The 132,167-nt window shown below is 36.8% G+C and overlaps 4 protein-coding genes, 4 long non-coding RNA genes and 1 other non-coding gene across 12 annotated transcripts; 3 read left to right on the top strand and 6 right to left on the bottom strand.

The window, feature by feature from the left end:
• Window positions 1-20,921: 20,921 nt before the first annotated feature.
• Window positions 20,922-29,224, top strand: LOC125802247 (kallikrein-7-like). The gene is made up of 7 exons (XM_049479645.1): window positions 20,922-20,972; window positions 21,169-21,285; window positions 23,208-23,229; window positions 24,373-24,523; window positions 25,385-25,614; window positions 26,370-26,530; window positions 28,692-29,224. Exons 1-7 carry the CDS (start codon window positions 20,922-20,924, stop codon window positions 28,887-28,889), a joined length of 930 nt encoding a protein of 309 aa, XP_049335602.1. The 3' UTR covers window positions 28,890-29,224.
• A 3,258-nt stretch (window positions 29,225-32,482) lies between these two features.
• LOC111193655 (kallikrein-15-like) lies at window positions 32,483-35,110 on the bottom strand. The gene is made up of 4 exons (XM_049479693.1): window positions 34,916-35,110; window positions 33,992-34,263; window positions 32,773-32,933; window positions 32,483-32,674 (listed from the first exon to the last, which is right to left on the bottom strand). Exons 1-4 carry the CDS (start codon window positions 34,978-34,980, stop codon window positions 32,522-32,524), a joined length of 651 nt encoding a protein of 216 aa, XP_049335650.1. The 5' UTR covers window positions 34,981-35,110; the 3' UTR covers window positions 32,483-32,521.
• Window positions 35,111-39,852: 4,742 nt separating this feature from the next.
• Window positions 39,853-43,127, top strand: LOC111193671 (kallikrein-6-like). The gene is made up of 5 exons (XM_022675096.2): window positions 39,853-39,920; window positions 40,222-40,378; window positions 40,634-40,887; window positions 42,415-42,569; window positions 42,669-43,127. Exons 1-5 carry the CDS (start codon window positions 39,872-39,874, stop codon window positions 42,807-42,809), a joined length of 756 nt encoding a protein of 251 aa, XP_022530817.2. The 5' UTR covers window positions 39,853-39,871; the 3' UTR covers window positions 42,810-43,127.
• Window positions 40,286-44,160, bottom strand: LOC125802236 (uncharacterized). The gene is made up of 3 exons (XR_007439271.1): window positions 43,995-44,160; window positions 40,557-40,679; window positions 40,286-40,373 (listed from the first exon to the last, which is right to left on the bottom strand). It is a non-coding gene; the product is annotated as an uncharacterized LOC125802236 (long non-coding RNA).
• Window positions 44,161-52,291: 8,131 nt separating this feature from the next.
• On the bottom strand, window positions 52,292-62,760 carry LOC103040472 (uncharacterized). 4 transcript variants are annotated; one of them, XM_022675210.2, is made up of 7 exons: window positions 62,625-62,760; window positions 59,623-59,742; window positions 58,855-58,968; window positions 57,417-57,521; window positions 55,121-57,026; window positions 54,076-54,201; window positions 52,292-53,223 (listed from the first exon to the last, which is right to left on the bottom strand). In XM_022675210.2, the coding sequence occupies exons 2-7, from the start codon at window positions 59,737-59,739 to the stop codon at window positions 52,961-52,963; spliced, it is 2,631 nt and encodes an 876-aa protein (XP_022530931.2). In that variant the 5' UTR covers window positions 59,740-59,742; window positions 62,625-62,760; the 3' UTR covers window positions 52,292-52,960. The 4 variants fall into 4 exon arrangements, with proteins under 4 accessions (XP_022530931.2, XP_007257173.4, XP_022530932.2 ...); XM_007257111.4 differs by having other exon boundaries at window positions 54,082-54,201; XM_022675211.2 differs by lacking the exon at window positions 57,417-57,521.
• A 6,519-nt stretch (window positions 62,761-69,279) lies between these two features.
• Window positions 69,280-73,448, bottom strand: LOC111196452 (uncharacterized). Its single transcript, XR_007439293.1, has 3 exons — window positions 73,064-73,448; window positions 72,025-72,057; window positions 69,280-69,394 (listed from the first exon to the last, which is right to left on the bottom strand). It is a non-coding gene; the product is annotated as an uncharacterized LOC111196452 (long non-coding RNA).
• On the top strand, window positions 72,061-78,235 carry LOC111196451 (uncharacterized). Its single transcript, XR_007439292.1, has 5 exons — window positions 72,061-72,290; window positions 73,444-73,586; window positions 75,775-75,844; window positions 76,765-76,862; window positions 77,405-78,235. It is a non-coding gene; the product is annotated as an uncharacterized LOC111196451 (long non-coding RNA).
• A 30,954-nt stretch (window positions 78,236-109,189) lies between these two features.
• Window positions 109,190-109,261, bottom strand: trnap-ugg (transfer RNA proline (anticodon UGG)). The gene has a single exon. It is a non-coding gene; the product is annotated as a tRNA-Pro (tRNA).
• Window positions 109,262-109,287: 26 nt separating this feature from the next.
• Window positions 109,288-120,438, bottom strand: LOC111193705 (uncharacterized). Its single transcript, XR_007439302.1, has 2 exons — window positions 120,170-120,438; window positions 109,288-110,104 (listed from the first exon to the last, which is right to left on the bottom strand). It is a non-coding gene; the product is annotated as an uncharacterized LOC111193705 (long non-coding RNA).
• Between the last annotated feature and the right edge of the window lie 11,729 nt (window positions 120,439-132,167).

Here is a 132,167-nt window from a genome sequence, read left to right as displayed (position 1 = left end):
ATGTCATGACCAACTTTTAACCAGAAATTAACATCTACTGAGGTTGGTGACCAGCTGGGCAGCAGTGAAGCATGGGGCTGGTAGGATTGTGATGGTGTGATCTTCCAAAATAGAAAACTAATTAAAATTGACGAATAGGTGGTGCTAAACAGATTGGTGATAAACAGATTGGCCAAGACATAAAAAAATCCCACCCAACAGTAATCAAAACTAGTATAAACTCATCAAACAGACTGTTATTGAGTGTGAAAATTGAACTCTTAACAATAGTAGTGTTGATAGTGTTGATTCACCACTGGCAAATTTGCTGTGTACCAACAATGTGATAATGTTCACCATAAGTGTTAGCACAGAGCCAACATACTATTAGAATAGCTATAGTTCTGCAGGCAGAAAGCAACATTATCACAGTGGTTGACACCTATTGCCCAAACTGAAATAGTGGTTTGTCACTGCATAAAGTAGACATCACGCATAAACATGAATAAATAATTAAAAAACTAAACACATTTTAATTAGTCTGATTTTTTTCTAGTTTACTAAATATGAACCTATATTTAAGATAAAAGACTTTCTTACAGATTTAGAGCAGATTCTTGTGTTTTCTGAAGTTCCTTTATTCTTCTTTCACAGCTCCAGGTGTGTGTATGTGTGTGTTTAAATACATTGAAACCAACCACCAGTGTTTTTGTAGTTATTTTACTGCCACCCCAGTCTCCTTAAAGCTTTGTTTTTAATGCAAATTTTTTACATTCATAAATGTCTCCAACATGAACAGACTCTGACGCTACACACAAACACAAAGCTTTATATAAGAAGAGAAACTGGACCATTTTACATTGTAATATATCTTATCTTTGTCTGTTTTCTTTAATGTTGAGTTCCATTTATGCCTGGAGGTCAGAATTTTAACTAAAGCGCTCATACGAGTAGGATTTCCTTTGGAAAGTCGGGAGAGCCTCACCAACCCCCGAGTTCAGAATCCAAGATGGCTGTACTGTGAATTAACAGTAGTAAAAGCAGCAGTAGTATTATATAATTTATTATTAGTTTTATATGTTTGTGGCTCATTAAATCAGTCATACAGACAGTGCTGTCCAACATCTATCTGTGGACATGATTCCATGCAGTTTAAATGCTCAAAATACAGTATAGTTTGTTATCAACTAGTATTGCTAGTAATGCTAACATGGCTTATTTAATTTTTTTAAAACAATTTTAGCTCAAATCCGAATGTTTAAATGAAACACCATCATCTTGGGTGAGACGTCATTCCTAGCTTTAATATCTGATGTAAACAGAATGCAGCGTAATTATACTATACTTTAAACTAACTATTCTTAGTGGAAAATGCAGTTGTACTGTATGTATACAGCTCTGAAATATATTAAGAGACCACTCCAGTGTCTGAATCACTGATTTAGCAATTTATAGGTATATGTTAGAGTAAAATTAACATTGTTGTTTTATTCTATAAATTACGTGCAATAATTATCCCAAATTCCAAATAACAATATTCTCATTTAGAGCATTTATTTACAGAAAATGAGAAATGGCTGAAATAACAAAAAAAATGCAGAGCTTTCAGACCTCACATAATGCAAAGATTCATATTCATAAAGTTTTAAGTGTTTAGAAATCAATATTTAGTGGAATAACCCTGTTTTTTCTAATCACAGTTTTCATGCATCCTGGCATGTTCTCCTCCACCAGTCTTACACACTGCTTTTTGGTAACTTTTTTGCCACTCCTTGTGCAAAAATGCAAAAATTATTATTAGCAGCACATCATAACAGATTTAAAAAAGAAGAAAAGAACTGCACCAAAAAGTGAGGATCAAGAGTAAAAAATGATGAGGAGGAAGATCATGGTCCTAAACTGGGCACCTAGAAGTAGTGCAGTGGATGCAGTGTCTAAAACAGGGGTGTCCAAACTACGAGGTATTTTAGAAGTAGAATGAAAGTTGGTCCGCTGTTCAGCAGGTTTTTATAATGAGATTCAAAGTTTGAACGCTAGGTGTCAGAAACGGGCAAAAGAGTCTAAAAGTGGCGAGAGTGTGCAGTTATAGCGCAGAAAAACGGGCCAAAGAGTCTAAAAGCAGAGAGGGTGCGCAGTTGTAGTGCAGAAAAACAGGCCACAGAGAAGCGGAGAGGCTGCGCTGAAAGTAATCAGGAAAATGTATTATTTAAAGTGGTATATTTCATTATTTGTTTTATTACAGAGTCTGCGGCCCGTGACTTCAAACTCTCCTTCTGGCCCCCAACAAAAAAAGTTTGGACACCCCTGGTCTAAAAGCAAGCTCCCATTGGTGCCATTGGATTTTAATTTTTAAAAATTGACAAAATGTGACATTTGGTCAAGGATACCTAAACTTTGCCATTTGACATCAACCATTTAAAATCTCAGTTTATCTAGCAAGCAAAACTGCACACTGTTTACCAAGCACTGTTCATCTCAAGTCACCAGCAGCCTCAAAACTTCTGTTATCTCATTTGATTAAGCATTCATGTCCAGCCTCTGACATTCATAAGGAATAGAGCAGTACATTTATAAATCAAGTGTAAGCAAAGTATTTTCCGCCTCTATCAATGTTTGACCTTCCAGCCAAATCTATCACTGGAGAAGGAGTAGCACTATCACTATTTTGCATTTGTGATTTGATAAGTGCATGTGAAAACAAAAAGTTAATAACGAAAAAAAAAAAGTTAATAATGATCACCAAAGTCTGCACTAATTATTATAACAGAATGCTTTTAATAACAGAAACACATGCTCTAAAAAAACTGTCTACAAAGGATTTTCCTTGCCAGTTCTCCTTGGAAAACCATTTAACCAGGAAATGACCTGCTTATACAATGTTAGAATGTATTGAGAAACGTACTAGTGCATCTCAAAAAATAGAATATCATTGAAATTGAAATCTTATATAATTTTCCAATTTTCTGAGACACTGATTTTAGTTTTTTTTTTCATTGGTTGTAAGCCATAATCATACACACACTCTGTGTGTAATACATCTATATATTATATAAACTACACATTTTGAACTGAATTGCTGAAACAAAGTAACTTTTCTATGGAATTTCAATTTTTTTTAGATGCACTAGTATTGTATAATTGATGAGCTGCTGTCAAGGTTCTGCTTAACTGAGAACAACACAATGTCCAAACCAAAGCCTATTAAACCTATACAGTTTGTAAGCGTTGTTTATAAAACCACAGAATCCTCTGTAGACTTTGTTGGTGCAGATCTGAAGCAAGAGATCTGATTTCTAACTCTGTAAAGAACATATGCTGGGTGGTAAAACCCTGTAACTGTGTTGATCGCCAGACTAATCGCTACCACCATGCTAAAGACATACTCCGGCATGTTTTTTTGAATGCCAAAACAAACACCTATTGGGATATTTTGAATCAGAAATATCAGCAAGGTGATGGAGACTACTTGAAAGGCCTTCTTTTTAGCAGTGTTTGTCTCCCTGCTCTCACTCTCCATGTCCCAGGGTCCAGAATGATTCAGCCTTTTCAGGATGGATGCACAGCAGAAGACATCCACAGTCAAAGCCAGGAGGAACAGGAATCCAAAAGCAGTGAAGGGCATGTCAGGATATGAAGACATGGCAAAAAGACCAATGACTACTGTAGCCATCCAGGTCACCATGGAGCATGCAACCCGGTAACGGACTGGCTTGTACCTCAGGAAGGTCACGGGGTGGACCACAGCCAGATAGCGCTCCAAACACACACAGCACTGGAACGCACAACGTGAGGACATGCTAGTGCCAAGAAGAAACCCAACAACTTGATTATAACACAGCTTCAAGCTTGTTTTACACATGCTGTGAAAAGGACCCAAGAATAAAAATACAATTTCAACTACTGCCTGGTTCAAACTGAAAATGTTAGATGGGTCTATTACACCATGTCGAGGTAAGAGGAGGATAATGGCGTAGATGTTCAAGGGGAGGGCAATAAGAGCATTGACAGAGTAGATGGATATAATAAACATAGATTCTACAGTGAAATTCCATTCATCCCTGTAGTAAAATGTTGAATTTGTAGAGGTGGTGGTCATTTTCCAGCTCTACAGAGAGAAAAGAAAGTAAAAAACACGAATTCACTTTTGGCTTTTTTGACGTAGCATCTCAGTAGATACAGATGAGAAAGCTCTCTCATTAGTCCGGCCTTCAGGAGATAAACTGAAGATCTTACTCATGAGATAAACTAAAAACAGCTAATCACAGTCATATTTCCAGTGGGCAGGGTCATTATCCATGGTATGGACTTCATATAACTTTGGGAAGTCATAAATATGTCTCTGGTTGTGAATGGGAGTGGTAGTGTAACCAAGTGTCAGGCCAATGTTTGCCTGGTTCATACTACAGTTATAATGTTCGAAGAACATGACTAGTTGCGCTGTAATTGTGAGTCCTTCAGTTATGGTTTTCCTATTAAAATGACCGATTGCCAAAACAGGGTCACAAATTAAACCATTTTTCTCTCTGGGAAATCACAGACTCAGCTGGTAACTGCAAGCCCAAATCAGAAAAAAGTAAAAAAGAACAGTAGGGTAAATGCAATTTAAGAAAATCACAATGTTTCCTACATTTATTTTAACATCTGTTGCACTGCAGACAGTATGAATCCAAGACATTTCATGTTTTGTTGTTATATGATATATAATATATGATATGATCACTTTGATGTTACCATTCCCTTTCACAATGTTTAAAAGATGTTCTAGATGTTCTAATCTTAAAATCAAAGTCAAGACAATAAATAAATAAACAAATATTGGTTTGCATTTGATAAAAGGTTAAAACAAAACAAAAAAATCTTACATATTCAGAGTGATTCGTGTCTTTCCTTCACCCTTCCCTCACAGTCACAGGTGTGGATGGACGGGTCATTAGAAGTATGTGTGTCCACTGTCCACCAGTGTTGGTGTTGTTATGACATGACTTAATGGTCACCATAAAGCCTGGTTTCTAATGCAAATCACATACATTCAAAAATGTTCCCGTTCTCCCAACAAGGACAGCCTTTAAATACAAACTGGGAAAAGAAATCTGAACAAAACAGGACTGTTTCACCTTTAAATCCTGTTTTTATAACAATCACAATAATCATCATAACCATTCAAACAGCAAAACATATATTTGTAGTGTATAAGGTACAATTCTAATGTAGTTAGCATTTAGAAAATAAATAGTGTTTAAGATAGATTTCAAACCTTTACAACCCAACTGAAGATCCCAACCTCCACCATGTTTCACAGTTGACAGTTGAAAATTGAGATATAAGAAATATACTCTCCACCCTCTGCACAGCACCATCACCAGGCAGAGGAGCTCATTCAGCGGCAGACTGCTGTCCCAGTCCTGCTCCACAGACAGACTTCGAAAGTCTTTTGTCCCTCAGGCCATAAGACTTTTCAACTCATCTCAGCACAGCAAACTGAAGACTCTGTGACACCTTTTCTTTCCAGCAATTCTGGCCACACCATGGACATACCCCCATCTATGGTCACACTATCTTGCTGATGCCCATAACACTATTTTTATAGTTCTACCCTATTTTGCACTAGTAGCTCATTCACTAGTTCATTCATCTACTGTTTACGTATCATTTGCACTGCTAAATTTAAATTATTATATAACTGTATTTGCACCAGTTATCCTTATACTTACTTTATGCACATCAACTGGTGTTCGCTGTCTATTGTGTTCAACTACACTACCTCCATTTTACATCACACACACACACACTAAAGACTGTACTTTTATAATTTCATTTTATTTTTTTATTTTGTTGTATTTATATGTATCATTTATATATTTTTTATCTTTTTGTAACTTTGTGTACTATACACACCTGCTGCTGGATGTCAAGAATTTCCCCTCGGGGATCAATAAAGTATATATCTATTTATCTATCTGAAAGCCATGCTAAGCTGGCTTTGTTGGCTTAGATGTAATACAACAGAGGGGAGCAGTGCTGGACAACAAAAGGTCCTCACTGATGAGAGTTTACCAGCTCTGTAAAGAATGTAGAGAGGCTTCAAAAATCCTATAACTGTGTTGAAGACCAGACCGGTCATTAGTGCCATGTTGAAGACATACTCAGACACAGTTTGTTCAATCCCAAAGGCCACAGCAATTGGAATATTTTGAATCAGAAATATCTGCAAGTTAATGGAGATTACTAGAAAGGCCTTCTTTTTGGCAGAATTCATCTCTCGTGTATCACTTTCCATGTCCCGTGGGCCAGGATGCCTCAGTCTCTTCAGGATGGACGTGCAGCAGAAGATGTCCGCAGTCAAAATGATGATATACAAGGCAGCATACAAACGGAAGGGTGATTTACGCTTCATGAAAAGGCAGATAATGCCAATTGCAAATGAAAATATCCAGATTAGGACAGAGCATGCGACCCGGTAACGGGCTTCCTTGTGTTTTAGAAAAGTCACAGGGTGAACCACAGCCAGGTATCGCTCCAAACAAACACAGCATTGAAACATGGAACGAGATGCCAAGTTGGTCCCAAGGAAAAAACCCAGACCCTCGTAGGAACACAGATCCAAGCTAATGTTGCACAGGCTTCGAAAAAGGCCAGAGAACGCAAAGAACATCTCAGCAATTGCCTGGTTCAGGGGGAACACATTAGAAGGTTCCAATACTCCACGGCAAGGGAAGAGAAGGACAATGATGTAAGTGTTTAAAGGCAGGCCCAGTAAGAAATTAAAAGCGTGGAGGGATATGAACAAGATTGAGGCATCCAGTTTATTGAGGTTATCAGTTGAGTTTTTGAAGGTGTTGTTCATTTCTAGTTCTGCAGTTGGGAGAACAAAATTAAAATAACATTAAAATTAATCTAATTTACAAGTTTCCCTCTTCGGCCACTGTATTCAATGAGCCAGAACATAGTTAGAAAGCCAATAGAGGACAATGAAAACAACAAAAAGTCTTTTCTGTTCAGCTTCCTAGGACAACCATTAGTTAAAGGCTTCATAACATAAAACTGATACATACCCTTATCAACCATATCATTCACCTTCAAATAGTTACGTATATAACTGGCACAATAGTTGTTCATCATTTGTTATTCTTGCTGTAGAACCTTTATACAGATAAGAAGCATTGTGTCTGAATTTCAGTGAAGAGTTATTTCTATGGTAAATATATTATTCTGTGAGTCACATTATGGTCATATTTGACAAGAATAGATCTTTGATAATGTTACATTTTCCATTATTCATTATTCATATACAACCTCTTTAGCTTCACAGATAATGATAAGCAAGCCTTTTTTAAGCCTTTTTTTTTTCATTTTTTATAGTATATTACTGAACTTTAACATAAACTTACTGCTTACTGGCTCCCTGCAGCCATTCACTAGTCAGCTAGCTTCATGGCTAACTCTAGCCACTAGAAGAAACATTGGAGCGGATTCATACATTACAAAAGGAAAAAGTTTGTTATCTGGCAACATTTAATTGATGTAGAAGTACATTATTGGATAAATGTTTGTGTATGTGCCCAGGTACAGCTAGCTAGCAACAACAGTGTATAATGCTTTGGCAACACTACCTCACACAGTCATGCCAGTGTTGACACAGCTACATTTAATTAAATTGAGAGAAAAGGACAGAGAGAGAGAGAGACAGACACAGAGAGCAGGGCAGAGCAAGAGAGAACACCGCTGTCTAAACAGTTGGGGCTAGTTGCAGCGCAAATATTTACTAAATTCAGATTTCTGCATTATTAAATCAAATTGGGATACCGTACAAAGTACTTCAGCATAAAAGCACATATTTGTAATATATGACAGCACCCTGTGTCATTACTACATCTCTGCTTTTTGTAACAAACCAACCCGTGTGAAAATCGGTAGAGTTGTGATTATTATAGGTGTATTAAACCCCTACTTGGGGCGCGTGGTTGACTCTTCCAATATGGCGGCCGGCTGCTACGCAAGGAGGCGGGCAATGTATATATAGGCATCTATGTATATATGTCTATGATTCCACTTAAGACACGACATACGGTGCAACCAGATTAAGTAAAAGTTTCAAACAGTTTCAAACTAACTAGTAGTAACTAAGGACTTAAGAATTACTTTACACACAAACTTAAGAAGAAACTTACTTAAACTGGTGCATTCAGCTCCAGCAGCTCAGCAATCTGTGCTCAGCATCAGTGAGAAGCTGCTGTGCTCTGGAACTCCTCGCGCCTTCTTAACATCGAAGAATTTAAATATCCACAGGGAGTGAAAAATAACATTGGAAAAAACACAGCTCGCTTAGCCCCGCCCTGCCCCGTCCACCCATGTTATTAACCTCCTGACGTCACACGATGATGCTGGGGAAAATAACTTACTCAATAGAGTAAAACTTATGACTTTTTTATTTTTTATTTAAGCATGCTTTCTTAATTTCTTTCAAATGTGCTTATTTGAAAAATATAAAAAAAATATATTTATATAATGTGACTAAGAACATGAAAAAGAATTAACAAATAATCTGTTGCATTGCACTACTTTACACTAAAAACTACGCTATTACATAATACTTCTGATTGATTAATTCCAAAAGGTATCGTATCTTTATTGGCGAGTACAAAAATGTATGTACTCATATTGGTTCACGGTTGAAAAAAACAAAAACGTATTGATGCATCCCTAATTATTACTATAATAAAAAATACAGTATTTTTAATTAATCACTGGTTAAATATGCAGAATGCATACTGTTTTATTACATTCAGCAACTTTCTAGCTAATTGCTGCCAAAAAGTTACTGTATATTTCACAGAGTAGGTATATGCATTGGGTGTTTTTCAATGACATTTCCTCTTAAAACATCTCTTTAACTCAAATTTGTGCACTCATTCACACCTAACTTCCCAGTTTTAAGGATTATGCTTATTATGATTAGGCTTTTGTTATTAATATCATTATTAGAATCTGAATTTCAGTGTCAGATGACAAATTCCACTAGGCAACATTGAATCTCGTTACTGAGAAAATATTATTTGAATTGCATTGCTTCTTTTTGTTTTACTATTGAAATAAGACATTTGATTTGATAAGAATATGATGATTTAAGTTATAGCCAAGACAAAGTGGCGTTTTATCAGCTGTGCACCTACCTCCAAAACAATAGCATTCATGAAGTTCTTCAGTCTGGATTTAGACACAATTACAACATTAAAAAGTCACAAGACTGCACTACTGTCCTTGCACTGCTTGAACTTAGAACTGTCTTTGGCACCATAGACTATGCAATCCTGCTTGATAGGCTAGACAGTATTGTAGGAATTAAAGGATTTGCCCTTTGGCTTAGATCTCATTTGACAGATCACCATCAATGTGTTGATTTAAATAACAAATGCTCATATCACACCAAAGTAAAAGGTGTTACACAAGGCTCACTCCTGGATCTGTTACTGTTTTATCTTTATTATTTTTTTATCTATTGTTGGGTAAAATAATTTGTAAGCATATTGACTTTTGTTGACCATAACCCATCACATATGTTTCACTGACAAGACACTGACCTGCTGTCAGTTCCTTGCAGTACCTTCCATTACAGGCTACTGTAGTAGACTGTTTACATATGACCACTGTTATGTACTCTGTACTACCTCTGAAGACATTCCTTTGATGATCATTGCTGCAGTCTTTATAACTACTTCCTTTGAGAAATGAGAAATACAGGCTTAGTGTGAGCCCAATCAGAAATATACTTTTTAATTTTTAATTGTTTCAAACCTGATTGAAGCCAAATTAAATCAGCCAAATCGGAATCAGTGACCGGTTCTTAGGGTGATAAGCCTTTCATTTGATCAACTCTGCAAAGTCTCAAGCCCTATCCGGATAGGATTGATCTCTCACTGGTCCTGGGGTATTTTTTTTTTATGGGGTCCTCTGTGATTTAATTCCTGTCCAGAACAACCATGTATGTGTTTTTCCTATACGTTCTCTGAGAAAATTGCAGGCTGAATTACCTACTGTTTTTGCTGAACTCCATGGTCCTCCGGTAATTTTAGTCTCGTCTATACTCACATCTCTGAGTTTTATCACCTTGTGTTTAATAAAATACCTATTCGTCCACTGCTACGCACCGTAATTACACTTTGGGCGCACATTTTTCTATGGAGATCCATGTTAACACAACAGCGAGTGGAAATTGGGGGGCTACTAATGTTATGTCACATGACCGATAAAACCAAAAACTTATGTGGCCCACCTGATTTTTCAATTTCAGTCTGGATGCAAGAGTTTTATCATTGAGTAGAAGTGCAAAATATTTTTCACAGATGTCCCTCCGAGAAACTAATCCCGTCCAGATAGGGTTTAAGACTTATAGCTCCAGCAAATGGAAGAGCCATACTGCCCAAGTGGACATAATCTGAAACAATAGAGAGTCCTCTGAGAAGTAGATGCCCTCCTAATATCTTTGGTCAATCATCTGGTCAGATGATTCCTGCTGGAGTTTTTTTGTTGGCATGTGCCTTACTTTTTAAAGAGAAGCAGCCAGTTTAAATATGATGCATTTCAGCGTTTAAAACCTGAATGGGGAAAAAAAATCCAAGCAAAGATTTGGTAGGACTATTTCTTACCTCAATGAGAGTTTTAGGGTTTTGGGGTTATTTATTTTTATTTTTACCAAAATTGCCCTCTGTGGATTGATTTTCTTCTGGGGGAAATGATTTATTTTTACTCTGATTTAAAAAAAAAAAAAATTATTGGTGTAACTGTAATCAGTAATGATTTTATAATGTTCTTTGTTCATCAGATTCACAGCTTTCCTTCAGATTGATCACGACAGCCTGACCAATGATACTTTAAATAATAAATAAATTGTATCCAGAAAAGGTGCATGTTTTTAATGATTATACTTTAATGTTAGAGCAAGCTGATGAACCAAGATTAATAATACTTTTTTAAAATTATTTATTTTGCACCAATTAATCTAAAACACACATCCACATTCATCATATAAGGCAAGGCAAGCGTATTCGTATAGCACCCTTCATATACAGTGGCTATTAAATAACAATTACATAATGAATGAAAAAATACAAACAGATGAAAATATAAAAAAAAATAATGTATTAAAAATTAATACATGGAATAAATAAACTGAAACAATAAATAGCATATTTAAAAGAAAAGAAAAGTAAACATAAGAATGAGGAAATGTATTATCTTCTCCAATTCATTTGCCTCTAATATCTGGGACTATAGTTTTGAATTCAAAGTTCATGATAAGATCAATTCAGATTAGGGGAAAACCTAGGCATCACAAAAAATTTATTAATTTTAGCTACATATCATTAACTTTTAAAAATTATCATTGAGCTTTTTGTGTCTATATACAGTTACGAGGATACATCTTCTTGTATGTATTATAAAAAAAATGATAAAATGTACCATGTACGCGAATTTTACACCGTAGTAAAACAACAGTAATTTGTTACACAGCTAATATGTTGTAAACAGCTAAGATTTAAATTGTAAACACCTTTTGAACAATACAAATGACATGACATTAAATACTCACTCCCCGGATAATTGACACATGAGACAGAAATCCTCAAATCTCAAGCAGTCTGAATGTTGCAATAATCCACAATCTATCAATATTAGCTCTAAATATATGTTCTAAATCCAGAGAGAAATAGAACCCTTATGAATGCAGGTCACCTTACGTTTTTCCTAAAATCCTGTCAGACACAGATGTGTGACATAAGTGTGTTTTTCAAATATAAAAAAAACAGAGCTCCAGTGATACCCAAGTCCACAGAGTTATTGTTGTCCAGTCACATCAATCACTGAAAACCTCAGTCTCTGATGCAAATCTCTTTTCTATATGGAAAAACAGCCTCCTAAAACAAAATGACACCCTTTTAGATATTTCTGTGCTCATATGCAGAAAATCTTACTTCTGTTATCTGATACAGTAGGTGGGGGTAGTATCACTGAGACATGCTGAGATGCGGGATGGTGGGAAGTGTCGGAAGGAGGAAAAGAAAGGATTAGTTGAGTGTCGTCCGCATAGCAGTGGTATGAGAATCCATGAGAAGATATTATTTCACCCAGAGAGCGAGTATAGAGTGAGAAAAGAAGAGGACCAAGCACCGAGCCTTGTGGAACCCCAGTGGAGAGTCTGCATGGAGCAGATGTTGCCCCTTGCCAAGTTACCTGGTAGGAACGGTCCTCCAGGTACGATGCAAACCACTGCCATGCAGAGCCAGTGATTCCAAGGCTGGTGAGGATGGAAATGAGAAAAACTAAAACATCTACTAAAAAATCTACTAAAACAGTAAGAGCAAATGAAGTAGGTCTTTTTATTTGAGCATTTTAATATTTATTGCTAGTTTTACAGAAAGGTTTTAGCATAGATGTATTTGCCTCATCATACGTTACTGATTTAAAGCAGTTTTTTCTATACAAAAGAATTCACACCTCTTTCAGAGCGTTTTACAGAGCAAAAAAAAAAAACATGATGTAAAAAACACACAAACTATAAAATTACATATACCCTTTGGATATTTTTACTACATATCATTTATCTCCGTTATAAATCTATCGTCACCGTTGTAGATGGATGAGCGAGCAGACATAAATGCAAGTAAAGATTTACTAAAAAAACATGCTAGACAGGCAAACAAGGTTAGACTATATATAATAGTCATATTAGGGCTTATTGATGAAAGAAATGCTGTTTATTTACCCACAACGCACTGTGACGAGTTTGTTGTCTCTGACCTGATGCAACAGATACAGAAGGGAGATGGAAAAAAAACAGAGCATGCTAATAAGAGTTTACCAGCTCTGTAGAGCATGTACACCGCCTGCAGAAATCCCATAGTCGTGTTGAGTGCCAAACAAGTGACTACTGCTATGTCAAAGGCCTCTTCAGGCGCTTGTTTTTTAAAGGTAAAGACAAGAGATATTGGGAAATACTGAAGCAGAAATATCAGCAAGTTGACTGAGACTACTTCAAAGGCCTTCTTTTTGGCAGAATTCATCTCCCTAGCTTTGCTTTTCATGTCCTGTGGTCCTGGGTGCTTTAGCCTTTTCAGGATTGAGGCGCAACAGAAGATATCCACGATCAAAACCAGGAGGCACATGACTGCAAAAACATGGTAGGGCATATAAGGAAACGTAAACATGCCAATAAAACCAGTTGCTAGAGAACACATCCAGGTCACCATGGAGCATATGAACTGATAACGGGTTGGCTTGTACCTCAAGAAGGTCACGGGGTGCACCACGGCCAGATAGCGCTCCAAACACACACAGCACTGAAACAGACTGCGGGAGCACATAGTGAAGGCGAGGAAAAAACCCACAGGTTTAAAAAAACACCAATTCAGGCTACAGAGGGTGTGAAAAGGTGACAAGAAAACAAAGAAAATCTCAGTGAGTGCCTGGTTCAGGCAAAAAACATCACATGGCTCCAGTGCACCACGTCGAGGAATTAGGAGACCAATAATATAAATATTCAGGGGAAAAGATAGAGGAATATTGACAGAGTAGATGGAAATTATGAAAATGGCCGTGACTGAGAAATTCCATTCATCCTTTGGAAGAACGGTTGAGTTTGCAGTGATGGTGTTCATCTTCCAGAGCTGTAGAGAGAGGATAGAATAACATTAAAAGCAACACTTGGAGTTTTTACAAGGTTTAAAAGTTTTATCTTTGTCATACTCTGGCAAATTACATAATGTATTTTACTCTATCTCTGATTTCCTTGTAATGCTTCTTGGATTTTTTGGGGGATTTTGTTAGAATCTGACCAACAGTACTTAAATTAAGGGTGTCTTTTATTACAAAAATGTAATTATTTAAATGATTGACTCACTTTTCATACCCTTGCAAAAGTTTACAGTGAAGTATAACAGCATTACTAATTCTGTACTATGATTAAAGATGTAAAAAAGATGAACCTGAGTAAAAGTTTAATAAGATATATTAATAAAAGAAATATTAATAAAAAGATGCAGTAAAATAATGTAAAATTATCAACAGGTCAACGAGAGAGAGAGAGAGTGAGAGAGTAATGAGTGGTGAGATGAGTCATGTGCATCCCCTCCCACAACTTAACATATACTTATGCCTTTATACAAATTATATATAATACAAATTATCAATTAAATAACATCTAAATAACATTCATTGATTCCTATTAAAAAACACAGGACTGATGTTTTAAACTAATACTGTGTGTGTTTTTCATTTGATACATGCTTCAAAAGTATGTCCATTATTACTCTAAAAGTACCGGAAAAAAATCATTGTGGCCCAAACTGAAGGAATATCTCTAAAGAACACCTGGTTTCACTTCTAAATAAAGTATGATTTGCAAGTAAACGTCTTAACTATAACTGAAAAGTTATAAACTTCATTAAGAGGAGGCCCCTTTTTTTTAAATGAGCTATTTGCTGAATTCTTAAATAAGCCTTAAACACCTGCTTAACCGTAGATCACAGATCAGATATAATATAGGGACAATACTTTATTAAACAATAAACCAAACTGTAGGTTGACTCCACGTTATTAGTTTAACAAATAAAAAAACATAATCAAGGAGATTCTTACATATTCAGAGAGATTCCTGCCTTTCATGATTTTCCTTCATTCTTTCCTCACAGCCACACACGTGTGTGGTAGTTGGAAGCTGCTCTCTTGGAACAGCCTCATTTACCAGTGATGTTGTTGTTATCCTGTCACATCAGTCACCATAAAGCTTCTGATTCTAATGCAAATCAAATATTGATAGATTTATAAATGTCTCCAACAAGAACAGCCTCGACCCACAAACTTACTACTCTAGAATCATCAAAGATTCTGGACCATTTTCTTGGGAATGCACCATAGATAAGCAACTAATTCCTCGCTGCTACAACCACCAGAGTATGAAGTTTTTAGACTCATGTTGACATTTTTAATTCCACCTTAAAATGGAGCACAGGTTGCATTGAGCCTGTAGTATATGTTAAGTTTTTTCAGTTTTTATACATTTCTACAAAACAGTCCATATAAGACTACACCTGGATTCTTATTTGAATGTTCTGGTCCACCTTAAAAGCTGAAGACGTTTTGTCCCTAAAAATCACATCTGTGTTGCCACAGCAGCATTTAAGGTGGAATGGTAATTTCAAACATCTAACATCTTCATGTGAGTGATAGTATTTCTTACACGTAATTAGTGGCATGGCTTGTGCAGGTGCTACCTTAAGCATTTTTTTTTTTTAATCTTTTAGAGTGGGTCTATAACAAATGTAAGGCGGCTAGACCCTATTTTTAGTGAGTTCATGTCTGAATGGGTATGGTTAAGGTTAGTGTTAGGTTCAGGATACATTCATGGACAGTCTTTCACGTTTGGGTTCATCTCAGTAAATTCAGTTGCATTTAAAGTGGCAGTCTGTAGTATTTCTGAGTGGAGAAGGAATAAAATATTGTTTTTAATGGTCTCATTGTGCTGGAACAACCGTCGATGCTAAGCCTAATATATTAATTCTAAGAACTGGGGTGTCGAGTCACTTTTCGAGGGAGTTCTTCTGGCCACGTTGCACGTCTTTACGTATTTAAGTCACACGTACAGCCTCTAAAAGAGGCTTAACTGAACGCGAGCGGCTGGTGGAGCAATGGAGACTTCAGAAGGGGAAATGCAAAGTTCAGTAGCTCATTCACTCATACTAAAAACAAAGTGTGTAGTTGATGTAAAGTTTCTGACTGTGTCATGATGGGGGACAGAATACAGACACTCGCGGAACCAGTTAAGGATTTTATTAAAAACCCACAGGGTACAAACAAAACAGTAGCAGTAGGTAGTGAACACTGTTAAGCAGAAACCAGGAGGGAAAGACCATTACCGGGTAGTGAGGCAGTCCAATGGTCATACACGAGGCAGGCAGTATCAGAGAAACGTAAACGATAAGCAGTCCAGGTAATACACAAAAATCCACAGAGTAGGCAAGGCAAAAATCAGAGTCGAGAAAACAAAAGAAAGGTCATACACGAGAAAACTATAACAGTGATAAACGCTTTGTAATGTGGGCGAAACCAGGCAATACGCGGCGTGTGTGTGTGTGTGTGAGCAGACCTTAAATAGCACAGGTAATCAGTATTCAGGACTTCCTGGCCGGGGCAGGTGAGGTGTCACGTGATCGGCAGAGTGTGTGATGTCGGTGTGTGGTGCATTCTGGATGTTGTAGTTAATAGACTGAGAACCTCCGTTGGAGCTAAGTGTGGAAGGACAGGGAGCGCCTACAACACCAGACGTGACAGACTGAGCGCTCTCTCCCTCTGACTAAACATAACCTGGATTCAGATTTATCCACTCTGAAAGGAGACCGCATCAAACCCACCCAGTTTAAAATTATTCTTCCGCATGTTTGGTGCAATTACCCATTTTCACCAGAGTGGGCCCTCAATCCTAAAACTTATCATCTTTAATAGACCTTTTGTTTAATATTAATTGAATGTTAAGTGAGCACCTACAAGGCGTCTAGAATGAACCATCCAAGTGAAGTGTTACCCATACATGCATTTTTTTATGCCACCATTACTCACAATGATCTTCCAAAGGACTTAAGTTGTTAATTTAACACAAGTTGTCAGATTAAGTTGTTTGGTTTAACACAAACACTCAACACTTGCAGATACCTAATAGTATCTAACCGTTGTTGGGTCATATCTCCAGATTAAACATAGATCTAACAATACTGGTCTACACTGTACAGCCTGCTGCTGCCACAGTACTCAGAGGAGTTATCTAAAATAATGTGAGCAAGGTTGTTATAGGCAAATTGTATGATTCAAACTCCCAGACTGATTTACTAACAGCATGTCATGGGAGTCGTTTATCTTAAAGTTAATAAATGTTGATCACACATCCACTGGAACTGAAATGCTCCTTCACTTGTTTGACATACGTTGGTTAAAGTCTTTAGTTCTTCTTGTAAAAGCATTTATTTGTTCTTAGGAAATTATATACAATTATTTTTTTTAAATACATAAAATGCTAAATGGTTTCCTTTGTGCTGGCCTCAAGGTCCAAAAATACAGTGTTGAAATGTGCAAAAAATATGTGTAAATTGTACAAGAAATGTGACCTAGTCTTGATTACAAATCATAAAACTAAAATAAATATGTTAAAAATAAACCAAATGAAATTAAACAAATTACTCAATATTATTGTAGTATTTTAAATGTACACTTTATTGCCAAAAGTATCCTTTCACCTCACCTGCATTGTGTTTGATGATGAGGGGCTTGGGTCCAGCTGCTCGAGCATGGAAATTTATTCCATGAAGCTCTCTACACTCTACTGTTCTTGAGCTAATCTGAAGTTCACGTGAAGTTTGAAGGTCTTTAGTAGGGCTGGGTATTATTTTAACATTTTTTAACAAAAAACAATACTTTTTTGTTGATACCTTTTTCTAAATTGTAACAAAAAATATACAAAAACGATAATCATTCTCATACAAGCCAACATGAGTAATATCAATCTCATACTCTCATCATGAGAGGCTCCATCTTTTCGATCTTGTTGCTAATGTGAGCATTTCCGTAACATAGGAGCAGGCGGGGAGCAGAGCAGACGGGAGGCGGACTCATAAGCGGGTAAGACAGACTTTAATAAATAACAAATAAACAAATAAACAAACAGGGAAATAACAAATAAATATATAAACATAAACAAACAGGGAAGACCAACAGAGAGCTAAGCAAAACAAATAATAACAAAACAGGGCTAGGGATATATACAGGAAAAAATGTAAATAATATACAAAATAAACAATGAAACAAACAGGAAATGAACGTGATTAGAAATAATGTGACAAACAATAAACAAGAGTGAGTAAATACAAGAAATGTGGAGTAAGCTATAACGTGACGTGACAGACAACGGGGAAGGTGCAAAGACCGACAGCAAACATAGACTAAGGGAACCTATATATAGTCAAGTCAAGTCAAGTCAAGAGGCTTTTATTGTCATTACATCTGAGTACAGGTACACAGTGTGATGAAATTACGTTCCTCCGGAACCATGGTGCAACGTAGAACAACAAGCAATAGACAACATATGGTGCAGGAGTGACGACAGTGCAACATAAAATTATAAAATTATAACACTAAATAACAATAAATACAATAAATACAAAGGACGAGACAATTTAAAGACAGGACAGTGCAGTACCGATACGGTATAATAAGTGTATAGTGGGGATAAGGTGCAGAGATGTGTGACATACTGTAACATATAGAACATATATAATCACAGCAGTTACTGAGGTAGAGTTTATAGTTTTTAAGAGTGCAGCAAATAAAGTCATGTCAGCCTCTGTGTGCTGACTGGGTGTGTGTGTGGGTGAAGTTCAGTTCTTGTGAGTGTAAAGGGGGGGGGTGTACAGTTTAGTTTTGTGTGAGTGTGTTGGGTGAGTGGTGGGTGGGGTGGGGGTTCAGTTCTGTCTCTGTGCGTTGAGAAGTCTGACTGCCTGGTGGATGAAGCTGTTGCAGAGTCTAGTAGTGGAGGCTCGGATGCTCCTGTATCTTCTGCCGGACGGCATCAGACCGAAGAGTCCGTGTGAGGGATGGGTGGGGTCGTCCACAATGCTGGTGGCTTTGCGGATGCAGCGTGTGGTGTAGATCTCGGCGATGGAGGGAAGAGAGACTCCGATGATTTTCTCAGCTGTCCGCACTATCCGCTGTAGGGTCTTGCGGTCTGAGGTGTTGCAATTCCCAAACCAGACGGTAATGCAGGTGCTCAGGATGCTTTCTACAGTCCCTCTGTAGAACATGGTGAGGATGGGGGGTGGGAGATGTGCTTTCCTCAGTCTCCGCAGGAAGTAGAGACACTGCTGGGCTTTCTTGGTTATGGAGCTGGTGTTGAGGGACCAGGTGAGGTTCTCTGCAATGTGAACACCGAGGAACTTGGTGTTATCCACAATTTCCACAGCAGAGCCGTTGATGTTCAGCGGGTGGTGGACACCTGGAGCTCTCCTGAAGTCAACAACCATCTCCTTGGTTTTATCCACGTTAAGAGATAGGTTGTTGGTTCTGCACCAGTCCGTCAGCCACTGCACCTCCTCTCTGTATGCTGACTCGTCGTTCTTGCTGATGAGGCCAACTACAGTTGTGTCATCAGCGAACTTGATGATGTGGTTTGAGCTGTACTTTGCAGTACAGTCATGAGTCAGCAGAGTGAACAGCAGTGGGCTGAGCACACAGCCCTGGGGGGCGCCAGTGCTCAGTATGGTGGTGCTGGAGGTGTTGTTTCCAATCCTGACTGATTGTGGTCTCTCAGTCAGGAAGTCTAAAACCCAGTTGCAGAGGGAGGAGTTCAGGCCCAGCAAGCTCAGTTTTCCGATCAGATGTTGAGGGATGATGGTGTTGAATGCTGAACTGAAGTCGATGAACAGCATTCGAACATAGCAGTCTTTGTTGTCCAGGTGGGTGAGAGCCAGGTGGAGCGCAGTAGAGATGGCATCGTCTGTTGATCTGTTTGGACGATACGCAAACTGCAGAGGGTCCAGTGAGGACGGGAGCTGGTTTTTGATGTGCCTCATGACCAGCTTCTCAAAGCACTTCATGATGGTGGGAGTAAGTGCAATGGGACGGTAGTCATTAAGGCAGGACACTTGAGACTTCTTTGGCACAGGGACGATGGTGGTCGTCTTGAAGCACGTCGGCACGATTGCAGTACTCAGAGAGATGTTGAAAATGTCCGTGAGAACATCCGTGAGTTGTTCTGCACATCCTCTGAGCACTCTGCCAGGTATGCTGTCTGGTCCTGGGGCTTTCCGTGGGTTGACTCTGAGTAGAGTTTTCCGCACATCAGCTGAGGACAGGCACAGTACCTGATCGTTTGGAGGAGGTGTAGTCTTCCTTGCTGTCGTGTAGTTCTGTGCTTCAAACCTTGCGTAGAAGGAGTTCAGTGCATCTGGAAGGGAGGCATCACTGTTACAAGCAGGGGGGGTGACTTGTAGTTGGTGATGGTCTGGATGCCCTGCCACATGCGCCGAGTGTCAGTAGTGTCCTGGAAGTGGGCGTGGATTTTCTTTGCGTAGGTGCGCTTTGCCTCTCTGATCCCCCGGGAGAGCTTGGCTCTAGCTGTTCGGAGGCCAGCCCTGTCCCCTGACTTAAAGGCCTTGTCTCGGGATCTCAGCAGCACACGCACCTCTGCAGTCATCCACGGCTTCTGGTTGGGGCGGGTTGTGATGGTTTTGGAGACAGTAACAGTAACAACATTGACTTCAAATATGTTTCTCCTTCTGGCCCCCAACAAAAAGAGTTTGGACACCCCTGCTTTACATGTTGCAATTAAATGAAACCAAATTGTGCAACTATATAATATGTAATATAATTACTTAGCATTATGATCTGATAATATAGAGCTTATATAAAAAAACAACAACAACATGATCATCATTTCTAGTATACATATTTTGAACCACTTTTGCCATTTTGGATAAATGTCACCAACCATGCACATGTAAGATCACGGCCACATCTATAGATAAGACTGACACTATGACTAATTGACTGTTATTTGCTGGTAATTATAAAGAAAAAAATTATAAAAACTATAAAATGTATTGAAATGCAATAATAAAAAAATGTTTTTTTTTTTTGTTGCAATAATTCATTACTTTTAAAATAATACAATTAAGTAACATTTTACCATTTCAGTGTGCTCAAACATATTTTATATAGACGTTGTTGGCAACAGGCAGGTTTGGTGGTCTCTCACACATTCAGAAGAAAGAGTACACTATGAAATGATGTTCTTACCAGAAGTCACAGTGAGCAGCAGTGATCACCCAGTCTGAACTAAGCAGAGAACCTCCACAGCGTGGATTAAATCTACACGCGGGTCGGTTCACAATCATATGATGCCGACCATGATGTTGACCTCTTCGTGGCCCATTAGTATCATTTGCATTTCCCCCAAGGTGAGAATGACCAGGATACACATAAACCCTCTTCTGCACTCCCCCCAGTGTGGACCCTTACAAACAGAGAGCATAGTATAGCATATAGTTCCTCTATACTTAATAAGTAGATGGAGTAAAGTTCTCAGTGCTATAACTCAAAAGGTAAAATCTGCCTGTATTTAACACACTGTAACCATGTATTTATGGTCTTCAGCAGCAGAGCGAATTAAGAAAGCAGTTAAAGAAAGTGTTTAACTCACCTGCCAACATCAAGAGAAAGAGACCCTTCAGCAGACTCTTCATCATGATGCTCTTCCTCACTGTGCAGCAGGTCTGATGCTGATGACTTTTAAACTCCACATATCACACATTAATCTGACCAATCAGGTTATCTTATTGCAGTTCAAACAGACCCCACATATTAACGGCCCATCAAAGATGCTTTGAATGTGTGTAAAGATAACTCAGCGGCTTTTAGTATCACCAGAGAGGGTCATAAACTGAACCTTGGGGACAGTTAAACTTGAACATTCACTAATCCTGTAGTTAGAAGAGCAGATCAAACTATAATTACATACACATTCCTTAATAGTTTTGATATCTTCAGTATTAATCTATTCTATGTAGAAATCACTAAAAATTAAGAACACTGATCTGAACGATTTGATCTGTAGGATTGTGTAACAACTAGTGTTGTAGTCAAAACCAAGACCGAGACTTGTCAAATCCAAGTCAAGCCCAATACTTTTTTTAGAAGTCGAGTCCAAGTCAAGACAAAGGCTGGGAAAAACCGAGACTAAGATTGAGAGGTTAACATTTAAAAATAAATAATCTAATTTTAAATTCCATTCATTTTTATTATAAAATGTGAAAACAATCACAATTTGTCCTTAAACAGAGCCTCGCTAAGGTTAGCTAGCTTCTTGCTAAGGTTAGCTAGCTCGTCGCAAGGTTAGCTAGCTCATCGCTAACGGTACTTCTCTCCCTGGTAACATTTGTATTTAGCTAGCTCGTTGCTAAGGTTAGTTAGCTAATCACTAGCAGTAATTCTCTCCCCAATAACATTAGTATGTTAGCTAGATCAGGGTTGTCCAAACTTTTTTTGTTGGGGGCCAGAAGGAGAAATATATTTGAAGTTACGGGCCACAGACTCTGTAATAAAACAAATAATGAAATATACCACTTTAAATAATAAATTTTCCTGATTATTTCGATGTACACACCATTTTACTTGACTCACTATCTTTATCAATCTTTGACAGTGTTGTGTAAACTAAGATTTTTCAAATTGATGTTTCATTTCATAATGTCTCTTAATATTAAACTCCTTAATAACGACGACTTTTAGACTCTTTTGCCCTTTTTCTGCTCTAAAACTGCGCACTCTCTCCGCTTTTAGACTCTTTGGCCCATTTTTCTGCGCAACAACTGAGCACTCTCGCACCTTTTAGACTCTTTGGCCCATTTTTCTGTGCTACAACTGCACACTCTCTCCGCTTTTACACTCTTTGGCCCGTTTTTCTGCGCTAGAACTGCGCACCCTCTCCGCTTTTAGACTCTTTGGCCTGTTTTCTGCACTAGTTTGGCCTGTTTACTGTTTCTTCATTTGGGAAGTCCTGCATACAAATTCACAATGATTCACTTAACTCAATAGTATAATTCCAGCGAGCCAGTGAAAAAGAGCACATTCAATTTAACGTCAGACTATTCAAAATGAAAAGTGCATTGATTGGATACTGAATAAAAGCAGGAGTAGCTTGTTTTTTCGCTGTTAGCCAATCTGTGTGCAGATTTTAGGCACATAGAGAAAGGACTGATATGGTCTGTTTGAATTAATTGTTGATGTTCAGTAACAATAGTAAAAGAGGTTCAGTTTCTAATGAACTTTACTTCAGACAGAGGACTTGGACTCGCTCGTTTTTGGTCTTGAAACTAAAACACTAGAAACAACAGAATTCTCATTATGAAATCTATTTACTCAATAATCCAGCATATTCAGTCACTAAATATTCATTGTATTATCTGAAATAAAACACACCAATATAATGTTTCAGCTGGTGGTGTGGAGTTCACTGTGGCCTGAGACCATATCTTCATTTTTGCATTTACTTAAGTAAACATTTGCTCACCGTTTAGATAAAGGTTAAATGATGAAGATTCACAAGTCGTGTAGAGATACTTAGAAGAAACATTTGACTATCATTCACACTTTTCATTCCCACTATATGGTTACTTGTTCGTGCTGGATGGTAGAACAAGAACCGATATAAGGCAGGTAGGGAATTACTTTTTCACATAGGGCCAGATTGGTTTGGATACTTTTTCCCTCTAATAGATAAAATCATCATATAAAAAACATATCATATCACCATCATATAAAGTGGCAAATACTTTCTTACGCCACTGTGTTACGCCCCCCTGAGGTAGTTAATACAGTCTGTACTGTATTAAAAATATAAAAAAGCAGCTTTTATTTTGTTTGTTGTAAAATACAAAATAAAGTCGTACAATAAGAGTACTGTTGTAATTAGTTTATTATAGGCTAGATTTAATCGAAGCTTAATCCAAATTCTCCCAAAAAGAAGGCAAACAGCTTTGGCAGTAAGTAGGGACAGCTGGCATTCTGCATAGCCTCAACTTTAGTAACTTTAGTAACGCTGTAACAGTGCAACTCAAATAAAACCATTTGCTGTATTCCACTCTCCTGTATGGTTTTTAAAAGGTCATAGTAGAGTCCAAAAAACAGTCTGAAAAAAACAACCCTTGTGTTTTTTTTTTTAAATAATAATAAAATGAATAATGTGGAAATTAGTGTTTGAGTTGCAGGTATTTTTGTATCAGCTCAGGTTAACAGCTCATCTGGAAGAAGCTGCTGAATATGCGTTAGCATGTTAAAAGTGTTTTCACAAACATGTAATGTTTCAGCTGATGGTTTGCCGTTCATAATGGCCTGGGGCCACATTGTCAGTTTTGCATTTACCTAAATAAACATTTGCTCACCACTTAGATAAAGCTGAAATTTTTTTACAATTTTGTCATTTTAAATGTAAAATGAAAATAGAAAACTGGAATTTGAAGAAAAATATGGACGCATTATCTGTTTTTCAGATTACTTGTTGATGTTCATGTAGCATATTTACTTTTAATGTGCATAATTAAATAAATTAATTCAAGTGAAATGTCTTAATTGACCTTGGTTCTGGCATCATACTGTAGTTCTTTTTTATTTGTATTTTTTGCAAAATGCAATCTGCAAATATTTCCTTCATATTTTGCAAATTAATATATATATATATATATATATATATATATATATATATATATATATATATATATATATATATATATATATATATATATATTATTATTATTATTATTATTATTATTTAAGTGCGTCCAGTGTTTGTTTTTCTTACAGGTGCTTTGTTAGCAGTCGATCCGAGGACTGACAGTCCTACTGATGGTCTGCACCATGTGCTCGTCACTACTCGTTATGATGATCTCGGCCACTGTGGGGGAACTCTGATCAGTTCTGAGTGGGTCCTAACTGCAGCCTACTGCAAACAATCGTAAGAGCCTGTACAACAATCATATACTAGATACAGTACCAGTTAAAAGTTTCTTAATTTATTTAATTGGCATTGTAGATTAATATTGAACACATGAAAAAAAAATAAGGGACACAAAAAAGTGTTTTTTCTCCACAACCCCCTGTCCAAACTCCACTGAGATGGTGATTTAATGTGGTTTGGGATGAGCTGGAGCAACTATTGTTCAGCACCTCCAGCAAATCCTTCAAGATGCCTCAGTGTGACACTAACAGGAGTGTGTAGATCTCTTAATGTCTTCAATATTAAATTTACATTGTAGTAAATACTAAAAAGAACGAAAAATTGAATAAAAGGTATGTCGAAACATTTGATAGGTACTGTATTTACAAATAAATACTGTCAAGTAATGTAGAGGCAGTAAATATCCCAAATATCTTAACGGTAACCAGTATTAGTATGCTCTTGTGAGGGCTGAAGACAGAATGGTTTAATTCATATCAGATTTTTATCAGATTGGGATTAGGCAGAATTTTCAGGAATTTTTACACATTTAAAAATGCCAGGGTATTTTATGAAAATATCTAAGCAAATAATAAAAAAAGTGAAAAATGTATTGTTACACAGTGTTTATATGAAATTTAAACAGCTATGCTGTAGACACAAAATAAATGTAATGTGTTCATATCGACCCATATACAGCTTTGGACCCAGTTAGTAAAACAAATGATAGCAAATGACAAATTAAACATGGCTGAAGAAGCAGGTCAGATCAGGTACCAGACTAGACTGTGTATATACAGGCAGAAATAGTTCCATCAATAAACAACCAATCACAACACACACATAGCTGTGTTCTTAAGAAATCACTCCTTTTTCCAGGGACATGGAGGTGATTTTGGGCTACCAGCTGGGAACAAGAAAAAGAGAACGGAGGCCAGTTATTGAGCAAAAAATTTATATCGACAAAGAAGCACACAACATAATGATGCTGAAGATAAACCGTACTGACTTTCCCAGTGCCACCCTTCCTCCGACCCAACACTGTCAGCCACCGAAAGATGTGGTAAAGTTCTATGGATGGATAAATCCAGTTTATAACTTTGCTAAAGGTGAGTTTCTTTATATTAAGTTAGTTGGTTTATTTTTTTTTATGTTGACACAGATCCAGTAGGCACAAATGTGAAATCTTAAATTAAAATCTACCTTTTCTTGATAATGACAGCCTTTAGAATAGTGTATGTTCTAAAGGCTTTTTTGTAGTGTATGTTCTAAAGGCTGTGATCTTTTTGTAATATAACAGAAAACTGCACTGCAATGATGATTTTCTGAATTAGATGCTCTTTAAGTCCTCAGTCTTACCTCAAATATTGGAAAAAGTCCCCATCAACTGCTTGGCAGTCAAAGTGTTCATATTTATTAAATGAGAATAAAAAAATCTACAAAGAATAAGTGATCATAAACTCTTATATTTAACTCATTATTATGTTCTGCAATAATCTTTTCAGATCGTAATTTCACAGAAGCCAAGTTAATCATATGCAAAGCAATTATATGATTGTATGATTTGATAGTATCTTAACACATCAGATTAAAGATCTGAGATACTTTTAGTTACTCAGTTTGTGGAACTATGCAATTTTTAATAAGGGGAAAAAAAGCAAATAATTAACATTTACCATATTTTACAATATTCAGCCATGTTTTCTGCCATTAGGAAACATGTGAAAGCAATTGGTTTATAGTAAATATGTTTTTATATATATTTCTAACTTGTTGCATGTTAAATGTTACATTTATTGTGGAAAAACACTCCAGCAGACTGAAAAACAACTTATAATTTTTAATCCCTGTCTTTACTCTACAGACCGGGATGAGGCTCAGAAACTACAGACTGGAGGGCTCACTGTAGCAAGCTGCATTAACGTCCCAACACAAGAGAAGCAGCCCTTGCCACTTTGTCTGAAAAAACATCAGGAACACCACATTCTGTGTGCAAAACACCCCCCCAGAGTGAACGACTGTGAGGTATGCCTACCCAGTCTGCTCAAAAACATGCTTAATACACTGCTATAATCAATGTAACCTCTCTGTCATGTATTTACATAGCACTAGTTGAATGATAGCTTTCTAAATGTTAACAAGAAGAAAGAATGATGTCCTCAGGATCCTAAAATTGCAGTCATCTTAGTGTTAATACTGGCTGTGTGAGAACCTAAACAAATTCCCTATTGAGATTTTTCTTGTGTACAAAATATTTCAGTGTAGTGGGGGAGGTGGACTTAAGTGCATAGTTTTTTATTTATTTATTTTTGTTTATATATTTGTATAGTTATTTGTTTTGATTATTAATTGATTGCATTGGTGATTTGTGCACTGTGTTTAGGTGCTGCCCAAGGTGGGGTTTAAACTCTCAACCTTGTGGACTGCAGGCCAGAGTGTTCCCACTGCACTACTTAAAATGAGTGGAGTGGCTTTAAAAAAGGCCTTGAATAATGGCAGAGGAGAAAATGGCAGTAATTTTTTACGAAAGGACCTGCCACATGGCATGGCCCAAAAAAAGCTAACCAAACAAACTTAAAGAAACTTAGGAGAGGCTCTCTGTAAAAGGAAACTTAGGAAGACTTTTTGAGATCTTTTCTCTTTTTTTGTGGCTTCTTTTAAGATATTTCATTCTTTTGTGAGCCTTTTGTTTTCTTTCAAACTTTTTCTCTTCTTTTTTGTGACTCCTTTTAATGTCTTTTCTTATTTTTTTGCGAGCCTTTTGTTTTCTTTCAAAATCTTTTCTCTTCTTTTTTGCGGCTTCTTTTAATGTCTTTCCTTATTTTTTGCGAGCCTTTTGTTTTTTTTCAAGATCTTTTATCTTCTTTTGTGGCTTTTTTTTTTTTAAGATATTTTAATAATTTTGTTAGCCTTTGTTTCTTTTAAGATCTTTTCTTTTTTTTTCTTCTCATGTCTCTTTTCTCGTTACCCACTATTACCAGCCACCCCTCTACAAAGGTGTGATAAGTAGCTGTTGCTTGACTGGGGTTTTTATGCTGTGTCTCACAGCTGAGCCTGGTCAGTGCTAATTACCGCTGAGGATTTTGGGACTTGAAGTTTTTTGGCCCAGATCCACCAGCTTTTCTACTGCAGCCCTCTGCTGGTGGTTGGCGGTACAGGCCGCCTTCTTACACAAAAACTGGCAAATGGCTTAATGTTGTGGAATTTAAATTGGGTAAATAGTTCCTTTCAGCACCAAGAGTATTTTTTTCAGCACCAAAAGTACTTTTTGTTTTTTTAACTTGTCTTTGTACAATGAAGTTCCTGTATCACACAAAAATTGTTCTACTTGTACTTCCACTCTAAAGTCAGGGTTTGCACTCATGAAATGCTGCTGCTACAATTTAAAGTGTAGCTATTTGCTGATATGTTGTTTTGCCTATTAATTGCACATTCAGCAAAAGTATTGTATTCTAGCTCTTTCCATGCAGAAACAGTGCAGAACTAAATGCAACAGTCGCTCTTGAGCTTAATTTTTCTTCTCTCTGATGATTTTTTTCCCCTCTCAAATGTCCTTGACAGTTGTCCTTGCGTGCCAAGCAAATTACCTGTGGCTTCATTTTTTTGCTCAAGTGAGTGTTTTGTGCTTGAGTCTAGATAGGGGTGGTTTTGACAGTTTGTGGGTGGGGTCAGGGTCTCTAGGGTTTGTGACAGACCGCCTACTACCAACAGCCAGAGGAGGGCGGAAAAAGGACAACAGGAGAGATAGCTAACTGGCTGGTGTAGTTTACCCAGGTTCAGCACCTGGAGCGACCGTCTCTGGATTTTAGCTAGTTATCTAACTTTCCTGCTCTCCTTCTTTCTCCGCCCTACTTCAACTGTTTAGTAGTAGGCAGTCCGTCACAAACCCTGAAGATATTGGCCAGTAGCATTTGCTGAGGGAGGTGACGCTGACCCTATCTACAAAAAAAGGAGCTGCAGGCAATTCGCATAGCGCGAGAACAATTGTAAATTCAAGAGGAAAAAAAAAACACCCGAGAGGAAGAAAAATGAAGCTTAAGCGAAATTTTGTTCAGTGTGGACACAATTCCCTTTTTTTCTTGCGAGTTTCACATTTGAGCTTGCAAAAAGTACATTTACACACACAAAATGTTACAACACATCTGTTAAATTTTTTCAAACCACCCTAATCTTTTCTCTCTCTCAGCTCTTTGCTGGAACCAGTTTGATGAAGGGTGATGTTCTGTATGGAGTCCTCGTGAACTACGATATCCTCTGCCAGAAACAAGTGGAGTTCATGGATGTGTGTGCCTACAGAGACTGGATTGATGATCTAATAAGAGATGTGTCAAAAAGACCCATAACAATAATACGGGAAAACCTCTGTGGCTGTTCTGAAGATTAATCTAGTCACGCTTCTTAGAAAGAAACACAGAAACATGTCAAGTTTTCAGATTTCAGATGTGTTGTTTGGTCAATAAAACCATTCAGAGTAAAACTCTCCACATCTTTCCCCCTGACCCTAGGAGTTAAATATTTGGATACTGTTGTACTTGTTTTACAGAGCCTCTGTGCACTGTATTTCTCTTAGAACTTCTGATTTATTAGCATCTTCCTCAGATTTCTGTCTCAGAGTAACTGCATAGCTTTGTTGTTTAATAAGAATTTACTCAAATTACCCCTGAGGACTTTAAATTAAGTCAGTCATGTATTGTATATTTATATTTATCATGCAATAGCTGTACTGATAATAAAGAGATCTCAGATCTCTCTAAGAGCAGAAACATCCACTGTCCTGTTTGTTCATTCTCACATTTCACTGGTTTCACTGAATTACAAACATGTAAAGAGATTTAACAAACAAAACAACAGAAAAAGGCAAGTCAGATAATAAATTACATTTGCAAGTTATTAAACCCATATCTACTTGTATAGGTGATTTCAGTTACAACTACAGTTTAAACACATTGAGGACAGATAATAAAATGTGCTCCCCATGTTTGATCAGATTAGCAACATAACTGTATTAAAACAAACAAAAACACCAAAATCCTCTTGTTTTATAATAAAAATAAATCCTGTCAGCGCCCACCTGCACTGCTGTCTTTCGGACCGAACGCCACTCCCAGGAAAATTACAATCTTCCCCCACAACAACAATCAGTTCATTACTGGAGGATAATCTTTTAAAATTACCTTTAGAACAATAAACATTATGAAAGATACACAATAGAGAACATAATTTAGAAGAGGTTACAAAGTCATTTCTAAGGCTTTGGGACTCAACAGTGAGAGCTATTATTCACAAATAGAGATAACATGGAACACTGGTGAATTCTCCCAGGAGTGACCAGCCGTCCAAAATTATTCCAAAAGGGCATGGACAACTCATCCAGGAGGTCACAAAAGAACCCAGTTAAGTTCAGTGTTAATGATTCAATAATTAGTAAAAGACTGGTTGAAAATCGTATCCATGGCAGGGCTACACATAATTTCAGAAAAAGAACATCACACTGAACGTAAAACATGGTGGTGGTAGTGTGATGGTCTGGGGCTTCTTTGCTGCTTTAGGACAACTTGATGTAATAGATGAAACCAGGAATTCAGCTGTTTACCAGATAATCCTGAAGGAGAATGTCCAGCCATCTGTTCCTGACCTCAAGCTCAGGTTCTGCAGCATGTGAAAAACATAGGGGTGGCACAAACACTTTTTCACACAGGATTTGTTTGGATTGTATTGTGTATTGTGTTGTTTTTCCTTCATTAAATAAAATTATATAATTTAAAAAGTGCTTTAAATATTTACTTAGTTTATCTTTGTAGAGTATTAAAGTTTGTTTAATAATCAGAAAAATATCAGAATCACATTTGCACTGGAGCAAATGCTTTTTCAAGCCACTGTATACTCAATTAAATTAAAGCTTGTTTTCAGCTATAGTTTAAATACACTGAGATAAAAAAATAAAATATGCTATCCATTTATGATCGGATTAGCAACATAACAGTATTAAAACAAACAAAAACACTGAAATCAACTTGTTTTATATGATAAAATAAATCCTACTGTCAGGGGCCATCTGCAGTGCTGTCTTCCCGCCACTAGAGGGAGACTGGACTTCCAGGGAAAATTACAATCTTCCTCTATAACAACAGTTTCTGAAAAAGCAGCTGGCAGCAGTAGTCAGTGACCAGATTCAGATTTATTTCTGAAATAGTCAACAAGCCAAAACATGTTTGTCATCTATAATGAGCTACTTTTACAATAGAGCTTCTAGGCTAATCTAGCTAAAATCCTGCCACAGACATTCTCAAACGCTCTGGATCATATTTTTATTGAGAATATCTCTGTAATTATAAAACACTGTAACAAGAATGGACATATTATTTAGAATTTCTCATGTGAAAAACATACAATTACATACATACATATACAAATCTGATGACCAATCAGTCACCAATTACCAATGGGCCACTGAGCCTGCTTGTAAAGTGTGTGAAGATAATAATAGAGTGACTTTTTTTTTTACTGAAAAGAATTTCCTCACCCAAACCTTCAGCCTTTGTTACAGAAAGAATGTGGATTTTTGTTTTTCATTTCAGTGAAATCTCTCAGCTTCCACAGTTTAGTTTTTTTGTAAAATGTTAACTGCAACAATCCTAACACTAGACACTGGAAAAAGTATCATTTTACTTCAGTTAATTGATAGAAGTGTACATAGAGTACAGTGTTTTATTTGAGAAAAACATTTGGCAGCAGAGGAATTAAATCAACACTTAACAAAGCGCACACACACACACACACACACACACGCACACATTAAAGGCAAGACCAACAATGTATATCGGAATTTGTTTGATCACCATAGACTACCAGAACAGCTAACAAACGTCTTGCTAATATTCACCCTACAATGTACATAGTACCAGTCAAAAGTTTGGACAGACATTGTTTTTCTTTATTTCTTCATTTAATGTATTTTGTACATTGTAGGTTAATATTAAACATCAAAATAATTAAAGGACAAATATGGAATTACGCAATAAGCGTGTTAGTTCTCCACAATCACCTGACCTAAACCCAGCAGAGATGGAGCTTCACAGTGTGAAGGAAAAGCAGCAACTATTGTTCAGCAGCTCCAGAAACTTCATCCAGGTGATTCTACCTCACTCTACCTCATGAAGATTAAAATACCAAGAGTGTGCAGATCTGTCCTCTAAGCTAGATGTGGTATTTAGAAGAATCTAAAGTACTGCTTCTAAAACATATGCTTGTTAATTTAACATGTTTTGTTTCCAAATTAATTCTGCATGTGCTCCTGTATAGATTTTTTATCCTTCTTTCACTGTGGTGGGGCACATAACATTTTTGTATTTATTTACCTTAATGTAGTTTCACACTGAAGACATTTATTATTGTTGTCCTTATCAAAATAATAATTATATCTACTGTTTTACTTATTTCTCACTTGTATAATGTAGTTTAGTGCACACACAGTATATTGTGGTCCACAGTCCTGTAATGCCTTTCTATAAAAAAATAGGCTGATAGATTCTACAAGAATTAAACGTCTCCTTCTTTTAAATCTAAGTCCAGAACAGGCACAGCTTTTTACACAGGTTTAGCATTACATACATTTTCACATAGTAAATGAATCTTTAAGGTAGGAAATGCAACAGTTGGAAATGGACCAGGTGTGCAAGTCTGATTGAGACCTATCTACACAGACTCTGACTTTAGGAGGATAAACATTTCTGCAATTAATAGCATTACATTACATATTTCTTAAGTAGATTATTTAGTACTTTTATTTATTTATTTATTATTTATTTTCTTTGTGAATTATTCTTATACATGCAAAACTATATAGACCATGATTCCAATTATATCCAAGGTGTAAATACAATCTATAGGCACTGTATAAATATATATGTATGCATGTTATTATGAAGAACAGAATTATAACACAAGCAGGACTGAGGCATCTGTTTATGCTCTCTTTATTGTCACACAGCAATACAGATAGATGAACTCCTGCAGTCACAATGTTGTTTTATTAAAGATCCAGTTTCTGTATTCATGATAACAGATGTTCATGAAATATGATGATGGATTACTATTAAGAATGCGGCTGTCACCTGAAAGCAATCCATACAGAACATCATTCCAGACCAGGCTTCCACCGGAATCACCCTGCAAACACACACAAACACAGAGAAGGATGGGCTTTTTTTGCATATGTATTTTATGGTTAGTACATCACAAGGATGTAGGATTATGAGAAAACTTACTGCATTGGTACTAACGCCACGCTGAAAAATACAAATATGATGACCAGGGGGAATTTGGTCACCAAAGACTCGCTGGAACCAGTTTTGTCTTGGAAAACCCCATGCAGGACAGCTGACCACCTCAGATGTTGCTCTTCGAAGACTATTATCTACGTAGGAAACTGCAGGTTTAAAAAAAAAAAAAAAAGCTCTGTAAAGATAACTACTTAATTTTAAAGTATACTCTCTCTGAAAAAACATGATGATTTTATTTTCATTTAAATGCCCCTGAAATGTTGGAAATATAATTATTTTAATAATGCAAATGTAATAATGCAAATACACTTGTTTACAAAGCAACGCACATTTAATTAAGGGAAATTATCACATTTAAAATAATTCATTAAATTTAACACTGTTTTGTAAGATTAACGTTTAACTGTGCTCAAACAAATATATGAATGACAACATGATTTTTAGATGCTTCCTCTTTTCTGCAGCATTGTACTTGATCATAGGATTACTCCTTTGTTTCAAGCATATTCCTTATGCTTTCACTTACAGAACAAACTCATAATTTAATATAATATAACTCATTCACTCACTCACTCATCGTCAACCGCTTTATCCGTTAAGGGTCGCGGGGGAGGGGCTGGAGTATATACCAGCCAGCATCGGGCGGAAGGCAGTATACACCCTGGACAGGCCGAAAATCCATCGCAGGGCAGACAAACACAGACAGACACACAGACACATCCACTTACACACTCACACCTAAGGGGCAATTTTTATCTGACATCCAATTAGTCTTTGGACTGACTGTGGGAGGAAACCGGAGCACCCGCAGACACGGGAAATTATAATTTTTCTCCCTCAAAATTGGCGGTCCCTGGTGTTTAAGGTGCTGAACTGCAAGTCTAGATCCACTAAAGAAGCTCTTTATGAATAACGACTGGGTCAGGGCACTCGTTAATCTGCGAGCGAGTTTACATAGTACTTTAGTTACGCACTGGTTTGGGAAACACTCTTTAATTAACAATCAATATTAAGTACGAGTTAACGAAGTTCTTAGCGTTATGAAGCTTTCGGGAAACCCACCCCAGAACAGGCAAAAATACTGGTGATATTCTGTGATTAAACATGCCAAAAAATACAATGGGTAATTTTAAGGGCAACAAATTTCATGAAGGAGACGTCCATATACTGTACAATAAGTTGATAAAGTAGTCGTTGATCTTACTCATCCTTCGTGTGATTCCAGGTGGAGCTCTGGTTGGTTTGAGCCGTGCGTTCATCCAGCCATAAAAAGTAATCATTTCACCAGTGTGAGGAGCAGGTGCAGTGCAGCCTCGTACAGGAAGGGGGATGGGGGTCAATTGTCCATTGAAGTTGTTGACCAGTCTCAGAAGCATGAGGTCATGGTGGGATCCATGTCCACAACATTTGTGCTTTTTATTAATTCTCCTTTGTTGATTTGCATTGGGAAAAGGATTCAAAGCTACCTTTATAAACCTGACATCGCAAAACAGAAAGAAAAGAAATTACTTTTCAACATTAGTTGATTTTAACTCTCAGGGAGATCATTCCAAAAACAGAATTTGCTGTGTGGTAATATAAAATGAAGAATACTTGGAATACGCATTTTAACCTGCATTAGAGAAAGTATGCATATGTTGTGCATTAAAGGTATGCATTATGTTGTGCATTGCACATTAATTTAACATGGCCCAGATCATGTGGGATAGTGTTGCTTCTGATATAATTTCCTGAAAAAAAGGAATATTAATAATGTTGATTTTATAGCTTATAAACACACAGCCATACATAAAGTAACAATTAAAAATTAATGTGGGTATTTTTTTTTACCTATGTTGTGCATTAGAGGGGGTAGTGAGACAAAAATGGGTTTTATCCAAAAAGTAAGAAAAATAAATAAGAATGTATGATTATCAAAAACATGTAAATTTAGGGATAAATTGAATACTGAATTATGTAATTAATTTATTGCGAAGATATGAAAAAAATCTAAACTTTTGAAATTTTGCACATCAAAGGGTTAATGTGTTTCTCACTGACCCACACACACATCGCCCCCTCCTGGCCTATTCTATGGCCAGTTCATCCGTGGACTACAAAAAATAACCATATCAAATAATGTTCTTACCAGCCATCACAGTGAGCAGCAGTGAGGACCCAGATGTCATTAATCAGTGAACCCCCACAGATCATTGGTGTAAATAAAAATCTGGAACGAGTGAGCACAACCACATGATGCAGTCCTTGACCTCGAGGTACATTTCCTCCGAGGGTAGGATAACCAGGACTCACAAAAACTCTCTTCTCAACATCCCCTAGTGAATAACCTTGTAAATAAAGGAAACAGTAAGAATGAATATTAATGGACAATTTGTGGATTGGAATATCCTTATATTTAAATGCAACACATGCAATTCCATGTTGAGTAAATCACATTCTCAAAATGAACTGTTTTTATATTTTTTAATAGTGCCCCAATAAAAACAATACACTTCAAGGATAAACACATAACATTACGAGATTAAAGTCCTAATATTACAAGATTAAAGATGAAATTATAAAAGAAAACAGTCATACTGTTTTAAAAGAAATTTAGTTCTAACTGCTTGGACTGCAGTTTATGAACAGAGAACAGGGGCAACATTTTACTTGTAGGGCAACTGCTCAATGAGAAGGGTAATTTCCATCAACACTGTTCTTATACACAAATACAACATTGAGATTAGTGCCAAAGAATATACAATAGTAACAGAAGCTATTCCTGAGGGTATTGATCCTAAAAACACTGCTACTAAGATTCCTACAACCACCAACACAGTACTGAAACTCTGTACTAGAACACACACAGTCCTGAAACTTTTTCAAAATCGGACCTGCACTACACACCCAATACCTGCACTACTGCTATACTTGCACTGTCATACACACTTTAATTCCCCAAGAACTGTGAACTTTAAGAACTTTACGCACTCATTCACTTTACCAGCCTTAAGCTATATACCATATTTGCACTACTGTTATACGGCTTCTATTTATACTGTCACCCCATCTCAATCACCATCAATATTGCACTATTGTCTTCCGTCTTACATATGTCTATTGTGTTCTGTTGTACATATAGTGTCTCCCATTCTTTTATATTTATATATCTTATTTCACCCCCCACCACTACTGCACTTTGTTTTCTGTCTCATGTATGTCTATTGTGTCCCTGCTGTATTGTACACATAGTGTCTCCCATTCTTTCTTTTATTATATCTATTATCTGTACCTGCTGTAAAATTGGGAAGGAGAGTAACGTAATTTCAATTCTCTGTATGTCCTGTGCATATGCAGTATTAACAATAAAACTACTTGACTTGATTAGAAACTTATATATCCCTAGATCTATACATGGAATTCTATCTCAGTGGGCTTTAAATTTTACATTTGATTGGAACAAGGTTTGGACTCTTTCTAAAGAATAAATAACAAGACAATAGAAGTGACATACAAAATCCATCATAAAAGTTATTTCAGGAACAGTATTATCTCAAAATAAAATGCACAGGTGGAGAACAAGTGCTACTTTTGTGGTGAAAAAATGAATGTGTTGAACATATTGTCCTTAATTGTATCCATTCAAGTTATTTCTGGAATGATGCAATGAAGGACTTTGGCTAAGAATGAATTTTGGTGTGGTATTTTATTTTAGGGACTGCATCAAGAATGTTTGCTTCTTGATTAATCTGCTTATTTTACTGGGTAAATAAATATTCTATCCATAAAATGAATATATAAATATATATATATGACAATTCTTAGTTTAAACAAAGAAGCATTTTTTGCTAACAAGCTTTTACAGGGCTGCTGTGATTGCCATCAGTTATCTACAGTACTAACCTGCTGCTTATTAATGCTCTTTTGTCACAGTTATATAATACAGTGTCCAGATTTTGCCGTGTTGGCATTGCTACCGGTAGCCTAACCTTCGGCTCTGGGATGCTGGTAAAAAAAAATTGGCTTCTGTTTTTGTTTTATTTTCCATTTTTGTTTGGATCATCAAATAAAAAACACAAGCTGTTATTTGTTTTTTGATATTACATTAAAAAACGAAAAATTAAATAATAAATTCATTTTTAATTTTCTGGTTTTGGATTTTCAATTGAATCTCAAAACAACAAATAAAATCATACATGGATTCCCAGCACCCAACAGGTAAATGTATTATAGTCACAGAAACAGTGAAGTAGCGGATAAGAGAAACTGTGTCCAAACTTGTCCAAATATACTTAATAATATTAAATGAAATTATTTAAAAATTAAATTAATTTTAATGAAAAATTGTATGATCACATTTGAACATTTTCAAATGTAAAAAAAGGTATATATATATATATATATATATATATATATATATATATATATATATATATATATATATTTGTAATAAACTGTGATTGTTGATAAATTAACATGTGAATGCTTTTTGTAAGGGATTTCAAGAAGAAAGGTGTTTAAAGCTCTATGATAAATCTCAGTCCAAAACATTCTTTAGCAGCACTGTTTATTTTAACATTAAGCAGAGTTTAACTTACCTGCCACCACCAAAAGAAAGAGACTCTTCATCAGGCCCTTCATCATGATGCTCTTCCTCACTGTGCAGCAAGTCCGAGACTGAGGACTTTTAAACTCTACATATCACACTTTAAACTGATAACCAATCAGGTCATCACACTGCAAACACCAGACACCACTTACCAACGGTCCACCAAAGATGCTTTGAATATGTGTAAAGATAACTGCACGAGGTTGCTTTGAATGTGTGTAAAGATAATATTATTTGTTTTAGACAGTTTTCTCACACATACTTTTGGCCTCTGGTATTGAATTAATATTGAATATTATTTCATTGAAATCTCTCAGATACAACAGTTGGCAAAGCTTTAGCATAAAGCATTAGATGTCAACTGCACCACATCACTAGATACTTAACTAATTAAATTTAATAAAAATAGGACAAATTGGGTTTTACTTCAACATGAAAAAAAATACAAAAGCTAATTAATCAAAGGGAAGCAGATATTAAAGTACAGTGTTGCAGAACTCTTTGTTTGGGTTGTGGCGACAAGACTGTGAACCCATTAGTAAGAGATCATTTTATTTATTTAGAATAATCATTAAAGTAAAGATCTGACTGCCTAATTTTACTCATACATATTGCCAAAAATTGGAGTGTACAATTCTAGGATCAGGGAGATGCTGCGCACCCAATGACTCCAAAAACTATATTTATTAAAATCATTTTGGACTATTAAAGAAATTCAGGAGAGTTAGGTAACTTTTACACATCTGGTTTGAATAAATAAACAAGAATAAATAAAATAAGGAAGCTACTCAGACATGTTTTAAATTTTTCAGGAAATCTGAGCTTACCCTGATCACCCTGATCAGACCTCACTTTCTCACCTGGCTCATTTATCTGGAATTTATCTGGGGGTGTGTTAAGCTGCACATCTGTGAAGGCACCATTAATGCTGAAAGGTACATACAGGTTTTGGAGCAACATATGCTGCCATCCAAGCGTTTTTCAGGAATGTCCCTGCTTATTTCAGCAACACAATGCCGAGCCACATTCTGTATGTTTTACAACAGGGTGGCTTTGTAGTAAAAGTGCAGATACTAACCCAGGTTGAATGTTGGTCATGGCATAGGATATCAAAAACATTATGTCAGGATAACATCTAACATACTGTTACGTGCCTGCAGGGAAACTGACCTGCCTAAAATCCAAACCCGTCTCCCATTACAAATTTGTGGTGTATATTGTGAATTACAAAATACAAAAACTGAGATCCCGGATTGCTGAGCACTGAAGATGTACATCAAACAAGAATGGGCAAATAACTCCACCTACAAAAAAATTAATGGCCTTAGTTGACAAATGTTTATTGGACATTATTAAAAGGAAAGATGATGTAATACAGTGGTAAACTTCTTTGGAACGTGTTGCAGGCATCAAAATTTAAATGAGTGAATATTTGCAAAATACAATACAGTTTACCTGTTTGAACAATAAAAGTCTTGTCTTTGTAGTGAATGGTGTATATATGTAATAATTTTGTATGATATACTTATATATTGTGCCATGGGAAAATCCATGATGCCTTTGGGTGCCCTTTGCGGGCCTATCCCTAGTCAGTTGACAGTAGTTTATAGAATAAAACAATAATTTTCTTTTTTTCTCAAACACATACCTATAAATAGTAAAATGAGAGAAACGGATCACCTTGAAGTGGTTAATAATCTATTATAAACACAGCACATGCAATAGTACCTTAGACACCAATCAATTACAACCTTAATACCTACCTCCTCCATACAATCACTATCCACTTTTAACATAATCCAACATAATCCACACTTACCATACAAAAGTAGGTAGGACTGTATAATAGAGAGGACAGAGTGTAAAACCTGCAGCAACATGTTAGGGTCAATGCAGTGCTCAGAACCACCCACCATGCAATTAGTAGCTGCTCTGTCATGGTGCTGTACCAGTGAAGAACAGGGTAAAATAAGGAAAATAAAGTATACAGAGAAACATAAGTACTACAATCTTCACTTAAATAACTGGAACAGTGGAACTGAAAAGATGGACAGTGAGCATAGAAACAAGGAGGTGGTGTGAATTAAGTGTTTGGTTGGTATTGCATAGAGTAAAGTATTATTATTATTATTATTAACTTCACATGAGATCACATAATAAGGGTAGAGCCAGTAAAATGGCCGTTACTTTACTTTGAAGATAAGCTACTGTGCTAAAGTAAGATGTCCTTTCCTTATGCAAAATAACAGAATAAAATGTATTCTATAAAACATGTGACCAGTTGATTAAAGCCATTTCACATTTTGTTCATTTCCATACATACAAATCTTTATTTGTGTAGTGAGATAATGCAGTCAAAATAAGAGTCCGTTTGGCTATTCATTATTCCTGATATGGCCATTTTGCAAATGGGCATAGAGAAGTAGATATGGAGGCTTTAAAAACGATCTGCTTTATGCCTGCAATTATCAAACGTGCTGCCCAGCTAGGAAGACTATGATGAAGAGACTGATGAGTGGTTCTTTTTTTCTTCTGACACTGGCAGGTAAGACACAAACCTGTAGCTCTATACATAACCTATTTTTGCATTTTTAGCAAATTAAATTTTTGATTTTGCACAAAACATGACTACCCTTTTCTTTTTTTAGTACTACAAGTCATTTTACTATTCTGAATTTACTTTCTGGAAATTTTAAGTGTAGTTTTTTTTTACATCCCTTTCTTCCTAGCTGACCATGAATAAGCTGAGGACCTTTCAAGCCTATTTCAGTTTTCATTTAAATTATTATTATTTTTAAAACTCAAAACCTTTAAGAGTGCTTTTAAAGCATGTGTCTGTCCCTCAGGTGCCATTTCAGAAGTTCTTCAGCCAAGAACTGACAGTCCAGACAATGAGGGTGAGCACCAAGTGCTTCTAACAGTTCCTGGTGATGATCTTGGCCACTGTGGAGGAGCTCTAATCAGTCCTGAGTGGGTTCTTACTGCAGCTCACTGCAATCTAATGTAAGAGCAAACAAGTACCCTACAGTTATTATACAGTAAATATTAACAATAACATAGCTTTTATTCACATTACTGTAATCTGCAATACATTTTTACAGTGTACGGTAAAGTACAGTCATTTCATGGAACTATTCTACAAATGCAATTAGGAAAACTTATTTGGAATTTCACAACTCACCTACCCCCCTGTAGCACAGTTACATTTTTAAAAGATTCTGGTGCTTCATATCAGTGATACTGTGTGTCCTCCTTCAGAGACTCTGACGTGGTGTTGGAGGTGATACTGGGTCAACATCCTGGCCTAAAAGGAAAACGGAGGAAAGTCATTGAGACAAAGACATTCAGTAAAGACAAGGTTCTTCACGACATCATGCTGCTGAAAGTGAAGAAAGAACCTACTGACAGATTTCCCACCATTAAACTACCTGCTGAAAAAAGCTGTAAAGCTCCAGCAGCAAACACTGTAGTTCAGTTTTATGGATGGATTAATGCAGCATATATAACTACACGTAAGTTTCTCAAGTATGCCAGTTATTTGAGTCTTGATTTGAATTTTTCACAAACACAGTTAAAGTACACTACCAGTCAAAGTTGTAGAACACCCTATTTTCAGTTGTCTAGTAGCAGTGCTGTATGGCCTAGACAAGCTGCTTTTTATTTTTTTCATCTTAGCAATGTCAGATTCATAACTCTTTGTTTCATTGCTAAAACTAAGACTTAGTCCAATGTTAAACTGGGCTAACGGCTGGTGTCGCCATGTGGCTAAGCCCAGAGTTGGAAAATAATGAATTACATTTTCTCAAGTTACTGTAATTAAGTAGATTTTATGAGTAATTTGTAATTTTTAAAGTAGTTTTTAAAATAGGTAATTCTACTTTTACTCAAGTACATTTTGACACACGTAATTTACTTTGCTACATTGGAAAACTCCCCATTACTGAGTACAAATTAAAATGCTGGGAAAAAAAAAACAATTGTCTGAATTTAAAAAATATATATGCTTGCGCATGGAATAACAAGGCAATAACGCCCTTATGCGATGCAAAATGTGTCTGCCCCACCGGACAGAGCTGTCAGCTTTTAAAACTTCCACATTAAACCTGCGAAAGCATGTGGTGGTAAGGATTTTTATCATTAAACAATCTGATTGAATGTTAAAAAAAACATGTAGCAGTTAAAGCACAGCAATGGCAAGTTAAAAAATAATAATGAACTGTAAAACTATAAAATGACAGTTTATAGTCACATATATGACCATAACTTTTAACAGTAAAGAAAAAAAATGGATCATAGAAACCTACGCCACTTCTTGAAAATGTTCTTGAAAATGTTTTATGTGGTCCAAACTAATATGTGAAATAATAGTTAGTTTAAAAAAAATAATTTATGATTTGTTTTACTTTTTTACATAAAATAATTAAAAGTAACTGCATTTTAAATTGAGTACTTTTTTTTTACTTTTACTTGAGTAGAATTTTAGCAAAGTAAAGGTACTTTTACTTAATTACAATTTTTTTTAGTACTTTTTCCACCCCTGGGTAAGCCAGACCTGACTCTTCCTGTACCAGTTTTCTTCAGTTTCTCCAAAAGTCTTTTGAAGGTGTAGGAAACCGTACTCATTGCACTCAGATTTTATTTGTGATTTCTGTAAAGAAAAGACTAATACTTTTAATAGCTAACAATGATATGTGTTTGTTTGTTTTCTAGTTATTATGATGAAAATGTTGTGTGTCATGTAAAGGCTGCAGTAGTCTGTTCCAGCACTGTTTTACTATAGGCAAAGGCTTTGTAGATTGCCATTTTTAAAATGTATTTCCATTGACAAAATGCTTAAATCGCAAAAATAAATGGGAAAAATGTACGTGTTCTTAAACTTTTGACCGGAAGTGTACATTCCATTTAGTTACAGTGATCACATAAATATACTGTGCTACAGCTTTTTAGAAAATAAGCTATGTCAGCTTGTGTGTGCTCAGTGGATTGTTCTAGTAAATTTGATCTTCCTCCAGCATTTAACAAACTCTCTCATCCTCCAGACCAAAAGCCTGAGAAACTGCAGAAAGGAAAGCTCACAGTCTCAGCATGCACAAAAGTATCAGAAGAAGAGATGCAGCCACTTCCATACGATTTCCTGCATGAAAAGCATGCAATGCTGTGTGCAAAACACCCCTCTGGAGTGAAGGATTGTGAGGTACGTCTGCACTGCTCACTCACAAACACACAAAACAAGCTGTTTAGGTCTTGATATGTGTAATTAAATAATTACAGCATCCCTTTCTCTCTCTCTCAGCTCTTTGGTGGAACCAGTTTGGTGCAGGGTGATGTTCTGCATGGGGTGCTCATGAATTACGACATCCTCTGTGAGAAACCAGTAGAATTCATGGATGTGTGTGCTTACAGAAACTGGATCAAAAAAGAAGCTAACGTGTAAGAGAGCAGTGTGAGCTGTACTGATAATAAAGAGATGTCCGATCTCCTTAAGAGCAGAAACACCCACTGTCCTCTCTGTTCATTCTCACATTTCACTGCTTTCACAGATCAGCCAAGAATAGAAAAACCAAAAGGCAGATTTACGCATGAGAGACGATTACAGCAGGAAGATCACAGCATTTGTTTTATGATTATACAATGAACAGGAATGTCATTAGAGTAGTATGAACTCTAGTGAAGTCCCTAGGGGTGTTGGGATGGGGGGTCTACTTTATAGTATTTGGTTTAAATAATACACACAGCTATTTGGAGACATTTCCACAAAAAAGCAGATTTCGGTTGGCTATAAATATAATTGCTTACTTATGTTTCCAATTGTAAGAGGCTCAAATAAAGCAAAGACACCAGCAGTGGTACATACAATAATAGCAGTTAAAAACACTGAGAATATAGATTGATTCAATTAAATTAATTTGTTGTGTAGTTGCATCCCTGTCAAATAAATAAAGTTATTGTTTTACTAATTTCCTATTTAAGGAATTTGACAAATTTTCAAACATTTTCACATTTTCAAAGACCACTATATCACAGTATTTCCACCATGGTGCTTGGAGATAGAGGGGCAAAGAGAAGTGCAGCTGGTTCATCTCGGAATATAATGTAAAAAAAAAAATAATAATAATCTATACATACACACACCCAGCCCTTCAGATATCCACCTCAGAAACTTTACTGCACTTGTTTAAACCCAAATCAGAGAATATTCTGCTCACTGAAGACGAAAAAGACACTAAAAAACAGCAAAGACGATACTTTACAAACCCAATATCAATAGTATTTTATATTGTGACTTAAAGGCTGGTCTTTATGTTGTCTGGTCTGGTTCACATTCGTATTGCCTAATTCTGACATTTACTTTTACCAGGAACAGCATATCAAATCAATTGTAAAGAGATAAAAAAAAAAAAGCTTAGAACCATTTAGACCAGTCTTGTTGGCTCTCCAAACAGTTTTAGTGTATTTTGCAGCCCCTTGGGAAAATGAATTGCCTACCCCTGGCTTAAAGAATAAAAACTAAAAAATGGGACACAGTAGAAGTCTCTGTAATTGTTTTAAATAAAGGAATTAAGCAACACTGACAGTACTGACAGAAAGAGATAAAACATTAAGCTGTGTGTCAACCTACCCAGTGATGAAACAGAATGAATATCAGGATCCCTCTGTTATTCCAGTTTGAATATTCCAGTATAACATTGTAAAGCACAAAAGCATCACAGCACTTTCATGTTAAAAGAAAAGAACCCTGCACACTGACCACACCTCTGCCAACCCTGCTGTCTTATTACTCTTTACATCATACAGTTACTGTGTTTCTAAAAGTCTACCTTGTCAGGGAGTGGCTACAAGTGCCGTGTCAGAGTTCAGGAACGTTAGGAAGATTGGAGACAGCCTAGCCGATTAGTGATGGGAATTCCAGCTCCCAGCTCACAAAGAACAGCTGGCTCTTTTGGCTCCCAAGTGGCTCCTTAGATATTTTTTTTTGGTTACAATTTATTATCAAATTATGTGTAAAATGAATTACAACATGAAAAACATACATTATATGAAATATGTATTATTTATATGTCTTTATTTATACAAAAATAAATTACAAAAATAAATACAAAAACGAAGGCCCATCTCAAATAAACAACCAGGTCCAATCTCTAAATGTGTATATTCTTTGTAAATTTCCAACTATATACAGTGAAACCAACAGCACAAAACAACATTTAGCCTAACAGCTGACATGTGAACATCTATCAACATGGAGGCTTACCTGGCTATGACTGGTCATTATGTGGACAGTGAGAACCATACACTTTGTACATCAATGTTGGGAGCGCAACACTTCCCTCAACAGCACACTGCTGAAAATATGTCCCAAGTAACAAAAAACTTAATGGAGGAGCGAGCCATAGCAGAGAAAGTGACATGTCTGGTCACAGATGCGGCTGCAAACATGATCGCATGGGTCAGAAAGCTCCAAATCAGACACACGATTTGCGTAGTGCATTCTTTAAATTTAACAGTTTGAAAATCATGTGACCAATTTGAGACACTCACTGATATCTGATTCAGATACATACTTTAGAACCAGTACTACAGCCAAAGAGGACCAGTGAAGAATAGGGTGTCAACTAGATGGAACAGCACTTATTTAATGCTGGAACGCATGGTGGAACAAAAGGAGTCAGTGCTGGTATCTCTGGCCTCTTTAAAAAGCAATATACCCCCGCTAACTATAGACGAAATCATAAAGAGAACTCTGTGTGCTTTCTCCATTTAATCAAGCGAAAGGGAAAAAAGAGTATCTGGATCAAAAGAAATCCCAATGCTTAAAATGTCCCACCACGGAAATTGCTATGAATCTGTTAAGACTGCTAGAAAGACGGTGTAACCTGGAGTCACTAAGTGTAATGATAATACCAACACTGCTGGACCCTCGGTTTAAGACAATGACATTCTTAAGTGTGTCAAAAGCTAATGATGCAGTAAAAACACTAAAATCTCAGTGTGTAGCAGAAATGAGAAGCACTGTACATGGACTCAAATGGAAGATGCCCAAGCTGGTCTTTCAACTCTCTCTGCTCCCAGTTCAGGTATGTCATGAATGTTAATTGCATTTATTTGTATTTTAATGTTCTTGCAAATCACTCCATGTGATTATAATGAATTACTAACGCAGATGCATTTTATTTTTTCCTAAGATTACCACCTGTGTCAGCAGCTGGAGAGCAAGGCCAACTCAAATTTCACCACCGGTGCCATTATCGAGGTACAAAGACACATCTCCGAAGTGAACACCCCAAGATCACAGGATCCCTTGCAGTACTGGAAAACACAAAGCCTAATTTACCCTACCTTATAGAAACTTGTAATAAAATATCTATGCACGCCATCATCATCAGTGCCCAGTGAAAGGCTTTTCTATAAAAGCAGGAGAAATTGTTTGTAAACGGTGCAATCGCCTCGACCCAAATATGTTAAAGCAGCTTATGTTTCTTTTTTTTTTTTTACTTTTTTCCCCCATTTCCTCCCCAATTTACACAGCCAATTACCCAACCCACTCATTAAGACCTATCACTAGTAATGACCCAACACACCAGAGATTGAAGACTAACACATGCTTCCTCCGATACATGTGAATTCAGTCACCGCTTCTTTTCGAGCTGCTGCTGATGCAGCATTGCCGAGCAGCCAGCGCGCTTGGAGGAAAGCGCAGCAACTCGGTTCCGGTACATCAGCTCACAGATGCCCTGCTTCAGACATCACCCTAGGAGTGATGTGGGGAGAGAGCGCCATGTACCCACCCAGAGGGAGCAGGGCCAATTTTGCTCCCTTTGAGCTCATGCAGCTTGATGGCAAAGCTGCATGAGCGGGGGTTCGAACCTGCGACCTCCCGCTCTTAGTGGCAGCGCTTTAGACCGCTGGGCACCTTAGGTTTCTAAATAAAAACGTATGATTGAATCTTCAGTCTGTTTCCATTCTTTTTTGAAGTTGCTTGCAATGACTTAAGTCCAGCAGATGTCGCCATTAAGTGATACAGCAACACAATTTCAACACAGTGTTGATACAGTTTGGTAAATGTGATATACACCCAATGAGGCCTCATTTGCTCATCACTAGTTTTCAGGTTGCAGCTCGCCTGTGATTTAGTAGGTCTGAGAACCGGTCCGCAAACCCCCGTACGGTGACGGTTCGTCATTTTTCACAAGCCATAAGTCGCGGACCTTTGCTGACGTGAGTGAGTAAAATGACCTTAATGGGCGGGGTTTATTTCCAGCAGCCAATGACCGACTAGTCCCCACCCACCCGTAAAAACAGGGTCAAAACTAACTGTCAGAAAATTATTGTTGTTTGATAAGCTAAAAATATTAAAATCTAATAAAGTATATAATTAAATAAAATATTAAAAACAAAAATATACCCACTTGACCCACTTTCCCTATCCCTGCCTCATGCACGCACGCACATATCGCTTTTCCACCAAAAAACTCCCGTTTTATCCCGGTGCTTTTCAGCGAACCGGCCCGCGTTTCCACCAGTTTTAGTGGAACCGTCAAAACGTCACATCAGTAAACGTACCGGCACTATTGGCTGATGTGGACGGAGTCGGAGAGCCAGGGTTGCACTGGTCCGCTGTGGCCGAATTCAGCGCCACCAGTCATCTGGGGCCCAGCACGCTGTCCAGCACATCATAAAACGCCGGTACACTCCCCCGCCCAGCTCCACTACACATTTTTAAGCGTTTTCAGCTTGTTTATCACTTGCTCTGTAGTGCGAACATGTCCTGCCCGCGATAAATCCCCCTCTAGTTCACCGTAGTTTCTCCTTACTAGTTCTCCCTTAATCCTGAAACTCCGGAGAAGCCCAAATCCAGAGTTAATACTGTTTCCTCAGCAGACCACTGTACGGCTGGGTAACACTTTATAATACTGTTCCATAGTTAATAGGTAACTAAGCAGGAACTAAGCAGGAACTAATTAATAGTGCTGCATTAACACCTAAATATTTTCTATTAACTACCAGGGAGTACTGAATAATTACTCAGTAGATAATACTGAACTAATGATTATAGTAGTACACTATTAACTCCACAATAATTACTGAGACTTACATATCTCCCAGAGAACTACTTACTAATGATGTCTCCTTTATATTAACTATTCATTAATTACTGCTCAAATCAACATTAATTACTGAAAACCCTTACATGCCACCTGGGGAACTATAGATCTAAATCAGGCATATTTGAGTTAAATGCATATTAATTTAAGGCATATTTGAATTAAACAAGTGACACCATTTGTAGTAGTGGTAACCTTAATTACCTTATTATCCTCAGTTCCTTCCAAATATTAGCAACATAAAATAAAATACTTTAGTGTGTATTACTCTGCTTAACCATCATTTTTGGAAAAAAAAACAAAAACATTATAACGTAATATTATTGCATAGAAGACACTGATGAAAGTTCTCCAGAAGGCATCTAACACTCTAAAAATGACTGTAAGACAGTAATAATGTAACAATCATTGCTTTAATACTAGGTTTCAGCCTTATAAAAGTGCATCTTCAGCGTTTGCAGTCTCAGAGAGATTTATTTTACTGCGCACTCTTAGGGTAATTACGGTAATTTCACAGCGGACGCAGCTCTCCAGGTCCTTCGTGTAAATTCTCTGCTGTGCGCTGCTGCTGTTGCTGCTGCTGTTGCTGCTGCTGCTGGAGGAGGATTAAGAGACTCTGCTGCTTTCATATTTCTGTATTTGATTGAAAATAAACTAGTAATCAAGATATTGAGATCTTTTACAGCTTATTTTACCCCCAGATCAGAGGAGGACTCTTTGTGGGTTGTTAACCAGCTTTAGGATGTGTGTTAGCTAGCTAAGTTAGCTAAGTTGTGTGTGTAGTTAGCGTTAGCCAGCTAAGTTAGCTAGGTTATGTAACTGGCTAAGTTAGCTAGGTTAAAAACCAGGGATTTCATGCATGACGTCTTTAAGGGGTGTGGTTTTGGGAGGGATTTCGTCGTTAGGGGAGGGGCTTAAAAAAGTCAAGGAGCCTGCGCAGAGAGAGACCCGCGCAAATCAAAAAGCCAGTCGAAAGGAAATTCAGGTACAGTATTAACTCTAGAAAACCCTTTTTGTGGAATAAAACGTGCACAAAACGATAGAAAATATTAAAAATATATCTGGATAAATCGATTTATATCAGTTTAATCTGTTTAAGGAACTTAAGGTACAGTATTGACTCTATAAAACCCTTTTTGTGGAATAAAACGTGCACGAAACGCTAGAAAATATTCGAAATATATCTGGATAAATCGGTTTATATCAGTTTAATCTGATTTATATATATCTGGTATCCAAATACCTGGATGTTGTGGCGGGTATTTCACGTCAATGCAGTTTAATCTGATTTATATAAATCTGGTATCCAAATACCTGGATGTTGTGGCGGGTATTTCATGTCAATGCAGTTTAATGTGATTTATATATATCTGGTATCCAAATACCTGGATGTTGTGGCGGGTATTTCATGTCAGTGCAGTTTAATGTGATTTATATATATCTGGTATCCAAATACCTGGATGCTGTGGCAGGTATTTCATGTCAATGCAGTTTATATCTGTTTATATCTGTTTAATCTGATTTATATATATCTGGTATCCAAATACCTGGATGCTGTGGCAGGTATTTCATGTCAATGCAGTTTATATCTGTTTAATCTGATTTATATAAATCTGGTATCCAAATACCTGGATGCTGTGGCAGGTATTTCATGTCAGTGCAGTTTAATGTGATTTATATATATCTGGTATCCAAATACCTGGATGTTGTGGCAGGTATTTCATGTCAGTGCAGTTTATATCTGTTTATATCTGTTTGGTATCCAAATACCTGGATGTTGTGGCGGGTATTTCATGTCAGTGCAGTTTATATCTGTTTAATCTGATTTATATAAATCTGGTATCCAAATACCTGGATGTTGTGGCGGGTATTTCATGTCAGTGCAGTTTAATCTGATTTATATATATCTGGTATCCAAATACCTGGATGTTGTGGCGGGTATTTCATTTCAGTGCAGTTTAATGTGATTTATATAAATCTGGTGTCCATAGATTTAAACAGATATAAACTGCATTGACATGAAATACCCGCCACAACATCCAGGTATTTGGATACCAGATATATATAAATCAGATTAAACTGCATTGACGTGAAATACCCGCCACAACATCCAGGTATTTGGATACCAGATATATATAAATCAGATTAAACTGATATAAACCGATTTATCCAGATATATTTCGAATATTTTCTAGCGTTTCGTGCACGTTTTATTCCACAAAAAGGGTTTTATAGAGTCAATACTGTACCTTAAGTTCCTTAAACAGATTAAACTGATATAAATCGATTTATCCAGATATATTTTTAATATTTTCTATCGTTTTGTGCACGTTTTATTCCACAAAAAGGGTTTTCTAGAGTTAATACTGTACCTGAATTTCCTTTCGACTGGCTTTTTGATTTGCGCGGGTCTCTCTCTGCGCAGGCTCCTTGACTTTTTTAAGCCCCTCCCCTAACGACGAAATCCCTCCCAAAACCACACCCCTTAAAGAAGTCATGCATGAAATCCCTGGTTTTTAGTGAGAGCCAGGTTATGTGTGTGTTAGTTAACTGGCTAAGTTAGCTAGGTTATGTATGTGTTAGTTAACTAGTTTAAATGTGTGTTAGTTAGCTAGGTTATGTGTGTTCGTTTGCTAGCTAAGTTAACTTTTATATGTGGGTTAGTTAGCTAGGTTATATGTGTGTTAGCAAGTTAAATGCGTGTGTGTTAGTTAGCTAGGTTAAATGTGTGTTAGTTAGCAAGCTAAGTTAGCTAGGGGAAATGTGTGTGTGTTAGGTAGGTTAATTGTGTTAGTTAACTAGGTTAAATGTGTGTGTGTTAGTTAACTAGGTTAAATGTGTGTGTGTTAGTTAACTAGGTTAAATGTGTGTGTGTGTTAGTTAGCTAGGTTAAATGTGTGTTGTTATTATTATTATTATTATTAATGTATATTTCCCTTTATAATACTGTGGTATGATTTGCAGTAACTCCTAAAGAAGAACACAGTAACTCCTCAGTAATTAGTAATTAGTTACCATGTTTCTCACTTTATAATACTGTGACATGATCTACAGTAACTCCTAAAGAAGAACACAGTAACTCCTCACTCATTAGTAATTAGTTAACATGTTTCTCACTTTATAATACTGTGGTATGATTTGCAGTAACTCCTAAAGAAGAACACAGTAACTCCTCAGTAATTAGTAATTAGTTACCATGTTTCTCACTTTATAATACTGTGACATGATCTACAGTAACTCCTAAAGAAGAAAGCAGTAACTCCTCACTCATTAGTAATTAGTTAACATGTTTCTCACTTTATAATACTGTGGTATGATCTGCAGTAACTCCTAAAGAAGAAAGCAGTAACTCCTCACTCATTAGTAATTAGTTAACATGTTTCTCACTTTATAATACTGTGGTATGATCTGCAGTAACTCCTCAGTCATTAGTAACGGGTTACCATGTGCTGCTGTTAACTCCCGAAAAAAGAAGACAGGGACCCCTTATTAATTATCTATGAAGAACACAGGGATGCCTAGTTTGTTATCTAACACAAATATTTATTCATTTAAACATGATTTCCCCCAGAATAAGGATGTAGGACACAGCCTAGAGTAAAGCTGTATGTGAGCCATCACTTCTACTGAGCACATCTCCAGGAGGACTGAAGTGGAGCACAGGTTTAGATTAAACACCTGTAACACACTGACAGAACATTACAAAAATGGGGGTTAAGCAGACTACTGCACATTTCAGTGTGTCTAACATTTGGAAGATATTGAGGATACTAAGGTAAGTAAGGTTAACATATGATAAGTGGTGTCACTGACTTTACAGTACAGTCAGTCTTAGAGTCTTCTGGAGAACATAAATAATGTCTACTATGTAATAATATTACGTTATAAATTTTTTTAGTTCTTTCAAAAATGGGGTTTAAGCAGATTACGACACACTAGTATTTTACTATATGTTGCTAATATTTGGAAGATAATGATGATAATAAGGTAATTAAGGTTACTACTACTACAAATGGTGTCACTCAAATATGCCTTTAATATCACCACTGATCAAATAATTGTTTGTGTAGACTGATTTAGATCTATAGTTCCCCAGGTGGCATGTAAGGGTTTTCAGTAGTTAATGTTGATTTGAGCAGTAATTAATGAATAGTTATTATAAAGGAGACATTATTAGTAAGTAGTTCTCTGGGAGATATGTAAGTCTCAGTAATTAATGTGAAGTTAATAGTGAACTACTATAATCATTAGTTCAGTACTATCTACTGAGTAATTATTCAGTACTCCCTGGTCGTTAATATAAAATATTTAGGTGTTAATGCAGCACTAATAATTAGTTCCTGCTTAGTTACCTATTAACTATGAAACAGTATTATAAAGTGTTACCGTACGGCTGTACGTTTTCGGTACAGTTGGTGGAAAAAATAAAAAGGCTGGTGATTCTGTATAGCCTCATCTTTATAATCTTCATAATGACAAGAATGAAACTTCATTATAACCATGTTTTTGTTTTTTTTTTTTGGGATGAAATTGTGTAGGGCGCGCGCGTGTGAGAGAGGGGGGGGCGTGTCAGGGAGAGAGGGCGCGCACGCGAGAGAAAGAGGGCGCAGCGCGCGTGAGAGAGAGAGCGCACACAAGAGAAAGAGGGCGAAGCGCGCACGACAATGGGGGCGCGCGTGAGAGAGAGTGAGTGAGTGAGAGAGAGAGAGAGAGGGCGCGCACGGGAGAGAAAGAGGGCGCAGGGTCCCCCCCAATTACACTCGTGGGTGATAGAGTAGTACTGTAATAGTAATTGTAGCACATATACTGTATATCTATTACAAGAAAAGTAACAATATTTTTTATTGAGCTGACACAAATATTACAACAATCCATCAACACAAACATCTCCAAATAAGCCGTAATGAAATCACACAGACCGCTTTAGACTTTATTAACCACTTGGTGGTGCAATAACCTATAGACTACATCATGGACGGAAGATAAGAGTTCCACAACAGGGCAGGAGCATCTTTCCACTGCCTTGAGGAAGCAGTGGCTAAATATGGAATGAAAAGAAGCATGAATATAGGTATAAATATACATTAACATGTAAAAACCTGGAGGATGGTTTTAACTTCACCCCCTTGTACTGGTAGGACCATCATGTGACTGAGGTGGGGATCTACAATACTGAACTAATGTAGAAATGAAACAGAGCTAGGACTCAAGTTCATGAAGTTTACGACCCAGAGGTTCCTAAGGCTCTTTGTAGTTTTGGGTCCATAAGAGTCCACTCAGCTCTGTTAATGGACGCCTTTCTCCTCGTGGACCGAGGTGAACCACAGCCGCGCTGGCTGCTAGCTAACAGCAGTGACGTCACCTTCTTCACAATATTGCATGAGCTGAACAGTCATTTTCACAACCTTCAGGCGACGCCACATGCGGTTTATGTTTTCCCACATTGTAGAAAATTGTACGAACAGATCAAAAAGAGTAGTTTTCATACTTTACTGTGACTGCCATCCCTCTTCTGGGCCATGATCCGATTATAGACGTAAAACTTGACACTCTGCCAGTCTCTGTTTTTTAGAGCCAGAGGCTCAGCTCTAATGCAGTTCTCGCAGGGCGATTTTCCCGGGACACGGCAGGAGGTGATGAAATCCTTCATGTGTCTTTCTACAGCCTGGACTTCACTCACACTCCAGGTTTTCCTCTTCTTCTGCTCTTTTCGCTTCTGACCTGAAGAAGAGACTGGAAATGCACCTGTATTCAAAACATATGAGAACACAGTACATGTATTACAGCAAGACTGGGGCACAGTGCACATTTCAGCATGCAGAAAACGGTTGTTAAAACAAGAGGGTTTATTTGTATGACAGGAGTAGAGAACATAATCCTCTGCAATAGCTAATATTCAAACTATATTTATTTATGTTGTACTTATCAGACATTTACCTTACAAACCTTTTAAATGTAAATTACAATTGAATTAAACACAATTGCAACATGTATGTAAACAGAAAATGCATCTCCAAGTTACATCAAATTGTTTTATACACATCAAAAAATCTTTGTAACAGATGTCTGTGAGGGACTTTTTTTTGTAAAGAACCTTTTAACTGTTAAATCCTTCAGTTCCTGTCAAGGTTCTTTCATCTAATGTTTATATAAAAAAGTATGTTTTACAAATATTGTTCTTCTTGGAACACACAGTGGTACTTCTATGAGAGAGAATCTTGAGTAAGCCATTTAAAGATTAAAATTTTTAAATGATTTCAAATGATTTTCATTTTCATTTAAACATTACACATCAAACTTCCAATTAAAAGTCAACATTTTTACAAAACAGGAGCGCAAAATTTGAAGCAGTTGCTTTATTTAAAATAATAATGAATAAATACACATGAAAAGCTAAAAGAAGTGATAAATCTACAATGATATAGATCAGTATTTCCTATCCCTGGTCATTAGAAGCCTCTTCCCTACGCATTTTAATGCCCCCTTAACTCTTAACTGTTGAATGGTAGTGTAGAGTAGTTGTTTTAGACCAGCATGTATTTCTATACTGGTAAGTATGCTGTACAGTTTAGTATTATAAATGTAAAAATGACTCACTTGAACCTGTGACACCTGTGCACAGTACAGTGTCCTCTACAGCACTTTCATTTACACTTTGTGTAGCTCCTGGTGATGAGCATTCCCAGTTTTTCCTTCCTCTGTCATTGCAGAGCTCAACCTCCTCTACAGAAAACAGAAAACACTCTGTCACACATAACAGGATTTATTTTGGGTAAAGAATCATGTAACACAAATGATACTTAACTCCAACAAGGACAACATGCAAATGGTAAAAGTCAAACCAGGAACATACACACAGGCATAAATAAGGATAAATAAAACCAGCATGCATCATGCTTACTATATAGGTTCAGCAAAAATCAAACGTACAATTTCAAATCAGTATCAGAATCTATTTAGCAAATCTATATGAGACTTTTTGAGGTTTCAGCAGTGTGTGTGATGATCTAGGCATAGGCCTGTCACAATAATTGCAATATCGATTTATCGTACAATAAATTAACATGAACTCAATAATTTTTAATAATTGTGATATCGTCTACTGTGTTTATTTATATGTTTGTTCACATATATAACAGTGAACAGTATTTTACCCAGTCATGCTTCAATAAATGTAAAATATTAATAAAATTTGTTTATTGTTGTCTTTAAAATATGTATAATTGCCTTTTATTTGCTATACTGTTATCATTATGTCAGTGGCCTTTAATAGTCTTAAAATTACAAAAATATCATGTATCGCAATAATTTCTGGAACAATATATCGTCCACAAAACATTCTAATCATGACAGGCCTATCTAGGCATGCAGTCAGGATCATGCTAGTAGCCACTTGCTTAAATACATTAGCCCCGATTTTTTAGTGCAAAACTACTTAAGCAAACTTCAAACACAAAACACGACATAAAGACAGATCTGCATAAATTGGATTTCAGAACACAGACAGACACATTTTATAAGTCTTAAATGTGACTGAACACATGCCCTCCTCATGTGGTTAGGTTAGCAAAGGAGAGTGTAGAAATGAGGGAGAGACAGATAAAGAGCAAGCAGGACAGAGACAGAGAGACATCATATATACCATTAGGTTGAATATTGATGTCAGAGAAGTTCTTGCCCATGAACTCCATCATTCTGCCTTGTTCCATTGCAGTGAGAACTTTGTAGACTTTTGCAAGCTGCAGGGTCCTTTCAGGCAAAGAATAATATTCCTCATGCACGATCAGCTCATGCCCAAGAAAGTTGGCCAGCTGGTTGATCTCTGGATCCCCCAGGTTCAAGACCGTGGACAACGTTGCAATTCGCTTCCTCAGCTTTCCACAGGTGAGGGCGTAAGCGTCCTTTGCGCCACAAGCCGCAGCAGCCACTCGTACACAGTCCGAGCTCCTGTAGTGTGTATTGGACGACGGGCGAGCAAAAACATATGGGTTCTCTTTGAGAACTCCACAGACATCTCGTTTCTCGGCCAGCAGCTGCAAGGCACGAAGCATTTTAAGGGTGAGTAGGATGGGCACTGGCCGAGCACCTTCAGGCCTGATGACTATTTTGTAGAAGTGCCGGCACAGCTGCTTCTCAACCTCGGTAAGGGCCCAGTCTATGTCTGTAGGGGGATCTGCTGAGTCCCTGGACAGAAATGTGGTGAGGGTCATGCTGGACACTTCTCCTTCTCTGCTGCGGTTGAACAGAACAACTTGAGTCAGACAAACTTTCGCCAGATCAGACCAGTACTTAGTAGAAGGGTCTGCAGACAGCTGGGTCATACGTTCATCTTGCGTCTTGCTCAGGAATGTGTGGAGTTTCTGCACGTCTTCTGTGAACGCCAATAACATGGGTGTCTTAAACTTGACATCCTCTGTATTCTTTGACACAGATGTCCAGAGCAAATCGTTCCAACGGTCTTCATGGATTTTTTGAAAGTCCCGTAGCTTCTGAGCCAAGCCGCTGTCTTTCGGTATCACCACTTTGGACCTCACAAGTCGGCTAAGCTGCACAAGCCAAATCGAGAGTTTCTTGGCCAGGGATGGAATTTTGTAAGTGTTTGTTTCGCTGTTGTATTCACATGCCTGCCTCACAGCTTCTACAACCTGCATGCAGTTGTACGGGTCGAGAAAATCCTCCAGTTTCTTTAGTGAAGCCACTTTCCTCCCAGTGACCAGCAGTTTACCAAGTTCACGTAACTTCTGCCGGATGATGCAGCCCTGGTTCTGCTGAGGAGCTCCGCTTTTGTTAAGCCAATATTCCCCCATCTGAAGGATGCAATTGTCGTTCTTTACGGCATCTGTGACTTCATCTGGGACCATGAAGCTTAATATAGACCATAACGCTGGGCTTATATTAGCAGGCACAGGCTGTGAGGCTGCAACAACAGACAAGGTACGATTCTTTCCTGGTTTTGGGACATATGTTTTATTAGGGCTTAGTTTACAGACCTTCATATGCCTCCACAAAACCCTTTTGTTGAAAAGTCCTTGGCAATGTGCACAATGCATGAAGTCACTGGCCTTGACTACCCCCCGTGGTCGTTTACAAGGGACCAGGTCGCCTTTGCCCGATTTTAGCACAGCAATATTGTGTTTGTAGTTCCCTCTTAGCCGAAGTTCATCCAACTGTAGTCTCCTCTCCTTTGAACCTTTTGGAAAGCCACGGGCTTTAGCAACCTCCGCTTCTTTTGCATGAACATCTTCTAAATGTCTTGCCATTTTGCTGAAAGGTTTTGAGCAAAACAGGCAATAATGTTTCTTATTATACACTCTCTTCCCATCGCCCCTTCTTTGGCTTCTGTTGACAGCAACCGAGCCTTTAGATCTGAGATTGTTTCTGCGTCCAGAGGCCTTTGATTTCTTTGCACTGGAGCTGGGTTTTGGGGACTTGCAACCTTCTGAGCAGCTGTCGCGAGTTTCTTCTTTGGAGTTTGCAGGAAGTTCCTTTCCACTGTCCGAGGCGGAATCCAGGAGCTCATTTGAATCCTCAGAAAATAACTCTTCCAGCTAAAAATCAGAATTGATAGCAAGTCATTTAGATACATTCTTTAAAATAGAGGGGTTCCACAAGTATTCCTTAGCAAAGGCAAGGGTTCTACATAGCACTACAACACTTAAAGAACCCCTCTATGCATGATAAAATGACATACAATAAGATTCTTGTATACAATGAAAACCTCTCAATGGCTCATTAAGAAAAACTCCTTTAAAAAGTGTACTTAAAGTATAATAATAAAAACATGAACAATGGGATACTTTTCTATTACTTCTACAAGGTAACGTTCAATGCTTGATGAAATAATATATTACTAAGAGATTACAGAACTGTGCATATTGATTTAGCTATTTTTTTAATACTTACATACCCTACATAAATACTGTAGATTAAAAACTTACTATGCTTCTAGTCTTCTTTAGTCTTGATGTACATACGTCATCATCACTGTCTTCAGAGGAATAAATGTTTAATCCTGAATAGGGATTGTGAGCGTTTCTTTCATTCTATAAAAAAAATAAATAATGTATTTTACAACACAATTTTAAAAACAACAAAATCTTTTCATTTGAATAGGGTTTATCCTCATTTTGTTCATATTAACACCTCACTAGTTTGTCAGCAACAGCTACAATACAATATTTAAAATGCCTTTTTATATGTAAACTTTATATTACATAATTTGCAAAGATATTACAACAATCTTTAACTAATAGAAATTAAATTAGGTATGTGGAACGCAACATCACTTCAATATTTCTCACACGACAGGCTATTTATAACAAATAAACATATTGTTTTAATTATAACATTTGTATGAAGATTAAATGGTTAAATATACTTTAAGTTTAACATAGGCTTGAAAAATTTTTTTAAAAAAGTTTTAAAAATTAAAACTGCTGCAGGCCACTTACCCATAAGGCTTGTGCAGAAAATAGACATTTACTTAGAAGCTAATGTTAAGCAAATATAAAAGTATATTTTTGTTTTTACTGCTTAATTGTTTAGTTTAGGAAAAATATAATAGAAATTAGTTTACTAAATTAGTCTGAACAAACAGAGTTTTTGAACACCACTCTGAAAGACTGTAGTGTAGATGTTTAATCTGGAAAAGAATGCTGGGATATGAGTAAAGCAGATTAAACTACCTGCAAAAGGCCAAAGGGCCAATCTGGCAATGTTTTATTTTGCAACCAAACTAAAGTAAAGAAACGCTAGATTTGAACAGTGTTGATGCCGTCTGTACAGAATACCGCTTTCATTATAAACAATCCAGAGATAATAGCATCAAGCCCAGCTGGTAATTAATTATCTGGTACTGATCACCATAACAGGCAATGGATATATATATATATATATATATATATATATATATATATATATATATAGAACAATGACAACTTCAAGAACCATGGAGGTTTCTTGACACTGTCATCACTGGCTTGCTTTAAGAAGGCCTGGATCTAAATCTCTGTAAAGCTGATTTTCCCGATGTTAAAAGAGATATATAAATACAATTTAATTGAACTGGATGCATAAATAGCTTCTGTCTTGTTAAAGGGATCTACGCAGTCCTTATAGTTTTAAAAATGGTTACACTATCGAGTCAAAGAAACATTTTGGGAACAACATAGATTTAGAAACATTTTGCTTAGAACGTATGAAACTTCATAATTGAATCTTGATTAAGGTAAATAAAATTAGATGATAATAGTTAGCCTAAATATATCATCCAAGCTTACTGTACAGAATCACTAGTTACAGACTGATGCAGTGAGCTCAATGGCACTTTTCCTAAACTCTGATCATTATTAATCCATGTGGAAAAATGAAATGTACCTCTTGATTTGGTGTCTCTGAACTAGCAGATTCACGACTATCTGCTACAGACTTTGACTGGCACGGGGAAAAGCCATCCACTGCAGTCATCTCAGTGACTGGGTTCTGCATTACCTGCAAATGTATTTTATGTTTGATTAAATGAATTTGTGGTTAAAAAAAAAAAAAAAAAAAAAAAAACAGCAAGACTTTTTGCACTGCCAGCCTGGCTTTAACAAGAAAGTTCCATGAATAAACATGACTTTTCCCTCCAGACCAAGACCAAAACAAACCTCTTTTACTCCACCAGTGTGAGTTGTTTTTCTTGCAGTGCACAAATGTGAGCTACAGTGCTCATTACAACATCTTCGATTTCTTTACAAGAAACTAAAGGAAACTAAAGAAACTTACATATAATTACAATTAGGCTTAACCCAAAAACCTAACAACTGTAGTAATATTTTAAATGTTTTTAGTGATAGTGCCCTACAAATGTATTGTTTCAAAATGTTTCCTTCTATATAAAGATGTACATTTTATTAAAACTTTGCAGAAAGGTATTATGTCTTATCTCCATTGCATGGGCAGCAGTTTCAGGCACTTCTGAACAGCAATGCTCTCCTATAATGACAGACTCGTACTGTTACACAGGATCTTGAAATGATTCTCATTTACGCTAAACATGAACAGCATATTAATGTATTTTACGCATACCACACTTTATGCACATAATATAGCATTTTGTAACAGGAAGAAATGTAAAAAAAATTGAAAGGAGACTTACAGTACCTGCCGTTTGGGGAACTTGGAGCTGGAAGAGCTGTAATCCAGTGGAGGAGGTGGTTTCCACTGGGCAGGTGGGTAGGAATCCTGGGAATGCACCTCAGCAGTTGGATGGTACTCCATTACCTGTGTATAGATCACATAACAAGAAGTCTCATGTTTGTTAAATTTATGCATGTATGCACTTATTGATTATTTCTGAAAATTATTTGTAACAAATTCAGATGCAATATTGTCCTGCTACAGCAACCATCTAAGTTTTACGTTCAGACTTGTATGTATTCCCCAATAAGTAGGTGGATTGCTGAAGAGATCTTAATGCTCACATAAATATATTAATAAATGAATAAGCATTAATGCTATATATGAGAGTTTTTGAAAACAATTAGAAAAAGTGAGTTTTATTGAAACAGGTTTAAAGCCTATATAGTCAGGACTGATAATGCATGTGGTCGTGAGGTATGATTACAGGTGATGCAAGTTTATTAATCTATCTCAGGGCTGCTCTAGTTACTTTAATCCAATCCAGAATGAGCCTTTCAAATTAAAAAAGGAAATATGTGCACTCTCACCCACACTTTTCAGTTTACACAGTTAATATAAAGTAAACTCACACTAAGTAGCTATTTGATGGGCTTTGTGTTGGGCACACTGAGAATATACTGCATGCAAAAAATACATTTTATGTTAGTTTGTCTGGGTCCATGCTGTTGAATTGTGTTTGGATTCATAACACAGAGAAAATACGACAGGAAAGATTAGCATTTATTTTGCTGATCAATAAATCTATTTTGGGTTTGTATCAACATTTACATGCTTATACAAGTTCTTGATAAACTGAATCAGATGTGGTGTGGATGTTGCATTCAGATCCATTAGGTCCCATATGTTGTGGGGTGAGGCCTACATGATCATCAGCAAGCCTTTGCCCAAGCCTTGGCCATGATCCCCTTTCTGGTTCACTGGCTCTCTTATATTGAAGCATTTTTGTAACTACAGAACACAGCATCCCTGGAACACCTCACAAGACCTGCTTTGATGTTTTGATAATGTTCTGACCAAGTTGTCTCACCCTCACAACTAGGTCTGTATTAAAGTGTCTCAGATTCTTATGCTTAACGGGTTTTCCTGCTCCCAGCATTTCAATTTCAACAATTGTTTCTACACGTGCTGCATAAATACAGCTCTGGAAAAAATGAGACCACTTGAGTTCCTTTAATTTTACCAAACTGAACCTCTGGAATAGTGATGGGTCTGACAACCCTGAAACCTCGACACATGCGTCGAGCTGTCAAGGCGAAACCCCGTGTCGGTGCGCGTATCAAATTAAGGAAAACCATGTGACCGATACACTTCCTGTATCGTTTGGTAGCGATGGGTCTGACGACACTGAAACCTCGGCGCATGCACCGAGCAAACAAGGCGAACCCCTGTGTCGGACCGCGTATCATTTTAAGGAAAACCACGTGACCGATGCATTTCCTCGCGCAGTTGCTTGCAATGACTTTCTTAGTCCAGCAGATGTCGCCGTTAAGTGATACAGCAACACAGTTTCAACACAGTGTCGATACAGTTTGGGAAATGTGCCATACACCCAATGAGGCTTCATCTGCCCATCACTACTCTGGAATATAATTAAGAGCAAGATTGATGATCACAGCCATTAAACCAAGCTGAACTGTTTGAATTCATGCACCAGCAGTGGCATAAAATTATCCAAAAGCAGTGTGTAAGACTGGTGGAGGAGAACATGCCAAGATGCATGAAAACTGCAATTAAAAACTAGGGTTATTTCACCAAATATTAATTTCTGAACTATTAAAACTTTATGAATATGAACTTGTTTTTTTGCATTATTTGAGGTCTGAAAGCCCTGCATATTATTTGTTAATTTGACCATTTCTTATTTTCTGCATATAAATGCTCTAAATAACAATATTTGTATTTGGAATTTGGGAGAAATGTTGTCTGTACTTTATATATAATAAAAAAACAATGTTTATTTTACTCAAACATCTACCTACAAATAGTAAAATCAAAGAAACTGATTCAAAAACTGAAGTGGTCTCTTAATTTTATTTCCAGAGGTGTATATCCACCCCTATAACAGGTGCCACTGAAACCAGATCATCAGTGTTATCCATGTCACTTAGTATTGGTTTTAAATGCTATGCCCGTTTGGACGATACAATATTTGTGTGATTTAATCACTTAACGACTAGTGTCACTACAGTTATTAATACACTGGTATAACAGTTCAGATTAGGGTGTAACTGTGTTAAAATTGATACTGATCGATTCAGCCAAAGACAGTATACAAACTCTGAAAATAATACCCGTTTTTTCTTTATCAGTTAAGATTTACATGATACAAACTAGTCGATACACTTTCCTTTGATGTGTTCATATCTGCCTCTTCTTTTGCACTAGCTAATATCACAAATCATGTATCTCGTCATTCTGAAAAATTAATATAGTGTTATTTGTGGTGAAAAAAAAAACAGTTCACGAGCTAAACACAATGTCCTGTCTGCTATTTAAAAAGAACAGCTGAAACTATCTAATAACTAGCTAAAGCCAGCCAGGCCGTTTCTTATTCTCCAACTTGTTTTTCCAACACTCAGTTCCACCTTAAATTATGCAACACGCCAGTGCTAGCGTATGCAGCCGTCAGAATGCAACCGCTGCAACATTTAAGGTGGAACGGATAATTCGAACAAGAAGCTTGTGAACAGTATAACAAGTCCAGGTTCAGAGAGAATTTGCTGATATAAACTTTCATGAAAAGCACCACCCTGACTGTGTGGAAAACACAACCACAGCCAAACTGAGCCAGAACTCCGGTCTGTGTTGTTGTTTAAGGGCTCCTGTCTGCAACACTAACCTACAACAACAGGCCAATATTATGATTATTATTATTATTACTCCTGCACCCTGAGACACCTTCCTACCAGCCTCACTTACTGCCCGGCGTTAGAAAAACGACCGTTTTAGAAGCTTCTCTTTACCTTTTAACGGAACTATCTCCATTTTCTTTGTCCATCAATTCTAGCTAAAGGAGCAGCAGGCAAAAAAATCCAAGAAAAAAAACACCTCCACTATCCGATGGACTCGCCTCCTTCCTGTGTGACAACGGGTAGCCCTAACCTACACTAGCGCCCCCTGCTGCTGCTGGAGTCTCTCACAGAGTGGGAGGATTCTGTGGGAGGATTCTGTTTCCTTCGTTTTTCCTAATTTTGAAATGACTATTTCTTAACTCATGAACACATGATAGCAAAGAACATTTGATCAAGTTTAACTTTTTGATTGCATTACACCAGGTTGTGAGGACTCTCCCACTGCTTCTACCCCCAGCACACACTCCCTCAGCATCCTGCTCTACTTGCTGTAACTTTGGGAAGTTTCAATCCTCTGCATGCCCTGTACATATGTAGCATTGACAATAAAGCTACTTGATTTAACTTGATCTTTTAACGTTTATGTTCGATTTAAGGCTGGTTTATACATCTTCCCGCTGCTAGATTAGTTAGCATTCTGACAGAAGCCATTATTTTTTCTCAGCTGGTTCTCAGGTTTAGGTATATTTGGTGTTTATGTAGGTAATCTAGATCAGCATTCGCTAGTCAAGTAAAATACTCATTGTAAACGACTGTTTAATGCTTTTAACATTAAAACACCGGAGCACTTAGGGCTCCTCAGTGTAGCACTGTAAATAACTGTAAATAAACGGAAGTGCTTTACTCACCCAAATAAACAGTTTTCAGGAAAGAAATCTGTGTAGATTAACATTCAGTGATTGTTTGACTTGTCTGACTCATCTGAAAATGTTTTTTGTTTTTAACAATTACAGTTTTGTTTACTCTATTTGAGCCACCAGCTGAAATAGAAGGAACACATGGCAACACCCCTGTGCCTTACTAGCGTTCAATAATGTGTCTAAATGTGCGCCTTATGTGTGAAAATAGACCAGAAAATAGATGTACGTTGATAGTGCGCTTTATAATCCGGTGCAAAAAATACAGGTAAATCTGACATAAATCAAAACATTAATTTATGATAACTTATCTTAATATATTAAGATAAATTAAATATAATCCCTTAGAAGTGGATTTCCCCCTTCTGTTAACAGATTACCAAATAAAAACATGAATCTAAATAATTTGTAAAAAAAAAAAAATAAAACAACGTCTTTATTAGGGTTGCAAAGCAAATAAAAAACGCACTTAACTTATCAAATAAGCCACACAAAAAACAAATATAGACTAGCTACATTAGTAACACAGCCCTAACACGCTGCAGGTTTTAATGGATCATGTACCTTTGCTCTTTCTCTCTGCTGTATTAACTGTGTGTTCATATGTAGGACTCTGAGTTTATGTCAAGATTAATGAATCAGTCAGCATGTATTGAGTCACATTTCATGGTGATACAATCTGATACATTACTGACCTCATTTGTCCTTTTAGTCCACTGACCATGTTTAATATTTTCTCTGCTTTAAAACAATAAATCATGAAATCAAAAGACAAATGTGACAACAAAGCACAAATATGGAAAGTAGGTGAGATTATGTAAAAGGACATGAAAATAAATAGATCAGTTTAAGAGCTACGCAAACAAATACGACAGCTTTTTCAGAACATGTTTATATATCACTATCTGAATACGACCACATACTCAGGGTAGCAAGGAAAAGCTGCTACTCTATAAAAAAAAAAACTCCTTTCTGAGGTTCGCTCAAAATCAAAGATTATAGAAGCTTATCGGAAGAATGTTCTGTAAACCTATTAATTCAAATAGATAGAATATTGTGGTTTGAATGGAAAAAAAAGAAAAAAGTCAAAATCACTGTATTCCAACATAAGAACTCAATCACAATTGTGAAGAAGGGGGTGGCAGTATAGATATTTGGGGCGACTTTTGTTACTTTTATTGTGAAATTTTGTAAACAAACTTAAAAAGAACAGTTATCCACATAAGTTAAAGCAGTTTTTTATGGAGAATTTTTTTTTGTTAAAAAAAGACCATAAAAAACTGTATATTACTGAAACTTTAGAATGCACACATTTAAAATCAAGAATGGTCAGCCATGTTTTTTTTCATTCACATTTTAACTCAGTAGCAAGACAGGTATGTCAAAAAACAAACACTACAATTAGACTTCAAACATCTTAGAAGAATATTTTTTGTTCCATTAGGAACTATATTAAAATCAAAGATTATATCATAGGTTCTAATCATCAGTCTAATGGTTTTGTAGCAATTTAAAGCTTTATTCTTTGATAAGGTTCTGAAAGGATCTAATATAAGAAAACATCCAAAGAAGTCAGGTAAAGCAGTGGTTCCCAGACCTGGATCTTTTAATTAACCAGTCTTACATGTGTTCAAAGCTGTATTTTAGAGCACCAACATGCATGCCAGGGGTTCTCCAGGTCCAGGGTTGGAAAACACTTATGTTAAGAACCTTTTTTAAACCTCTATGTTTAAAAGTGAATTTAAAACGTACAAAGTGCCATTTAGGAACATCTTAAAAATGACAGTTTACCATATTTGTGGAGAATTAAAAGAGGTTGAACCAACGCTGTAATAAAGTTGACTACTGTACAAATGTCTAAGGCTATGTAATAATCATTCTCAGACAGAAAGTCCACAAGGCTGTAAGTGACAGCTGTTGGGATGTTTTGAGCCAAAATTGTCAGCAGGTTGATGAAGACTATATTAAACGCTATCTTCTTGGCAGCATTCATTTCACCCTGCTCTCTCCTCATATCCCTCGGCCCTGGATCCCTCAGCTTTCTCAGAATCGCCACACAACAAAAGAACTCCAAAGCCAGAACAATGAGGAACACAACTGCCAAAATCCTTATAGCATTAACAAACAGAATACAAGTAAAAGTTCCCAGCAGCAGTGAACATATCCAGACCAAAACTGAACACCCTACACGGTATCGAAGTGGCTTCATCCTCAAGAAAGTCACAGGATGAACCACAGCCAGGTAACGCTCCAAACACACACAGCACAGAAACAGGAGGCGAGCACATGCACTAGTCCCAAACAGAAAGCGAATCAATTTATAAATGAAACAACTGACGTTTTTTAATACCAGAGAAAAAATGAATGACACAGTGACTGTAAGGAGTTCAGCTGACATGTGATTCAGCCAAAAAACCACAGACATGTCCACTCCTCCACCTTTAAACAGAAGAAGGAAAATGATGTAGCAGTTCAGAGTAAAGCCCAGCAAGAACTGAATGGACACAGTGGATGTCAGGAGGATTAAATATAAAGAAGGAATGCTGTCGGTCTTTTCGGAGAGAGTTAAATTTGTCAGAGTGGAATTCATCTTATTATTCTATAAAAAACGTGCACCAAGAAACCATGAAAAAGCCTGAGTTCATAAAGCAATTCAGAAATCCAGTCCAAACACAGACAAACCACATCAATACTTCTCTGATCATGAACTCAGGTTCCCTCTCTCTGCAGCATTAGCTGTGTGTGTATATATGCAGGAATTACCTCAGGGTTTATATCAAATAGGACAGCGTGGTAAGTCGCATTTCATGCAAATCTGATACATTTAAGTCATTTATCGTTTTACTCTTCTTTAAAAGTTCTAATACAAACTACACACTAGCTACATCAGTAACACAACTAACACAACTTTATTGATCATGTACCTTTCCTGTTCCTCTCTGCAGTGTCAACTGTGTGTTAATATAGGGTTTATGTCTATATTAATCAATCAACCAGCATCTATTGAGTCACATTTCATGCAAATCTGATCCATTAGAGATTACATTTGTCCTTTTATTCTTCCATTACCATCTTTCGCTGCTTTAAATCAATGACCCATAAGAAAAGACAAATGATAAAGCAGAAATATCCAAAGCAGGTGAGATTATGCAAAAGAGAAGGAAAAAGAAAAAAGTTCTGTTCAAGTATCCAGAAAATTGGACGGCATTTCAGAACATTTAGAACACTCTCACTGTCTGAATACAACCACATATTCAGGGTAGCAAGGAGGAGCTGCTTCGCTCCCACCTGATGTTTGCTCTGGAATCACAAAAATATGACAAAAGACTTTTATAATTATGTTTGGTGAACAGATCAATTCAAAATATAACTTATTGGTTAAAATTCAAATTGATACTTTTACAAAAAAAAAACAAAAAACACAAAGAACACAAGAACCTTGTCTCAACTGTGAAGCATGTATGCAGTATAAAATAATTTGCAGAGGTTTTGTGGCCACTTCAACCATCAGGCTGTTGAAAGATCTAGGTATCCATGGCCAGGCTCTGTGACAAACAATTAAATCAGTCTCTGAAGCGGCCGAAAGAAGCAGCTAGTGGATCTGGATCAAACGGAAAGACCCTTACTGGGCGCAAAGAACATCTACATGACCTGTTCGCTATCCCTCCTACCTACCCCCACTTGAGTCACATAGGTCATGCCAGTCAAACATCCAGGCAATCCTCTTGATTGGGCATGGGACACAGTCTCAGGCTGGATCACCCTGTAGCTGGCCACCTTTGATGAGGGTGTCTTAAGGCGTCACATCAATGTCAAAAGTTGAGTGCGCAAAAATACCAGGTGAAAAAAATTAACCAGCGTATTTTAACATTTTGCGTGTGTAAATGAACTTCTCGTGAGCAAAAATGTGAAACTAGCGAGCAAAAAAAGAAAATCGCGCTGAAGAAAATGTTGCTCTCTAACTTACTTTTTCTCCTCTCGGGTGCTTATTTTCCTTGCGCGCTGTGTGAATTACCTGCAGCAGCAGTTTATGCTCACCTGAGTTTTTGCACTCGAGTTTTGAAAGTTATGGTTTTTACATTTTGGGGGCAGGGCCGGGCATATCTCCAGGGTTTGTGATGGACCGCCTACCTCCACGAGCCGGAGGAGGGCGGGGAAACAAGGTGGCAGCCGGCAGGAGAGTTAGCTAGCTGGCTATACTAACATCCAAACAACCCGCTCTTCGGCGGGCGGGCTCTGTCTGCCCGGAGCGACCCGCTCTGTCTGCCCCGCTCTCGCCTGGAGCGTTCGCTCGCCGGCTCTGTCGGGTTAGTGCCTACAGCAACTGGTTCTCTGTGCAAACAGCACCGGTCGCTCTAATCTAAGCACTGATGCCGGGCAGACAGAGCTGGCGAGCGATCGCTCCAGGCGAGAGCAAGGCAGACAGAGCGGGTCGCTCCGGACACTAAACCCGGGCTAACAGCTCCGGAGAGCAGGTTGTTTGGATCGTAGCATAGCCAGCTAGCTAACTCTCCTGTCGTCCTTCTTTCTCCGCCCTCCTCCAGCTTGTGGAGGTAGGCGGTCCGTCACGAACCCTGGAGATATCAGCCAATAGCATTCGCTGAGGGAGGCGACCCTGACTCCGCCCCCAAACTATCAAAACCACCTCTTTCAAAACTCAAGCGCAAAACTCTCAGTCAAGCACAGACTGCTGCTGCAGTTAATTCACACAGCTCGTGAGGAAAAAAAGCACCCAAGAGGAGAAAAATGAAGCTAAAGAGCAACATTTTGTTCAGCGTGCACACGATTCCCTTTTTTTGTGAGCTAGTTTCACATTTGTGCTCACGAGAATTTCAGTTACACGCTCAAAATGTTAAAACACACTGTTTAATTGTTTTCACCTGGTATTTTTGTGCCCTCGAAAAAAAGGCCAAAACACCCCCTGATTCAAAGGCATACTACTAATGATGTGTCCCAAATTTTCATTTTTCCATGTCTGTAAAGCTTTTACGCCACTCTTAACATCAAGGCAAACCTCATGTGTATTATTTACTGGCACAAAGGACAGTTTATCATCTCATCCTCTGTATCTTTGACTGTTGGGACCAGTTGTTTTTAATCATAATAAACCTGAGAATGTTTTATTGTACCAGCAACATCTACAGCAGTATCATCTGTGAATTAAAGCTTAAAGGACCTGTAACTTATTTTCAGTAGTAAATGATAAAATGAACAGGATGTATAATCAGATATTAAATAAACATGCTGAGTTAAAACACAAGCAGCTTTTGTCAGCTGCTTCACAGCCTAAAAAGCCTTAGCGCATCTCAAAAAAGCTCAGTGACCAAAGAAGGAATAAAACAAGAGTAAATATAGGCAGTGAATTGAAAGGTGGAGAAGACTTAGAGCTCAAAAAGACTACAAGACTGACCTACTGGCTACTTTTCCCCTAAACAGGTAAGCTAACTGGCTAGCTAATTTAGTCAGGTAATTTATCACAACCACTAGCCCAGCTAACAAAAACACGTCCGGAGGACGTCCCCCGAACCAACACCGCGAACGTCCCCAGGACGGGCATTTTGTAGGGTCGCCAAAATGTTGCAGCGGACGTCCTCATAGGACGTTTGTAGGACCACCAGGGAACCTTCACGGGACGTCCAGGGGACGTTGATGGAAAGTCCTCTAAACGTCGTTAGTAACGTTCTTGGGACGTTTCTAGAACCACCTGAGGACTCCGAGGGGACGCTTATGGGAAGTGTTTTAAAGGTTTTGTTTAACGTTCTTAGGACGTTCATAGGACCCCGAAATAACATCCAGGGGACTCTGAGGAGACGTTTATACAACATACTTAGGACGTTTGTAGGACCTCCTGGTAACACGGTCTATGATGGGACAGTAAATGCTTGTAGCGTAAAATTAGACACAAAAAGTGATGATGCAAAAACCTTTATTGTAACAATAATAAACTGTGAACATGAACTGATCTTGAAAATGTGTGGTGTGCTCGCTGTCAGCGTCTCAAGCCTCCTCTCCCTGGGATGAAGCCTAAGAGAATAAACAAAGAAGTATTTTTGTTCATTTTCAATTTTGTGATCTCTTCATACAACATATATTAACTGTACTTAATATATAATGAAAATCCACGGACTGGACATGCAGTATGATGGTTTAATACAGCTATACCACGGCAAGTGCAATACTAAATACTGACTAAATAAACTGACTGAATTATTACAAAAATGAAAAACAATGATTATTTTTTCTAATTCATTTCAATTGTTATTTTAAATATTAACGCGTGTTTCACACCGAGCGCAAAAAATAAACCACAGGGAAATGGCTTCCGATGTAACTTATAAAACAAATAGAACCACATTAAATATTATAAATGTAGTGCAAAGTGTCTGGTTATATTATTGTTAGAATCATAGTAACTGGTAGTGACAATTTACAAGAGGGGGAAGTAAAAAAAAATGAATATGAATTTATGCAGATCAACTGGATACAAATATAAAAGCTTATGTTGTAGGAACTGCAATGAAAATGATTATGATAAAAAGTGGCATTTTATTAGCATGTATTATTATTATTATTATTATTATTATTATTGTTGTTGTTGTTATTGTTGTACCAGCAACAGCCTCAATAATATTAAACATAAGAATTCTAACAATAAAACCTTTTTTATAATTTGAAAAAGAATTGATAATAGCGTCAAGTATTATTATTCTACTACCACTGCCAATAATAATAATAATAATAATAATAATAATAATAATAATAATAATAATAATAATAATAATAATAGTTTATTTTTTATTAGTATTCATTTCGTTCTTTACTTATTTTACACGCACAAGTGCCTGTCTAATTTGTTTAATTTCATCCCCAGACGCGAATTTGCTTTTTCCGTTTTTTTTTCAGTATTACAAGTCTTAGTAATTTTCTTTGGTTGTGTGGAGTTTTTCGTTTCTTTTTTTTTTAAATTCGTTAGACTATATTTTTGTCAACATTTTGGGTTTATTTTCGCTTGTTATTTTTCTAATAATAATAGTAATTACATAATTTACTTTTACGGTTACAGTTACGGTACAGTTGTAGCTGGTTACTTTTATAGTGGAGTAACTCTTTTTGGAGAAGTAACTAGTTACTTTTTCAAAGTAACGTGCCCAACACTGAATATAACGTACAAAAAACGCAAATATGGTAATTATGAATAATAATTCTAATAAACAAGGCATATTTCGCTTTAAATGTTTATTTTCTGAAAGGATATACACGCTAAATAGGCTAGATAACTGAAAAGCAGAGATTCTAATCTTTAAAATGGCATATTGGGTGCCTATAATTATTTTAATAAACACAGCCAGATATTAATTATGACATATTTCTGGGCCGCCGGCGGGCCAGGGCGTGTTAAGAGGTTAATGATGTGTATTGGGCTCTACAAAATAAACTACGCTAAGTCGACATTGCAAACGTTGCGCAATAGCTGACAATTCAAGATTATTTCCATATCTCTGTTTACCGGCTGCAACTAGAGTCTGTCCTCTGGAAAACAAGCTCGTTAATTTTAAACATTTGGCAGCTTCTTCTTCCATCTTCTTTTTTTTTTTTAATCTGGCCTTTTCGGCTCCACCTGGCCTCTTTTTACCTCCATCACAGCCAGTGACGCTTCGTCCTATTCTATTGCTATATTTAATTTCATCGCTCCAGAAAAGACCACTGGTGGGCGCAACCAACTCAAACATTTGGGAGAAGAGAATTCCCTCAGAAGGTTAAACACATCTAATCTACTGCGAAGTAGTGGCTGATGAATAGAGAATGCATACATAGTTGAATGTAAATGAATGCAAGAATAAGATTAGATAAGGGCCACTCCGAGCACACTAAGCTCTGCCAAGGATTAATTCAGCTTCTTTGTTTCCTTTGGTATTTTTTTAACATAAACTGAATTTTATGAGCTCAAATAATGGATTTTTAATTTTATATTGAGACCAAAAAAATAGCTAACAAAGAATGAAAACAACAGGAGGGTCAATACAACAACAACAACAACAATAATAATAATAATAATAATAATAATAATAATAATAATAATAATAATAATAATAATAATAATATACCTTTATTTTATGACTTATGAACTCGCTCGCAAATTAAAGAGTAACCAGCATAGGGTATGTGCTTATTTGTCGACTAAAACACTAATACCAAGATAAATACAAAAACCATATATCGAAAATAGTTATTTTACATGAGTTTGTTCATTGAAACACCTCCAAAGCGGTCCTCGTGTGAGATATTATTTATTGTCATCATATCAGAAGCTTGTTTGATAAATCAGGGCTTAATGATGTTAAATGTTAGTCGGAGGCCGCTTGTCACATGATATGTAAATATATGTTCATATAAACCAATAGTATCGGGATAAGACGGGAATTGTATTCCAGCAGCTTGAGTGAAGTCCCGGTACGGAGCCACAAGTCCAGCAATGCCAAATGCCAAAAAGTAAAATGTTAAATTACTTGTAATGTCTATTAATGTGGTTATATTTGTCTATCTTTAAAAAAATCCAGTTTATTGAACACTTAAAAATATAAAATTAATTATAATTATTGTATAGTAATAAAACATTAAGTATAATGTGGGTCGTTCTAGATCATTGGACTTACCGTTTTAGGGAACATGCTGCCAGATGAATAGGGCTAGAGAAAAAAAGATAAACAAAACTGTCAATAGCCATATTTTGCATGAATACATTAAATACATTATAAGCATGCCTTAAATAACAAATAGTGATTTTTGCGTGTCTGGGGAATGAGATATTCTTATCCGTGTTTTATCTCCTGCCCTTGCTGCTCTGCACTGGCAGAAGGCGTTGCATTATTTCATTTGGGGTCGAGTTTCTATGTGATATGAGCAGGCTTCGGGCTGAGAGGTAAGTTTTTGTTTTATATAACTTATAGAGATTTATAGTTGTTTTACTACATTTTATTGTAAATTGTACAACAGTGCTTATTATTAGGTTGTAAAAGCATACAATAAGCGTACATTAACTAAATATTTTGCTTGTAGGACAGCTAGCCACTACTCAAACCTAGCTAGCTTGATAATGTTAGAGTTAGCTAGTTAGCTTGCAAGCTAATGTATGTTAACGTTAGCGTCGGCTGAGCCGAGCCATAGATCATTTATTTAACACTAAAATTACATTTGGTAACATAATTAATTGCCTTGACCGTATACTTTAGAAATAGTCTCAAACTCACCAGGCAGAGATTCTCTTTATGGCATTGACTTTGATTAGCGTTTCGTTAGCCTAACTAGCTGGCTAACTAGCTAAGTTAGCTAGGGTTACATAATGAACGTATTCTTGAGGGTTGACTGAAACTCATCTTGTTCGTAATTCGCGCACCGTATTATTATTATTATTATTATTATTATTATTATTATTATTATTATTATTATTATTATTATTACGTTAACTAACCATAAAATGTAGCGTCCTTTGCTAAACTATCTAATTGACACTCCCCCTGAAAGTATATTTACGAAGATTTGAAATAGCAACTTGCAAGCTAGCAGATATATAAGGTAACTTGTTACATACCGATTTAAATTAACACTATTTACATGTAATAAAAGTTACAACAATACCAATAATGAAAAATGAATCAAATTAACTATGGAAACTGTAAATATTGTATGTTATACCGTCAAAAAGTGTTGTCAGACCACAAACTAGCGGAGCTGAGGTAAAATAACCGTTACTGTCAGAAACCTCACGAGACCAAAACTGGCTCGTGCGCCCACAGCTGTGCGCCGCGTGCGCTACTAGTCAGTCACCTTCCATTAAACTTTTTACAATATTTTTTTATTTATAAGAATGAAATATATTTATAAATTGCATAAAACCTTTCTTTATATATAGCATAGATATTTTTATTGTTATTATTTTCCAAAATCTTAATAATGTGAAATGTTTCATGTCTGTTAGATACATTTTAAATATATATAGAGTGTGTCAGTGGCATTGTTGTATTTAGTTGGTTCTTTCAATAAGTTGATTACCTGTTAATTTTCTTTGTCTCCAGTGAGCTGTGTTCATCTTCCTTTTTTTCATTTGATCTGCTGCACACCATCCTTTTTGGAGACTGCTGTGCTGCACCTATCTAAACCACCATTCCCTATTTTATGGACGGAAAGCTGCAAGTTTACAATCTTCTCTTGTAATAAGGTAAGGATATTCTTGTTGTCAGAGAAAAACAGAGTTTGTGTGTGTGTGTGTATATATATATATATGTATACACACACACACACACACACACACATTATATATATATATATATATATATATATATATATATATATATATATATATATATATATATATACAGTGCTCTCCATAATTATTGGCACCCCTGGTTAAGATGTGTTCTTTAGCTTCTCATAAATTGAGTTTTGTTCAAAATAATATAGAACCACGATGGGAAACAAAAGTAAAGTCCAACCTTTAACTCAAGTAAATTTTAAGGGGGAAATAAAATCCCTGACTAAGAAATAATTATTCTTCATAAAATCACCTGTTCCACAATTATTGGCACCCCTAACAATTCTTAGGAAATAAATTTAATAAAAGTATTTCTGTCACTTCTACAGTAGTTTACGAAGTTGATCAGAGTATGTAGGAACATTTAATTAGTAATTCACAACTTCCTGTTTCCCTGGGGTATAAATATGACGTGACACAGAGGCCATTTATCTTCAACATGGGAAAGACAAAGGAACATACCATTCAAGTGAGGCAGATGTGTGTTGACCTTCACAAGTCAGGCAATGGCTACAAGAAAATCGCTACTCGCCTACACCTGTCCATATCTACTGTCAGAGGAATTATTAAGAAGTTTAAAACAACTGGAACAGTGGTAAACAAGCCTGGACGAGGACGCAAGTTTATTTTGCCACCACGCACAGTGAGGAGGATGATAAGAGAAATAAAAAGTTCTCCAAAGCTCACTGTTACAGAATTGCAACAAATGGTAGCTTCTTGGGGTCACAAAGTCTCCAAAACAACCATCAGGCGCTATCTACATGCCAACAAACTGTTTGGGAGGCATGCACGGAAGAAACCATTTCTCACTCACAATCATAAATGCAAACGTTTGGAGTTTGCTAAGCGGTACTATGACTTCAACTGGGACCGTGTGCTTTGGTCAGATGAAACAAAAATAGAGCTTTTTGGCAACAAATGCTCTAAGTGGGTCTGGCGTAACACAAGAGCTGAGTATGCAGAAAAGCACCTCATGCCCACTGTGAAATACGGCGGGGGATCAGTGATGCTGTGGGCCTGTTTCTCTTCTAAAGGCCCTGGGAACCTTGTTAGGGTGCATGGCATCATGAATGCTCTAAAATACCAGGACATTTTAAAACAAAATCTGGTGGCTTCTGCCCGAAAGCTGAAGATGGGTCGTCACTGGGTCTTTCAGCAAGATAATGACCCTAAACATGTGGCCAAATCTACACAGAAATGGTTCACCGCACACAGAATCAAGCTCCTCCCATGTCCATCTCAGTCCCCAGACCTCAACCCCATTGAAAACCTGTGGGGTGAGCTGAAGAGGAGAGTGCAGAGGAGAGGATCCAGGTCGTTGGATGATTTAGAGAGAATGTGCAAAGAGGAATGGTCAAAGATCCCTCTTTCTGTATTCTCCCATCTTGTGAAACATTACAGGAGAAGATTAGGTGCTGTTTTGTTGGCAAAAGGGGGTTGTACAAAGTATTAACATCAGGGGTGCTAATAATTGTGGCACACATGATTTGATGTTAAATAATTATTTCTTAATGTGGGATTTTTTTCCTACTGAATAAATTCACTTGAGTTAAAGGTTGTATTTTACTCTTTTTTCCCATCGTGGTTCTATATTATTTTGAACAAAACTCAATTTATGAGAAGCTAAAGAACACATCTTAACCAGGGGTGCCAATAATTATGGAGGGCACTGTATATATATATACACGCATATTTACATGGAGTGACCCAGGTCTTTCTGTGTGGAGTTGGCACATTCTCCCTGTTCCCTCACAGTCCAAATATATTGAAATAAATTTGACCTGTAACATACCAGACCACAATTGTAACCTGAACAAAACAACGTATTAACATTTCCTTCATATTGCAAAAAAAAATCCCTATGACTGGCTTGTTTTGAATGGTGAAATTAAGTCAGAAAAACAAGCTGGTATACATTCTCATAGTTCAGTACCGCCTCTACTTTTGAACGCTTTGCCATTTAGGAAGACATTAGTAACCATAGTAATTAGTCAACAGAGAAAAATCCACATTGTGCGTACAGGGCTTTCTTCTAACATTCAGCAACTCCAATATTCACATTTCTGTTTTATATTTGCACATTTTCTTCACATAGGCCCAAGTCCCCTGGACCCTCATGGACCCAGCAGGCAGAAGTCTGGATCTTCAGACTGGGTTTTACCCAGGTAAGTAAAAATATATATTTTTTTTCTAAGGAACATTTAATATAGTCTCAAAATATGTCTTTTTGAGATTGTGGTCTGTAGGGAAAAAACACGCTTGTAAGTTAAGCAGCACTGCACACGCCCCCATGGGATCACGTGTCTCAGGCAATTCAACAGTCAGTCCTGCTTTACAGCAAATACCAGCCCAGACAAGAGTGAGAGGCAGGCTAGTTTGTTAGCTAGTTAGCACTGTGTACTAGAATCAAAGAATCCCCCCATCTCCATCTATACACAAATGTAAAGAGAGTGTTGAAAAGGTGCAGGAGTTTGTTTTTACTTCTGTGTCCAAATCATATATCTGAACCATATATAAGCTTCACTGCCTACTTCATTCACCATGATTGGAATGTGTCTAATGACTTCTCAGCTGTGCAGACTACAATAAGTCTTTACCACTAGGAGGACAGAGCACTCTAATTGTAGGTGTGATTATATTTTCTCACAAAAACACTTACTGGCAAATGCACTCTTACCTCTGTACATTAGTTTTGACAATGTATTTTAATTATTCACTTGATAAAACCATATTGCCTCAATATACAGATAAAGATACACTGTCTCGATCTCTGTGTAGATGCTAAGGTTTTGTAGTTTTTATTCGTTTTTATATATTTTTTAAAGCTTAGTTTTAGTTTAGTTTTATTAGTTTTAGTTTTTTTTTGCACTTTGTGTTATTTGTCAGATGCAGGAGTCAAAAAGGTCAGAGTAAGTATTGTGTAATAAAAACTTATCAAAAGATAGCATTTAAAAACAAACTCAAATTGAATTACACAGAGAGAGGGGTGGGGATGAGAGAGAGAGAGGGTGATTGATAGAAACTAATCCATCCTCCTCATGGTGCACCTGTGTAGTAGCTAATTACCTCCTATTTCTTTTTCCAGTGAAATGTCATTGTTGGAGACCACTATGTGCTCCTCACCTCACTGAGCGATTATTCTTCATTCGTCTTGGACCTACTGCTACTGCTTGTGAAGGAAAGGTAAGTAGGGAAGGCTGTGGTGTAGTATTAACAAGCTATATGAAGAACAGATAACTGCACTGTAACCTACATTCGTTCCCTGTTAAAAGATTGAGAAAAATGTTTTATTTAAGATGGTGTTTGATGGTCAAGGTGGTTGACCAGTTTCATCAAAGAACACATAGTGTGGACAACCATCTACTTTTCGAATTAAACATGCTAATACCGTTCGACTGCAATGACAATGTGCCCTGCTTACTGTGCTGCAGTCCAAAGATGTTGATTCAGTGTGTAGTAGCATTAGATTACATTTAGCAATATATTTATTTTGACAGTCTATATGTAAAGATACACTCGCGCTCTGTTTAGATTCATGTGTTGTTTTTTATTCATTCGAAAATAATTGCATATATGGTAGTCATGAACATGGGTAATTACTGATGGGACAATATTTCCAGAAGCCCCCAGTGCAAACACTGCCTCTGCTTGCACTTTGCCTTGTATGTATGTCATGTCAAGAATAATGTGTACTGTCTTTCTTCTTCTTCTTCCTTTTTTTTTAGCTGGTTCCTGGTTAGATCACCATGGAGTCCTTAAACATTCGCCTGCAGTGTGAAAGCACTTTTCTAGATGGTTCAGATATTTGGACCAATTACAGGAAGCAGAGGCAGAAAACAAACCAGAGGAAGAAAGGATTGGTGCTGTACTGAAATCTGACTCCCCTCGGCGTGCAGGCGCGTCACGCAACATTATAGGACACAAGCACACTGGGATATAATTTATTAACTGTAACAATATACTAAGTCTTACTTATACACAGAAATAAAATAAATCTAATGAGAATTTGTTACACTCATTCTGCTGCGGCAGATTTATCACATCACAGCAACTCGCCGAACACCTATCATTCTATAAACCAATTAATATAGAGTATAGAGAGACGCAGCCCACGTAGCTGATGATGAGAGGACATAGTAAAGTTCTTTTGTCCGCTTACTAAACTGCAGTGTGAAATGAAACCTAACCGGACCAAAAGGTACAGTGTAGCAAACACATGAACGTTGGTTCAGACCATGGTCCGGACTTTCAGGTATGAAAGCACCCTTAGTTTCATTCAATCACAGGACAGCTACTAATCATATAAAATATTGGTCCTTCATAATAGAAATGTACTATTGAGAGTTGTACAAGTGTCTGTGTTGCTTTTAAGGTGAGGAAACTGTCCACTGATCAAGGATTATAAAATGATTAACACAATCTGCATTTTTAAAAAGATAAGTTTGATTCTCTAAATGTACAGCTGAAATGCACTGATTGTCTTTGTAAAGATAATAACAAAGCAGTATGTCTCATGTTGAATGTTATAATGACAATAAAAACTATCACCCAATAAACTATGTTTAGTAGTTTTTTGTCTCCCCAAAGAGCAGCTAACCTGTAACCATAATATGTTTTAAAACAAGTACTGCTGTTATTTTTGGCTGTTTCTATAAGTTGGTCAGTACTGAATGTATTTATTAAGTTGAGAAAAAGCCTAACTTAAAAACTTAGAAATTTCTAAGAATAGAATGTTTTATGCAATGTGTGTTTTGTTATCTGTGAAATATATTTGACACTTCTGACCAAACCTTTATGGGTTTTTCTTTTTTTTTTCTGGCAAGCAAAAGTGAAATACTTTTTTGTAATTCCTGCTATGATACACACAAGATACACTTGAACTGTTTTGACCTCAGGTTGGCTTAATGCCATTTTTATAAGTGCAGTATTTGTATAGTTTTGATAAGCTATTGGTGATGGTACAAGATGTTACAATTTAGGCAATGAAAATGTGATGCTTGCACAGTGAAAACACTTAATATCAATATTCACATGATAAATTGTAAAAAAAAAAAAAAAACATTGACTAGCATTAAACTCACAAGTAATGTCATTTGGTTTGTAGCCTAATTAAATCTAAATCTAGCCTGTTTTGGGGCTTGAAAAAGAGCAGCCCCATTCCATTTCTGAGAAAGGAAAGATATGGAAAGGCAAAGGAAAATACCCACGTCTAGTCTGTGTGATGGGCTGCTCCCCAACCACTCTGTAATGTGAAAATCAACAGTGTTTTAATCAGCTGCACCTGCTCCATGGATAAAACCACATCTAATCGTTCTAAGGTAACGTCCTGTGTACGTTCTGTTTGGGCGAGAATAGGACCTGCTGCGTACGTTACCGAACGTCCTATAAAGGGGTGTTTGGGAACGTTATGTATGGACGAGAACAGGACCTGCTGCGGACGTTACCGAACGTCCTATAAAGGGGTGTTTGGGAACGTTATGTATGGACGAGAATAGGACCTGCTGCAAACGTTACCGAACGTCCTATAAAGGGGTGTTTGGGGAACGTTATGTATGGACGAGAATAGGACCTGCTGCGAACGTTACCGAACGTCCTCTAAAGGGGTGTTAGGGAACGTTTCATTTGGACGGTAATAGGACCTGATGCGGACGTCAGTTTGGTCCTACAAACGTCCTATAGAGAACGTTACAAAAATGCCCAAACAGGGACGTCCGCGAACGTCCCCGGGACGTTCCTTGTTTGCTGGGAGGTTAGCTTAGAGACTGGTGTTTAAATTAATTTAAAAATTGAGTGTTCACATTCATATCAGTGATCTGTGTGCAGCTGGGATAAAAAGGCAGAGGGTATCTGAGAGAGATTGATAGGTTAGCAGGGTGAGCTAAAGTGATCTGAAACATGCTGGCTTACACAGTAATGCTACACACACACTAACATGACCTAAACTTAATAACAATGGAGAAGCAGCAGTCTCACATCTGATTACAACCTCAGCAGGGATAAGTATTCCAAAAATATATGCCAGGAACCAATAGTTAGTCTCAGGGGCGGATCTAGCCATTTTGGGGCCCTAGACAAAATATAAACAAGGGGCCCTCATTCTTGAAACACACACATAAACCAAATAACTAAAGATGGGACAATTGATCGGCAGTGTATCGGTTTCTGCCGATTTTCAGCCAAAATACGGTATCGACGATCGGCAGATATTCTTCTGATTTTAGCCGATCTGATTCAGGAGTTAAGGGTTAAGCAGTTTATCAGAGCTGTGTGTGGATGAAACTGGTGAAACCGGTGAAACTGCTCGCTTACAGGAAGCTGCAGTTCCCAACCACTAGTCGGAGCTGCAGCAGCAGCAGCACAAGCCCCAATGTCTTTTCTCAGTCAGAGCTACAGGCTCAGCTGAGCCAGTCTGGTTCATCTGTGTAGGAAATAAAGGTTTTAACCCCACTAACCGGATAATACAGCTCTCTACAGTTCATCTTCAGCTAACAGCAGCAGTTTAGAGCGGCCGTCACGGAGTCACTGCTGGGATTACATTATAAACAGGTCAGTTAGCGCGCTGCTAACCTCATGATGTTTATAACTACGGAGTTTAGTGGACACACCATGGCTGCAAGGTTAGCCTGTTGAAAGCTACTGAAGACTATTAAAGGCTATTGGATGTTATTGGGGGGTTGGGGGGTAACCTCCCTGAAATCAACTTTTGCAACTTGGGATGTCTGGGTATTGTCTAATAAATATTTACACATAACTTATATCTCTCATAAAAAGCGTTTATTTTGGTCAGTAACACTTGTGTTTATTTACTAGCAGCGTGAATTACCGGTGTTTGCTTAGGCGTGGATGTAATTAGGGGAATCTGTACCAGGTTTGTCTGGCACCTGTGTGGCATTAATGTGGCGTTTGGCCCCGCCCAATATCGATATCGGCGATCGGAATCTGCCACAAAAACACTGATCAGTCCAGGAGGTGTGAAAAAGGAGGTAAATGTTGACAGTGCATCTGCGGTTCTTTTGCTCTCTGCCCGTTTCTTTCGTTTAGCAGAACCACTTTCATAACTCCGCTTCATTTTCACTGTGACAGCTCTCACTCTAGTTGCGTACAGTTCTCACTGTTTTGGTTTGAAGTCACGTCATGTCGCACATTGCTACGTCATCATATTATGGACTAGTTCAATGCAAGTAACGGAGGGGGGTATGTGTGTTTGGACAATTAGTATTTAAACATTTATTCGGTTTTCTACTGATATTTCTGTTGTTTTTTAATAGAAATATGTTTTTTCTTTACTTTACATAAGTAACAAATTAACATTGTTTTTGGTGTATTTACTGTAGCTGGGATGGCCCCTATGGAGGACAGATTTGGTCGAGGCCCTAGGCAAATGCCTAGGTTTGCCTAATTAAAGAACCGCCTCTGGTTAGTCTCTATACTGACTCAGTTTAGCTCTGAATGTGATTATATATTGAGTGATTTGTTATGTCCAAAACGATTAATGGTAATCAATATAATGCTAAATACAGGTTGTAGAAGCGTTTAGAATTTCTGTGCTCCTCCACTCTCCCTCTCCGTTCTCTGTCTTTACTGCAAATCTAAACTGGCTTTGATAAACTAAAGAGTATATTACTAGGAGCTGTAAAGTAGTAACTCCAGCTCTGGGCTGTGTACTTTTGGAGCAGTGGGATTTTTTAGATATAACAGGCTTGGATTAGGCTAATGCAGCTAGCGGGGCATGAAGCTAGATTAGCTAGCTACGGATAAATTTCACATGAGCTGATTCATAATATCTTCGTTGCTTGCCATGGTAGAATTTACTGAACTCGTCTTTCACTAGATTGTGTAGATTCAGCCTGCCCCAACTTGGCAACCCGAGGTAGCTTTGTGTCTGGGGAGGGGTGGGCGGGTCAGACTACTCTTTGTGATGTTTTGAAATTGGACTTTACTGGATTTCACACGCTCTCTCTCATAACCTACAGGATGTATCTTGAACATTAAAACCTAGTTCAAACATCAGTTGTACAAAATAAAAAATAATTAAATTTGCATTTTATTCAAAAAAGCCCTGAAATATCACTTAGTTGAGGCAGTTTTGTAAGGATGAATGGGCTAGAATTATTCTGAATCATTGCAGAATTTACTGTCCAAAATTGCTGGTTAAACATATTGCTGCTGAAGAGCATCACACAAGTTACCTGTGAGCAGATTCACATACTTATCATGTTTTCTAATATAGATGTTTTATGACTAAAAATATTATATGCATAATTTCTTAAATTATCACCATAATGCAGGTCATAATACCTTCATTCTAAAGCTGTGAATCAAAGCGCTAAAACATCTACTTACAAAGAAAATCTCAGCGATGAGTAGAAATCAACATTAGCATCTAGTGGTGTGCAAATAAATTCCATAAGCTAATATTCATTGATAGCCAGGAACTTACCAGTAGGCTTTAAAAATGGTGGAAGTTGCGAAGTCTTGAGGAAACATCCCAATTATTGATAAGGAATGATTATTTTAAAAAATATCCATCATTTTACCTCAATAGGTCGGAGATAAGTGGTTCACGAGATGGAACGTGATGAGTTCACCTGGGATAGTAAGAACCTCATCAATACTTTAAAGCATGGGGGTGATTGTGTTTTATGGTTCGGAGGTGCTTTGCTTAAAGTGTTATTCTGAGAAAGTATTGAGAAACCAGAGAAGGACAAAGATCAACCACACACAAATACATACCAGACCTAAGTCTGTGATCAGTTAAATGTCCATACACTGTTATGGGATAGCAGTGTATAAATCATTCATAAAGTGTTATCTCAGAGGATGGCTTGGGATTGCTCACACCAGTTAAAGTTTTGAGGTGTTATCTTATGAATAAGGCTGAACACTGGCCATTGTGCTTCATGCCAGCAGACAAGCACTTTGACAGAAATGGCATCTACATTTCATGCATGGGGCCACATATGAATATCCCACAGGACAGTGCAGCAATCTTTAACTACAATGGCCTATGAAACACAACACTAGCTTCTGACTATGAATTTTCCCCATTTAGGTATATGCTTATGGGTGATACCCAGAGAGGACGATGACTTTTTTTTATCAGAACAAGTCCCTTAAAACATTTATGCATATATATATATATAATTTTTACATGTTTGGGAAGAATTAATAAGATTACTCTAATTGATTAGAGCAAATAATGAACACTCAAACCTGTTGAAACTTTAGAATGCACACATTTAATTTCAAGAAAAGTCAACAAATAAAAATATCCACAAGTTAAAACAGTAGCAAGGGATGAAGTCAAGTTCATTTTACAGTTTACATAAATGTTCAAGCCCTATACAGTCAAATACAAAAAATACAATTAGACATGTAAACTTTGCAACAAAAAAAACCCTTGTCCTAGGAGATTAGCAGCCATATTTGTATTTGGCATTTAGGTGTATAAAGAGACCAATCAATGGTTTTATTATTTAATGATCAGTCTATAGGTTCTGTAGCAATTTAAGGCTTCATCTTAGAACCTGTGCACTTTGATGAGGTTCTAAAATGATCTAATTTAAGAAAACAGTTATCCAAAGATGCAGCCACAGGAATATCTATTTTTGGTAAAGCCAACTAAAGCAGTGGTTCCCAGCCCTGGACCGGGCGACTGCCTTTGATCCATCTTTTAATTAATTATGTATTCAAGGCTGTATGTTAAAGCAGGAAATCACCAACATGTAGTGCATGGGGTTCTCCATGACCACCAAAACACTGATGTTAAGAACTTTTTTACAACCTCTATATTTAGAAGTGAATTTAAAAATTACAAAATGACTTACAGGAACATGCTAAGAAGGACAGTTTACCACACTTGTGGAGAATGAAGAGAGGTTGAACCAATCCTGTAATAATGTTGACCACTGAACAAATGTCTAAGGCTATGTAATAATCATTCTCAGACAGAAAGTTGTCAAGGCTGTAAGTGAGACCTGTTGGGACGTTTTGAACCACAACTGTCAGCAGGTTAATTAAAACTATCTGAAATGCTTTTCTCTTGGCAGCTTTCATCTCACCCTGCTCCCTCCCCATATCCCTCGGCCCTGGATCCCTCAGCTTTCTCAGAATCGCCACACAACAGAAGAATTCCACAGCCAGAACTGTGATGCATACGACTGCCAAAATTTTTATAGCTGAAACAAACAGAATACAAGTAGCAGTTCCCAGCAGCAGTGAACATATCCACACCAAAACTGAACACCCTACACGGTACCTGAGTGGCTTCATTCTCAAGAAAGTCACAGGATGAACCACAGCCAGGTAACATTCCAAACACACACAGCACAGAAACAGGTAGTGAGCGGACATACTCGTACCATACAGAAAGTCCAGCAGTTTAAGAACAAAATAATTAAAGTTTCTTAACACCAGACTATAAAAAAATGACACAGTGACTAAAAGGAGTTCAGCTGAGATGTGATTCAGCCTAAAAATGACAGACATGTCCACTACTCCACTATTAAACAGAAGGAGGAAAATGGTGTAGCAGTTCAGAGAAAAGCCCACCAAGAACTGAAGAGACATAGTGGATGTCATGAGGATTAAATAAAAAGAAGGAATGCAGCTGGAGTATCTAAATAATGTTGAATGTGTCACAGTGCAATTCATCTTCTCCTACACAAAGAAAAACAAAAGAAAGAGAAAAGCACAGGCAGATAAAGTGACGATATCAGGAGAAAACATGTACAAGCAAAGGAGTTCATAAAGGAAATCAAAGATTCAGTCCAATCATAGACAAACACATCAATACTTCTCTGATCATGAGCTCCTGTTCTCTCTCTCTGCAGTATCAGCTGTGTGTTCATATGCAGACATTACCTCAGAATTTATATCCACATTAATATCAGTATCAAATAGAACTCGTTGGAGAGCCACATTTTATGCAAATTTAATAAATTTGCCTCATTTATCCTCATAGACTTTCAGTGATCTAAATGCTTACAGGGAGAAAGACATTAACTCGTGTTCACTTGTTTTTTTTTTTTTAGAATCAAGCTCAATTAAATGCATTTTGCATCTACTAACAAAAGAGAAATCTTAAAACAATGACTAAAACCTCAGAGGTATTAATTTACATATCTATTGGTTATGTCATGTGGTCATTTGCATTTCATTTAAAACTGATGCATGTACAAACCCATTTTTTCAACATCATCCATTTGCAGACCCGAACAGCCAACCACAGTTTTACACCAAGACTTCCAAGCATGATGTAGTTTTAAGGTAAAACTGAAAATTCAAGAAAAATCACTCATTTGTTCACTAAACACGAGTGAGATATACAGGGCCATCTCCAAAATTGAATATCTTTGAAAAGTTACTTTATTTCAGTAATTCAGTTCAAAATGTGAAACTCATATATTATATAGATGTATTACACACAGATTGATCCATTTTAAGCGTTTATTTCTTTTCTTGTTGATGATTATGGCTTACAGCCAGTGAAACCCAAAAATCAGTGTCTCAGAAAATTAGAGTATTATATAAGACCAATTGATATTTTCGGCAGTGTGGGCAGTTTGCTAAGTCCTGCTGGAAAAGGAAATCTGCATCTCCATAAAAGCTGTCAGCAGATGGAAGTATGAAGTGCTGTAAGATTTTGTGGTGTTTCAGAACTTTCGAATCGGACAGTTCTTAGCGCCTGACACTCTGGCTGAAACTCCACCCTCTTTGACTAGGTCTGCCTAACAACAGAGCGATCTATATTCTGATTGGCTCAAGGAGAGTACATTATAAAATGCAGCTGATGGATTGGCAAGCGTGAGAAATACCATGTGTGTGAGCGTGTGAACTCACTGAGGTGCGTGTGTCACACTCAAAGCGTGAGACTTGAGAACACTGTCAACAACTGGTTTGGAAAATTGGTAAATTTGATAAATCAGGTGAGCTGCTGATGGAACTGAACATAAAGTTACACATGCTGGCTGAGGAGCATCCAGGAGAAATATGAAACTACACTTTGTTCTTCAGCTTGGCTCACAGGATATAACAAACTTAGTTGAAATGAGAATCTCTTGGTATGTTTTACTGTATGTATGTTTATTTGCATCTGTTTAAATCATATGTGGTGCTTTTTTCAGGTAAACAACACTCATATTGCTGAGATAAATGGATTAGTGTAATTTGCTTTGGTGCCTAAAACCTTTGCGCAGTACCGTATATGTTAATTTACAAACATTGTATTTGTATGTGCTATGTTTCATATTTACATACATTGATGGCCTTTGGGATGATGCTTTATTTTTTTAAGGATACATAGTTGCATAGTTACATAGGCTTCATGGAGAACAGCATGTATTTCAGTTTAAGTAAACTTTTATTGATTTATTGTTACACTTGCAGAGCTTGAAAGCACTACGTGGAAATAAGTATGTAAGATGCAAGAATATATTTAATAAAAGCATATGTCTTGTCTGTCAAAGTAATTTTTATAAAGCTGCTTTGCGGCAACATTAGTTCCAAGTGCCAAATAAATACATTTAATTTGATAAACCTTTTTTTATTATATAATATGCTGATTAGAATCTGATAAGATCAAATTAAACATATAAAAGAAACATTTAAACTCTTGCTTGGCAATTGTTAATTGGTACTTAAAAAACTAAGCATGCTGTCTGAGTTGTTTTTCATCAATTCAAAAGAAACACCTTTTTATTTCTTTTATTTAGCATATTTTTGTAAAATTCAGTCATTTTATTTAATTATGAGAAATAGTAATAGGACACTGTTCTCTAATGAAAGTTCATAAAGGAAGGTTTAATAACGGGAAAAGACACAGGTGCAGAAGACACTGTTGCTATCAAGTTATAAACCTAGGTGATAGACTGTAACTCTATCTTGACTATGAACATTTCTGACAAAAAATTAGGAACTGTTTATAAAGGGCAGTTTACCAGCTTTATACAGAATATAGATTGGCTGCACACATATAAAAAAAATGTTAATCATATTAGAAATCATTTCTGCCTTTGTGAACTCATATTTAGGCAGAATGTTTTCCAGGCTATATGTGATAACTAATGGGATATATTGATTCAAACTTGTCAGCAGGTTGATGAAGACTATTTGAAAGGCTTTTTTCTTGGCTGCATTCATCTCAGCCTGCTCTCTCCCCAAACCCCTCGGCCCTGGATCCTTCAGCCTTCTCAGAATCGCCACACAACAGAATAATTCCACAGCCAGAATGATGAGGAACACAGCTAGCCAGAGTTTATAAGTAGAAAGAGGCAATGTAGTTGTGATGTTACTCAGTGTCAGTGAACATATCCAGACCAGTACTGAACACCCTGTCCGATACCTGTGCGGCTTAAACCTCAAGAAAGTCACAGGATGAACCACGGCCAGATAACGCTCCAAACACACACAGCACAGGAACAGAAGTCGAGCAGACTGAGTAGTCACCCAGAGACAGACTATCAGTTTAACAACAGAGGAACTGGTACTTTCCAAAAATATAATATACAAAAGTGAAAAAATTGAAAAGAGAATTTCGGCTGCAGCATTATTCACCCAAAAAACATGAGAGATGTCCACACTTTCTCTTTCGGACAGAAGGAGGAAAATGATGTAGCAGTTCAGAGAAAAACCCAGCAAGAACTGGAGGCTGACTGCAGATATTTGAAGGGTTAAAATGACAGAACAGGTTTGGTTGAATCCCAAAAATATTACATTTGTAGAATTCATCTTCCTCTGCTGTAAACTATGACGTTTATGAATAGAGAGCACAGATAGACAAATAGAGAACTAAGCAGTAAAGCACAACTAAATGCAACAGAATCAAAGCAAAAAAACTCAGTATTTCAGAACGTTTCAGGACTATTCTCTTCAGAACAAGGGAACACAATCTCATTCCAAATCAACAATGTAAATTAACTGCAACAGTAAAACCTGTTCATCTCTAATCATGCACCTTTGCATTCTCTCTCTCTCTCTCTCTCTCTTCAGTGTCAGTTGTTTGAGCAGGCACACAGGCATAGCCGAAGGCCTTATATCTAACTCTGCAAATCAATAAGTGAATTGTGTTTCATGCAAATCTGAAAACTGAACGTTTGTTTGTACTTTGCTGACCAGCGATGCAAAAAAATAAATAAACTATTAACCTCTAAGTTTTAAATATTAGCTTAATGATAGGAATTTGTATAAACAAACCAGGATTTATTTCCAGCTTGTCAAATCAATCACCTAAGTAATGTACTGAATCACATTTCATGCAAATGTGATATAGTTGTAAGATCATTTGTCTATCTAGTCTTTCATTGTCAGGGTTTACAGAGAGAAAAAAAAAAATTTAATGCATTCTAAACACAACATACATTTTCCAGCTATAAATACATGTAGTATCTCAGTACGCAGCCTAGTTCCGGCCTATAGGAGAGGTTTAATCTAGTCTGGGAACACCTAATGAGTGACAGCTTACTTAAATTGTGTAGATTGAATTGTTAGCGCAAACCTTCCAGCAAAGTTAATTGTTGTAGAAATCAAATCTGCAATGTGAAATTCATAATCAGTCATAATGCTGTATGAAACAGCCATGGGCATGTTTTAAGCCAAACACATCAGTAGATGTAGATGTAGATTGTTTAAAATGCCTTTTTAATGGAAGTTTACTTCCCATACAAAACCGGATTTATATCCAGCTTGTTAAATCAATCACCTAAGTAATGTACTGAATCACATTTCATGCAAATGTGATATAGTTGTAAGACCATTATGTAGATTGTTTGATATTCCTTTTTATTGGACGTTTACTTCCCATATCCGTCAGCCCTTGATTCCTCAGCCTAATCATAATCGACACCCAACAGAAGAATTCTACAGCAAGAATAATGAGGAACACGTCTACCAAAAGACTGTAAATAGAAACTAACATATGCGTAACAGTCCCTGTCACATATCCTCCACTGCACATATCCAGAAACTGAACACCCTACCCGATTCCTGAGCAGCTTAAATCTTAAGAAAGGATTTTTAATCTTAGGATAGACCACAGCCTGATAACAATCCAAACTGTCTATGACTGGGACCATTAGTAGCTGTAGTTGAGTGCATTAAAAGAGGTGTTCACAAAGATATGGACATACAGCACCAGTAAAAATTTGGACACACATTCTTAATCAAGGTAATTAATATTAGTAGATTAATGTTAAAGACATCAGAACAATTGAGGGACTCATTTGAAGTTAAGTAGCAAACAAAAAGTGTTTGTCGTCCACAATCCCCTGACCCATGGTGATTTGGGATGAGCTGAAGCTTCACAGTGTGAAGGAAAGGCAGCAACTATTGTTCAGCACCTCCAGGAACTATTCCAGGTGACTCTTCATCATGAAGACAATGAAAAAATACCAATAGTGTATAATTTTTTTACACTTTGAAAAATCTAGAATATAAAACATATTTGGATTTATTTAACACTTTTTGTTTCCAATGTGTTCCCGGATAGCTTTAGTGTCTTCAATCTTAAATGTTCAATGTAACAAATAAAATTAAGGAAAACACACTGAAAAAGAGGTATCCAAATTTTTGACTGGCACTGTATACTGTATGAATGGCGAATGAAATCACAGGGATATATTAGTAGCCATAAAGATCTTCAGCATTAGATTTCACCACAATAATTAATCATCTGAATCTCCACACTAAATATGGAGATTAAATGTTAACTTGAGGCAGAATTGAATTGTAAACTAGTTTTGTTTGCAGAAAACCAACGCTTATGGTCATCACAACTGGCAAAACGTCATCACACAAGCTGGAAGGGCCACAATCAAACTTTAAATTCACACGAACCCAAGCTACACAAAAAAATGCATGGTTCAGAACTTGATCAGTAAGCACAGAGACTTCACAAACGTTGAGGCAACAATGAACATTTTTATTGACAAAGAAAGAATAATTTATAGCAGTGTGCATTACCCTGCACAAATTTAAAACATCTTCAATTTTACTTACAGCTTTGTGACTTTCTAATAATTGAGCCCTTTCAATGAATAATATATCAATATTTTTTCACCTTTCACCGTCAATTTAGATATATTGTTTAGTACTGTACATTTTTTAAAATCTTTGTTAAGTCCTTTATTAATGAAGTTAGGAAAAAATAGAATAACAGATTTTTCATTTTATTCGTTGTAAAGACTCAATCATATACAGGACTGTAATACTAGAATAATTTAGATTTAATAATGAACTTTTTTTTTCCATTTTATTTAAAACATTTATTTCAAATAGTGTAATATCATTCACAAATTTGAAAACACTAGTCTAACCATACAATATGTACAGTAAATATGTTTAAACAAAGAGATAAAAAGATGAAAATGTTGACAGTGATTATCTGAACTCCTATCTTGTCCTCTGCTGTAAACAGTAACCTATAGAAAGAAAATAGCAATATGCAAATACACAGAGCAGGGGAGATCATGCAAATAGACACAAAGCTTACTAAACAAATAACAAAGGAGTTGAAAATATATTCAGGTCACTGATATAAATACAAAAGCCTAATGATCTATATAGGCACAAACATAAAAAGCAGTTCACTTAGGAACATCTCAGTTTACCAGTTCTGTGGAGAATAAAGACTGGCTGCACAAACCCTATGAACATATTCACAACTGTAAAAACAGCTGATGCCATGCTGAAGTCATAAAGAGACAGAATCTTTTCCATGCTGTATATGAAAAGTACTGGAATATTTTGAACCAAACATATCAGCAGGTTTATGAAGACTATTTGAAAAGCTTTCTTCTTGGCAGCATTCATCTCAACCTGTTCACTTCCCATATCCCTCGGCCCTGGATCCCTCAGCCTTCTCAGAATCGACACACAGCAGAAGAACACAGCAGTTAAAACCACAATGTTCACAGCAGCCACGACTGCATAAGCAGAAACCACTATAGATGAGTTAATTCCCAGCACCAGTGAACATATCCAAGCCAAAACTGAGCACCCTACACGATACCTGAGAGGCTTCAACCCCAAGAACGTCACAGGATGAACCACGGCAAGGTAACGCTCCAAACACACACAGCACAGAAACAGGAGGCGAGCAGACATACTGGTCCCAAACAGAAAATCCACCACTTTAACAATCAAAGGCCTGAGATTGTCAATAATGACAGTAAACAGCACGGACACTATACATAAGAATATTTCGGCAACAGCATTATTCAGCCAAAAAACAACAGATACATCCACTCCACCACCTCTAGGCAGAAGAAGGAAAATGATGTAGCCGTTCAGAGGAACGCCCAGCAAGAAATGAATGGAAAGGGCAGATTTTAGAAAAGTTACAAGAGCATAAACATTTGCAGCCTGTCCAGTAAAGGTTGAATTTGTCAGAGTTGAATTCATCTTCCTTTGTTTTAAACTAAGAAAAGAGAAGAGACATATACAGATTATACACAATCAAATAAAACAGAAAAAATCAAATAATTCATAACTAAATGAAGTCACAAAAACAGAAATGATATATATAAATATATACACACACACACACTATATATGTACTCTACATACTTCAGATCTTCTCTGGTCATGTACTCTTTTCTGTCTCAGCAGTCTGAGCTTTGTCTTCCTATGTTGGAATTACCTCAGAGTTTATATCCAGCCTAGCAAATCAGTGGCCATGTAGTGAGTTGCTGTACATGCAAATCTGATATATTTATCCTTCTGTTCTTTCACTGAGCTTATTTAAAGGAACAAGAACACTTCTTTAATGAGCTGTAGATGTGTGTTCAACTCTCTTAAACTCAAGTTTTTTGTAGATTATTCATCAAACTTCTATAGAGTGTAATTTCCAGTATTTTTTTGCAAATGCTGAAAAATTTGAACATTCAAAATTCATCATCAAACCAGACGGGATTTTTTACACAGTGCATCAGACTCTTAATTTGACCAAGATCTGCTGTTTAACTTGACCAGTGTCAAAAATTTAACTTTTTCTCAAGCCCTCCCAAGTTATGAAAAACATTTAACCCAACCACTCAACCTATAAGGTTATTTCTATGTTACTTCTTTCCTATATAGGGCAGTTGATTTAATTCACACTAAATTTATATGGTACACATATACAAAATGAATAACCATGTATGTACAAGGTAACAACATAATAACTACACAGAACTGTCCACTTATTTTAAAGTGTTAACATTTACTCCCAAATTTCTGTGTATTACTATCTTATTCTTTTCTACCTGTGTTTTCTTTTCCGGTTACGACAATCATTAGATTAATATGTGGTAGAGGAGGAAGATGAGGGGTCTTATGTCTTCTGGACACAAGTCAATGCTGGAGAAATTCACTTATATCTAGAAATGAGGAATACAGGTTAAAATGGTTGTGCAACTAAAAGTAAACAAAGCCATGTTTTTAAGTTCTGGTTGCACCAAGAAATGGCTTATCATGTTTAAGAGATATTAGATATTTAATGTTAGACAATATACACTCCATGGTCAAAATTGGTATTTTAAAATTAGTATTTTTGAGGATCACATTAACACTGACTTAATGTTGATGTATAATTAGCTAGTCATGATAATTAGAATGATGAGCTCAAACGAATAGGTAGGGTAGGGGACCAGATTACAAAATTAATTTCTTGGAAATTATATTATATAATAAAACAACTCCAGTCCAAAACGAATGTGAGTATTTACATGACCAGCTGTAGTTTCATTTGTGTTCGCTAGTTGACTTATTGTGATCCAGATAACTTCCTGAAGCTACTGTGTTTAATAAACTATCTGTACACTTTCAAAGCTCTCAGTGCCTTGTTTTTTAATATAGAAATAGTCATCTAAAACCTAAAAATGTAAAAATATTTGCATATACAAATAAATCAAAAGGGTACAATTAAACCTTTGTGAGTAATTTAGATTTTTGTAGTATTCCAAGCACCACAGAAATGAGGTGAATAACATTTTCTACTATTTAAACTGCAATAATGACCATGGATATGATATAAATAACGCGCTCTAAAAACTGAGGTTTATTTTAAGTCAGAAATAAAAGCGACGCTCTGGACGGTGTTTTTACCATTTTGCCTGCTTTATGCTTTTATTTGTCTATATACAGCTCTGGAAAAAAATAAGAGACCACTTCAAAATGACCAGTTTCTCTGATTGAAGTATTTATAGATATATATTTGAGTAAAATGAACATTGTGGTTTTATTCTATAAACCACTGGTAACTTTTCTCAAAAGTTATGTTTGGTAAAAGTTAAAATTAGTGGAATAACTCTGAGTTTTAATCACAGCTTTAATGCATCTTGGCATGCTTTCACAAGTCTTTCACACTGCGTTTGATGGACTAACAAAGCTAAACTGCTTGATTTTTTTGCACCAGGACTGGCATAAGGTCACCCAAAAACAGTGTGAAAGACTGGTGAAGAGCATACCATGAGACATAAAAGCTGTGATTAAAAATCTGGATTATTCTACCAGTTATTGATTCTGAACTTTTCCTTAGATAAAACTTTTAGTACTGTTGATGTTTCTAAATGGAGATGAACTTGATTTCTTGTTTTGCATTATTTGAGGTCTGAAAGCTCTGTATCTTTTTGGTTAATTTGACCATTTCTTATTTTCTGAAAATATGAAAAATGACAATATTTTTATTTGGAATTAGGGAGAAATGTTGTCTGTGAATTATAGAATAAAACCACAATGTTCATTTTACACACACCTATACCTATAGATAGTTACAATCTATCAGAGAAACTAAATAAGCAGAGAAACTAAATAAATGGTCTCTTACTTTTTTCCAGAGCTATAAATGGGTGGATGACATGACATGGCCTTTTTTGATCCAGTGTGTCAAATATATGTAAATTATAGAAAAATATGTCAAAAACTGTGATGATATTGTTCAGAAAGTGCTGTTTTATTTGAATTTACAGAGCATTCATGGGATTACATTTTTTCCCAATTTTCAGTCAAAACCAGAAAAAGCTCATATGGTATGACTGTCACAATCACATTTCACAAAGTTCGATTTTGAATAAAAACAAGCAAATTAATTTATTTTCTGTTTAATCAATCATATATTAATTAATGCAGCTAGCACAGATTTTTGCATACAGATTGTTGTGTGATGTGATTTGTCATATGGCATGACACCATATCAGATGGTGTGACAAAATCCAAAAAGGATTTTGGTTATTTATCATAAACTCTTCAATGTGACATATGAGGAATAGTGCCAGCAAAGTTAAGCAAAGAATGTTGGTACTTTTATGACAAGGAATTCCCAAATGATTTGAAAGTATATTGAAAGAATTCAATTAAATGTCTTCCTATGTGTGTAGATAATGAAAAATAATTGCAAAAGGTAACAAGGTTGCATGTGTTTTTTAGTCACTTCGACTGTAAACTTGTGAATAAATGTACATTTCAATAAAAAAAAATCTACAGAACTATATATATATATATATATATAAATATAAATATATATATATATATATATATATATATATATACATACATATATATATATATATATATATATATATATACACACATATATATATATATATATATATATATATATATATATATATATACACACATATATATATATATATATATATATATATATATATATATATATATATATATATATACACACACATATATATATATATATATATATATATATATATATATATATATATATATATATATATATATATGTGTGTGTGTGTATATATATATATATATGAAAGATAAGAGTTGGTAGAATATAACCCAGAGATTTCCGTGATTTTTTCAGTCAAATATGTCAACGCATGCCACGCATTTATTTAAAATTAATGTTAATCTCTGCAGACCGATTCCCGTTAGTTAATTTTGCCTCCGGCAGTAACACATGAACCCTCCCAGATGGCGCCAATGGGCTGTTTTTTTATACAGTCCATTAGCAGCCCTACTAACAACAGCTGTAAAATAAAACTAGTTTCTGTCCATTTTCAGTTTTTCTGCACTAGAAGCGCGAGCCCCTGCTCCTCCTGCTCCACTGTGCGCGAGGCTGCATCGTTTCGGTGTAGACAGACCGAGCGTTTCTGAGTGCAGATGGCGTGACCGCGGTCTACTGAGAGACTCCACGGGTCTCCACTGCTGTTAAGAAGTGAACCGAGGATGTTAACGAAGTAAGCGTGGCTCTTGTGTTCTGTTGCTCAGCTGCATTGTGATTGGCTGAGGCATCAGTGGGCGTGGCAGTAGCGGAGCGGTAAAGCTGCTACTTGATGACGTCATCGAGCACTCGATGACGTCATCAAGTAAAGGGTATAAATAGAACCCAGCTCGCACCCTGGAGAACAGGCTATTTAACATGTCTAATAAAAGAATCCCGCATACTTTCGCAAGAAACAAGGGCGAGCGTTCTGTCCTATTGATTGAGAGTCTGGAACCTTTAAAAATGTCTATTGTCCGGGCACCGAAAGAAGAAACACCCACTTCCTCCAGCAGAAGTCGAAGTGTCTACGGTGATGACAAGTCGAACCGAAAGTCTGCACCGAAAGACAGCCTGGACATAAGACTAACGGCTCTGTACGATCAAAGTAAAGACTTTCTGGCCAGCAAGAAGGATGTTGTGTTTCAGAGCGAGACTCTGGGGAAAAATCCTGAAGGAGAATCGCAGGAACCTAAAGCCTTGCAGGAGGAGCCTTGCAGACTTCCAAGAAGCACCAGCTATGAGACTCCTCACACTATCCGATCTGCAAAAGGCTACAGCAGAAAACATGACGGAGGCTTTTATTCTTATATTGGCCCGAAAAAATAGATATAATATAATCTGCTGCCTCTCTCCCTCTCCTCTGTCTGCTGCCTTTAACCCTCTCCTCTGTCTTAAAAAAAAAAAAAAAAAAAAATATTATATGTATATATATATATGGGGTAATAAATTCCACATCTGGCTCTTTGTTCTAGGGGTATGATTCTCGCTTAGGGAGCGAGAGGTCCCGGGTTCGAATCCCGGACGGGCCCTGAATTTTCCACCACCAACCCCCCCCCCTCCACTCCCACAATCATCAATTAACCACCGATCAATACAGATCATCTTCCAGCAGTACTAAGCTTTTCCGCAGCTTTATATGAGTGTTGAAGTCCATTGCGTGTATATATGGGGGATTAGCTCAAATGGTAGAGCGCTCGTTTAGCATGCGAGAGGTAGCGGGATCGACGCCCGTATCCTCCAATCACACGTAGTGGAGTTTAACACCCATATAAAGCAGCAGGGCAACTAGTTCTACTGCATGATAATTGATGATTGCCCCCCCCCCCCCCCCCCACTGCGCAATCATCAATTAACCAGCGCCGAATACTGTTGACAGTCGTGGCTACCCGATCTGTGCCCCCTGCTCAGTTTGCATTGCGCATGCGCGGCACAAATCGGGCAGGGAGTACAAATCGGATAGTGACATGTACCTTTAAATCAGGATTTGTTCTGTTGTTTGTGAACTCTGACAATATCTTATTAGGTTATGGTAGATATGCAGATATACCTGCTAGTCTAGCTAAATTAATAAAACTCATCTCTGTTCATTTAAAAAACACTAACGCTGAAGAAATTATTAATAAATGCAGGTTAACTGTGTACAATATTAATCTAGCTAAATTAATAAAACTCATCAATGTTCATTTCAGAAAGAGCTTTAAACACTAACGCTGAATAAATTATTAATAAATACATCCTAACTGTGTGGAAGATAATTGCTACTGCAGAGGCTGAGACAGTAACTTAGCTAAATCATACCCACCTATTGCTCAGGTAACTTAGCTAGCTATATTGCTAGTTATCTCATGTACTGAATAATGACAGAAAAGATACTACCTACTAAATACATTCAGTTATATTACAGTTACTATATACCTAATATAGGTTCATTCTTCCAAACTGCACAAGCCCATTTAAAGTAAAAAACATTTCATGTAATCTGTACTGTTTTTCTTTAGTTTATTTACATGTGTTGTGTACCTTTTTGTATGTTTTTCTTTATGTAACCACTCTTTAAAATCATAGATCATCTCATGTTCTTTATATAAATAATAAAGCTGTTGCAAATAATGTGGTTCCTCTTTCCTAATCCCATTATTGTTATTGTACTAACAAATGATCAGAACCAGGGACTGACTCTGAGAATTAACATTTTAGCTTGACCAGCTATATGCAAAATTAGCATGTCAAAGATTAAGTGCAGCATCTGGAATCCATTCTACACATAATAACGCCAATATCCTATTTAAAATTCCTTCAAGGCTTTTGCACCGTCACTACACCTTATATTAGAGTGCCAGCAGTGGATTATCCTTAAACACTGCTGAATATAAAATAAAATATATCTTTATTTATTATTATACCAGGTATAACAAAATATAGTTCAGTAGCTAATGGTCTACACTGTTCAAAGTTATAGTTCTTATCGCTTACAATCTGAAAAGATAGGCTCTGGTTTAATCAGGTTGCCATAAGGAGTGACCATAAGCTTTATGTGACCTCACACAGTAACTGGGACAATTCAGCATGTCATTTTTATAGTAACATAAGTCGAACATGTCCTTCCACTTCAATTCTGGCTATATAATTCTGAAGTGGTGACTTCAGAATATAGAAATATCGTTGTATTCTTTGATTTTGTTCTTTTTGCAGTAAACTTATAAAATCTGCAAGCCAAATATTCTTCTTTTCAACCTGAAATAAATACATCAAATTTATTTGTAGTGACTGCATTTGCACAATATGATAAAATAAATATTAATTAACATAAAACATTAACCCTATGTTATTAATAACTCTCATGGATAACAATATTGGGTACATGTTGTTTAACATGACAACCTTATATAAGAATGTGTAAAAGACACCACTGCACTAGTCAAAAATCAAATCATGCTCAGTAAGATATATAACATAACATCCTGGCTTTATGAGTATTCACTACTTACTTTTGTCTGTCTGGTAGCCATTTAGAGCTAGTTATCAGCCTAATAGGTATATAGTAACTGTAACATAACTGAATTATATTTATTTAGACAGTAGGTAGTATATTTTCTGTCATTATTTAGAACATAAATCCACAACTAACTAGCAAGATAGCTAGCTAAGTTACCTGAGCAATAGGTAGGTATGATTTAGGTACATTACTATATCAGCTTCTGCAGTAGTAGTTATCTTCCACACAGTTAGGATGTATTTATTAAGATTTCGTCGTCCAGCGTTAGTGTTAAAAGCTTTTTCTGCAATGAACAGAGATGGGTTTTAGAATCTTAGCTAGATTAATATTGTACACAAGCTAACCTGTATTTATTAATCATTTTCCAGCGTTAGTGTTTAAAGCTTTCTGAAATGAACAGAGATGAGTTTAATTAACTTAGCTATATTAATTTTGTACACAGTTAGGCTGTATTTATTAATAATTTCTCCAACGTTAGTGTTTACAGCTTTCTGAAATGAACAGAGATGAGTCTTATGAACTTAGCTAGACTAGCAGGTATATCTGCATATCTACCCTAATCTAATAAGATATTGTTTTAGTTTACAAACAGAGCAAATCCTGATTAAAGTTATGATTCCTACACCATTTTAGCAATGTTATATGACCATACTGCCATCAAAGCAACCTCAGCCTCTGCCCCACTGGACACCTCACTCCCTCTTCTCAGTGCTGCTCAGATCTCCCTCACACAGACTGTCAGCACATCTGGTCCGCCCCGACCCCCCCCCCCCCCCCCTAAAACCTAAAAATGTTAGGATTAAAACATATTTGCATATACAAATAAAACAAAAGGGTACAATTAAACCTTTGTGAGTAATTTATATTTTTGTAGTATTCCAAGCACCACAGAAATGAGGTGAATAACATTTTCTACTATTTAAACTGCAATAATGACTATGGATATGATATAAATAACATAAAGAACAAACAGCAAATATATTTAATAATAATATAAGTAAATCGTTGGATTAATATGTTCTAGAGGACGCACAAGGACGTACGCAGTCAGACACATAAAAAAATATTACTAAATAGAACAGCAATTAAAGGTAGATCTAAAAAAGAACTAAATTTTTATTCAATTTTTTATCAGGGACAAAATTCTGCAAAGCTCAGTTTAGACAGAAATACAGGAACCTAGCACATCTAACAACACAGAAGACAATTGAAGCACTTGGGGCTTTTATTTTAACTGGAGAGAGAGTTCCCTCACAGAGTCAGAGGTCTGAACTGCTTGGAGAAGGAGTGGATATGTAACTTCTGTCCGTTTTGCATACGAAACGCACCACACGCTCTAAAAACTCAGGTTTATTTTAAGTCATAAATAAAAGCGACGCTCTGGACGGTGTTTTTACCATTTTGCCTGCTTTATGCTTTTATTTGTCTATATACAGCTCTGGAAAAAAATAAGAGACCACTTCAAAATGACCAGTTTCTCTGATTGAAGTATTTATAGATATATATTTGAGTAAAATGAACATTGTGGTTTTATTCTATAAACCACTGGTAACTTTTCTCAAAATTTATGTTTGGTAAAAGTTAAAATTGGAATAACTCTGAGTTTTAATCACAGCTTTAATGCATCTTGGCATGCTTTCACAAGTCTTTCACACTGCGTTTGATGGACTAACAAAGCTAAACTGCTTGATTTTTTTGCACCAGGACTGGCATAAGGTCACCCAAAAACAGTGTGAAAGACTGGTGAAGAGCATACCATGACACATAAAAGCTGTGATTAAAAATCTGATTACATTTTTTCACAATTTTCAGTCAAAACCAGAAAAAGCTCATATGGTATGAATGTCACAATCACATTTCACAAAGTTAGATTTTGAATAAAAACAAGCAAATTAATTTATTTTCTGTTTAATCAATCATATATTAATTAATGCAGCTAGCACAGATTTTTGCATACAGATTGTTGTGTGATGTGATTTGTCATATGGCATGACACCATATCAGATGGTGTGACAAAATCCAAAAAGGATTTTGGTTATTTATCATAAACTCTTCAATGTGACATATGAGGAATAGTGCCAGCAAAGTTAAGCAAAGAATGTTGGTACTTTTATGACAAGGAATTCCCAAATGATTTGAAAGTATATTGAAAGAATTCAATTAAATGTCTTCCTATGTGTGTAGATAATGAAAAATAATTGCAAAAGGTAACAAGGTTGCATGTGTTTTTTAGTCACTTCGACTGTAAACTTGTGAATAAATGTACATTTCAATAAAAAAAAATCTACAGAACTATACATATATATATATATATACGTACGTATATATATATATATATATATACGTACGTATATATATATATATATATATATATATACGTACGTATATATATATATATATATATATATATACGTACGTATATATATATATATATATACGTATATATATATATATATATATACGTATATATATATATATATATATATATATATATATATATACGTATATATATATATATATATATATATATATATATATACGTATATATATATATATATATATATATATATATATATATATATATATATATATACGTATATATATATATATATATATATGAAAGATAAGAGTTGGTAGAATATAACCCAGAGATTTCCGTGATTTTTTCAGTCAAATATGTCAACGCATGCCACGCATTTATTTAAAATTAATGTTAATCTCTGCAGACCGATTCCCGTTAGTTCATTTTGCCTCCGGCAGTAACACATGAACCCTCCCAGATGGCGCCAATGGGCTGTTTTTTTATACAGTCCATTAGCAGCCCTACTAACAACAGCTGTAAAATAAAACTAGTTTCTGTCCATTTTCAGTTTTTCTGCACTAGAAGCGCGAGCCCCTGCTCCTCCTGCTCCACTGTGCGCGAGGCTGCATCGTTTAAACTTTCGGTGTAGACAGACCGAGCGTTTCTGAGTGCAGATGGCGTGACCGCGGTCTACTGAAAGACTCCACGGGTCTCCACTGCTGTTAAGAAGTGAACCGCGGGTGTTAACGAAGTAAGCGTGGCTCTTGTGTTCTGTTGCTCAGCTGCATTGTGATTGGCTGAGGCATCAGTGGGCGTGGCAGTAGCGGAGCGGTAAAGCTGCTACTTGATGACGTCATCGAGCACTCGATGACGTCATCAAGTAAAGGGTATAAATAGAACCCAGCTCGCACCCTGGAGAACAGGCTATTTAACATGTCTAATAAAAGAATCCCGCATACTTTCGCAAGAAACAAGGGCGAGCGTTCTGTCCTATTGATTGAGAGTCTGGAACCTTTAAAAATGTCTATTGTCCGGGCACCGAAAGAAGAAACACCCACTTTCTCCAGCAGAAGTCGAAGTGTCTACGGTGATGACAAGTCGAACCGAAAGTCTGCACCGAAAGACAGCCTGGACATAAGACTAACGGCTCTGTACGATCAAAGTAAAGACTTTCTGGCCAGCAAGAAGGATGTTGTGTTTCAGAGCGAGACTCTGGGGAAAAATCCTGAAGGAGAATCGCAGGAACCTAAAGCCTTGCAGGAGGAGCCTTGCAGACTTCCAAGAAGCACCAGCTATGAGACTCCTCACACTATCCGATCTGCAAAAGGCTACAGCAGAAAACATGACGGAGGCTTTTATTCTTATATTGGCCCGGAAAAATAGATATAATATAATCTGCTGCCTCTCTCCCTCTCCTCTGTCTGCTGCCTTTAACCCTCTCCTCTGTCTTAAAATAAAAAAAATAAAATAAAAAAAATATTTTATATATATATATATATATATATATATTAGGGGTGTCACGATTCTCTAAATCCTCGATTCGATTTCATTTTCGATTTGAGGGTCACGATTCGATTCGATTCTCGATTTTCTTGTTTTTTTTTCTTGTTATTATTTTATGCCTCATAAAATTTAAATAATATATTTATTATTATTATTATTATTATTATAAATATTATTATTATTATTTATTAAGATATATATGGTAATGCCATCTAGTGACTTTTTTTGGTAGCAACAGTGTGCACTATTAAAACAAGCAGTTTATCAGAGCTGTGTGTGGATGGCTGGTGAAACTGCTCATTACATGAAGCTGCAGTTCTTCATCCAACCACTAGCAGCAGCAGCACAAGCCCCGCTCTCTTCACTCAGTCACTACTTCAGTACAGCCCAGCCACGGGCTACAGAGCTCAGCCAGTCCGTTTTTACTGTTTCTGTAAACAAATAAAGGTTTTAACCCCACTAACCGGATAATACAGCTCACTACAGTTCATCTTTCAGCCCAAGCAGCTAACAGCAGCAGGTTAGAACAGCCGACACGGAGTCACTGCTCGGATTACATTATAAACAGGTCAGTTAGCGCGCTGCTAACCTCAGGATGTTTATAACTACGGAGTTTAGTGGACACACCACGGCCGCCAGGTAAGTCTTTTAAAGGCTACTGAAGACTATTAAAGGCTATTAGAGTGTAACCCCTGGCTCCCAGGGGTTACAAGAGGTTATTGAAAGCATTATTGGGGGGCAGAAATCAGTACAGGCTGGTTAGATAAGTGATGTGGGTATTGTCTTATAAATTTTTACACATAACTTATATCTCTCCTGAAAAGCTTTTATTTGAGTCAGAAACACGCTTGTGTTTACTTTATCTGAGAGAAAGATGTTTTTTTAATTCAATGGAAAGCAACAGGTGTAGTCAATTATAAGTTTAAGATTTTTAATCCACCTCACTGTGATCTATAGTCAGTGTTCTCAAGTCACACTGACACACGCATTTCAGCGAGTTCACACGCTCTCACCTGCGCGCACCCGCCCCTCGGTTAGATACAGATACAAAACCTGCGCGCCCAACCCCCGCCCCCCCTCCCCCGTTGGACAGATAAAAACAGTGATCACACTCCCGCCGACTGCGCTCATGCAGTGGCTATCTCTATTTAAATGAATAGGATGCGCTGTGTTGGTGCCGCGCCATTTGCGTAGCGCGCTGCGCTATTTGCGTAGCGCGCGCGGGAGGGATCGTCGATCCTCTTTTTGACTTCGATACTCGAGATCGTGACCTCATTTCGATTCGATTTCGATAAAATATCGAGATCGTGACACCCCTAATATATATACAGGACAACTTGAGAGTACAGTACTGCTGGACTCAACAGGTAGATGATCTGTACTGATTGATGGTTAATTGATGATTGGGGTGGGTAAAAGGGGGTAATAAATTCCACATCTGGCTCTTTGTTCTAGGGGTATGATTCTCGCTTAGGGAGCGAGAGGTCCCGGGTTCGAATCCCGGACGAGCCCTGAATTTTCCACCACCAACCCCGCCTCCACTCCCACAATCATCAATTAACCACCGATCAATACAGATCATCTTCCAGCAGTACTAAGCTTTTCAGCAGCTTTATATGAGTGTTGAAGTCCATTGCGTGTATATATGGGGGATTAGCTCAAATGGTAGAGCGCTCGTTTAGCATGCGAGAGGTAGCGGGATCGACGCCCGTATCCTCCAATCACACGTAGTGGAGTTTAACACCCATATAAAGCTGCGGGACGGCAACTAGTTCTACTGCATGATATAGAACGTTGAGTATGACATCAAGCATGACATTTCAGCCTGAAATTTATAAATAGTTTCTCACAGCTGTGGTGATAGTCTGGGGATTGGCTTAAATGGTAGAGCGCTCGCTTAGCAAGCGAAAGTTGAATGAACGTTTATTACCTATCTGGGATAACGTTCGGTACAATTCATACTTTTTAATGTTGATTCAGCGTCGTTGTGCTATCTTATTAGGTTATGGTAGATATGCAGATATACCTGCTAGTCTAGCTAAATTAATAAAACTCATCTCTGTTCATTTAAAAAACACTAACGCTGAAGAAATTATTAATAAATACAGGTTAACTGTGTACAATATTAATCTAGCTAAATTAATAAAACTCATCAATGTTCATTTCAGAAAGAGCTTTAAACACTAACGCTGAATAAATTATTAATAAATACATCCTAACTGTGTGGAAGATAATTGCTACTGCAGAGGCTGAGACAGTAACTTAGCTAAATCATACCCACCTATTGCTCAGGTAACTTAGCTAGCTATCTTGCTAGTTATCTCATGTACTGAATAATGACAGAAAAGATACTACCTACTAATCCACTGCTGGCACTCTAATATAAGGTGTAGTACCTTATATTAGAGTGCCAGCAGTGGATTATCCTTAAACACTGCTGAATATAAAATAAAATAAAATATATCTTTATTTATTATTATACCAGGTATAACAAAATATAGTTCAGTAGCTAATGGTCTACGCTGTTCAAAGTTATAGTTCTTATCGCTTACAATCTGAAAAGATAGGCTCTGGTTTAATCAGGTTGCCATAAGGAGTGACCATAAGCTTTATGTGACCTCACACAGTAACTGGGACAATTCAGCATGTCATTTTTATAGTAACATAAGTCGAACATGTCCTTCCACTTCAATTCTGGCTATATAATTCTGAAGTGGTGACTTCAGAATATAGAAATATCGTTGTATTCTTTGATTTTGTTCTTTTTGCAGTAAACTTATAAAATCTGCAAGCCAAATATTCTTCTTTTCAACCTGAAATAAATACATCAAATTTATGTGTAGTGACTGCATTTGCACAATATGATAAAATAAATATTAATTAACATAAAACATTAACCCTATGTTATTAATAACTCTCATGGATAACAATATTGGGTACATGTTGATTAACATGACAACCTTATATAAGAATGTGTAAAAGACACCACTGCACTAGTCAAAAATCAAATCATGCTCAGTAAGATATATAACATAACATCCTGGCTTTATGAGTATTCACTACTTACTTTTGTCTGTCTGGTAGCCATTTAGAGCTAGTTATCAGCCTAATAGGTATATAGTAACTGTAACATAACTGAATTATATTTATTTATACAGTAGGTAGTATATTTTCTGTCATTATTTAGAACATAAATCCACAACTAACTAGCAAGATAGCTAGCTAAGTTACCTGAGCAATAGGTAGGTATGATTTAGGTACATTACTATCTCAGCTTCTGCAGTAGTAGTTATCTTCCACACAGTTAGGATGTATTTATTAAGATTTCGTCGTCCAGCGTTAGTGTTAAAAGCTTTTTCTGCAATGAACAGAGATGGGTTTTAGAATCTTAGCTAGATTAATATTGTACACAAGCTAACCTGTATTGATTAATCATTTTCCAGCGTTAGTGTTTAAAGCTTTCTGAAATGAACAGAGATGAGTTTAATTAACTTAGCTATATTAATTTTGTACACAGTTAGGCTGTATTTATTAATAATTTCTCCAACGTTAGTGTTTACAGCTTTCTGAAATGAACAGAGATGAGTCTTATGAACTTAGCTAGACTAGCAGGTATATCTGCATATCTACCCTAATCTAATAAGATATTGTTTTAGTTTACAAACAGAGCAAATCCTGATTAAAGTTATGATTCCTACACCATTTTAGCAATGTTATATGACCATACTGCCATCAAAGCAACCTCAGCCTCTGCCCCACTGGACACCTCACTCCCTCTTCTCAGTGCTGCTCAGATCTCCCTCACACAGACTGTCAGCACATCCGGTCCGCCGGATTAAGGTTGTGGGAGTGAAAAAAGTGTGTAAAAAACATCCTAAATATGTTAGAAATGTTACAAATGAACAACATCTGTTGCTTTTTAAATAGACCGTCACTTTTTTACAGTAACTTTATTTTTACGTGAATTACATAAATGAGTTTTTTGCCGTGTTCTTAAATGTTATTATAAGAGCAGCAGTTAGACAGAAGTGTTCAATGGTTCAATAGATATTTCGCTTTTTACAACGAGGCAGACACTGTGGAGGAGGTGAGTGACAGGCTACGTGGTGAATGTGGTGAGAGACTGACTGAGACTGTGTGAATTCCATTCAATATTTTTATTATGTCACACTGAAGTTATATTTACATCCTGATCTGTAAATACGGGGCGGGGTCAGTCAGCGGCGGCTGTGGGCACGGTGTTGGTGGAGCGGTGTGTAAGCTCTGAGTGACTGAGAGACTGCACTGTGAGTGATGTGGGGCGGGGCTCACGGCAGCAGAGAGCGTGTGTTCATATCAGAGTCGCCAAAAGTCTTCAATAACACCACAAAAACTCGCTAGATTTGTCGGTAGTCGCTTTTTTTTTTTTTTTTTTACAAAAAAAAAAGTCGCTAAAGGGGCTGGAAATTGGCTAAATATAACAACAAAGTCGCTAAGTTGGCAGCACTGACTGACAGTCACACTGTCTACATTCTGATTAAGAACAGGGCTGCTCTCACTGACGCGGCTCAGTGATTATGTCACACGCAGCGCCGTGCGCAGTGCCCTAGTGCATTTAATGGTCCAATGAAGGTAATTTAAAAACCAGGACATTTCCTCACTTTTTGAAAAAAAAAAAAAAAAACGGGACAGGACGTGAAATACGGACATGTCCCGGGAAATACGGACGTTTGGTCACCTTACTTTATGCACACATTGTAGTAAAGCCATTATTAGGTAAAATAAAGTAAATTAATCTGAAAATTTCATTGTCCTACTTTTTAGAACTAGAGCACAGTCCCCTGTGGTGCTCCAGTGCTACTAACCACATTCTCAGATGTACCCTCAGTGAGCCTCACATACTGTGGTCTGCAGGTGAGGTAGTCTGTGATCCAGGACACCAGGTGAGGATCCACATGCATCTTCACCAGCTTGTCTCTGAGAAGTGGTGGCTGGATAGTGTTAAAAGCACAGGAGAAATAAAAAAAACATGATTCTTGGTCTTCATAATGTTTAATAAGAATTGTATAATGATCTAGTGCAAGCTTACCATCGGATCTAAGGAACCCACGATTATACCACGAGATCACGACAACATGCTTGTGCAAACAGTTTCCCTGCTTGAACATACTGAAAAGGAAGAGCATCAATTTCAAGACTTGCTTTGTTACGGGTGCACATAGCATAAGCACAAAGAAACTTACTATTGCAGGGTTTATAACACGAGCCGTTCACAAAATATACTAAATCGTCTGCTGTAGGGCGAGCTGCACATTTCGTTGTAATACTGGACTGTGTCAGTTGCAGTGTTTTGCCTTTTTTTTCTTGTGTGTGTAGAATGAGTGTGTGTGTGTGTGTGTGTGCAAAATGAGTGTGTAAAAGTGAGAATGACCGCATTCCCTGATCTTAGTCACTGCTCTTTAAGCACGCAGGCAGCCCCTTAGCAACGTTGTCAAGAGTCTTGGATAGAAATCCACAAGGCCGGAAGCCCCAGAACTGCTACTGCTGCTGCTGTTCCGTTGCAGGCTTAGTGCTGGTGCAGAGCACAGAGACTGTTTCATATGTTTTTTATTAGTTCATCAGTCTATACTTGTCCTCCAGATGCGGTGCACTGTGCCCTCAGACGTCGATCGTAGGTGGAGCATTCAGGAATCTCTTGTCTGCAGTAGTTAACTAATCCCAGGAAGGCCAGCAGCTGCCCCCTCTTGTCTGGGATTGGAGTGTCTTTGACCAGGGCCACCCTATCAGACAGCAGGCACTCACCCTGTCCCAACACAAAGCCAAAGTTAACAGTCTCTTTTGCAAATAGCAAATTGCACAAGTATACCTTTAACCCCTCTTCAGCCAGGAGTGTCAGTACTGACACTCTGGCTGGGATTCGGTCCTCCAAAGATGCTCCTGTCTTGAGCAGGTCTTCTGCTTACTGGTGACAGGAAGAGTTGATCAGTTCTGGCACAGTGGTCAAGCTGTCATGGATAACAGATGAGAAGCCAGCATGTAAGTCCATAAAGCCTTGTGCAAGTCTATTCCAGGTGTACTTGGACCCCACTTAAGTCAAAGCAAACAGAGGCTGTGACACTTCTGAGACTGATACTGAAAAAAAGGATGAGCACAGTGTGTGTGATTAGCTGGGATGCTTTGCATAACTAAAGCTAATCCTGGAACTAAAGCCATTCTATCAACTACTATGTCTAAAATCCTATGTAAAGTACCAGGTACCATTTATTCTAGAATTAATAGGTATGTTGTACTGTGTAACTGTGAAAACGATTACCCATTTGGGAAAACCCCTCTTATGCTATCCCTGTTTCCTTATGTGCTGACAAAGCATAATGCTTTAAACAAGCAGGTGTTGTGTCTTGTTTTAAAGTGGACATAAAACATTTCAGTTTCTACAAGTTTTCTAAGGGATTTAATATAACGGAATTTATTTGGGGGTAATTTTTATATAAAATGTTTACACTAAGTTATAATGTATTTATGTTTGTTAAGTTTGTGCTAGTGCTCCACTATTTTGCCTGTGCAGCACTGATGACGTCACGAGGTTGGTTGGTTGAAGAGCCCAGGTACATAACTAGCGGAAAAGAGCTTGTTATTTGTGGAGATTATGCATGAAGACGAAGCTGAACTAGGCTAACGTGGAGCATTTGCTCAGAGATCTTTCCCCTATAAACCTGAGCAGAAATTTTCAGATGCTTTTCTGAGAGCGAGAGGTTTTGGGGGTGTCGATTCTCTTTCCTCGTGAAGTCTGTGCAGAAATCCTGCTGTTGACGGGCTGCAGGATTTCTGCACAGACTTTCAGCTGAAAATATGGGATTTATATGTTATATAAATCCCATATTTTCAGCTGAAAGTGTGCAAATAAATCAGCTCACCTGCTGCAGACCGGAGGGGACTTGTGTCGCTTTCAGTTTCAGCGAGTAATGTAATTTTTACATTGACTTCCATTGAAAGTTTAGAAGGTTTGATCTCTTCCTGTAAAGTTGCTGTTTTGGAGATACATGTTTTTCATTGCACTACCCCTAGACCAACGAGCCAGACGTTTCAGCCTGAGAGCTTTCTTGTATTCTCTCCCAGATAGCACAAGGACGTTGAATCAACATTTAAATGTATGACTTGTTATCTCAGATAGTTAAACAACATTGATTAAACATCCTTGTAAAAGGTGTGATTTTAAGATGCGGGCATTGATCCCGCTACCTCGCTCTACCATTTGAGCTTATCCCCCATATATCCACGCAACTCATATAAAGCTGCAACGTGTTCTACTGCATAATATAGAAAGTTAAGTTTGGATTCTCTCCCAGATCAATTCACTGAATCAGGATTTTTCACCCTGAGAGCTTGTTTGTATTCTCTCCCAAATAGCACAAGGACGTTGAATCAACTTTTAAATGTATCACTTGTACCGAATGTACAAACAGAGGCTGTGACACTTCTGAGACTGATACTGAAAAAAAGGATGAGCACAGTGTGTGTGATTAGCTGGGATGCTTTGCATAACTAAAGCTAATCCTGGAACTAAAGCCATTCTATCAACTACTATGTCTAAAATCCTATGTAAAGTACCAGGTACCATTTATTCTAGAATTAATAGGTATGTTGTACTGTGCAACTGTGAAAACGATTACCCATTTGGGAAAACCCCTCTTATGCTATCCCTATGGGGGGGGGGGAGGAGGGGGGTAAATTCAGGGCTCGTCCGGGATTCGAACCCGGGACCTCTCGCTCCCAAAGCGAAAATCATACCCCTAGAACAACGAGCCATATGTGGAATTTATTATCCCCTTCCTTTTTTTTTTTTTTTGGGAAAAAAGCCTTTATTTGAGAAATATTCACAGTTACAATATCACATACAAAAAGAACATTTACTATTACAATAATTATTAATATTATTGTCTTAAAATAAGTCCGTGCATCACCCCCTTCCCCACCCAAATCATCAATTAACCATCAATCAGTACAGATCATCTACCTGTTGAGTCCAGCAGTACTGTACTCTCAAGTTGTATATAATATACACATACCCTCCTGGCTTATTTATTTGTGTCCTCCGTAGTGGACATTATGTTTCTGCATCTCACATTTAACTTGTTTGAGTTACACTAATAATTCCTGCTGTATCTTAAAGAGGAGCATCCTGAGCTTTCCAGTGATACCATATTTTGGGGGGTGGGGTACTGACAAATGTATTAGTTTAAGACAGAAGAATAAAGGCAGCAGACAGAGGAGAGGGGGAGAGGCAGCAGATTATACCATATCTATTTTTCCGGGCTAACATAAGAATAAAAGCCTCCGTCATGTTTTCTGCTGTAGCCATGTGCAGACTGTATAGTGTGAGGAGTCTCATAACTGGTGCATCTTGGAAGTCTGCAAGGCTCCTCCTGCAAGGCTTCTGGTTCCTGCAATTCTTCAGGCTTTATCCCCAGAGTCTCGCTCTGAAGCACAACCTTATTCTTGCTGGACAGAAAGTCTTTACTTTGATCGTAGACAGACGTTAGTTTTAGGTCCAGGCTGTCTATCGGGTTATCATCACTATAGACACTTCGCCTTTTGCTGGAGAAAGTGGGTGTCTCACTTAGGCGACTCCACGGATCTTCTTTCGGTGTCTGCAAAACGGCATATTTTATAGGTTTCATTAGGAAAGAAGGCTCGCCCTTATATCTTTTAAAAGCATACGTGATTCCTTTATCAGACATGTTAAATAGCCTGTTCTCCAGGGTGCGAGCTGGGTTTTATTTATAGCCTTCACTTGATGACGTCATCAAGCAGTACCTGCTCCACACAGACACCGCGTTCTGTTTCCCCTTATCGAGAACGCAGCGCCGCTACTGCCACGCCCACTGATGCCTCAGCCAATCACAATGCAGCTGAGCAACTGAACACAAGAGCCACGCTTACTTCGTTCACACCCGCGGTTTACTTTTTAACAGCAGTGGAGACCCGTGAAGTCTCTCAGTAGACCGCGGTCACGCCATCTGCACTCAGAAACGCTCGGTCTGTCTACACCGAAAGTTTAAACGATGCAGCCTCGCGCACAGTGGAGCAGGAGGAGCAGGGGCTCGCGCTTCTAGTGCAGAAAAACTGAAAATGGACAGAAACTAGTTTTATTTTACAGCTGTTGTTAGTAGGGCTGCTAATGGACTGTATAAAAAAACAGCCAATTGGCGCCATCTGGGAGGGTTCATGTGTTACTGCCGGAGGCAAAATTAACTAATGGGAATCGGTCTGCAGAGATTAACATTAATTTTAAATAAATGCGTGGTTGACATATTTGACTGAAAAAATCACGGAAATCACTGGGTTATATTCTATTTTTTTCTTGAAATGTACATTTATTCACTAGTTTACAGTATTAGTGACTAAAATTGTCATATGGTGTGACATGAATATTACTGTGTATCAAATTAAAAATAGGTATAATGTGATAATGTAAGTCAATTTATCCAGATTCTTTAGCATTACTATATAAAAGTATAGCATTGTTCACATGCAACCTTGTTAACTTTTACAATTATTTTTCATTATCTACACACATAGGAAGACGTTTAATTGAATTCTTTTAATATACTTTCAAATCTTTTGGGAATTCCTTGTTATAAAAGTACCAAAATTTGTGTAAACTTTGCTGGCACTATTCCTCATATGTCACATTGAAGAGTTTATGATAAATAACCAAAATCCTTTTTGGATTTTGTCACACCATATGATATGGTGTCATGCCATATGACAAATCACACCACACAACAATCTGTATGCAAAAATCTGTGCTAGCTGCATTTAGTAAACAAACAAACTTGGTTTGGCAAGTGACTGAAATCATTTACAGTTACAGCAGAATCACAAAATAGTTAAAGAACAAGTGAATTCTACTCAGAATGTTTATAAGACATTAACACATCCACTTACTGTGTTCATGAGATGTTGCACTTTTTATTTTAATCTGTTGAATATTAACTACAGGAATTCTAATAATATTTAGTAAATAATTAAAGTTGTTATTTTTAATGAATAATTTCTTTTTAAAATGAGCAAGAGCAAAATCGATCAGAAGGCTGTTGCCAATAAACATTGTGACACATTTCTCTTCTACTTAAGGAAACAAACAGAAGGACCTTGTGTTTATAATATATGCCTATATTGGTTTTGTGCTTAAACTGGGTCAGACTGAACTTTTACTTTTGTGTTCAGGAGTAACCAAGTCTGAGTAAGTGAGTGAATCTGCATGAATGAGTGAGTATTGCTGTATAAATATTACATTTATGAATAATATACTATGCAAATATGTTAAACTAATGAAATATTTAAAACACTTAACTATTAGCTATAATATATGTATCTAACGGCATTACTTATACAGTAAATTTAGTTCATATCATAAAGTGTGACAAAATAGTTATATGGTGTGACAAGAAAACCCTGTCACACCTTATGATGTGACATTTCATGTACTTAGCATGAAATTAAGCAATGTGGCTTTATGCTAGCATCATCTTAAACCATGCTAACTACAACATGACAACATAGTTTCAGTGTCCTTCTGAAGCGTTGAGGACCCCCACTCCCCAAAGCTCTTTACACAATTGTCAGTTTAATAAAAGGAGTATGGCATCACACTATGTTTTAGTTAAGGATGGCTTCAACTTTTTATGCCCAAACCTTTAGCCAAGCAGACTTACAAGTAGACATCTGGGTTATTAATATATGATTGATTAAACAGAAAATAAATTAATTTGCTTGTTTTTATTCAAAATCTAACTTTGTGAAACGTGATTGTGACAGTCATACCATATGAGCCTTTTCTGGTTAATCAGGTTTCAGGTTAATCCCATGAATGCTCTGTAAATTCATATAAAACAGCACTTTCTGAACAATATCATCACAGTTTTTTGACATATTTTCTATAATTTACATAAATTTGACACACTAGATCAAAAAAGGCCACGTCATGTCAACCACCCATTTATAGCTCTGGAAAAAATTAAGAGACCACTTTACTAACTAACTAACATTTAGTTTCTCTGCTTATTTTAACTATCTATAGGTATAGGTGTGTAAAATGAACATTGAGGTTTTATTCTATAAACCACAGACAACATTTCTCCCTAATTCCAAATAAAAAAAATTTAATTTTCATATTTTCAGAAAATGATAAATGGTAAATGCAGAGCTTTCAGACCTCAAATAATGCAAAACAAGAAATAAAGTTCATCTCCATTTAGAAACAACAACAGTACTAAAAGTTTATCTAAGAATCAATCAATATCAAAATCCAGATTTTTAATCACAGCTTTTATGTGTCATGGTCTTTAACAATGTTTTTGGGTGACCTTATGCCAGTCCTGGTGCAAAAAATTCAAGCAGTTTAGCTTTGTTAGTCCATCAAACACGAGGCTGAAGTTAGCGTCTTATTCGCCAGTGTCTTATTCGGATTTTCCGGTCCACCTTAAAACGTCGAAATACCAATTATTCGCCAGTAGAGAGCAAAGTTGAGCCAAGCAAAACGAGTTTGGCATTTAGGGCATACATATTGAGAATACATTGCCTGTTCTGGGTATTTCCAGTTGCCCTAACTCCAGATTATCAAATAGTCAGTTGAATTTGACACCACATTATGAAAATAGAACTATTATTCTATGTATAGACTAAAGAGATAAAAATATTACTGTACAGTTTTTTTATTATGACCCTCTGAACTTGGCATTTGAGAAGATTAAAGAAGAATAAATTGCCTGTTCTGCATATTCCCAGATGACTTAAATCCAGATTGTTAAATAGTCTGTTGAATTCGACACCACATTATGAAAGTAGAACTATTAGACTGTGATTAGTCTTAATAACTAAAAATATTACTGTACAGTTTTTTTATTATGACCCTCTAAACGTGGCATTTGAAAAGATTGAAGAAGAATAAATTGCCTGTTCTGCATATTCCCAGATGCCCTAAATCCAGATTAACAAATAGTCTGTTGAATTTGACACCACATTATGAAGGTAGAACTATTAGACTGTGATTAGCCTTAATAACTAAAAATATTACTGTACATTTTTTTTATTATGACCCTCTGAACTTGGCATTTGAGAAGATTAAAGAAGAATAAATTGCCTGTTCTGCATATTTCCAGTTACCCTAACTCCAAATTGTCAAATAGTCTGTTGAACGACACCACATCATGAAAATAGAACTATTAGACTTTGATTAGCCATAATAACTAAAAATATTACTGTACAGTTTTTTTTATTATGACCCTCTGAACTTGGCATTTGAGAAGATGTCAGTATAATAAATTGCCTGTTCTGCATATTCCCAGATGACTTAAATCCAGATTGTTAAATAGTCTGTTAAATTTGACAAAGAATTATGAACATATACCTATTAGACTGTGATAAGCCATAATAACTAAAAATATTACTGTACAGTTTTTTCATTATGCCCCTCTGAACTTGGCATTTCAGAAGATTGAAGGAGAATAAATTGCCTGTTCTGCATATTTCCAGTGACCCTAAATCCAGATTATCAAATAGTCTGTTGAAGTTGACACCACATTATGGAAATAGAACTATTAGACTGTGATTAGCCTTAATAACAAAAAAATATTACTGTACAGTTTTTTTTTCATTATGACCCTCTGAACTTGGCATTTGAAAAGATTGAACAAGAATAAATTGCCTGTTCTGCATATTTCCAGATGCCCTAAATCCAGATTAACAAATAGTATGTTGAATTTGACACCACCTTATGAAAATAGAACTATTAGACTGTGATTAGCCTTAATAACTAAAATATGACTGTACAGTTTTTTTATTATGACCCTCTGAACTTGGCATTTCAGAAGATTGAAGGAGAATAAATTGCCTGTTCTGCATATTTCCAGTTACCCTAACTCCAGATTAACAAATAGTCTGTTGAATTCGACACCACCTTATGAAAATAGAACTATTAGACTGTGATTAGCCTTAATAACTAAAAATATTACTGTACAGTTTTTTCATTATGACCCTTTGAACTTGGCATTTGAAAAGATTGAAGAAGAAAAAATTGCCTGTTCTGCATATTCCCAGATGCCCTAAATCCAGATTAACAAATAGTCTGTTGAATTCGACACCACATTATGAAGGTAGAACTATTAGACTGTGATTAGCCTTAATAACTAAAAATATGACTGTACATTTTTTTTATTATGACCCTCTGAACTTGGCATTTGAGAAGATTAAAGAAGAATAAATTGCCTGTTCTGCATATTTCCAGTTACCCTAACTCCAAATTGTCAAATAGTCTCTTGAACTCGACACCACATTATGAAAATAGAACTATTAGACTTTGATTAGCCATAATAACTAAAAATATTACTGTACAGTTTTTTTTTATTATGACCCTCTGAACTTGGCATTTCAGAAGATTAAAGAAGAATAAATTGCCTGTTCTGCATATTTCCAGTTACCCTAACTCCAGATTATCAAATAGTCTGTGAATAGCCTAAAGAACTAGAAATATTACTGTACCTTTTTTTATCACTCTCTGATCTTAGCACTTATTGAAGTAGACAAAATTGCCTGTTCAACATGTTTCTAGTTGCTCTTATTATACATTATCAGTCTGTTAAAATGCATGCTTATTTCTCACCTCTATAGTACTATATTTCATGCAAGTAAAAACTGAAACATTTTGTATAAATTGCATTATTAGTTATCATTGTAATATTTCTTTCTGATACGTTCAGTGCCTTGCAAAAGTATTCTTTTGCCACATTTCAGGCTTCAAACAAAGATATGAAATTGTATTTTTTTTTTGTGAAGAATCAACAACAAGTGGGACACAATCGTGAAGTGGAATGAAATTTACTGGCTATTTTAAACTTTTTTTTAGAAATAAATAACTGAAAGGTGAGGCATCCAACATTTTTCGGCCCCTTTACTTTTAGTGCAGCAAACTACAAGACCAAGGAACAAACCAGGCAGGTCTGAGATACTGTAGTGGAGACGTTTAAAGCTGGATTTGAATACAAAAAGATTTCCCAAGCTTTAAACATCTCAATGAGTACTGTGCAAGGGATCATATTGGAATGGAATGAGTATCAGACCACTGCAAATCTACCAAAATGGAACTTTTTGGCCAAAATGCAAAATGTTATGTTTGCCGTAAAAGCGACACAGCTTATCCCTGAACAGCGTCATGGTTTGTACTGCTTGTCTTCAGCAGGGACAGGGAAGATGTTTAAAATTGATGGGAAGATGGATGGAGCAAAACAGAGGACCATCTGGAAGAAAACCTGAGACCTGGGACAGATTTGTCTTCCAACAAGACAACGATCCAAAATATAAAGCAAAATCTACAATGGAACGGTTCACAAATAAACGTATCCAGGTGTTTGAATGGCCAAGTCAAAGTCCAGACCTGAATCCAATCAAGAGTCTGTGGAAAGAGCTGAAAACTGCTGTTCATAAACCAACGCTCTCCATCCAACCTCACTGAACTCCAGCTATTTTGTAAGGAAGACTGGGCAAAAGTTTGAGTCTCTCCATGTGCAAAACTGATAGAGACAAACCCCAAGCGACTTGCAGCTGTAATCACAGCAAAAGGTGGCGCTACAAAGTATTACTGCAAGGGGGCCAAATAATATTGCACGCCCCACTTTTCAGTTTTTTCGTTAAAAAAAAGTTTAAAATATCCAATAAACTTCACAATTGTGTCCCACTTGTTGTTGATTTTTCACAAAAAAAAAATACAATTTAATATCCTAATGTTTGAAGCTTGAAATGTGGCAAAAGGTGGAAAAGTTCAAGGGAGCTGAATACTTGCCAAGCACTGTAACTGTGAAACAATCTACACATGCCCAAATTTATCTGCAAAGCATGTTCAGTAGAAAAAGTGTAATTTATTTGAAAAACAAATGACAGACAAAAACACACAAAACTATATATACATAGTAAATATATATATATATATATATATATATATTATATATATATATATATATATATATATATATATATATATATATATATATAGGTTTTTTTTCCAAATAAACATTTTTTTTTCTACTGTTCATGCTTTGCAGATAAATTTGTGCATGTGTAGATTTTATATATATAAATTCACTTATATAAAGTTTTTTTGTGACTTTAAAGGGAGACCATGACAGTAGTGCTTCCAACTAATATATGTACATATATTTCAGGATGTGGTGCATCCCTGGAAACAGTCACTTTGGATCTGAAATATAATATTAAAAAATACAGCTTTTTGAAAAGAAAGTGGTCTTGTGGCACAACTTGCCCCCAGTGCAGGGTAAGTTGTGCTTTTGGAGAGAATACATTGGGGTAAATTGTGCCATTGATTGCTGAAATAAAACAGTATATATTGATCTCAGAAACTGTAATGCTATATAAAAGCTGGACAAATTCAATACAAAATTACTAATTTAAGGTTTATTTAAAGTTACTTTACAACATCAAAGGCCAATTTGAGCACACCAAAGGTCGATTTTCTAAAACAAGGCCTAGCAAAACAATCACGTCCTAGCAAAGATTAAAGGTTTATTAGCATAATTGGCATATCTCTTAATTTGTCCCTTATTGAACTATTGCAGTTTACATTCACATTTGCAAAGGTTGTTACCCAACTACCCAATTTTGCTTCTGCTAACTGATAATGAGCCGTTCCTGGGGAAATAATTATTAATGCTCCCTATTAATTATTCTTTTTTAATTAATGCACATTTAACCCAACCTGCTTTTTCCTCTCTGATCCAGCTGGCAGGGATATCGATGTCTTTTCTTTGTGCATACTCAAACTTTTTTGGTCTAAAATTAAGAATGTCACATAGTTTTAGTGATAAGTAAGAATACAATATACAATTACTCATAGTGTAGCTTACCAAAGCACTAAAACATGTGTGAAATATTTTGAAAGTTGTCTATAACACCTTTTTTTGTGCATGCTTCGCAGAGTACTTTATGCGTGGTAGTATTACAATGCTACCAATTTTGTAATAGGTAAGGATTCAAATATGACACACACTTGCATAAAATATTGTTATATAGAAATGGGAAATAAGCTTGAATTTCAACAGACTGATAATGTGGAGTAAGATCAACTGGAAATATGCAGAACAGGCTGTTCATTGTCAATGAATGTTTTCAAATGCAGAGTTCAGAGGGTCATAATAAAAAATGGTACAGTAATATTTCTAGTTCTGTAGGCAATTCACAGTATAATAGTTATATTGTCATAATGTTGTTTCAAATTCAACAGCCTTTTTGATAATCTGGACCTAGGTAAACAGGAATCATGCAAAACAGGCCATTTGCTCTTATTCAGTGTTGCTTAAGTGCTAAGTTCAGAGTGTCATAACAAAAACATTGTGCAGAAATATTTCTAGTTCTTTAAGCTATTCATAGTCTAAATGTTCTATTTTGATAGATTGTGTCAAATTCAACAGACTATTAAACAATCTGGATTTAGGGCAACTGGAAATATGCAGAACAGGCAATTTATTGTACTGACATCTTCTCAAATGCCAAGTTCAGAGGGTCATAATAAAAAAAACTGTACAGTAATATTTTTAGTTATTAAGGCTAATCACAGTCTAATAGTTCTATTTTCATAATGTGGTGTCGAATTCAACAGACTGTTTGTTAATCTGGAGTTAGGGTAACTGGAAATATGCAGAACAGGCAATTTATTCTCCTTCAATCCTCTGAAATGCCAAGTTCAGAGGGTCATAATAAAAAACTGTACAGTAATATTTTTAGTTATTAAGACTAATCACAGTGTAATAGTTCCCCTTTCATAAGCTGGTGTTAAATTCAACAGACTATTTGATAATCTGGATTTAGGGTCACTGGAAATATGCAGAACAGGCAAATTATTCTCCTTCAATCTTCTGAAATGCCAAGTTCAAAGGGTCATAATAAAAAAAAACTGTACAGTAATATTTTAGTTATTAAGGCTAATCACAGTCTAATAGTTCTACTTTCATAATGTGGTGTCGAATTCAACAGACTATTTAACAATCTGGATTTAAGTCATCTGGGAATATGCAGAACAGGGAATTTATTCTCCTTCAATCTTCTCAAATGCCAAGTTCAGAGGGTCATAATAAAAGAACTGTACAGTAATACTTTTAGTTATTAAGAATAATCACAGGGTAATAGTTCCCCTTTCATAAGCTGGTGTTAAATTCAACAGACTATTTGATAATCTGGATTTAGGGTCACTGGAAATATGCAGAACAGGCAAATTATTCTCCTTCAATCTTCTGAAATGCCAAGTTCAGAGGGTCATAATAAAAAAACTGTACAGTCATATTTTAGTTATTAAGGCTAATCACAGTCTAATAGTTCTATTTTCATAAGGTGGTGTCAAATTCAACAGACTATTTGTTAATCTGGATTTAGGGCATCTGGGAATATGCAGAACAGGCAAATTATTCTCCTTCAATCTTCTGAAATGCCAAGTTCAGAGGGTCATAATAAAAAAACTGTACAGTAATATTTTTAGTTATTAAGGCTAATCACAGTCTAATAGTTCTATTTTCATAAGGTGGTGTCGAATTCAAAAGACTGTTTGTTAATCTGGAGTTAGGGTAACTGGAAATATGCAGAACAGGCAATTTATTCTCCTTCAATCTTCTGAAATGCCAAGTTCAGAGGGTCATAATAAAAAAACTGTACAGTAATATTTTTAGTTATTAAGGCTAATCACAGTGTAATAGTTCCCCTTTCATAACCTGGTGTTAAATTCAACAGACTATTTGAAAATCTGGATTTAGGGTCACTGGAAATATGCAGAACAGGCAATTTATTCTCCTTCAATCTTCTGAAATGCCAAGTTCAAAGGGTCATAATAAAAAAACTGTACAGTAATATTTTTAGTTATTAAGACTAATCACAGTCTAATAGTTCTAGATTCATAATGTGGTGTCAAATTCAACAGACTATTTGTTAATCTGGATTTAAGTCATCTGGGAATATGCAGAACAGGGAATTTATTCTCCTTCAATCTTCTCAAATGCCAAGTTCAGAGGGTCATAATAAAAAAACTGTACAGTAATATTTTTATCTCTTTAGTCTATACATAGAATAATAGTTCTATTTTCATAATGTGGTGTCAAATTCAACGGACTATTTTATAATCTGGAGTTAGGGCAACTGGAAATACCCAGAACAGGCAATGTATTCTCAATGTGTATGCCCTAAATGCCAAACTTGTTTTGCTTGGCTCAACTCTGCTCTCTACTGGCGAATAATTGGTATTTCGACGTTTTAAGGTGGACCGGAAAATCCGAATAAGACACTGCGAATAAGACGCTAACTTCAGCTTCGTCCATCAAACGCAGTGTGAAAGACTTATGGAAAGCATGCCAAGATGCATTAAAGGTGTGATTCCACTAATTTTAACTTTTACCAAACATAACTTTTGAGAAATCGATGATTGTGGTAATAGTGGTTTATAGAATAAAACCACAATGTTCATTTTACTCAGATATATATCTATAAATAGTTCAATCAGAGAAACTGGTAATTTTGAAGTGGTCTCTTATTTTTTTCCAGAGCTGTTGTAACGCCAGACAGATAGGAGTGACGCTCGCCGAATAAAAAGTAAAGACTGGTTTATTTTCAGAGCTGTAAACAGGATAACACAGCCAGATATCAAATTGAACAAAACTCACAGTGTAAACAGGAGACGTAGTAGTGAAAACGGTCCAAGATCCGAAGCCAGAGAGACAGTCCGATATTACGACAAATCCGATAAGGGCAAAGACAAAAGGCAAAATCCGTAATACAGAAAAAAGGGTCATAACAAAAGGGCAGGCAGAAAAAGGTTTGGAAAAACCACTCAGTACACAACATGAGTCGACAATACCTCGCAAAGTACATATGCTAAGAGAACCCTATACATACAAAACCTAGAATTACTATGAACCGGAACTTCCTAGAACACCGGTGAATCGCGTAACGCGATTGGGTGAGGGTGAGCGGCTGACGGTGACGTCATCGCCAGTGAGATTCTGGGAATTGGAGTTCGGGAGTGTGATAGGAGAGTCTAGAGACGTGACAGCTGTATATAGACAATAAAAGCATAAAGCAGGCAAAATGGTTAAAAACAACTTCCAGATTGCTGTTTAGGGCTTCTATTTATGACTTAAAATAAACGTGAGTTTTTAGAGCGTGTGGTGCGTTTCGTATGCAAAAACGGACAGAAGTTACATATCCACTCCTTCTCCAAGCAGTTCAGACCTCTGACTCTGTGAGGGAACTCTCTCTCCAGTTAAAATAAAAGCCCCAAGTGCTTCAATTGTCTTCTGTGTTGTTAGATGTGCTAGGTTCCTGTATTTCTGTCTAAACTGAGCTTTGCTAATTTTGTCCCTGATAAAAACATAACAAAATTGAATACAAATTTTGTTCTTTTTTTGCGTCCTCTAAAACATATTAATCCAACGATTTACTTACATTATTATTAAATATATTTGCCGTTTGTTCTTTATGTTATTTATATCATATCCATAGTCATTATTGCAGTTTAAATAGTAGAAAATGTTATTCACCTCATTTCTGTGGTGCTTGGAATACTACAAAAATCTAAATTACTCACAAAGGTTTAATTGTTACCCTTTTGTTTTATTTGTATATGCAAATATTTTTACATTTTTAGGTTTTAGATGACTATTTATATATTAAAAAACAAGGCACGGAGAGCTTTGAAAGTGTACAGATAGTTTATTAAACACAGTAGCTTCAGGAAGTTATCTGGATCACAATAAGTCAACTAGCGAACACAAATGAAACTACAGCTGGTACGTCATGTACATACTCACATTCGTTTTGGACTGGAGTTGTTTTATTATATAATATAATTTCCAAGAAATTAATTTTGTAATCTGGTCCCCTACCCTACCTATTCGTTTGAGCTCATCATTCGAATTATCATGACTAGCTAATTATACATCAACATTAAGTCAGTGTTAATGTGATCCTCAAAAATACTAATTTTAAAATACCAATTTTGACCACAGAGTGTATATTGTCTAACATTAAATATCTAATATCTCTTAAACATGATAAGCCATTTCTTGGTGCAACCAGAACTTAAAAACATGGCTTTGTTTACTTTTAGTTGCACAACCATTTTAACCTGTATTCCTCATTTCTAGATATAAGTGAATTTCTCCAGCATTGACTTGTGTCCAGAAGACATAAGACCCCTCATCTTCCTCCTCTACCACATATTAATCTAATGATTGTCGTAACCGGAAAAGAAAACACACCAGGTAGAAAAGAATAAGATAGTAATACACAGAAATTTGGGAGTAAATCTTAACACTTTAAAATAAGTGGACAGTTCTGTGTAATTATTATGTTGTTACCTTGTACATACATAGTTATTCATTTTGTATATGTTTACCATATAAATTTAGTGTAAATTATTTTAACTGCCCTATATAGGAAAGAAGTAACATAGAAATATCCTTATAGGTTGAGTGGTTGGGTTAAATGTTGTTCATAGTTCATATAGTCATAGCCTTTTGGACATTTCAAAAATGACATATGGTGAAAACACAGCTTATTAAAAAAACACATACCAACAGTGAAGCATGGTGGTGGCAGCATCATGATGTGGGTATTTTCTGCAGCAAAGATAGATTCGTGCTAAAAAAAAAATACTGCAAGACAACCTGATTCAGTTTACTCAAAACTTTGGAGAGCTTGAGAGAAAGTAACATTTTTATGAGGACACGGATTGCGAACAAACGCCCAGACAACACAGAGAGGCTGAACAACACAAAGTCATGTGTCCTACACTGGTCAAGTTAAACAGCAGATCTTGGTCAGATCTTGAGGCATTGTGTAAAAGTTCTGATCCATAAGCTTTATCTAGCTGACCTAAACAACATTGAGTAGATCTGCAGGAAGAAGAGGTAAAAATCTTCCCAAATAGTAAACAAACTCAAAACAACACACTAAAATCTGTTTCTGGTGCACTAAGTATTAGTCTAAAGACAGTTGATGATGAATTCTGAATTTTTCAGCATTTGCAATAAAATACTGGAAATTACACTCTATAGAAGTTTGCTTGATATAAACTCTGAGGTAATTCCAACATAGGAAGACAAAGCTCAGACTGCTGAGACAGAAAAGAGTACATGACCAGAGAAGATCTGAAGTATGTAGAGTACATATATATAGTGTGTGTGTGTTTGTGTATATATTTATATATATAATTTCTGTTTTTGTGACTTCATTTAGTTATGAATGATTTGATTTTTTCTGTTTTATTTGATTGTGTATAATCTGTATATGTCTCTTCTCTTTTCTTAGTTTAAAACAAAGGAAGATGAATTCAACTCTGACAAATTCAACCTTTACTGGACAGGCTGCAAATGTTTATGCTCTTGTAACTTTTGTAAAATCTGCCCTTTCCATTCATTTCTTGCTGGGCATTCCTCTGAACTGCTACATCATTTTCCTTCTTCTGCCTAGAGGTGGTGGAGTGGATGTATCTGTTGTTTTTTGGCTGAATAATGCTGTTGCCGAAATATTCTTATGTATAGTGTCCGTGCTGTTTACTGTCATTATTGACAATCTCAGGCCTTTGATTGTTAAAGTGGTGGATTTTCTGTTTGGGACCAGTATGTCTGCTCGCCTCCTGTTTCTGTGCTGTGTGTGTTTGGAGCGTTACCTTGCCGTGGTTCATCCTGTGACGTTCTTGGGGTTGAAGCCTCTCAGGTATCAGGTAGGGTGCTCAGTTTTGGCTTGGATATGTTCACTGGTGCTGGGAATTAACTCATCTATAGTGGTGTCTGCTTATGCAGTCGTGGCTGCTGTGAACATTGTGGTTTTAACTGCTGTGTTCTTCTGCTGTGTGTGGATTCTGAGAAGGCTGAGGGATCCACGGCCGAGGGATATGGGAAGTGAACAGGTTGAGATGAATGCTGCCAAGAAGAAATCTTTTCAAATAGTCTTCATAAACCTGCTGATATGTTTGGTTCAAAATATTCCAGTACTTTTCATATACAGCATGGAAAAGATTCTGTCTCTTTATGACTTCAGCATGGCATCAGCTGTTTTTACAGTTGTGAATATGTTCATAGGGTTTGTGCAGCCAGTCTTTATTCTCCACAGAACTGGTAAACTGAGATGTTCCTAAGTGAACTGCTTTTTATGTTTGTGCCTATATGGATCATTAGGCTTTTGTATTTATATCAGTGACCTGAATATATTTTCAACTCCTTTGTTATTTGTTTAGTAAGCTTTGTGTCTATTTGCATGATCTCCCCTGCTCTGTGTATTTGCATATTGCTATTTTCTTTCTATAGGTTACTGTTTACAGCAGAGGACAAGATAGGAGTTCAGATAATCACTGTCAACATTTTCATCTTTTTATCTCTTTGTTTAAACATATTTACTGTACATATTGTATGGTTAGACTAGTGTTTACAAATTTGTGAATGATATTACACTATTTGAAATAAATGTTTTAAATAAAATGGAAAAAAAAAGTTCATTATTAAATCTAAATTATTCTAGTATTACAGTCCTGTATATAATTGAGTCTTTACAACGAATAAATGTCACGCCGCCTCGTTCTCCTTCCACATTACCGGACTCCATTTCCCAGAATCCTGTTGATTATGACACCAACAGTATCCGTTCTACTTCACCCAATCACAGTTCGCTCCGACGCTCTGATTCACCGGTGTTCTGAGTTAGTTCCGGTTCATACCCATCTAGCTCCGGTATTTAAGTCTGCAGTTTGTAAACAAACACCGCGAGGTATTGTTAACTTATGTTGCATACTAAGCGTTATCCTATTGTTTCTCGTTTTGGCTTTATGGTTACGAATCTCTTTTTGGATTATTGGTTTATGTCTTTTGTCTTGCCCCTATTGGATTTGTTGCATGGTTGGACTGATACGCGGTTACGAACTCGGACTGTACTTTCGACTACGTCTTTGGTTTTTGGTGAGATCTTTGTTTGCCTGGCTTTACTGTTTTCTGCTATACTGCCTGTTAATAAACCTGTTTGCTTATTTTACTCGGCTTGCGTCACTCCTCACTACCTGGCGTTACAATAAAATGAAAAATCTGTTATTCTATTTTTTCCTAACTTCATTAATAAAGGCCTTAACAAAGATGTACAATACTAAACAATATATCTAAATTGACCCAAAGGTGAAAAAATATTGCTATATTATTCATTGAAAGGGCTCAATTATTAGAAAGTCACAAAGCTGTAAGTAAAATTGAAGATGTTTTAAATTTGTGCAGGGTAATGCACACTGCTATAAATGATTCTTTCTTTGTCAATAAAAATGTTCATTGTTGCCTCAACGTTTGTGAAGTCTCTGTGCTTACTGATCAAGTTCTGAACCATGCATTTTTTTGTGTAGCGTGGGTTCGTGTGAATTTAAAGTTTGATTGTGGCCCTTCCAGCTTGTGTGATGACGTTTTGCTAGTTGTGATGACCATAAGCGTTGGTTTTCTGCAAACAAAACTGGTTTTCAATTCAATTCTGCCTGAAATTAACATTTAATCTCCATATTTAGTGTGGAGATTCAGATTTTTGTGATTATGATTAGGCTGAAGAATCCAGCGCTGACGGATATGGGAAGTAAACTTCCAATAAAAAGCATTTCAAACAATCTACATCTACGACGTGTTTGGCTCAAAACATGCCCATGGCTGTTTCATACAGCATTATGACTGATTATGAATTTCACATTGCAGATTTGATTTCTACAACAATTAACTTTGCTGGAAGGTTTGCGCTAACAATCTTCAATCTACACAATTTAAGTAAGCTGTCACTCATTAGGTGTTCCCAGACTAGATTAAACCTCTCCTATAGGCCGGAACTAGGCTGCGTACTGAGATACAACATGTATTTATAGCTGGAAAATGTATGTTGTGTTTAGAATGCATTAAATGTTTTTTTCTCTCTGTAAACCCTGACAATGAAAGACTAGATAGACAAATGGTCTTACAACTATATCACATTTGCATGAAATGTGATTCAGTACATTACTTAGGTAATTGATTTGACAAGCTGGAAATAAATCCTGGTTTGTTTATACAAATTCATATCATTAAGCTAATATATAAAACTCTTTAGAGGTTAATAGTATTTTCTTTTTTGCATCGCTGGTCAACAATGTACAAACAAACGTTCAGTTTTCAGATTGTATGAAACACAATTCACTTATTTATTTGCAGAGTTAGATATAAGGCCTTCAGCTATTCATGTGCCTGCTCAAACAACTGACACTGAAGAGAGAGAGAGAGAGAGAGAGAGAGAGAGAGAGAGAATGCAAAGGTACATGATTAGAGATGAACAGGTTTTACTGGTGCAGTTAATTTACATTGTTGAATTGGATTGAGATTGTGTTCCCTTGTTCTGAAGAGAATAGTCCTGAAACGTTCTGAAAGAGCTATTTTTTTTCCTTTGATTTTGTTGCATTTAGTTAAACTCTACTGCTTTGGTCTGTATTTGTATATTTGTGCTCTCGATACATCAATGTTCTTGCTTACAGCAGAGGAAGATGAATTCTACAAACATCATATTTTTGGGATTCAACCAAACCTGTTCTGTCATTTTAACCCTTCAAATATCTGCAGTCAGCCTCCAGTTCTTGCTGGGTTTTTCTCTGAACTGCTACATCATTTTCCTCCTTCTGTCCAGAAGAGAAAATGTGGACATCTCTCATGTTTTTTGGGTGAATAATGCTGCAGCCGAAATTCTCTTTTCAATTTTTTCACTTTTGTATATTATATTTTTGGAAAGTACCAGTTCCTCTGTTGTTAAACTGATAGTCTGTCTCTGGGTGACTACTCAGTCTGCTCGACTTCTGTTTCTGTGCTGTGTGTGTTTGGAGCGTTATCTGGCCGTGGTTCATCCTGTGACTTTCTTGAGGTTTAAGCCGCACAGGTATCGGACAGGGTGTTCAGTACTGGTCTGGATATGTTCACTGACACTGAGTAACATCACAACTACATTCCCACTTTCTACTTATAAACTCTGGCTAGCTGTGTTCCTCATCATTCTGGCTGTGGAATTATTCTGTTGTGTGGCGATTCTGAGAAGGCTGAAGGATCCAGGGCCGAGGGGTTTGGGGAGAGAGCAGGCTGAGATGAATGCAGCCAAGAAAAAAGCCTTTCAAATAGTCTTCATCAACCTGCTGACAAGTTTGGCTCAATATATCCCATTAGTTATCACAAATAGCCTGGAAAACATTCTGCCTAAATATGAGTTCACAAAGGCAGAAATGATTTCTAATATTATAAACAATTTTTTTATATGTGTGCAGCCAATCTATATTCTGTATAAAGCTGGTAAACTGCCCTTTAAAAACGGTTCCTAATTTTTTGTCAGAAATGTTCATAGACAAGATAGAGTTACAGTCAATTGCCTCTATCACCTAGGTTTATACCTTGATAGCAACAGTGTCTTCTGCACCTGTGTCTTTTCCCATTATTAAACCTTCCTTTATAAACTTTCATTAGAGAACAGTGTCTTATTACTATTTCTCCTAATTAAATAATATGATTGAATTTTACAAAAATATGCTAAATAAAATAAATAAAAAGGTGTTTATTTTAATTGATTAAAAACAACTCAGACAGCATGCTTAGTTTGTTAAATACCAATTAACAATTGCCAAGCAAGAGTTTGAATAGACTTTAAATGTTTATTTTATATTTTTTATTTGATCTTATCAGATTCTAATCAGCATATTATGTAATTTTTTTTTACATTTTTTTTTAATCAAATTAAATGTATTTATTTGGCACTTGGAACTAATGTTGCCGCAAAGCAGCTTTATAAAAATTTGTTTGACAGACAAGACATATGCTTTTATATCCACCTAGTGCTTTCAAGCTCTGCAAGTGTAACAATAAATCAATAAAAGTCTATTTAAAGGGGACATGAAACACTTCAAGTATTTAGTATAATTCACAAGATGTATTTTCACTCTAACAAATTTTATAAGTTGAACAGTTGTCAGTGAAATGGAATTAAAATAATAAGCAATCTAAATGTCATTTTTTTAAGTAAGCGCAGCGCCATCTTGTCCCAGCGCTGAAAGTGACATCACGAGGTTGGTCCTCGGACGCCTCACTGACATAAACTATTAGTCTACAGTAACAGGGGGGGGGGGGGGGGGCTTTTGTATTGCCCCTGGGTGTAGTAATACTGGGTGTAGTAAAATTTTATTGGGTGGCAAATGAGAAAAAGATTCACTTTCACTTTCATTCCTCGCCTCACACAGCTGTTCTTCGGCAGTGGCTAGCAGCGCTGAAGCGCGAGAATCCTCCGGTAAGCTGCAATGCTAGGGGTTAGTAGCGAGCACTTTCTAGACGAGGACTATATGGAGGAGAGGGGTTTAAGTTAGGAGCATTAGTGTCCGACAAATAAGCTGAAGTCCGAGGCTTTTTTCCTCCGTTTTAATTTTTTCCTCTGAACAGCTGGGATGTAAAGACCTTCCGACTGGGGGTAACCTTACTATGAAAGCAGCAGCTGTGAGCTGCAAGAAATGAGCCAAACGACGCGCCCACCCAGCAGAGCAGTGAGAGGTAACTTACCGAAAGTCTAGATAAATTAACATTTAAAAGATAACATAGCTAGCGTTAGCTATTTATCTAGCATCTTACCATAGCTAGCCAACGCTAGCTAACGCTAACTAGATGAAGCTAGCTACCCAGCAAGCCTTCTAACTTCTATCAACCAAACAGCGCCTGTGTTTCAATATCCACTTAAATCATGTACGTTTTATTCAGTCTTAATGAACTCTGGACTTTACATGCTAAATAGCTTAATGTATATGAACAAGCTAGTTAACGGGATGGCAGTACCTGCTGTTGACGGGCTGCAGGCTTCCTGCGCGGACCTCACGTAGAGAGAGAATAGACACCCCTTAAACATCTCGCTCTCAGAAAAGCATCTAAAAAATTCTGCTCAGGTTTATACAGGAAAGATCTCTGAGCAAATGGTCCACATTAACCTAGTTCAGCTTCGTCTTCATCCATAATCTCCCCAAACAACAAGCTCTTTCCCCTTACAGTTGAAATGCCGGCGCCCTAGCGCAAACGTAACAAACATAAATATATTATAATTTAGTGTGTAAACATTTTACTCCCACTCAATTTTACTAGCGCCTGCTAGATTAGTTAAACAAGGTACATCTTATTTTTAGTAACTATTTATCTCACTTGTGTTTAGTGAACAAATGAGTATTTTCCCTGACTTTTCAGTTTTACCATAAAACTACAGCATGTTTGTAATTCCTGGTGTAAAACTGTGGTTGGCTGTTTGCGTCTGCAAATGGATGATGTTGAAAAAATGGGTTTGTACATGCATCAGTTTTAAATGAAATGCAAATGACCACATGACATAACTAATAGATATGTAAATTAATACTTATAAGGTTTTAGTCATTGTTTTAAGATTTCTCTTTTGTTAGTAGACGCAAAATGCATTTAATTAAGCTTTAATTAGGTTCTAAAAAACAAAACAAAATGAACTAAAAAAGTGAACACGAGTTAATGTCTTTCTCCCTGTAAGCATTTAGATCACTGGAAGTGTACGAGGATAAATGAGGCAAATTTATCAAGTTTGCATAAAATGCGGCTCTCCAGTGAGTTCTATTTGATACTGATATTAATGTGGATATAAATTCTGAGGTAATTTCTGCATATGGACACAGCTAATACTGCAGAGAGAGAGAGAACAGGAGCTCATGATCAGAGAAGTATTGATGTGTTTGTCTATGTTTGGACTGAATCTTTGATTTCCTTTATGAACTCCTTTGCTTGGAAATGTTTTCTCCTGATATCGCCTTATCTGCCTTTATCTGCCTGTGTCTTTTCTCTTTCTGTTGTTTTTTTTGTATAGGAGAAGATGAATTGCACTGTGACACGTTCAACTCTATTCAGATTCTCCAATTGCATTTCTTCTTTCTATTTAATCCTCCTGACATCCACTATGTCTCTTCAGTTCTTGATGGGCTTTTCTTTTAACGGCTACATAATTTTCCTCCTTTTGTCCAATAGTGGAGTAGTGGATATGTCTGTCATTTTTAGGCTGAATCACATCTCAGCTGAACTCCTTTTAGTCACTGTGTCATTTTTTATATTCTGGTGTTAAAAAACTTCAATTATTTTGATGTTACACTGCTGGACTTTCTGTTTGAGACGAGTATGTCTGCTCACTACCTGTTTCTGTGCTGTGTGTGTTTGGAATGTTACATGGCTGTGGTTCATCCTGTGACTTTTTTGAAGATGAAGCCACTCAGGTACCGTGTAGGATGTTCAGTTTTGGTTTGGATATGTTTTAACGATGCTGAAAACTTTGACTTGTATTCTGTTTGTTTCAACTATAAAGATTATGGCAGTTGTATGCATCAGGCCCAGAGTGGCTAATCGGGAGATTTGGGAGGATTCTAGAGGTTAGATCGGGCCCAAAAAATCGCACGTTCTGCCCGAGCCCGACCCAACCAGAACCATAAACTGTCATTATGAGCCCGAGCCCGACCCGCCCCGCCCCGTAAACTGGCTTTTTTGGGCTGTTTGAATGAGCGAAATATGATCAGAAATATGTTAATTAACACTGTAACATAGAAGCATAGAACTATTATTTAATTAAAATGATTTTTAAGAACAGCTACACACAGTGCTTCAAGTCAAACGTGGAGTTCACACGCGAGAGAGAGAGAGCGCTTACAACTAACACCGCGGACAGAATCGGCCCAACACCCCCCGCTGTAGAACTGCGGGAGTGAAAACAGCGCTTATAAATAAATTAGTTTTTTCACTTTCAGTTTTCGTTATTTGGTTCATTTTCGTTAACAATAATAATTGGTTACTTATAGAGGTGTGCCAAAAAATCGATTCACATAAGAATCTTGATTCTCATTTACTACGATTCAGAATCGATTTAAAATGTCCCAAAATCGATTCTGAGGGGCGGGTTTTAGACTGATTTTGGGCTGGGTATTTTTGTTGGACCTGGCAACCCTGGGGATAGCGCTTGTCCTTTCAAACGGAGATCTTCCAGACACACACAGAGCGTAGGTGTTTGAGAATCACCGGTAAGATGGCAGAACAAGCACTATATTACATTAGATTAACGTGTAGTTTCAATGTTTTATGGCAGAATGCTTCATAACAAGCATAAAAAAGATCGCTAGTAGTTAGTTTCAGTAACTGTTAGCTAGCTAACTAGCTAACTTTCCAGTTCCACCTTAAATAACGCTACAGGTGGCAGCGGGCTGCAGCATTTAAGGCGGAACGGAAAAATACAATAAGCTAATCAGAGCTAATTTCAGCTCCTCATCACAGAGGAATTAAGGAATGGACCATATGAATTAATTTCTCCACCTCCTGCCCCCTTTCTGAAGAAATACAACGACCTTAAATTAACTAGTTAATCAGCAGCTGCTCCTGAACTTTAGCGCTCCACTGCTATCATCACATCAGCCCAGCAGCGTCACCTACACACCACCGCTAGTAGCCTGGTAATAAAGCAGTGTTATTTATTATTTATTTATTGTTCATTAACGTCATTGTGATATCCCAGTGATTCCTCTGTCACTGAGGACCCACATTCCTGCACATTTTATTGTTTTTGTAACACATTACCTGCTCCAGGACCAGTGTATATTATGGAGGGGTTTTTTTTCAATAAGATTCATAAGCCAGAAGCAGAAATTTTTATAATTCAAATCGTTTTGAATCAAAAATCGATTTTGAATCGAATCGTGGCCCCCAAAATCGGAATCGAATCGAATCGTGAGATAGTAAACGATTCCCACCCCTAGTTACTTAGCAACATTGGGATTATCACACCAGAGTTTTATTTAAAAATAAAAATATAATTAAAAAACAGATGCCTGCATCTCAGACTATTTTCTGGAGCCCGACCCGTCCCGGCCCGAGGAGTGTGGTGGGAAATATCGGCCCGAACTGACCCGGGCCTCGGGTCAGGTTGGGTTCGGGCAGACAATCTAAGCTCTATAGTTCATGGACAATGTGTTCTGATATATGTTCTTCACAGAAAATGACCCAAGGCCAATGAGTTTGAGTTAGAAAAAATATTTGATTGTATATTTTTTCCTTGGATAAAAAATGAAAACAGGTCCCACAGATAGTGATGGGTCTGACAACCCTGAAACCTCGACACATGCGTCGAGCTGTCAAGGCGAAACCCCGTGTGGGTGCGCGTATCAAATTAAGGAAAACCATGTGACCGATACACTTCCTGTATCGTTTGGTAGCGATGGGTCTGACGACACTGAAACCTCGGCGCATGCACCGAGCAAACAAGGCGAACCCCTGTGTCGGACCGCGTATCATTTTAAGGAAAACCACGTGACCGATGCATTTCCTCGCGCAGTTGCTTGCAATGACTTTCTTAGTCCAGCAGATGTCGCCATTAAGTGATACAGCAACACAGTTTCAACACAGTGTCGATACAGTTTGGGAAATGTGCCATACACCCAATGAGGCTTCATCTGCCCATCACTACCCACAGACCCAAACGCCACACAAGGGTTAATATAATACAGGAAATTTACAGGAAAATACTAAAATGTGAAGACTGCGGGAAAGAGGGGTAAAACACGGTAATTTCTCGGCTAAAACACAGAGACTTGTCAGGCATGATTTTCACACGTAC

This window comes from Astyanax mexicanus, chromosome 5 (genome assembly GCF_023375975.1).
Source record: "Astyanax mexicanus isolate ESR-SI-001 chromosome 5, AstMex3_surface, whole genome shotgun sequence".
In the NCBI taxonomy this organism is placed as follows: Eukaryota; Metazoa; Chordata; class Actinopteri; order Characiformes; family Acestrorhamphidae; genus Astyanax; species Astyanax mexicanus.
This window is presented reverse-complemented; position numbering and strand designations above follow the sequence as displayed.

Excerpts from the sequence above, each read along its gene's own strand:
- LOC111193671 (XM_022675096.2), top strand. The coding sequence starts at position 39,872 with ATGATGAAGAGACTGATGAGTGGTTCTTTTTTTCTTCTGACACTGGCA. Across the intron at positions 39,921-40,221 it reads TTTTCTTCTGACACTGGCAG|GTGCCATTTCAGAAGTTCTT; the intron begins GTAAGACACAAA and ends TCTGTCCCTCAG. Across the intron at positions 40,379-40,633 it reads GCAGCTCACTGCAATCTAAT|AGACTCTGACGTGGTGTTGG; the intron begins GTAAGAGCAAAC and ends GTCCTCCTTCAG.
- LOC103040472 (XM_022675210.2), bottom strand. The coding sequence starts at position 59,739 with ATGGAGTACCATCCAACTGCTGAGGTGCATTCCCAGGATTCCTACCCA. Across the intron at positions 57,027-57,416 it reads TAAAGAAGACTAGAAGCATA|CTGGAAGAGTTATTTTCTGA; the intron begins GTAAGTTTTTAA and ends TCTGATTTTTAG. Across the intron at positions 54,202-55,120 it reads CATCAATATTCAACCTAATG|AGGAGGTTGAGCTCTGCAAT; the intron begins GTATATATGATG and ends TGTTTTCTGTAG.
- LOC125802247 (XM_049479645.1), top strand. The coding sequence starts at position 20,922 with ATGATGTTGACCTCTTCGTGGCCCATTAGTATCATTTGCATTTCCCCC. Across the intron at positions 23,230-24,372 it reads CAAGAACCGATATAAGGCAG|GTGCTTTGTTAGCAGTCGAT; the intron begins GTAGGGAATTAC and ends TTTTTCTTACAG. Across the intron at positions 25,615-26,369 it reads AGTTTATAACTTTGCTAAAG|ACCGGGATGAGGCTCAGAAA; the intron begins GTGAGTTTCTTT and ends TTTACTCTACAG.
- LOC111193655 (XM_049479693.1), bottom strand. The coding sequence starts at position 34,980 with ATGATCTGTGGGGGTTCACTGATTAATGACATCTGGGTCCTCACTGCT. Across the intron at positions 32,934-33,991 it reads TGGAATCACACGAAGGATGA|TTTCCTACGTAGATAATAGT; the intron begins GTAAGATCAACG and ends TTAAACCTGCAG. Across the intron at positions 32,675-32,772 it reads GTGGCGTTAGTACCAATGCA|GGTGATTCCGGTGGAAGCCT; the intron begins GTAAGTTTTCTC and ends GTGTGTTTGCAG.